A 133880-nucleotide genomic window follows, 5' to 3' on the forward strand; every position below is an offset into this window, starting at 1 on the left:
AAATTACAATTTTTAAAATATTAAGTGTTTCAAAAACGAAAATGAAATTGACTTGCCGGAATATAACTAATAAAAGAAAGAAAAAAAATCAGTATTTAAAAACTCATGGTTCAATATAAAGTAATCTCGCTTCAATTTTCTCCTTTCCATGTGTCTTTCAGAACATCAACTAAAACAAGTTTTAGAACTTAAAAAATAAGACTAAAAACTACTTCTAATAATGTTTTAAAAAATATACGACTTCAGATTCTTTATTAAATCTATCAAAATATTCTACAAAAAAAATTGCATAAAATGCTAAAAAGCTATGCCAATGGCATTTTATGTATGTAATTGACTGTTACACATATTACAAATTAATTGGATTTAGCTGCTACTATTACAGACAATACAATTAGGTAACAATTTGGAAAATTTTATTTAACACAAAAATAGACATAGGCTTATGATCTGTTTTTCGATCTTAATATGTTTCGTTCATTTATTGAGTAATGCCCAAGAGATTTATCGTTGTTGTTCATTTACGTCACACTGGAGCTGCACAATGGGCTATTGGCGACAGTCTGGGAAACATCCCCGAGGATGATCCGAAGACATCACAATTTTGATCCTCTGCAGAGGGGATGGCACCCCCGCGTTGGTTGCCCGACAACCTGCACACGAAGTCGAGCACTTTAGGGCAGAACAGTTTAACGAGGACCAATACCGCACACCCTCGGTCCCAACGCAGGCTGATCCAAGTGGTCACCCACCCGCACACTGACTGTAGCCAGTGATGCTTGACTTCGGTGATCTGCTGGGAACCGTGTCTTAACGATCAGTCCACTGCCGGACAAAGAGATTTATCGTAATGATAACGTTCATAACGTGTTTTTAAATTTTTCTCATGAGCAAACATTTCTAAAATACTCCACAAGGATATCAGTCGTCTCCGAGTTCAGGAACTTGTGCCCTGACGTAACACTCTATGTCACATTGACATCACAAGCAGAGCTGGAAATTCTCTGCAAAAAATGCTGGTGCAGAACTTTATTTTGGAAAGATATTTTTTTTATTATTAAAAAAATAACAATTATTTTTTATTCTCCTTGTTCTGAAAAAATGGTCCTTTTTTTTGGCTTATAGCATATTTTGCTAGGAAGAGCCTATTTTTTTCCCCTGAAGAGTGTCTTCAAGAGCATTTTTTTTTGTTTGAAGAATGAATGCAATAAAAAGAATAAATGCTAAGAAAACACAATTATGCACAAAATGTATATTTATAATAAGTACTTTTTTCATACATAGTTAGTGGGCACTGCATATTAATTTTAATCTGACATTTTATGTATTTCTAAAAAAAAAGAATAAAAACTTGCTGTGAGAAAAAACAGGAACATTTTCAAATGTTATTTCAGTTCCTTCGTAAAATTTGTCACAAGGTACAAAAAAACGTTTTATGCAAAAATGTAATTTCCAAGAAGGAAAACATAAACTGCGATCTATTTTAAAATAAGCATTTACTTTGCAAACAACTTGAAAGAGTTTAATGGAATACCAATTGGGAATTATCAGTAAGATGATCAGGTAAGCAAATAACAAAAAGGAAAATAATTTTTTAATTAATAAAAGTAATTAATGATGTAATTATAGATATAAAATACTCCAGTTTTATTCACTTAGGTAAAATACCAAAAATTAATTAATACAAATGTTATTAGAAAATTTAATTATGATTTTCCTTAGTTTTATAATATTTATATTTAAGACACTAGTCTTGTTTCAATGGGAAAAAAAAGTTTATATTTTATACTAAGAGAAAAAAATCCATTAAAATGAATTCATTGCATGTTATTGTTTAAAATTGTTTCTTAATTAGTTTTATTTTTTTGAGAATGGTTTAAATCTTTCATAATGTTTATAATTACAAATACATTGTCATTTTAAAATTAGTAAACTAAAAAAATATTTTATAAAATGATGCAAGGTATTAATCAGAATTTAAGAAATTCAGTTAAAAGGGTTTATTCTGCAAAACATATCTCTGTGATTTGTGTGTGTAAATAATATACAATTCTAAAACTGATCCATATTTAGCTCTGATGTCACTATGAATAAGTTTTGATGTTTGGATAAAATGTTTTTTCTTTTTTTTTGTAATTCTTCTAAGAAAATTAAAAAGAAATGAAGAGAATTTGAATGTTCATTAGCTATTTTATAACATGCTAATAATGGTACTTAAATTCAATTCACATAATAAATAAATGAAAATTTTAGTAAAAATATGAGACAAAATATAATATAATTTTATTTACAATTTTTCTGATCAATACAAAAAAATAACTGATTGAAAACTGGAAATGCACATGAAACACATTCACTTGTCATACATGCTTTATTTTATAGTGTGCACTGGTACAAAAATGTTCTCAAAACAATATAAATAGCACATATTATAATGTCTTTGGTCAGAAATAAAAGTGTTTTTTTTTCACTGGCACTGCAAGAAAATCTCACTTTTCACATTTGTATTTTATCTTTAAATCAAAGGCACCCGTTCCAGCTTTGAAGAGTTGTCCTAAAGAAATGGTAGCTGATGGTGATTGAAGCCTGTCTTGCACCCCTTAAAAAATAAAATAAGAAACAAGTTTGTTAAGCAAAATAATAAAAACCATTGCTGATAGCAAACTGAATAGATGAATAAAATTTAGAGGCAATAAAAATGACCTTTACTGATATATTATGTTCAAAAACAAATTTACCAATTATGAATGAAAGAACTATTATAAATAAACAATTGTGTTTTCCATTAAGTTTGCATTCAGTTTTATGTTCAAAAAATTTGTTAGCTTTAAAAAATGAGAAGAGGGTTCTCTGTTTCAGATGCTTAGTTTTTCTAAATAAATATATATTTAAAATTTAATTTCAACTCTAAAAATAAATCGTCGATAGCATCGTCTTTAGTGCACTCTTGACTGCAACATGAGGTTGCTGATTTCTTTTAGAGATCGTCAAAAAGTACTCTCTAAATAAGAGCCTTCACAAACATTTTGAATCTACTTGCCCCGCAGTGGACTGATCTTTAAGACATGGTTCCCAGCAGATCACCGTAGTCAAGCATCACTGGCTGTGGTCAATGTGCGGGTGGGTGACCACTTGGATTAGTCTACATAGGGACCGAAGGTGTGCAGTATCGGTTCTCGTTATACTGTTCTATCGTAAAGCGCTCGACTTCGAGTGCCGGTCGTTGAGCTACCGAAGCAGGGGTGCCATCCCCTCTGCAAAGGATCAAAATTGTGATGGCATGTTTTCGGATCATCCTTAGGGATGTTTCCCAGACTCTTGCCAATAGTCCAGTGTGCAGCTCTAGTGTGACGTAAATGAACTAGAACTTAATTGTTTTGTTAATATTTTTTTGTGTTTCCTTATTTGACCTTTCTCACAGAAGCTTGCACAGTTGCTGGGAAGGTTTTGATGGTCTCTTCTAAAGGTTTTTTGTAACACACAGTCTACGAAAAAAATTCTGGGCCTCCCAAAATTGGTTACAAATAGAGGTTTCAATGCACAAGAGAAAAGTCACATAAATACCAACACATTTAACTATGTAATAAATTGAATAAAAATATTAAAATTATACTAAAGTTATCTTAAAAGAACCTAAAATACGGTTAAAAAAAATTTCAAAGCATATAAAAGTTTATAGAATATTTATTATATTCTTACACTTATCACAACACTATCAATTCAACATTTTTGTAAGATATTATTTTAGAAATTACTGAATTTCAACTTTATAGATAAGACATAAATTTGAATATAACTTACCATTCAGCATGGCGTCAACCATGAAATTGGTTGTAGTTTCAAAACTCATTTGTAGGAGTGGAGAGGCATTACCCTCCATGCCAACTCGATTACAGGGGCGATATTTACCACTACTAGTCATATAGTCTGCAACTAGAGATAGATGTCTTGGATCTACCGTAATTCCATATGTAGCAAACACATTGACAATTTCCTTTAAATAAATAAGATTTAAATAATCATACAAAACCAAAAAATAATGTTTTAACTTAATTGCTGCTTATTGAACATAAATGTCTCACAAATATTTCTTGCAATCCAAAAGAAAGAAATTATACCAATAAACTCAGGCATGTAAATGAATTTGAACAAAAAATATTGAAATAGCACAATGATGCAAATTTGACGGCATCATTTCTAAAGAAAGGGGAAGAACACTACTTTTAGGCAAACAATATGCTTTTCACATAAAACGTAAGAAAAAGAAAAATAATATCTTTAAAGCCAAACAATTTTTTTATTACTTTAAATCTCCAACAATTACCATTGAAAAAAAAAAAAAGAAAAACAAATTTTGTCTGATTTTTATCAATATTATTTTTAATGCATTTTAAAATTAACTTTGCTTTATAAAATGACTAAGCTGAGCAAGCAAAACATAGCTTGTTCTTAATATAAATATGATTTTTCTAACTAAATTTATTTATATAATATTTTAAAAAAAAATTCTTTTAAAAATTTATGTTGAAAATCACAACAATTGTCTTTTAGTCTTTTAATAAACATAAATTTCCTTTACAAAGAAAGATATCGGAGGCATTAGATAAGCAAGATAATAAAATGCATAATAAACTAGTTGTTGTAAATATGAATTATAACCAATTGTAATAATAAAATAAAAATGTTTATATAAGATCCTTTATTTATATTAAAAATAGCTTTTACTTTTTGCAACATCAAAATAATATGTATTTTATATAGATTACCTTATGTATCACTTTAGATGCAGCTTCAATGCCATAAATATCAGCAATAGCGTGGATATTATTGCTATAAATTTTATTAATATCCAAAACATCAACATGCTTAAAAATTTCCTAGAAGAAAAAAAAATATATTCATAAAATTTTTTAAAAACAAATATTTAAATTTGATAAATTTAGGTTATTTTAAAAACAAAATGCATTAAAAACTGAATTATAATGAAGCTAATCTTGTTAAAATACATAAACAGGAGTCATCAGCAAGAAAACCGAGATCATTTTAGGCAAGAGGAATCTTTCCAAAAAACTAAAGAAACCTACAACTGCAGTAATAACAATACCTCTCCTTCTCCTCGAGGACAGAAATAGACTACCTAAGCTACAAGGAGGTGCTAGAGATAACTAAATACAGTCAATAAATGAAATAAAAACTGTTCTTTTTAAATGAAATGATCAAAAATCATTTACTTGTGTATTAAAAAAAAAGCTATTTAATTTTTGACAACTTATTGAATAACTTATTAAACCGAGATACTAACTACAAATTAAAAAAAATTAGTTCCCATAGGTTGGAAGTAATCTTTCGTGATTAAACTGCAAAAAAAAAAAAAAAATTCAAGGCCTTTGTTTCTTGAATTTCTGGATCACAAAGATCACAAATCAAATAAAAAGCATTGTTTTAATCAATCAGTAGACAATAACTGCTTACAGTTTTGACACAGGGTATAAAGAATGCTTTTTGTAACAAATAATAAATAAAAAAATATATAAATAAGTAAAATGTCCAGTGTGTTGAAATTTGATTCGTGCCACAGCTATATTTTGCATACAAATCTAAGATGCTTTGACATCATTGTTTGCTCATATAATTGATTTTCAAAGTCAAGTTTTCTGTGTGCTTACTTGTTTATTTCTATCATAATATATATAGCAATCCTTAATAAATAGTAATTCAGTTAAAATAAAATGTGTTCTTCTTGTTTTTCCTTGCAACATTGTGCCTTTAAGACTTTACATATTGGTAAACAAATATTAGGGAATGTAATTTTTTAACTAAAGCTTTAAAATTTCTTTAGACTAAGCAACATACAATTTCTTCCTATTTTTATGTTACTTCCTAAAATCAATTACTAATTGTATATTCTTAGTATAAATACAAGGGTGATTGTGAGTTCAACTCAAAAATCCCGAAAATTTCTTCAGTAAAATCATAAATGACGCATTTCAGAGAATTAATGTCTTTATAAATTTAAATCATTGACATTTTCAAAACATTAAATTCTAAATAAATTATATACAGCATAATTTAAATGAATAATTATGCGTAAGTTTACTTTAATCACATTTATTATTCTACCTGAAAAAATATTTACAAATGAAAGATGCCAAGTATAAATTCTAGTTCTAATATTTTTAAATAAAATATACAAGAATTTTTATACATAAATGTGATCGAAGATTTCTTGAAACTTCTGGACCCAGGATTTCCGGAAACTTCTAGGGCGATTAGGAAAAAATCCGGATATCCGGATTTTTTATGGAGCACAATCACCTCTGTAAATAGTTTTTTTTTTGCAACAAGTGTAGACACACTTATAAAAAGGATAAGACTTACCAAAAAGTTTACACCACTAGTTTTAAGCATTAGTTTAGGGCCACCATCTTTAGCATCAGGATTTTTAACTAAGATGGCTTCTTTGATGTTTGGAATTGCATAAACGTACGCTTTGCTCACTTCTTCTTCAAAAACAGATTTCATATCAATTTTACTGCCTTCTAATTGAAGCTAGAAAAAATATTTCAAGTAATTAAAATCAGACAACAGAACAATAGTTTTATTTGTCTTTTAATTAATAGAAGCATTAATCTAAGTTCAAAAGGCTTGTTACTCAATAGTTACTATGTTAAATTACAAGATGCACTTTGAACAAGCATGTTCTATGTTTGAATTTCTTAAAAACTCAGTAAGGTTCCTAAGTTAGTGAATAGTATCACAAATTATACATTTTATAATATATCTTTACAAGGTATGAAATAAAATCAAACTAAAGTGCAATGGCTTTACTTTAAAAAAAAATGAAGGTACTTATACATGTGGAAAACACATTTGAGTACTTCAAAGTTACTCCATTAAACTTGAAGTTTTTTTTTGTGTATTTTTTAAAGTTTCTTTCATATCTGGTTAGTTGTTTGTAACAGTATCACAATTAATGCAAAAATATACAAGCTAATTTTTTTTATAAATCAGTCAGAAAATAAATGTTTCTTTTATTATTATTATTTCCGATTAATTCCGCGTTATATACTATTTTATGTATGACTATGTTATAGCTACCATATTTAATTTAAAGAATTACTTTCTACATATTTGCTTTGTATGTTCTCTATGATTTTTGATATCTGGAAACGTATATGTGCACCTAAATAGTAAGTATCTCAAATAGCAGACAGAATATAGTTGGCTTTAAAAGGTATAAAAGTCAAACTATTTTTCGTACTTTTTAGCCTACAAATTTTTTTTAAAAATAAGCATTATATAAAGCATTCAATGTGAAATTTCTCCAATAACTCAATAGATAGCACAGATATAAAGGAGTCTTAAAACAAAAAGATCTGGTACTTATGATTATACAGACAGAAAAAAATTCGATAATTTCTCTCATAATTTACAATTTTAAATAAAATAGTTTTCAATAATATTTAATACAACATTTAATTAAATATTTTGACTACTTACTTGGAGTGTGATTTTACACCATCTCTCAAATTCAGTATCAAACTCATAGTCAAAAACATAGCTATGGAGACATTTAACAAACTGAAATAAATAAATAAACATAAATTAAATAAATAAAAACAACCTATCCTCATAAAACTTATGATTTATTTAAATTATGCTCTTTGAAAACTGAATATTTAAACTAGAGAAATAAATCTTACAAATTAAGTTTCAAAAGTTGTTCACTCAATTATGAAGTTGTTCTGCTTTAAATTTTTGGGATTAATATTTGTTAATATTAATAATAAATTGATGTATGCAACAAAAAGCAACCATTGTGAACAAGCAAAAAATATGACAGTAATCAAAATAATAAGGATTTTTTACACATTTAAGTTTACAAATAGAGATATGGAACCAGTGTAGTAACTTCAAGCTTCCAAATTGAACTAATTTTTATGATAGATTTTTTTAAATAAGAAATTATTTCTCTGAACTTTATTGTAATAAAATAAAGGAGGCAGATTCATTGTAATTGGAACAAAACAAATATCCCTATAATTTTTTTAAAACATTTCAATACATTATGGAAACAGAATTACACTAATTTACCATAAAGGAATGTTAAACTAAACACATATTATTAAAAAAAAATTTAAACTTAAATATTGGAGGTCTACCTGGACTTTTTAATTACAGCAATGAGAGTTAACAAATTAAATCCATGCAAAGAAAGCCATGTTTATTCAGTTAAAGTATGTTTTTGTGCTTGATTTCTTCCACTGAAATTTTAAAAATATTTCTAAATTTTATTTAGACTGAAACTTAAAAAATATAACTGATACATGTGTAGATCATATGTACACAAAGTTTTATTACAACTGGGGGGAAAAGGAAAGTTCTTAAAATTGGCTAAGCTGATTAAATATTGTGACTACATAGCATTTTATTTCTTTTAACACAGAATGCCCTTAATAACATTGCATACTCACATTTATGCGTTGAGCATGATCTTCATTAAAAGTTGAAGTATTCAGATTTTCAGATCTACCCGGAACACTTTCTTCTTCAAGTTTTTCTCCTTCTTCTTCTTCGTCTGACAGTATTTCTTGTTTAATTTTAACTGCTCCAGTTTCATTCTCCTCTTCATCTGAAAGAAAAACAAAAATAATTTAACATATTTTATTACTGGAAGCATTTGAACCCTTTTTATAAACAAATAAAAATCCAAGTATTTCATTAAAATTGCAGCTAAAAATTGAAAAAAAAAAAATTCTATATAGTTGAATCAGTAGGGATTAGTAGAGCCCTAGATGATCTAGTTTAGTAGCATCCCTCTTTTCCTTGCGACCTTTGTGTCGATTTCAATTTTGGCTATCGCGAAACACGGGGCAAATGGTGGCCATTTTGATTATTAGTTTTAACAATGAAGTATCATTGCACTCGATTTCTAATTTATATTTTTGCTTTTCTTCTTACTTTATTTGTATCATAATTTTTAATCAATGATGACAGCAGGTTGTTGCACATTCAGGTGTTTTAATAAGTCAAAATTTTGGCTTTAAATTATATTGCTTATTTGTCGGAGATCACAATAAAGAACGAAGGAAAGTATGGCTGCATAGAATTACCATTGCTTATTGGACTCCAAATGATACTAAGTATGATAAAATTTTAAATTAAGGAAATGCTAAAAAGATAATTGTTCTGTGATATTTTTTGTTTGCTTATGTAGAATTTTGCTTTTTCAATTTTAAAGAAATGTCTCTAGGAATGTTTATATGGGAAATTTGAATTATTTTTGTTTTGTAAAAGAATTATGCGTGTATTTCAATAAAGTAACAATTATTGGAAGTATTTTCCTCTTTAAAGATTAACACAATTACTTATTAATAAAATATAAAACTAATAAAGAATCAAATTTATATAAAGTACGAAAAATGAATGAATAATGCAAACTGTAATGTAACTTTTCAAAATGTTAAAATTTTTTATCGAAAATGCTTTTAATTTTTGCAAAATTCAGATTTTGACATTTCCACCATTTTTATAATTATAATAACAAACTGCCTAAAGAGTCACAAACAGTTATAAAAACAGACAACAGTTATAAAAATAGCACAATAATGTGGCAACAAAAAATAGCCTTAATGAGGTAGGTGAAGAAACAATTACTACAGTCCTTTTCCATACTATTTTGGAAGAAGATCAAGTATTGAAAATTTATTTCAAAACCATAAGAAGTAGCATTAATTAATTTATTAATTTTTTTTAATACATTGAAATTAAGTAAAATTTGTCACTGGTAATTAAAATATATTACCTGCCAATACACATTTTCACCAATCCATATGCATGTTCATTATTTTAAAAAAGTTAATTAGGTGAATTTACAATTTAAATAAAAAAATTACATTGTCGAAAATTTTTACTGTAATATGCTGTTAATGAATATGAATGATAATGTTGTAATGAAATAATGCTTAACATTGTAATGATTTTGGTATGTTTCGAAAGGCAAAACTATGGATTAAATAATTCTATAAACAAATTTATGTACAGTTCTATTCTTGAGTTCATAGAAAAAAATTCGCCGAAACACAGCAAAAATAGTCACCAGTAAAATATTTTCTGAATCAAGAAGGTACAAGGTCCGCTCATTCCCACAACCTCTTCTCTGCCAAAAACACAACAATAAATTTAAAAAAGCATTATAATAACATTAATCGCAATGATAGGTTTAACTTAAACTGTTATATTCAGTATCTTCACATTTATAGATTTTAAATTTAAAAATCAGAGTAAAGAAAGAGAATATTTTTCTGTAGAACTATATCCTAAAGATACTTTTCTTGTTCAATGGAAAGGAAAGATACTCCTGATTTTTCGATTCTCATTTCAGAATTAAAAAAATTCGCCAATGACTAACTTGCTTCAGCTAGAATTTTATATTTATAAAATAAAATAAATACTAAAAATTCTGTAATCACAGAAGTTTAAAAGATAATCCGCTTCAGAAATGATGTTTTTTCTTTCCTTTATTTAAAGTACACCAAAATTTTTAAAGAACATGATAAAAATATTTTATATTTTAATAAAATATGACTGTCAGTGGAGATTTTATTAGAAATTCAGATATTTTGATCACCATGAAATTGGGGGAGGGGGTTTCCATTTAAAAAATTAGATTTTTCGACGACCTAAATCCATGACTTTGCAGGTGTGCGGATACCCTGCATGTATGTTTAAATGAATAGGATGAAATATGGTATTTCACAATAAGACAAGAGTAACAGCATACTATCTCTTACATTGTCTGCTAGTCTATTGANTTGCAGGTGTGCGCATGGGTGCAAGTTGGAAAAAAGGCCAAGACTGAAAATTTTTGGACTGAAATACCTAACATACACAATACCCCCTTGACATATGCAAACTATCTAAGAAAGCTTTACCATAATACATCAAGTTTAAGTACTGTACAAAAAATAATTATTCATCTGTGTTTTGATAAAATAACAACAGGACATAAGAAAGTAGACCAATAACGTAGACCTAAAAAATAATTTTAAGGACAGAAGAAAAAAAAATTCCGATTTCCGTCTTCGAGTCAGTCTTGTTTCCATCTTACTTCCGTCCGCGAACATTGTCGAAAGACGGAAATCCGTCCTGGGGACGGAAGACTTGCACCCATGGGTGTGCGGATACCCTGCATGTATGTTTAAATGAATAGGATGAAATATGGTATTTCACAATAAGACACAGAGTAACAGCATACTATCTCTTACATTGTCTGCTAGTCTATTGAACCAATGATAATTATTTTAAAGTGGTCTTAGTGTAATTTTAGTAGTCCCAGACCAACTGACCACTGTTATTTAACAGATTATTTTAACAAAATATAAATTCTCGTATACTCTTTATAACAATACAAATATGCATGACTTTAAACCATACCAGATTCAGGGAGCATTTCTTCATCTTCAGGATCTTCATACTCTTGTTCCTGATTGTGTCTCATTTTTGTTTTGGATGAGGTTGTATCTCCTTCATCTTCACTTTCTGCTGAACTTTCTCCTTCATCAGGAGCGGAAGATTCCATTTGAGATGGGGGAGGATTGTCATCATCACCTTCACCCTGAGGTTCAGATTTAATAAAACTTCGACCTTCTTTCATAGCATCTACAACTCTGGAATTTTAAGAAATTTTTTAAAAATCGAATTCAGGGTTCATACAGAGATCAGAAGAAGAAATCCAAGGAGTATCCAAGGAGTTCAAAATTTTAAGGACTTATCAAAAATTCTAAAACTTTGTGTAAAAGATAGTTTTTTTTTAAATTAAAAAGCAGTTATTATAAGGAACTTGCAAAAATGTATATTTTGAATTTTTTTTCTATCCCTTTTGAAATAAATTTTGACTTTGTCAAACTTCGTGGAGAAAACTAAATTATCACCTTTACACATAAATATATTTTCCATATTCAAATATTTTAAAAAATCTTGTTAAAGTACAGATGTTAAGGATTGATAGAAAAACCTACCAATCATATATTTTTAAATTAGAATACATAAGAAAATTTAAGGCATTTTATATGCAAAAAAAAAAAAAAAAAAAAAAAAAAAANAAAAAAAAAAAAAAAAAACACAGCAAATTATTAATTATGTTTGCTTATAACATGTAAAATTATTTGCTGTTATTTTTCTTCTTCTAAATCTTGCAATTCAATTTTTATTCTTTTTAAAGTTTTTCTTAAACTACTAGATTTTGACAGCTAAGTCATATCCAGTGGTCTAAGTGGCTAAACATGGCTTTGGAGCAACGAAAAAGCAATTTTGGAGCATATTTAATAAAAAGAATTAAAACAAGAATTTTTAATTTTGTTCATGTCTTATTTTTTTCATTTTTATGAAGGTCCCTGCATTAACAATTTAAGCTTCTATTTGGTATCTTCCAATGCTGTTAAATATTCTGCTATCCTCAGATAAGAGGATCTGTCCGCTTTCTATAATCAACATGTCTTTATTGTTCAACCCATCTTTAATATTTCTTTCAGCTGTGGCTATGAGATCCTGAGAAGCCTTCAATTTTTTTTGCAAATCAATTTCAGCAGCTTTCAATCTGCTTTCCTCAGTTTCAGTGTTTTCAAATTTTTTTTTCTCAACCTCTAACCGAGCAGAATAATTTTTAAATGCTGTATGAGCCACTTTAATCACATCTTTGTCAATTTTAAAGTTATTTAAACCCCCGATTTTGTTGATATAAGGCACAACTTGTCCCAAACCATTAATACTATGCAAATTTAAAGTTGCCCTAATGTCAAGCAGCTTTTTGTTCACACTAAACTTCTTTCAACGTCGACATTCCCATGTGGTATGCACAAAAGAGATTTAAAAAGCTTTGTTAAAAGAGGATATTTGATATTTCCCAATCTATATTATCTTTCTTCACAAAATAGTTTTTCCAAAACACATNGTCAATTTTAAAGTTATTTAAACCCCCGATTTTGTTGATATAAGGCACAACTTGTCTCAAACCATTAATACTATGCAAATTTAAAGTTGCCCTATTGTCAAGCAGCTTTTTGTTCACACTAAACTTCTTTCAACGTCGGCATTCCCATGTGGTATGCACAAGAGATTTAAAAAGCTTTGTTAAAAGAGGATATTTGATATTTCTCAAATTATCTTTCTTCACAAAATAGTTTTTCCAAAACACATCAATTGGTGCATATTCATTTGAGTCAGAAGAATAACCTTCTGGTTTTCTACGTAACCTCGTCCATTTATCTAGTAACAAAGATGCCTTAATATAAGTGCCTTCCATTCTCATTACAGGATGCAACATTTCAAGATGGTACAGTAACCTATTTTGAAGAGGCAATGCTTTCAATAATTTTTTTGTGCATGCCAAGTAAAAAGATCTGGCACCTAAATACATAGATTTTTTTTCTGAAGAAGATAAAGATGTCATCGCCTTTGTGGTATCTAGTCCAACATCTATTAAATTTGATTTTTGCCAACTTTCTGAGCTCTCTACATCCAATGATTTTAAGTCCTTTCTGGACAAACTAAGAAAAGCAGAAATCTTTAAAAAATGCCCTAACAATGCTTTACCTAGAGACACCATTTCATCATATAGCAAGTGAATCAATGGTGTCTCAGTTTTGAAAAGACCCAAAAATTTTTTTAATATAGCCAAAATATTTCTTAAAAAAAAAGAGCTTTTGTCAAAAGCTATTTAAATAAATTCAAGATTGAGTGGCTCATACTATTTTCGAAATTAATAATTACTTTATTTAATTCTGTAAAAGGCAATTCAAAACTGTAATTAATTTAACTATTATTTTAGATTATCGAGTGTATTTTTCTTAAAAATTTAATAAATGTTATTTGTAATAGCATATTCAACAAAACATTAACAAAATTAATATTGATCATACTGAATTCATAAAAATATGTAAAGAATTAAGCAAAGTTTTATTACAAATGTAAATTAGTGAATGGCCCCTAATAGATTTTTATTACAAATGTAAATTAGTGAATGGCCCCTAATAGATTTTTATTACNTCTTAAATATTTAATAAATGTTATTTGTAATAGCATATTCAACAAAACATTAACAAGATTAATATTGATCATACTAAATTCATAAAAATATGTAAAGAATTAAGCAAAGTTTTATTACAAATGTAAATTAGTGAATGGCCCCTAATAGATTTTTATTACAAATGTAAATTAGTGAATGGCCCCTAATAGATTTTTATTAAAATTGGTTACCTAGTACAGAATTTCATTAATAAAATAATTAAAAAAAATTAAATAATTTTTAAATGCAAATACAATGAGTAATGTAGCTAAAAAAAATTCTTAGAAGTAAATTATTATATTGTCCCTACAATCATAATATTTCACAAATCTGTGATAATTAAAATTTTTTATATTGATTGTTTTAAATCAAAGATCATATTTTAAAAGAGATGAATTAAAGTATTTTTGAATGACAAATCTGAAAAACATAAGATTTTTTGATGCATTTAAAATATTGAAAGCCCCTCTCTTCATGCTTGCCTCTAAATATTAAGTTTTTTCCAAAAACAAATTAAGAGCACCGAAAATTTTGAAAGTAATAATACAATAATAAAATGCAATAAGTAAAAAAAAAATATTTTAAAAAAAATCAATAAAGTAAAATCAATGTTTAAAAACAATGTGCAATTAGTGGATGGTCCCTCAGATAAAAAAAATTAAGTTTAAGAAACTCAATTTTTATCCTTATTGAATTAAATGAATAAAGAGGAGATGGAAATTTTGAGGTTATGAAGCTTTGTGATTCTTGACTGCTCTGAGGATCAACATGAAAATATGTGTTTAGTGAATGGTCCTCAAGTTAATTCAAAGATCATGGTACTAATTTATAAATAGAATAGTGCAAGAAGGCCATTAGCTTGCTATCGACGAAGTCGATAGCACTTCAATAACTTTGAAATTAACAAGAGAAATAAAATTTTCTTTTGCTATTAAAATTTGGCAATGTTTAGTTGGTCCCCGAAAATTCGAGAGAAGTTTTGGTTCTATTTCAGAAAGTGGAAAATGAAGCCTGAAATTGAGAATATCTTGAAAAACAAATCAGAGTTGCACATGAGAGTGCAAGAATCCTTCCCATTGAATCCAGAGCAACCCACATGGCACTACCTAGGTTGCCGCAAAATTGTGACTTTGCGATACTCAGGAGAAAATATCCTTTTTGGCGCAATTTAAGCCAACTACTTCAATTTGGAGCTTGTAGGAGCAGGTTTCCACAATTGGTGTGGATCGGCGCAGCACTTGCACCACTGCATATCATTTAGTTTCCCAGCTTGGACAGCAAATTCATCAGCGGANAGGGCGGCAAACTGGAGATCGCCCCGGGCGGCAAAAGTTCTAGGTACGCCACTGAGTAGTTCCAAGTACTCCTTGGAGACTTTTTTATTTCCAAGGAGTATAAGGACCCTGTCATGATAAAATAACTAGTTTCTGACAAAGAAATTTTTTCTAGATTATCTTAGACATTACAAAAAGATCAAGAGATTTTTCGATTCGATATCAGATCAAATGAAGCCTGAAATTGAGAATATCTTGCAAAATGCAACAGATTTGCACACGAGAGAGTAATAATCTTACCAAATCCAGCACAATAGATACAAATGCGGATTTGCAAGTATTTTATCAAACATGTAAAATGATTGGCGCTTTCATAAGCTATGGACATGGTAAGAAAAAAAAAATCTCACTTTCGAAAAGGGAAAATTAAGCACTTTTCAAAAACACCCAATGAAAAAAAGCACCTTTAAGGATTTTTAAAAATCCAAAATAAGCACCTTTAAGCACTTTAAATAATGCCATGCACCATGCTAGTGTGTATAGATACCTTTTTTGTTGAAGAATTGAATGTTATCACCTAATATCAACAAATAAAACATTTCATTTTTTTAAAGTGAAAATTAAATTCGCAACAACTCTAGCTGCCCCTTGACATGTGTGACTTAACTGTTAGTACATAGTTTGTTTCATAATTTTACTAGATACATTTTTAACACGCGTAAGAATTAAATTATAAAATAGGAAACACTTACTTAGATGTCGCTGACTGCTTCATTTTCTTTTTTATAGCTTCCAACAATTTTTTGATGAAGGTCTTCTCAATGTACTTCAAATTTTTATTTGGATTCGTGTTAATTAGTCCTTTATAGTCAGAATACTTCAAAAATTTTATTTTAATATAATAGTTTCTGAAACTCATCCTGCAAGAAAAATGAAGATAAATATAGTTAATAAGTAAATACAAGATTTCACCCAAACATTTAGCACTTATTATTTTTAAAATATAAATAAATAAAATGAAAAGAAACCAGGGCTCGAAAGAACTCAGAAATTTTACCCGTCCCCGAGGACGGCTTGTCTAACAATGTACCCGTCCTCCTTTGAAACTAACCCGTAGCTTTTTAAATAAATAAAAATTTTATTTTCTCTTATTTATCACAAACATTTATATAAATTGCACAATGAATAAGTAGTTACTAGGATTACATTATACAGTAATAAAAGAAATACTAGGCTACTAATAATAACCTAGTATTTCTTTTATGAAATAATTTATTTCTTTTATGAAATAATTTAAATGAATCAAATATGACGTTTGCCAGTTCCACAATCAAGCCAATAATTTACAGAGGTTTCAGCACGGAAATCTGAAAGGGATTTTCCATTTAGGTAGATGTTCATAATTGTGTGTAACGTTTCTTGTTCAAGACCAGTACATAATGTTTTTTTTTTTTTTTTGCAAGTTCATTGCTGAAAAGCCCCTTTCAACCGCTGCAGTACTCCCAGACCGAGAAAACATAAATTCCACCATGCGCAGTATGTTGCTGTAGTGTGTATGAGGCACTAGACTCTTGAAAGATAGCAAAAATTGAAAACGTATCACGAACATTAAAGGGAAAAAGGCTGTCCGTGCGGACGTCAGATTCGAGAAATTCGTTGTCCACGGAGAATTTGTGACCACCGAGGACGGGCGGTTTTTCGAGCCCTGAGAGAAACAAAAATTAAATAGAATTTAAGAGTATTATTCAAGATCCACCAACTAAAAAAAGTAAATAAACTAAAAAAAATAATAATAAATTTTATGGTTTTAAGGATGTTTTAACATACAGTTAAAAATGGATAAAGAATTGTATTAAAAAATGTAATAATTAAATTTTTAAACAATGATAATTACCACATATTCCGTAGTAAAACTACTATTTTTGATTGCAAAATTCACCTTTAGATTGCAAAATTCTGGTAAATTGGAGGTATAAGTCGAACACTGATATAAACCAAATATGAGTTTTATTAATAAATCTTCTACAAATGTGGAATTTCAACACAAAGAAAATTTTTTATGGGACTCAGCAGATAAAAATGAAGCTGAGTAGGATCTCTAACAGAGCAAGAGCTATTCAATCCTACACAGATGATGTTCTGAAAATTTTACATTTGTAACTTTATGGTATGTTTTCAAAGTTTTCACTGTGTTTTATTTTTTAAAATACTCTAGAATAAAATAGCTTAGCTTTTCTTACTCTTCATATTTTTTTTTCCAAATGTACTTTAAAGTATTGTTTCTAAAAAAATCTTTATAGGTAATAAAACATGCTAGAAAATTTAAAATTAATTGTATATAACATATTAAATATAATTTTTGTTTTTCACAAATTTATTGCTCACTTTCTTTGAGAATGTCCCCAAATATCAATAACTTGATTACTTTTTAATAAAAAATAAATAAATAAAAAAAATTTCATTTATTGTTTTAGATTTATAAATTTAATTTTTTTAAAAAAAGTAATCGTAATTTAACTTGACCAGCACTTCAAAACGTTGGGGCTTTCTAATGCACCTTTAGATTCAACAACACAAATTTAATTTATAGAAGCAGATGTCGAAATTCAACCACCCCCATTTTTTTCATTGTAGAGTGACAACATTATTTAATCATTTTGCTGATTATAAAAAACGACAATTTCATAAAAAGGATTTATTTCTTTATTAACGAAAAATATTTAAAAAAAAATTTTTAAGGCAAAAAAAGAAGAAAAAAAGCTTTATTTTTTTTCCATTTTTTGAAAACTTAATAAGCAAACTGAAAAATCAATATTAACTGGAAAATAGAATTCTGTCCATTGACACTAAACAGTCAAACTGTACACTAAAAAGTAAATTTTACTAAGATATTTTGCTATAACACTTACATGGTTTTTGATATAGATATCTGTTCTTTTATTTTCACAGACTCTAGAACCTGTAATAAAAAGACAATTTGTTGAATACTAATATCATATAAATAGAAGAAAAAATTAAAACAATGGAGTAAATTATTATTATTTTGTTTAGGCTATAAACTACAAAATTGGATTATGCACTAATATTTTTTAAACAGGAAAGATGAGATCCCAAAAAGTTGATATCCAATTTCAAAACTATAGCACAATCCAAAATAAAATTACAGCCCTATTTAGATAGTACTCTAATTTCTTAAATTAAAAATAGTTTGCATCAACAAAGAGAGATTAGATATCCTTACAAACAAACTTTATTTCTCATTACACTTTAGCTTACCTATTGTCAAAAATATATTTCCAAACTCATTTAATTTTGGGAAATCCTTTTAAAAGCTTTACCTTTTTAAAAGTGTTTAGAAATTGTTTTTTGTCAACCTGTTTTAAAGATTGTTTCAAAGGCCAGGAAAGAAAAGTTATAGTAAAATAATTATTTTCATACAAATGTCAGTTAAAAAAACAACAGCTTTTTATATGTGGTTAAATTTCTTTTTTCTCAACACCTGCATTAAAGATTTTTTCCAAAGCAGGGAAGTTTTTTGTTGTTGTTGTTGTTGCTTTTTCGCAGTTAACAGAAAATATTTAATAAAATAAAACTTATTCAATAAAATAAAACATATTTAATAAAATAAAACATATTAAAACTCAAGGCTAAATTAATTTAATTTGGGCGGCATAAACATATGTTGTTGTCAATATGATAAATAGTAAAATAATTATTTTCACATAAAATATCAGTCTTTATTTTTAAGTTTTCAAATTGATTTCAAGATTTTTTTCCATCATCAATCCCAAGATTGAATCCTTTGCACAAGTTTTAAACTAAATAGCTTATAACTTGTAGTATTATCTTAATATTTTTAAAAACTGACTACCTACAGTAATTTAAATTTTTTTTTTCCTTCTTGTTAAGGTGAGAGAACTTACATCTTTCAGTGGTACAGGAGATAATTTGACTTTGAGTTTCTCTGCAGCCTTTTCAATTCCTGGTTTATCCAGTAGAGGTAAATCCATAGTTGGTGTGGCAATATTGGGACTTGCAGTCATGAGGATTTCTCGCATCCTTGGAATACCCAGAGTCACATTCATTTCACCTTTTCCAGCAAAGTGAAAAGTATTGAGGGTCATTTGAGTAGAGGGTTCTCCAATAGACTGTAAAAAAGTAATAACCTTTAAACACTATTTATTAATTCTTTTGCCATCATATCTACCATGATTAGTGTTCACACCTGCAGTGGAAATTTAGCGATCCAATACGACCACCTGGGTATTCATTTCGATTTAAAGCTCAAAACAATTAATATGGTAGACTAACTTGAGAAAAAAATATTGAACTTGCATTATTCATGTTATGGTATACATCAGTGTTTCCCAAAGAGTGGCATGCGTACCCCATGGGTGCAAGTTGGAAAAAAGGCCAAGACTGAAATTTTTTTGACTGAAATACCTAACATACACAATACTCCCTCGACATATGCAAACTATCTAAGAAATCCTTACCATAATACATCAAGTTTAAATACAGTGCCCGCCGTTTATTAAAATCACTTTCGTTTTATGCTCTTTTGATTTTATTAAGCGGCTGATTTTATTAAGAGGCGATTAAACATTTGAAAAAAAAAATTTTTTTACGATACATTCTAAATGCACACACTTTAAAAGCTGAAATAATGACCACATTAATGCTTTATTTTAACTAATTTAATTATTTTAATAGAGTAAAACCCTATATAAGATTAAATTTACAAAAGCTTTGCAAAAAACCGATCAATGGTTGCTTGAGTTGCAGTATTTAAAATTAACTTTTCAACATCATTTGAGAGTTTATAGAAGTTTTTATAGTTTTCGATATTCTTCCTCTTTGTTCTAAAGCTTTCCGCAATACATTAAGTGCTTTTCTGACTTCCATTGAAGATGACACTGATGAGTTTATTTCATCTTCTGAATCTTATTCCTCCATTTCTTGATGGGAAATAAGATGTCTGTAACAATTTCAGAATCAGATTTTCCTCCTGATGTTTGCAGGTTATCGTCAATAGCTACGTAACATGAAAAATTCTCGTCTATTTCATTTTCTTCGTTGCTGATCATTTCTTCGAAACAGTTATGAGTCCCATCTCCATCTCCATTGAAGCTTCACGTTGACTACATTTAGGAAACTTATCATAGTTTTGCAACACTTCGAATTTATCTTTAAGACTCAAATCCATCCTTTTCGGCATGCTGATAAAATTTAACACCAAACGAACTTAAAAATGATATGTGCTCTAACTATAATTTACTCAAACGGCTTAAATAATATGGAACATGCGCACAGACAGTTTTTGGAAATCTATTCATGTTCTCTGTTAAGATAGATAACAAAAGAAACTTCTCTCCCTTCTATGGTTCATTCAATAAAAAGTAAGATAAGAATTCGACCCCCTGTTGAGTGAGATAGGTTTCTCCAAACTTCATTCAAGTCAAGGAATTAACATTGATAAATTGATTTCTATGAACTCGCCGCTTACCACCCACATTTTTCCTTAACTCTTACACTATGTATATCGCAGGAAAGTGCTAACCACACCTGTTTCACAGGTTTGTGAGTAACTGTTGCTTCTTCTAAAAAAATCTTTAAACTTCGAAAAAATAAAATTTTATAAATAAGAACAAAAAAAGCTGAAATATTGCACTTTTGATTTTTTTATCGCACCTATGTAGTCAAAATTTTGATTTTAAAAAGCGGCGGCATTGATTTTATTAAAGGATGTTTTTAACATGTATTAATATTGTAACGATTTGGTTCTTGCCGATTTGATTTTATAAAGCGGCTGATTTAATTATCTGGTGATTTTATTAGCGGCGGGCACTGTACTGAAAAAAAATATTTATTCATCTGTCTTTTGATAAAATAACAACAGGACATAAGAAAGTAGACCAATAACGTAGACCTAAAAAATATTTTTAAGGACAGAAAAAAAAATTCTGATTTCCGTCTTCGAGTCAGTCTTGTTTCCGTCTTACTTCCGCCTGCGGACATTTTTGAAAGACGGAAATCCGTCCTTGGGACGGAAGACTTTCACCCATGGCGTACGGGAACAGTTTAGCAGAGGTACGCATTCTTATGCGAAATATCTTTCAACAAACGAAAATTTCAAATATTTTTATTTAAAAACAAAGCTAGCCATAAAAATTTATGATTACATATTTTTATATTTGCTATTTTTTGAAGAGTTAACAGTTAATAATTAGTGGTGTTAACAGTGGTGTTTAGCTTTTGTGATTTTTTAATAGTAAAAAATACATTCATTTTTCATTAGTGGTACACAGTGTTACAAAAAATTTAGAAAGGGTACAGAAAAGTCAAAAGTTTGGGAAACACTGGTATACATCAAAAGTTATTAATTGCCATCTATTACACCCTTTAAACTAATTAGGCATAACCCCAAAATGATTGAAGATAATATTTATTAAAATTAGGTGAAAAAAAAAGATAAAATAAATAATATTAGTAAATAGATTCAACATACAGATTAAAATGCTGAGACTAAATAAATAAGTAAGGAAAACAGAGAAGCTAACAAAACATATTTTATTCAGTATTTCTTTTCTGCCAATATATGAAAAATACCAGAGTTCATGGTGCCACAGAAGAGAAATATGTATACATATTGTAATTGTTATCTTAACATATATCAATAAGCAAAATAATAAAAGTTTAGAACTAACAGTTATTCCATTTGAAAAAAACTAACCCGTAGATTAAAATTAGCACAAATTTTCTTTTTAAATTAATGGATTTCCGGAAGAAAAAAAACTACTTTTTATTACTATTTTGTAATTTCCAAACATATTTAAAGGCGACAATATTGTCAGCGATGCACAGGACAACAATATTGTCACTCAGAGACATTCATAGAACATTTGGCAACAATTGTCGCAATGACACCATACTGGCGTGAACCCTAACTATGATACACTAGCATACATTTTTGATTAAAAAAAAAAGGAGAAATTATAGTTTGTTTAAGATAAGAACTCCTCCCGCCACAAAGTCAGAGGCAGCCAGGTGCTACGGAAACAAGAAAGGCGCATTTTAGGGAAGGTAACTTTAGTCTAGGACAATACAATAGACCCAGATTTCCTTTCTCTCGCTAACTCGAACTGAAAACCACTCCAAAACAAAAAAACATCAACCCCTACTTGAAATAGTCATACCTCATTACCATAGTCACTGCCAAAGGTCCAGACGAATGAAAATGGGAGATTTTTATTTTAGACAAATTATACATTAGTGTGTTTCATTTACACTTTTACCAAAATAAAAAAGTAAAACAAAACAAGGTTTAAAGTAAACTTTTAAAGTGAAAATAAACAGCAAACACCAAGACTTGATAAGGCCAATAAAATGTAATAAAAGCCAATTTAAGACCCAACTTCAAGTCAAATAAGATGTTTAATGAGTTAAGCTAATAAAAACAAAACTATGTAAAAATTTCAACATCGTCTATTTTTTAATTCAGCAAAAATTAGAATCTATTCTTTAAGTTCTTTATAATACATATCAAAAGCAACATTGACAGTAAACTTATTCTCAGTTTAAATGTTACTCATACATAGAATTAATTGCAGATCTGGCACTATAAGGAAATCAAACAATCTGAAAAAAAAATTTCCATTAAAAGAAAAAAGGCATTTTATAAGAACTACTGATGAAAAATAAGTACAGTATACTCTCGATATCTCGACAACCTCGTTATATCAGAAAAAAATATTCCCCCCTTTGGCATTAAGTATGTTAATTTGAATTCCCATGCCAAAGAGTGTCTTCTCAAAACCTTGTTATGTCAAATATTTTACGAAATAGAAATTATCATTACTGTATTTATAGTCAACTATCATTCCATACATATTTATTAGTAGTTATTTTTATGTTTTACGACTCTACTTTTTAGAGTTAAATCTGAAAAGTAGAATCTTAGAATATAGTTTTCTACTTTTTAGAACATATTTAGTTCTGAACTTGTTATCTCGAAAACTCACAATCTCAATATTTTTTAAGCGTCCCATTAATTTTGAGAGCATACTGTATTTTTAATAGCTTATAGAAATAGGTTAAAAAAAGCAATTTCAAAGAAAATTTTCTGCAACAAATTACAAGGAAAAGAATATTTTTAGACAAGTGGAAACTCAAGAGAAAAATTTTTTCTGTTCAAAATTGGTTGCAAAATTACTAGCTTTATAACTCTTTCTGTCGAAAATCAGCGTGATGAGTGAGAAAAGTAATCAAGGATCATCCCAACAGTAAACTAATAAGCTAATTAAACTAATAATTATGCTAATTAAATTAATAAGTTAATTATAGATAAACTAGTTAGTTAATTATATTTTGATTTTGTATTTTTATTTTGAAATTAGAAAAGCAATCAAGGATCATCCCAACAGTAAACTAATAAGCTAATTATAAGTAAACTAGTTAGTTAATTATATTTTGATTTTGTATTTTTATTTTGAAATTCTTACCTGAGCAGCCAAAAGACCAACTGCTTCCCCAGGATCTGCAAGTGCTCTTAAAGAACGGTAATAACACAGATCTTTAAATTTTTCTTTTGTCGTTCCTCTGCCATCATTTCTCAATAATCCATGAGAATTCTTTTTTATATATTCATCTATTAATGAGTCCATTCTTTCAGTAACAGAACCAATGGTCACATCTGGTCTATATCTGTCATTTATAGGATCTGGACATTTCTTCCTTCTTCTTTCATATCTAAAAAAAATATCAGAAAACTGAGTAAGATATGCTTTAAGAAGTTGATTTAAATCCTGTCCTCAGTAAAAAAAGCTTTTGGCATTTCTTAAAAAAAATATATATATATAAATATAAATAAATAAAAAAAAACATAATTCATTATTAAAAGTAACAAAACAGAAAGAAAAACTATACTAGTGGTGTAAAACCTTTTTTGGAAGAATGCTGAAAGGATCCCCCCCCCCCCTAGANCCCCCCCCCCATAGATTTCAAGGTCTATTTTATGGACAATAATTTTAATTATTCTTTAAACAATTATACAGAAAATTATGTATCAAGTTTAAAAGACTAAATATACAATATTTTGAAGATAAAAATCATTTTAAATTTAATATACTTTGCCTCCTTTAAAAAAATCGAATCCACACAGGGCATCCAAATTTTTTTCCTTGTAAATCTAAATTACTTCAATAAAATAATTTCATAAATCTTTGAATGGCATTTGTTTCATATGTGATTCAGCAATAGAATTAAATCTCTTTGCGCCTTCATTTTGGAAATTTAATGTTACATAATTTCAGTATTTATCTCCAGTATTGTCTTCTTAAAATTAGTTTTAAAAACTTATAAAATTTCTGACATGTGAATCTTTCAATTACTTTTCAGCAGCAAGATGGAGTACCATATCGTTTCTATTCGAGGGTTGCAAAATGTACATCCCTAACTATATATATATTTTGTAAAATGAGTAAGTCATTTTGTTTTCATGTAATTTATCAATTAAAGTCCTAAAACTAAAAGAAAAGCAATAATTTTTTTCTTAAAAAAAATAAATAAATAAATTTAAAAATAAAGCTTGAAAAATAGTCTTTTCATTTTTGAATAATAAATAAACAAAATAATGAAAGTAACAAATTTCAATGGTAGAAAGCTGAGAGGAAAAAAAAGTGGCACTGTGCTGATTTTAACACTTCATAATCGCTTGGTAACTAAACATAAACCTTCTTTAGCTTTTAAATGTCCATGGAAAGATATTTCCCCATCTATGATTTGTGCTGCCATCTACTGATAACTTCAGAAAATACAAAAAAAAATGTAAAAATTCTAATGGAGGGTTTTACTTACATAAAGGTGGATAACAGTAAAGTGTGGTATTGCTTTTATGATGTTTTGTTACTTTTATCTTTGCTGCACTGCTCTGCACTGCTATAATTACTTTNTTACGATCTTTCATAATCATAACTATATATATATATATATATATATATAAATCACACTTTTTTTGTCAAATTTTTGTTTAAACTTGTAATCCACGTGATTATAATCCATGTGAGGCTTTTAAATCACGTGAATATGAAACTCTACATCGAATTTAAAAAATGCGAAAATACAAATCATGATGCGTAATTTTTAGATCAAGATGCATAATTTTAAAATCGCGCGATATTACAACCGCAAAAACGAATCACGACATTGGATTTTAAGCTGGCGTAGCTACATAGGGTTTTAAAAGCTCGTAAATACAAATCGCGATATTGGTTTTTTAAATCTCGTAAATAAGAATTGCAATGAACGATATTGAAATCGCGTGAATAAGAATCGCAACTTTTAAATCAGGTAAATACGAAAATCGATGTTTGATATTAAAATTCAGAGACGTCTGGATTACGAAAATACGAGCTATCTAGCGGACGGGTAAAAATGAGGAAAATCTTATTTTCTGCTCGTAAAAGCTAATAGCTATAATAAGTAGATATGTGGAAGGGTTGGCAGCTACGTAGTTTGAATTTTCTATATATCTTTCGATATATTATGTCTATATATCAAATCGGAAATAAATATAATTATTTTATTTCAACGACTGAATTTTCAGAAAAGGCGAAATATTTATGTAAGAAANATCCCAAGGAAATGATTTTTAGAGAAACTTCAGAGGGAGGAATGAGGACTTCAATAATTTCGCTCAGCGGAAAATTAAATTCCTCATAAAATATTTTAACTTGTGCAAAAAAAAATTTCAGCTGAAATTAGCGGAAAAAATGGAAAAATCTGAGAAAAAGCGGAAATCCGCGGAAGAATCTCATCCCTGTTACATAAAGGTGGATAACAGTAAAGAATGACGCTAGTAGAAGAAAAGAAGCCAAGATGGGAAGCTATCTTCTCTTGTGCGTTATGTAATTGTTTGTTAGAGAATTTCTCATCCAGTTTATTTGTAATTATAAACACAGCATTTATAAATTCCTCTATTTATAAGCACAGAGTCAGTAGGTAAAGATTTGAAAATTGTTTCCATCTTCCCACAGAAAAGGTCTCATAAATTAATTTTAGGTAATAAACTAAATTATTTTGGTTTTATAAATAATTCTCAATTCTAAAACTATTTTAACATTACTAGAAAAAATGACTCTATAAAAGGTTAAGGAGAAAAATTAAAAAATATTGTAATAATTACTTATTTTTTACGCCTTCTTCTATATTTTCAATACTGCTTATAATGTCTCGAATCCTATCTTTTGGAGCTTTAAAATCATTACTTATATTGTGTAGTATAGATAAACGGGAATTAGTAGTTCCAGGGTGCTTCTTCTTCCATTTGGTAATCTTGAAGAGGGAAAATAAACATTACAGTATGAACATTATTTTTAACTTAATAGAGATTCACAAGGAATTCTGAACACTGTTATAAAAACTTTTCTACCGTAAAATTTTTTTAATTGAAATGTACCTTTTTCTTTTCTTTCTCGAGATCAACTTTCACAAGATTTTTCAAGGCCTGTACTTCCCTTTCATTCATAGCAGTATCATAATTTTTCAAAAGCAAATTAAAACTTTTTTCTTTCAGAAGTTGCATCTTTAAAGGATCCAATCCATCTTCTCCATACAGAAACTAGCAATATATCATTTGTTTATTATTATTCAGATATAAATGAAACAAAAAGGTTAAAAAAAACAGATTTACTAAACTAGGAGTATTACTAACATGAACTACTTGTTATTTTCAAAACTAAATTTTATCTTTTCATAATTTTTCCATAAACATAGAAACTGTCAATCAAATAAACTTTTTCACAAACAATTATTTTGTATCAGTGTAAATAAAGCGTTAATCCCATAGCAATCGTGAGTTACACGAGGCATTCCATAGCTGAGTCTCAACATATTCATATCTTTCACAATAGAAATACAAGCTTCAGTTATTTTTTGAGGAATCTAACCTCTAAATTTTCTATTTTTTTTAAAACTAATAAAGCATAAATTTTATTTCAGCAGTTCTTCTAAATATTTTGATTCAATAAATTTTAACACAGTTCCACAAATAAATTTAATAGTAATAATCATTTAATAAAATTATTTGTAAGCTTTAAAACAATTTTTTTTTTTTTAAATGAATGCTTTTCTTACTCATTTAGCTACATTATTTCAAAAATATTTGATAATTCCATAGTTTTTTTTACACAAAACTGCAGTTTTCATTGAGCATAATAAATAAAATAGCACAGAATAACTCAAAACATAAATTATTAAAAAAATCTATAAAAATGGAGGTAAGGTTTGCTACTGATATCCACTCACCTGAACTACTGTACCATCACTGTCTCTCACAGTTAAGTCATAATTAACTGTAATACCTTCTAAATGCTTTATAAGGCAACGCTGAAGATAACCGCTTCTACTTGTTTTGACAGCCGTATCAATTAGACCCTTAAAAAAAGAAAACGGAAATATAATATTAATTCTGTTTTAAATATAATATTAATGTGTATCACCATAATATTTTGATTTAAAGTTGTACTAAAATTTAAACTAAAAAATTAACCCTAAAAATTTCAACTAAATTAAAATTTAACAAAGGCTAGAAGTTTATTAAAAATCAACAGTTTTAGGAAAGATAATTATACATTTATTACTTCTAAAACTCAAGTCGAGTAATTACTAAGCTTGAGAAGAAGCAAATAGTCTTTGGTGGTTTGTTTAAAAATTAAAAAAACTAACATCTTTCAATATAAGCAAAAAATTTTTTAAATAAAATTTAAAAATAAGATGATTAAACTGAAAATCAACTACATAGAATTTTAAATAATTTCTTATATTAGATTAAAGAATAAAATATAGTTTGTATGGATAAAACTTCACACCAGCTGCGTTTAGAAGGCAAACCTTCTTACTTAAAACCGATTTTAATCACTCATAAGAAACTGCACAGCAAAGCAGAAAATCAAATAAATAAAGAGCATTAAAGGTATTTTTGTCAGTTAATATGTTTCAACAGATGGCAGAAAGAAAGCTAAGAATTAGTTTGTGCCATATTTTATTTGATGAGTAAATATTTTAAAATTATAGTCAGCTGAGATAAGTGCAAGATAAAGATTATATTACTATTTTAAATATATATTGTTTTCATTCAATTTTACAAATTATTATCAATAAGAATAAGCAATGATCATTTAATATATAGTAACTGAATGAGAAGAAATTTTTTTATATTTTTTTTTAAAGTAAGATTTGAATTTTCCAAATGATGTTCAAAGCATCAGAGTTTAAGACCTTATATAGAATTATAATACAAATTTTAATTTCAATAAAGCAGTAAAATATTTTTAATATAAATTAAAAGTATTGCTGCAGAAATATTAGTTCTGCCCCCCCCCCCAAAAAAAAATTAAACCTCTAGGGTCATTAGATGAAATTAAATACAGTACAGAACTTGCAATATGGTAGAGTAAAATATAAATTTTTTTTTTTTACAATTTTCTTTTATCTATGCTTTTTTTCTTTTCAAAAACGAAATCAGATGAAATGATTAATTTCGCAATTTGCTCTGATTTACAAAAGGGAATTAACAGCAAACAAAAGGTGTTAGAAAATTTCGCCTTATGCTTTATTATATAAATATAATAAAGAAAAATAGTGAAGTGAAAATACAAATTTTAACAGGGTGCGTAGCCAAAACTTTGATTAAAAAATAAGCACTTTTTAAAAAAATTTCAAGCACTCAAAAAATTCATATTCAATCAATGATATTATTGAAAAACAAAAACTTTTTATATACAGTTTTAGCGTTTAAAAAAAACCCAGAAAGAAACGGGCGTAAATTGAAACAATCAGTACTTTCCCACATCACCGAGTTAATTCAACTTGACCCTGAACTCAGAACAAAAGTATCCTTACCCCCTACGTCAAAAAAAGTGTTAGAAGTAAAATTAAATAAACAAGAATAAAATTAAAATAAATTAAAACGAAAAACATTTAATAAGGATCTGATATTCTCTATCCGAAATGGAGCACTTGGGTTTTGGTTTTAAGTGTGCGCGCATGTGCAAGTCATAACGTGGGTACGACATGAAGTCTGCGTGAATGATTACGTAGCAAACTCCCCATTTTTCGTGAAATTCATGGGATCCACCAGATATCACTAAAGGGGGGAAAAAATTATTCGGGAAAAAAGCACTTTTTAAAAACGCCAGCTGAAAGAAGAACCTTTAAAAGCTTTTAAAAACGAAATACCCAAAAAAGCACCTTTAAGTACTTTTTACAAATGCTACGCACCCTGTTTAAATTAGAAAATTAAAACAACTAAAATACAGCAATTATTTAAAATTCAATATTAAAGTAGGAATATAGTTAAGGATATATTGAATCATTTTATAGCGATCCTGAAAACCGGGAAATTCAGACATCCGGTTACTAGCATTTCGAATAACAGCTGTTCACTGCTGCAGTTCAATTAGCATAAATTTTCATTTTTTACAGAAAAAAAATAATTCTGTTGAGTTATAAGTAGAAAATAAGTGTTTGTTTATAATAAGGTGGTTTGAAAAAAAACAAAAAAAAAACACAGACACACCACTGGCCATAATCAGAAATCTAAGGTACATCTACAAAATGATATTATATTAATAAAATTGAATTTACCTCTCTTCCAGCCATGCAATGGAAAAAATATTCCTGTATATTGATTCCAGTCAAGAAACGGCCAGCAACAAATCCACCTGCACTGGGAGATGTACTGTAAGGTAAGAATGAAGGCAAAGTACTGCCATTCAACATAAGTGGCATTCGCCTTCCTTCTAACTCAATTTGACCCAGTAGACATGATATCTGCATGGCATTTACCTAAAACATCAATCAGCTGATGTAAAATAAAATGGCTAATTGAAGTGAAAATACCTAACTACTTAAAGATAACATTGAATAACATAATTAACTTTGGTGCACTTTTAATTTACCCATGGGTTAAAAATGATGTCATGAAATATGTATTGGTATGGAGAGTATATTAATTTAGTATTATTAACTTTTTAAAAACATATAATTTATAAATAAGTTAATATTTATATAAAGATATTTCATAAACTTGGAAACTTTTACACTTTCAGCTGTAGTTCAATTTGCTTTTATTTTGAGACTATTCATGTCGAATCCTTGTTCAGAAGCAAACGAAGAAACAGTAAGGAAGTATACCAAGCGGCGCATGAAGATATTCCTGGGCATGTGCCCTAACTCCCTTAGAAATTTAAACCAATATTTATGAGACCCGCTGTTATAGATAACAATTTTAAGCATAAGTTTTGACAAAAATAAGACAAAAAATGTCATTTAAAAAATAACTGCAGCTTGGAGGGAGAAACAGCAATACGAAGGTATCTAAGATTTGCTAAAAAAATATTTCACGTAACAGAAAACAATAGATATATATGTATATAAGTTATAATAAAAGAAAACTTATTAGTTTTCTTCGTTCGCTGTATCCTTTTTATCTTTATTGCGCCCCACCCACACACAGACAGATACATATGCAATAAGCAAGACAACAGCCTCTATGTTAGTACGCCAGATGTCGCTCGTCTGTACGAAATGCATAGAACTTTCTCAATGTAAATGAGGAGTCAGTTGGAATTGTCTGTCGGAGTAGTTTCTAAGTGAAACGGGTAACCTTAGTGGTTAAGAGTCTCTATGACTATGTTATTAGTTATTTGAAGTTTGTTTCTGTGTGACTCATGTTATTATTAAAGAATAAGCATAATCATTAAATGTCTTGATTGACTTTATTAATGGTAACCAAGGCATTTATAAATATATATATGTGTGTGTGTAATACAAAAATTATAAATACTTTAGTATTAATAACAACATTAAAACTCTTTCGTTTTCATAAAATATCTTTGGTAAAGAATAAGTATAGGTGTAGAAATTCTATTTTGGGACTTCAAGGCTGAAAACATACCATTGAATTATAATTAGATTTATATTTCAAAGGAGGATATGTTAGTATATAATGCGGGAGCAATTGTTTTCGCATGTCTTTTGCCGTATGATGTAACTAACTAATCTTCGTCAGATTTGTCTGTATTTCTGTCCTCCCCCCTCCATCTGGGAGAATGGGTGTGACTTCTGATTCCACCATTGAAAAATTCAATAAAAGTTATGGCCTTCTGAATTCTCCTAATTTGAATAATAACAATACAAAAATAACGTGGTGGTAACCCTGTTATTGTATATATATGAGAGTCACGATTCCTCAGAATTTAAGGCATAAAACTATCATTGTGAAGAAATAGAGTTCGATCCCAATTAACAGATTGAAGCCCAACCAGCTTCAGATCAATGGGTTCCAGCTTGTCTGGGAAGTAAAAGCGACCTGTGAGTAGTGCTGAAAACAATGCCACAATCAGTGCCGTTGGTCTTAAACTTGTAGAGCCATAACCTCTATGTTCCCACTGGCTCACAGTGGGCTGTTGCTTATAAATCAGGGGTCTGTCTAGGTTTTTCTTAAAAGTATCTATTTTGTGAAAATTTTGACATAATTTGTGAAAAATTAAAAATTATATTAAAAAGTCAACACTAAAACATGGTAAAAATATAGATTTATCGTTTCTTAAGGGAGACAAAAATAAAATTTTAAGAAAAAGTATTTTGTGAAAATACCGTTTTACCTAAAGTTGAATTTGTGAAACTACCGTTTTACCTAAAATTGAATTTGTGAAGGTACCGCTAAACGGTAGTAAATTCGGCCTGGACAGACCCCTGTAAATATATATATATTTCTTTGTTCCACAGAGTAATTTATTGTGTAACTTTACATAAGCATCATTAGCTGACACTGTATAACTAATTTCTCACTAGTTAACTAATATTGATAAAAAAAATAATAATTTTACCGATGATCCTTTTGCACCAGACTCAATCATCAACTGCAAATTATTTTCTGGAAATTTTTTCTTTAAACCACTGGGTAGGCATACTCTAAAATCAAAAGAAAAAAATTAACAAAAGTTGGTGGAAAATGCAAGGAAAAATTTAGAAAGAGTACACAAAAGTCATAAGTTTGGTTTGGGAAACATTGAGTTACATCATCACAAAAAACAGATGCATAGTTTAAATCGATTATGATGTTTTGTTTTAAGAACACTCCAAATTGAAAATTTAGTTAAAAAAAATAAGTTGATGAAAAAGGCAATGATATCTTAATTGTTTTATGCATAACGATGGGGATAGTGCTTACTAGTCTAAATGTTTAGACTAGTAAGCACTATCTAACTAGTCTAACGAGCAGTTTCGACGATCTACTGCTATTATACGTTCTTTGAAATGTGATTTTAATTCCAAATTCAAAGATAAGTTCTTCTGTGGTAGTATTGGAAGTCCAAAATGTAAAAATTAAGGACAAAATTGCAGCTAAAATTAAGAACAATTTAAGGATGCTGCTTCTCTAATAGGAGCTATTTTGTAATGCCAACATGAATTCACAGATATACAATTGGTAATAGTTTCAGTAGTTCCTGCACTTAAGTGAGAGAAAAAAAAAGAGAGCCCAAATATGGAAAATTGTTAAGTAGTAGCAAAATACAAACATTCTCTCATGAAAAACAGTAGAGTATGATATAGTGCTGAGAAGGGAGATAAGAGCTTTTTATATATTTCTTCGACATCAAATGCTTTTATGCCATCAAATCAAAGGTAACTGTCTCTAATTCTAGAAGTATATTAATATCATATTTGATGAGCTATGAATACTTTGTCATTCATTTCAGGTTTTTTTAAATATTATTTCATGGCATAGAACATAATTTTTGAAATTGAAATTTCTTGAATTTCTTTTTAGATAAATAATATTTTTTCTTTCTGTTAATTTCAACAAAGGTTTTAAAAAATCACAAAAATTTCAGGACATTTAGTGAAATGTTTAATAATTAAAGGCATTTTATTTTTAAAAAAAATGAAATTAAGGTCAATTTTGAGCCCTGTAAGAGTGTTATTTTGGTTTTCAATAAATGGATTTATTGTCCACAAAATCTCTGCATGGAGATCCTTCTCTGTGAGGATAATATTGATATATTGTGATTAATATACATGAAATTGAAAAACTGTAAATCTATAGAGCTGATAAATGAACTGGCAATTTTATCAATGATTCTAATTGTACCATTTGTTTTGTTTAATCTTTAAGCTAAATGTTGTATTTTTAGCTGTAATATTAAACACAGTTGATGTAAATATTTTAATTGAGGGAAGAAAAAAAAACTCTGCATTCCCTTCAAGGAAGGGCAGTGAATAAAATCTTGCAACTGATTTATTCTGACACTTTCTTAATTTCATGTAACTTTTTCAAAATACATCAAAACTGCGTAATCTACAGGGAAATACAGTAGTTCATTGGAAAAATTAACAGATATGCACTCTGGGTTACCACTCAAATCTGGAGAGAAAAAAAATTCCTTGTGTTTTCCCTATACATATTATACATAATATATTAAAAGAAAAAACACAATCACTTTGCTCTTGTATGAGCTGTATTGGGATAACTATACTAGTTATAATTGCTGTGAAAAACAGGAACAGCTGGACATACTTAAAACAAATAATACTATAGTCAATAATATAAATTCTCTGTATTTTCCAGGTTTTCCCTGAAGTGGCAACCCTGTCACTTATCTACAGAAAAACCCTTTCAAAACAAAGAGGACTGAAAGGGGAACATAATTAAAAATCTTACTCATTTATCTGATTGTTTAGATCATGAGTCACTTTCTTCATTTCCATGTCTAGCATTTTAAGACCAAAATCATCCCTACTGAAATGAGTCTCTTTGAATTTACGAAGAAGTTCATTATCGTCAATGTTTTCCTTGTCTTCCAAGTCTAAGGCTTGAGCACAAGCAATTCTCCCGTTGGCATTAGCTTTACGAAAAATTCTCCTCCTTTTCTTATTTGCCTGTAAATAAAGTTTATTTATTTAAAATGATTTAAAAAAAACACTAACAAAATATAATTTATTGACTCTACAGTAGAACACTATTATCCAACGCAAAATCTTAAATTATCTGTGTTGGAAATGCAATCTAGTTTAATTATTTTCGGACAGATTTCAGGCTGTAAGGAAAGCCTTATAGACTTAACCCCATTTTTCCACATGATATATAAAAAAATGAACAACAAAAGTGAATTTCTAGAAATGAGATTTGTCATTTTAGACAGAGAAGCTATCAAGGAAAAACAAAAACTTTACACGCAAAAAGAAACAACTGAAATACTATTTCAGCACAAATTAAGATCACCCTTAACCTTTTCGGTGCGGTGGAGCTAGATGTGCTTCGATATTCGTGGTATGAGAATTTGTTTAGAAGAGTGGTTGTACTTGTATGGTAAAGCAGGCCTTGAAAACATGTTTTGCAACATTCATAGAAATAACGAGAGTAAGTTACACTAAAATTTCATATGGACCAAAAGTGATTAACCTAGAATTTAACACGATAAAAAACATTTCTAAAAAAGTTTATACTGCTGTGTCATAACCAGGACTGAAAGCTTATATTTAATAAGGTGAAAGAGAGAAAGAAAAAAAAAATCATTGCATTATAGTTTGTTTGTGGAAAAAGTAAACTATCAATGACAAACAAGATTTTTCAATAGTTAATACATATAGTACTGTTTTTAATCCGAAAAAAAAATAAATAGATTAACAGGTAGTGATTAACAACAGTTTAGCATAGTTTACATCTCTGAAAACTTGCTGCAAATCCCCGTGGCAGAATCGCAGAGTAAAAAAAAAAAATTCTTTTAAAAAGTTAAAAAATTTTGCTTTTCTTTTCTTCAAAAAATTTTTAACGATTTTTCTTTTCTGCAGAATTATCAAAAGATAAAAGATCATAAATAAAAATTTGATAATGACTTGCTTCAGCAAGATTTTAAATGGATAATATATATCAGGGGTCTGACTAGATTTTTCTGAGAGGTACATACATATTTTGGGAAAATTTAGATATTATATGTGAAAATTAAATATTATATTAAAAATCAACACAAAAATTGGGTAAAAATATGGATTTATCATGTCTTAGGGGATACAAAATTTTAAGAAAAAGTATTTTGTGAAACAGTTTTTCTTGAAGTTGAATTTGTGAAGCTACCGCTAAACGGTAGTAAATTTGGCCTGGACAGGCCTCTTTATATATATAAAACAATATAAATATATATATAAAACATATATTTCAAAACCACGAAAGTTTAAAAGATAGTTCATTTTAGAAATCCTTTTTTTTCAACAATTATTGCAACAAATTTTAATTTTATTTTGTTTTTAAATGCTGATATTATTACGGCATGTAAGGTTCGTATTGCGGATTAAAAAAATCACTCTTTAAAACGCCCGGTTAACACAAATATCATCCTTGATCCCTAAGATGTTTCAATTGCTCCTACGACAGTTACTGACATGGATTTCCTTTTTTTTAAAAAAACAATTTTGTCACACGCGAAGCTCATATCCATAATATGATAATTTACTTTCTTAGTTCGACTATTATCATTTCTACTTGTAAAATTTTGATGGTTATTGAGATTGATTTTCCCACCAACACATGTGTCATTGTTATTACAGCTGATAATACTGAATTAATGATGTTTTTTTTCCTGACATGCAAAATTTTGTGAAAAAGTGGTAATTATAAAAATAATACTTTAAAAAAAAAAAAAAAAAAAAAACAGTTTATGAAATAAAAGAACATACAAACCTTATCTTCTACAACTATGTCTTCAATCCCAAGAGAAAATCCATTAAAATATTGCAGATAGTGTGTGAAAAGGCGGGCTAAGGCAGTAAGAAGAACACTAGATGTTTCTCCACCATAAAGCTATACAAAAAAGAAACATAACTTCAATTTTAATGCAGACAAATTATATAGCCTGAATATTTATAACTAAAAGCTTTAACAACTTGAGTCATTTTGATATGGATACTAAAAACCCTTTAACACCAAATATTTACTTCAGATTCATTTAGTTGAATTCAAAAGAAAAGGAAAAAGCGTGAGATAATTTAAGAAAACATTTACACATTCTAAAATTTTAGTTAATCAGGTTCAAGGTCATTTCAAAAGATTTAAATTCTAGGTTACCAAATTTTTACTGTTACTAGTGATTTTACTTGTTTTTAATGTTAATGAAGTGTACATTACTTTCAATAATTTGAACATAGCATTTCTTTTAATAAAATATGTACATATTAGCTACTAACATTTTGCAGTTTTTCTTTTTTAAACGATCTTTATAGTTAGAACCTTTTCATAACTTGATTTATTTTAGTCCCTAATATCTCTTTAAATAATAAAAGTTTCCAATTTTAAGTATGCAATATAAAAAATTCCGTTGATAATTTTTTTCTCCGAGAACAGGAAACGAAATAAAATTATTTCTAATAAAAATTCTACATATCTAATTTGTTTTGATTAAATACTTTCTTACAAAAATCATGTAACTTAAATGAATGAAATTAAAAAAAATTTTTTTTTTAATACAATTTAAATTATGACAACTAAGTAGATGATGAAAAATGAAAAATACAACTTCTCCTTTAAGTTAATATCATAACACAAATACATACTATCGATCATTCATTTGATTTTCACCATTTAATAAGTAATAAACATACAGATACCCCACGCATTATATGAAAAGCTTTCAAGTAATCAACTAAAGGAAAATGGAAAATCCCATATCAAATTGGGATGCAGAGATGAGGAGTGCTGGCTTAATAGCCATCTTCTAGCTATCACTCCTGACAGCTAATCAACTGGTCTATTTTACTGGCCAATAAAACAGAAGTTTACCTATCTATGTACTGGCTGGTTTATCAGTCCATATCAAATAAGAATTGGTCAATCTTCAGTTCTTTTACATATTTTAAATATTTAATATTGAGTGTCAAACAGTATTATAAATTGACTATTCAACTAAAACCAGAAGGAAAATCCGAAAAAAAGTAAAAAGAGAATATATAACTAGGATGTCTTGGCGTTATGGGATTAGTGGAAGAATGAAAAATACTACAGCCTCCAAGACCGAAATAGAAAATTTTCTAACAAGTATTTCAACTCACCTCGTAACATATGTGTATTAAACTGTATGGAGTTGGTCCAACTTGTGCCTTATCAATGACGCCACACAATAACTCCCCCTTACGAATAATGACTTCAGATTCAGACATTGCATCACCCGTTAAAGGTGTCCCACCAGCAAGCCACTCACGAGAAGCAGTAGTTTTCCAATTCTAAACAAACACGTTTTATTTTTAAGCAATATATTCAGAAACTGATCATATATATTAATAATGATATTTCAAAAATAGAAGAAAAACAAGAGGTAAAGCATGAAAAATAATGATAAATTTGATTTAAAAATAAACTAAGACTATTTTGCATTAACTTACAAAACTTTTATTTAAGTGATGTGAGGTCGTTATATCGTAAGTGTCCAAAAATAACGCAAATATTAAATCACAGCTAAAAATACATGTGGCCAATTTTAAAGCAATTCAGTAATAGCTCAACAGAAAAATTAGTAAAAACAAAAATCTATTTTTTTTCTCTTATGTAAAATTATCCTTCAAAATACTATTTCACTGACCACCTAGAGATTTAGGATAAGAATTCAGGATGTGATGTCACCCTTCTTCTGATAAAAGAGGATTCAATGTGTTCAACATTTATCATGGATTAACATGAAATCAAATGACCATATTTCATTTGCTATACTGAAATGAATGGTTCAGTGAGGGCATTTTAATGGACATAAAAATAACATAGCCGCTATGAAATAGCAAAAGTAACATTACGCATCAGTAATTATAATGGTGAGAGGGTAGAATTAAACAACATAGACAAAATTCACAGCAAGTTATTTAAGTTTTTAGCAAAAGTATTAATAAATCAGTAGTAAATAAAGTAGTCAGAAAATATACCACTTCAGAAATGTTCTAGAAAAACGGACTGCTAGCCATAAGATTTTAATTGGAAAAAGAATAAATTACTGCACACAAATCAGAACATTAATAAAAATTGAAATATTTAGGTAGAAAAACTGACTATAGAAATAACATTGAATAAGAAAATTTAATTAGTAAACAAACTTAATAAGCTAACTGAAAAGTCTATACAGCCAACATCTGACTCGATCGGTTTTAAAGTTTTATTTTATAAGTTTTTATATACATTTTCGGTAGTGTACTTTTGGTTGAATAATGAATAGAACAATGCGAAAAGCACGCTTTTGCATAATACATGGCGAAAATTGACATGGTAAAGAAGAGAAATATCATTTTTGAAAAGGAAAAATTAAGCAGTTTTTACACACACACTCAATGAAAAGAGCAGTTTTAAGGGCTTTTAAAATACGAAAATCAAAAATAAAGCACCTTTAAAAAACGCTATGCACCATGTATAACAATAATTATCGGAAGGAACAAGGGTTTGGTTGGTATCAATAAACACTTTTTTCAATCTCATTTAAACAATGTTTTCTAAATCAAAGAATTATTTTTTTTACTCTGAAAAAGACAACTTATTACTTAATGTCTCAACTCTGTCATACGTTTGTACCATAACTTTTTGCATCAACTCAATATACCTAAAAGAAACAATGAAGTGAAGTATTTAAATTATGCATTAAATTTTAGAAACATTTTCGGACTTGTACCAATTAGAACTGAATTTAGTTTTAAGTCAGAAGAGCTGGCTGCTGCTCCTGTGAAAGTAATTAATACGCTTATTGAAGAAAAGGTTAGTTGGCATGTTAGCTTATAAATCTATGATAGAATATTGAAAGTAGATATTGGTGGTGCAATAATTTTAATAGATGCTAAATCAATATTTCACTCAAAAAATATCATTTTTGAAAATAATTCAAAATATTAATAAATATAAATACAAAGAAATAGTTTAGATTTCTATTTTAATTATAATTTCATGTATGTGCGAGTGCAACAGGGTTTCTACTCAATTTCAGAATAGAAAAAAAAAATTCCCCGACTTTTCCAGGTGTATCAGGTAAAATTTTTGAGTTTCATGTCAGGTTTGAATGAAAATCCATAGCATATTTCATCTATACCATGCGATTTTTCTCATTTGTAACATTAAATATTAGATTTTTGGAGCAAAAACATTTAATAGAATAAGAAAGGAAACATGGAAAAGTTTCACGAAAAAAGGAATTTTACAAAATAATTGTAATAGATGTTAGAATTTCTTAAATTGAATCTCCATAACCAATAACTGTTATTGAAGACTGGTTATTTTTTAGGTATGATATAGGAATTTTCTAGATTTTTAGAAAAAAATTGCCGCTTTCCCTGACTATTCCTCGTTTCTTAAAGTTAAATTACCTGCCAATTCTAGGTTTTCCCTGACTCTGCGCAATACATTCCAAAATAAAACTTTTAAGCGTGTTAACTTAGAATCTAAGTTAAATGTGAAACAGAAATTGGTGACAATTAAATTCTTAAATAAATGTAGAACAAAATACAATAAAAAACTTTGTTAAACTTATGATTATTGTTAAACTTATCTAACTAATTGAAAAAAATATTTGATTAACAAGTTTTTATACAAACAATTAAGCAGTGTAAACTAATAAATAGTAATAATAATAGTTACTTTGGAAGAAACCTTTGCCTTGCCTTCAACTGAAAGAGGCGTTTTTCCCTCAGGGATCAGATTAATAATTATGCTTGATACAATCTAAAAAAAGAATAACAAACACATAGGAAACATGATAATGTAATCAAATAAAATACTTAGTACAGCAAATAAAAATGACTCAGACATAGAAAAAAAAAAACCTTCATAGTTCAAAAACAAACACTTTTTTTTGTAAATGTTACAAACAATGCCATATTTTTTTTTATTAGATATTTTACATCCAAGTTAAACAATTTTGAAATAAGTTTCTAACAATTTCAGAGCAAAAGCCAGACATTTTTTTTTAAAAAAAATATAAAACGGTTTAATTTTTTTAAGCTATTAACAAGACCTGAATTAATTAATTATACAGCTACAGTTTACTCTCAATATCTCGAAAACCTTGCTATGTCAAAAAAAATAATATTTTTCCCCTTGGCATTACACATAGTGTTAATTTGAATTCATATGTCAAAGGGTTTCTTCTCAAAACCTTCCTATGTCAAATTTTTTTCTAAATAGAAAATAATTTTCTTTTAAAAAAAATTCAAAATTTAAATTTGTTGTAAACCAATCCTTTTCAACTATCATTACTATCAACTATCATCATTACATACATATTTAAAAGTAGTTATTCTTATGTTTCACGACTCTACTTTTTAGAGCAATATTTAAGAATATATTTTTCGACTTTTTAGAACATATTTAGTTCTGAACTTGCTACCTTGAATTTTTTTTAGCATCCCTTCAACTTTGAGATATATTGAGTACACTGTAATTCAATTGACTGCATATAATCACTTTCATATTAGCTAAATAGTAAAACTTATACGTAATTTATGTGCAATTTTATTAAATTTATACTTTAAGGCAAAGTTAGGTTCTGCCAATTTTATTGAAATATTTTTGATTTTGATGGACCTAAAACCATATTTAGATCTATATAAAAATTTTATACAAACGAAATTTACCACTCAAAACAAAATTTACAACGATACATTAATACGAAGAATTTTATTTCAGAAAACAGTAATATTTTTTACCTGTTTTCCTGACCAAAGAACTTGTGGCTTTAATATGGTGGGAGGAAGCAGTTTTAGACGTTTCTTGTTAAATGACATTGCACTATACAATAACTCATGATAGTCTTCTCTAAAATAATAATTAAATATTATTATATCAATAACATTTATGAAAAGAGAATTTTAAAATTAAGAAGAAAAAAAATTATACAAATGTTCTTATATTATCAATATAACAGTGATATTGAACATATGNCTATACAATAACTCATGATAGTCTTCTCTAAAATAATAATGAAATATTATATCAATAACATTTGTGAAAAGAGAATTTTAAAATTAAGAAGAAAAAAAATTATACAAATGTTCTTATATTGTCAATATAACAGTGATATTGAACAAATGGAAACATTGGCTTCAAAACAAAAGAAAATAAAGAAGCATAGAGCATAATTTAATTTACAACAAAGAGTGACACGGAATATAATTAAAAATGAATTTTGATCTGAATGACAGTAGGAAGCAAGTGAACTTCCTCCATTTTTACACGGGTCTTATGCAGTTAAAACACTTTTATTCGTAAATTTCCTTTCATGTAAATAATATTTTGCGGAAATAAAGGAAAAAATATATTTACATATTAAGCTTTGAAAGCATTAACATTGTAGATTTCGATATAGTCGGTGGTTGTTAAAAATATATACAGATTAGGGGATGGGCAATTTTCTTCATCACAAAAAAAAATATCACTCAGATTTAAGAGCACAAACTTTATCTTTTATTCAAACTTTAAAAAGAAAAAATAAAAATTTGCAACTAGAAAAAAAAATGGTAAATAAAAATATATAAATACTAATGCAAGAAATAGAACAAGTAATTTCAGCTCAAACTGCTGACAAAGACTCATAAATTAGGATGCCCTGGGTTATAAGGACCCAGAGAGAGAACACACAATAAAAAGAGATTGATTAAGCAGAACATACTTGCAAAAGAAACGGCCCCGCATAGTGATAAGAACACCAGCAATAATGTGATCTTGAATGAGACCACCCAAGGGGGTGCCATCTTTGGGTACAAGGTATTGGTGGTTAACTCCCACCATATGACGAGCTTCTGATTGTCCGAGAAGAGATTGTGGTAGATGAGCATTCATTTCATCACCATCAAAATCTGCATTATATGATTTGCAATTAGAATAATGCAGTCTCAGGGTCTTCTCTCCAGGAAGCACACGGGCCTGATTAAAAAAGAAAAAGTCAGTTTTTTGCTATCTATAAATATTTAGAATCCATATTGAAATGCATAAACAATATAAAGACAAAGATATCAAGCAGTGGAGATCTGCTTTCATAACGACAAACAATTTTCTGCATTTAATATTGAATGCTACAGGAATTTAATATGATAACATGGTGCGCAGCCAGATTTTTCAACAAAAATAAGCACTTTTCAAGCACCCAAAAATATTTTAAATCACTCCCAAAAAAACATCATAATTAGGATCTATGCAGTAGTAAAAATTATTTTTTTCCTACCGTTTAAAGTTCTTCACTTATAAACATAAAATCAGTAAAATTCAAAAACATTTTCAAAAACAATCACGATAAAATTAGTAGTTTCTGATAAATGTTGCAGAGAAAATTGTAAAAATCATGCATTTTTTGTAATTTAGAAAGACAATAGACACGGCAAAGAAAAAATATCTATTTCTAAAAGATAGAATATCACACACTTTTCACAAGCTCAAATAAAAAAAGCTCCTTTAAGTGCTCTTAAAAAACATGCATCAAAAACAAGCACCTTTAAGTTCTTTTTAAAAATGCTACGCACCCTGGATAGTTGAACATAAAATATTTTCCGGAAAATAATGATTTTTTTAAAAAAAAATAGAGGAACTATTTAAAAATTTGTAAGGAAAATCCTGTATAAACTTTAAAATGAAGGGATGTTATGATTGCAAACAAGAAAATGAAATTTTCACTGAACCTCAAAGAAGGGAATTAAAAACCCTTGTTTATTGCTTCCTTTTCAGTCTTCAAATAGTTGGAATGCACATGCATTGATCACTCTCACCACCATTAATTTCTATTGATTTTCATTCTCCAAGGTTCCAGAGGGGTGGCGTGGCTTTAACAAAACTGATAATGAAGACATGGATAGAAATGAGGTGGGTATCACTAAATTGACTGACAGCCTGTGTGGCTTTAAAGGAGAGTGCAGAATTTCTTATCCTAATTCTTGCAATAAGAGGTGAAAGATACAGAACATGAAGGCATATTTCAGCCACTTACCATTCAAGATATCTTGCACCACTTCTGAATTATCTTAAGATCATTTTAAGATTTAGATTAAGAAAGACTGGTTTCCTAAAAGACCATGAAAGTGCTCCATTAATTAACAAAAGTGATGCTGCTGACAACAGAGTAGAAAATGACTGGAATTACCAAACAGAACTCAAACATCTTGGTTATATGGAATTTAATGACTTTGTTGCCATTGATTATTGTGCAAAATGAAGCTCCTGATGATTAATTAAAGAAGCATCATCTGCTATGGGTTACTTTAAGAAAATATGTAGAAACTCAGCCAAATACCTCCGAGAACACTAGATGAACCTTCAGAGAGTGTAGTTGAGATATCGAAATTTAACTTTATTGTGATTTGGGGATAGGGCCACATTTTTACCAGCGTAGGAGGATGAAATTATATCAGTGAAAAGGGAAATAGGCTGGAAAATCACTAAAAATACACTGATGGAGAACACTGTATATGTATAAATATGTTTCTATGAAGATTTTCATTTGGAAACATTTGTGAAGAAAAGGACTATTTCATAGACTGCAGAAGAAACTCTAAGAAGTTTACATTAAAAAAATTATAATACAAAATAAATAAAGTTTAAAAAGATTTACCTTATGCGCCATAATACTAGGCTTATGTAAAGTGGGTTGACGATTCAACAGTAACATATCTCCATTTCTCAGATGCCTGTGAACAATTTTGACTCCACCAAGAACAGGATTAGCAGGCGGTGTTAGAAGCGTGTTAGCGATGGCATGTCGCTTTATAGGTTCATTATCGGTTAATCGGACTACCCTCCCATTTTCATATTGTACCAGTGTAGCCCTGTAAAAACAAATACACATTAGTTACCCATAAATACTGTTTTCACAAGGTAAAACTAAATATTAATTTTAAAAAAATCTCAATTAAAACTTTAATTACTTTTATTCATAACTTGGAGTTCAGTAATTTATTAAAATTTTTACAACGATAATAACTGATACAAATATAATTACAAATCATTATTAGTAAACATGTGATCTTATTTTAAAAACTTTAAGATATTAACATATAAATAATTTAGAAAGCAGATTAAATGCAAATGTAAAAATAAAGTTACAATTAGGGTTGTAACAAATAGTGATTTAGTCTAATACCGAATATTTGGTCAAATAGTAACATTTTTTAAAATCATCAATAACTATTTTTATATAGAAATAAGTTTAGTCATTATTGAAATATAATCAAAACTTATCTGTATTATTGGTATAGGGGAAGGAAAGTAAACTTTAATAGAAATGCTTAGAATAAAAAAGATAATTAGATATTAAGATACTTAGAAATATTTAAGATTAAAAAAAAAATGATTAGCAGCTATTTAAAAAAAAAAAGAAGAAAAAAAATATATATTCTTAATTCTGATAACAAAACGTTACTGCTAGAAATAACATTTTTCGGAAAGAAATATATCCATAAAACGTTGAAAGAGATAATATCTAAGAAACTGCTTTAGAAATGCAACACAATCATAAAAATGAAGATTAAACAAAATAGCAAAAATAAAAATCAATCTTAATTTTGGGAAGAAAATTTTAAAGATAAACATTTCAGTTCTCCAATTAATGCATTAAAAAAAAAAAAAAATTACCATCAGCGTCAAATATATANATATATATATATAAAATTCATTTTGAAAAAGAAAAAGCTAGATATGAACAAAAATAAAAATCTTTCTTAAATTTTTAAACAGAAGAGTTATGCTAAAAATCTTGATCTAACTTTTATACATTGTTGTATTTTTAATAAAAGGGAGCTTAAACAGATGACATCTTCAAACATTTTGCTGCGATCTGCGAAACTCCCTCATTCAAGTTGTTGTATGAACCAATTTGGCAGATACAGGAGTTAGCAGCAGTAAATGATTAAAGTATTAGAAGTAAATAAAAATATTACCCAGGATGAACATTGGGGCCATTTTTTACAGCTCGCTGCAATCTTTCAAAATTTAGAATGCTTACAGGTTCTGGGAAGGTTAGTTTTTTAGCAAATACTAAAGGTACTCCAATTTCATTCACCATGATGTAAGGATCTGGAGAGATGACAGATCTGCAAGCATAGTTCACTCTCTTTCCCATCATGTTCATACGAAACAAACCTTCTTTCTTTTCTAATATCTATACATAAAAAGAACACAGTTTAATTTTTTTTACTCTACAGGAATCTAAGAGCATTAAATTTTATATCTCAATAAATGTTTAAAATAATTTCCCCTAAATTAATTAAACAATAAAAATAGAAATAAAAGTCTAAATAGAAAAAAAAAAATATGCCAGAAGGAAGAGGGGATGTAATTTTTGGCAAAATAAGAAATTATTTGGGTGCAACAACAAAATTTGCAACAATTATATAACTTCTAATAAATAATTCTTTTCACATTTTTAACATAAATAAAAAAAAAAGTCTAAAAAGAAAAGAAAAAAATATGCCAGAAGAAAGAAGAGATGCAATTTTTGGAAAAATAAGAAATTGTTTGGGTTTTACTTAGGCAACAAAACTTGCAACAATTATATAACTCCGAATAATTTTCCGATTTTTAACATAAATAAAACGTCTTAAAAATATTTAAGTAAGATTAGTTAGGTCCAGCATTAAAATAATTTATTTTTTCGTTGTTTGTTTCAGTTGGAAAAATAGATCAGTATTTCGTAGATGTGCTGGTTTATTCAATTATTATTGAAGCATTTTTTTTTTTTGTCATCAAAAATAGGTGAACTGCTGTTTTCTTTTATACACTTTATTATCAAGTGATCCATAAATCAAAGTAATTTTTATTACTTAATTACTTTGGATTAATTATTTAAAAGAGAATAAGAAATCAGGTGAATTTGAAAGTTAATTTTTCCTTTTATGTGTTTCTCAAAAGTGTACTTAATAAGTTTTATTTATTTATAAAGAGTAATAATTTGGAATATTGAGAAGTATCCTATATTTTAAGATACGCTACAAGAAAAATAACAGAATAAATAACATTTCAAATTAGATTTGGCTAAAATTTTTCAATCATATTTTTGAAATTGTGTAGCATTTTCTCTACTGTTTTTAACTGAATCATTTTCAAGTATCTACAAAGACAACTTAAAGTACAAAGAATTTGCATTTTTTTTAAAGGCAACTACAATTTTGGATAGCATTTGCTTGTTTTCATATTCATACAAGAATATAAATAAAAACTTAAATTATAATAGTTGTATTTGAACAAAAATTTACAAATTTCTTGGGAGAACATTAAAGACAAATAACAATATTTAAGGGAACTTAGAAAGCATAAAATTAAAATACTAAACTTGAAAATTCAATATTTTAAACTCTCATAAAAAAATTTTTTATGGGTCATTACACAGGAAACAGCATATAAATAAACCTCAAGTATTAAGCAATTTTTATTGCGAATATCTTTCTCAACAACTATGCTAGTGGCTGAATGGACATAATGTCTTTTGTCTACACTGACATAAAGTAGTAGCAAACCATCATCGAATTTGATTTGCTAATTAGTTGATCTACTAGTATAGTATTATAGTTAACATATTTTTAAAGCAAAAACACAATTTTAAATACTTAACTGTGATTCACTAACAGATTTATTAACTGACTTAATTAAAAAATGTCTATGAAACAAGTCAATTAAAAAATGTTTATGTAAACAAGAAATAAAACTTTCTCCCATATATATCGTTTTGTTATTTTTAAAACAAGCTAATATGGACCAAAAACAGTTATTAAAATAACAATGCTTTATAGTACCTGTTTAACACCTTTTGTTGTTGCTCCTTTCTTCTTATTCACTTCACTATCATAGATCTCATTGATATGACTTTGTAACTGAAAATACGCATTGCTAAATTTCTCTGGATTACTTTTACCTGGAATTTTACTAACCATTTCCTAAAAGGAAATATTTAAAATAATTCATTATTATTTTTTTAAACATAAAATTCCAATGTTTAAGCAACTGCATCTTTACTTTTTCATTTTCATCCAGGACCTCTCCCTTTATAAGTTGCAACAACTTGTTGATGAGTATACAGTCTTTCAATACTTCACAAAATGCAAGCGTCTGGACATCAGCGTATTTTCTCCCATGCATTACATTTAGCTGCAACAAAAAATAACTCCCAATTATTGGAAAAGAATTTTTTTTTTAAAAATTGAATTTGGTTAACATGAAACAAAAAAGAAATATTTTGATTCATTTTTAAATTGTATAATTTTGTGGCCTTTAATCATTGTTAATTGGATTTCTTTGACCCATTTTTCTATTTTTACATGATTTAATGCCAGTAAAACACAAATATTAGAAATATGCTATTGAAGATATTATTTGCCACAAAGAATTTTTGAGAAATAATAATGCATTTAAAGTTTCAACAATCATCAAAAACATAATACTGTGAAACCGCTCAGTAGCTACCAGTCTCCGTTGCACAGTAAAATGGTTGTTGGTGAATGTTCGTAGAGGTTAACTTAATTGACTTCAAAAATTTCATCGAAGGTACATAATATTTTGCACAAGATTTTAATTTTAGTCAGTGTCATTTTCTTGGTGTGGAAATACCACTTCCGTTGGTGTTACGAAAAGATCTATCAATGAATAAAATTTAGCTTCTATAAAATTGATCCCAACTGCCATAATTATGTGTAAAAACAAATTTACCAATTATGAATAATAAAGATATTTTAGATAAATAAACAATTATGTTTATTATTTAAGGAGAAGAGGTTTATTTGAGACGCTTTTCGAAAAATAACTTTCTTTTCTAATCTAACTTTCAACACTGAAAGTAAATCATTGAGAGCATTGTCTTTAGATCACTCTGACTGCAACATGAGGTTGTATCATCAAAAAGAGCTCCCTAAATAAGAGCCTCAGACAAATATTTTGAATACATTTTGATCTACTTATTTGTTTTGGTATTTTTTCAAGTTCCTTCATTTGACCTCTTCCTCATTAGGTGCAGAGGTTTTGCACGGTGACTGGGAAAGATTTTAATGGTCTCTCCCAAAGGTCTTCTATCTGCAGTCTATGGAAAATATTATGTGCCTTCCAAAAGTGGTCAATACATAGGTTTTTACTGTATGTTTTACTGTATAATGCAACTTTTGCTTACTTTGGCCTAACTATTTTATTTCTCTGAGATTAAAAGCATTCAATAGATAAAGCTAATGTACCACCTCCTTCAGGTTATTTTACTGAAAATATTTAAAATAAAGCTGAACTATTGGTACAAACTGGCCACAAAATTTTAGCTTGCTGAAAAAGATTTTGAATTAAATGTCATATAAAAAATCATTTTAACAATGAAAGTAAAGCTAATTTGGATATTAAATCTCCCTTATAGATAGACAAAGATTATAAACAAAGTTTGCAGCTTGGGAAAAGCTACTTTGTCACATTGCAGCCTTGGGCAAAAATTACCCCAAGATATCAGTTAGAAGCAAAATACTAGAACAATTAATTTCATAAATAAAACAAACATAAAATCAGTACAATGCATTAAGTGTTTATGAAACTGTAAAATATAATTTTTCTACAAAATAACAATGCAACATTTATTTTTCAATACCTGGATCTTTATTTTAGAAACAAAAAACAGACAAAGAATTGATTTAAAAGATTTATTTTTTTCACATACCCGTCGAAATTTTGAAGGAGGAACAATTATCACAGTCATGAAAAACATGTCAATAGGAACACCAGAATAACTTTCAGGCACATCTAAAAGTTTGTAGATGTGTTTGAGAAAAATTTTGTCATTCTTCCATAATAGCAGTAAATGTTTCCTGGCTTCTTCAGCAGTAAATTCTTTAGTAAGATATTCATTAGCTCCACTATAAGAAAAACAAAGAATTAATAAATATGCTGTTTATATTTTCATTATTTAAATTCAGAGGTGCCAATTTTCCAATTACGATGAAATTATGATGGAATCATCACAAATCGAACACACCATAAAGTGTTAACTCAAATTCAAACACAGCAATAACATCAAATTAAAAATTTCGAACCACCATCAAATGATGCAAAATTACGAGTGAATTGTTACAAACCAAAATCATCAAAGAGTGATAACTCAAAAACAAAATTTGATGGTTATAATAATGTCCTATTGAAAATATCAAGATTAGAAAAACCACATTAAGTGAGTCAAAAATATTATACATAACTGCTGATATACTATCAACGTTAAATTATGATGGAATTGTCACAAATCCAACACTGCGTAAGAAATGATGGATCAAATTTTAAATTTGCTTATCGTAAAAACGTATTAAGTATATAGGAAATAATTATTTTTAAAAAAAAACTAACGAAAGCAGCATAATTTCCAAACGTAACAGCAATCCCCATGCGTCTTGCGGGTTTTTAAGAACAAATTTAATTGAGTTAATTGAATGTATCAAACCTTGGTAATAGAGGAAAAATTAATAATTTATAAGAGTTCATATAACACTATTTATTCCAATAATTTTTAATAAAGAATAAAAATAAACAGTCTGAAGTTCATCCATCTTTCTATCTGTTATGGATTCTGCAACCAAAAACCTTTTTCCAGTTAAAAGTTTTTTAAGTCACAAAACCATGCCAGGCTACAGTTTTGCAAAATTTGACTAAATGGTCAAATAGAGGAAAACAAAACTATTGCATGAGGAATGTGTTGGATGAGGAAATGTTAGAGCAAAGATAGCATGATTGGCACTTGGCAAATCTCCCTGATATTTCCAGACTTTGGCTCAAAAAATCTCAACTTTTCTCTGATTTTTTTTAATTATTTCCTAATTCTCTAAATTTTTCTTGTTTTTTGACTTTCCAGGCAGCGTAGCAACCCTGATAATTAAATGTACAATAGTACATATAACATTAACGAAATTCATATTGTGTAATTTCAAAGTATAAGTCTAAATAATATATCACATTATATAAACAATTTATTATTAAAGAGAAAATCATGCACTACTCAAAAATGTTACTGAGTTACTCTCTTAACATCACTTTACAACTAGAAATTAGGCATATTAAAAAAAAAAAACAAAAAAACATTTTGCTATCAAAAATGTTTTTTTTTTTCCCCTTCATTAAGTGAGCAAAAGTATGAAATATGCATGTAAAAAGACGCATTTTAACCAGCAGTCTTCTCTGCACAATGAAACCGGCTTTGCCATGTCTTTAGATAGGGAAATAGTAAATTAGGAAGAAAATACTCCAATTTTTCCCATTTACTAAAACACCAGTGGGTTAATTAAAGCAAAAATGTTTAGGGGTGTTTTGAAAACACATAATAATCAGGAACATTAGGACAAATAATGAAAAAAATATTTTGAATCAGGACAACTACAAACCCAACAATCATATCAAAGAATTACAAGAAGTATTTTTACTCATGTTTAATTTAATACATGAACTATATGTTGTGTACTATTAAACAGTGATCTTGAATAACAATTTAGCGCCGTCAAGTTTTGCAAATCTATTTTTTAGGAAACAAAAACAAAAATTTAACAGAATGAAAGAAATATTTTAAGATTTAAAATTTACCGAGTCCCTCCAATTCCAGGTCTTTTGCCACTATCAGTGAAAACAAATCTGTTATTGTTTCGTGTGATTTTTCTCTGTGGCTGTTTGCAGTAAGGACAATTTCCTTTGGCCCCCATCATGTGCTGTTTCACAAAAGATTTTACAATATTTCTCCTGCATTCTACAACACTCTTGACATACAGGTTTGCATCAACAGAGTCAGCATCTAATAAGGAAAACAATTTTTATAATAAATAGAAACATTTTTAACGAAAACATCTCTCATACTAATATACATATTAGAGAAGGAAATAAAAGAATGCACATTTCAGAGCTCGAAATTAGCAGTGGTCTGGGAGCACTAAAATTTGACTAAAATAATTATCACTGGTCCAAAATAGCCACGCTATATTGGTTTTTCAGAGCTATGCAATTGCATTTGGTAAAGACACTGGAGAGTTAGGGGTTGTGAGTTTGATCCTTGCAGCTGACTAAATTGGCTGGTATATGCAGCAAGGTTTATGCTAAATCTGTCGTGGCTGACAGTCCTTGAATTGATTCAGACTTTGTCCATGTTGTCTGACTGTGAGCAAACTTATGTGAAATTCCTGCCTCTAGGCTTTTAATAGATAGAGCTCTGAAAAACAAAACTATGTGCTTGGCTACAATTGGGTGGAGTACTTTATCTGTGTTCTTGTCACATAGTGTGTTTCATCACATGTGTGAACATTACACATCCAATGTATTGTAATTTTTCATGTAAATTTTCCTAGTCCTAATCAATTTTATTATTTTTTTAATACATGTAAACCGACAAGTAAACCATGTTGATACATGTAAACCGACCAATGAAAACATGTACAGAATCAAATCTCTTTGTTACTGATCTTTTGGACAAGTGACGAAAGTGTTTTAATTCCTACCATGATATATGCATAATTTCATCACTAATGCTTACTCTAAGGAAGGGAAAGTGAATACTAGTCTCAAATATCTTCAGGGTTCAATTTAAAATATCTTGCAAGAGTCCCATTTTATGCAATTTTAAAAGTAATTTTTTAAAAACCTGAGATCCTATTTCAACCAAAAACTCATTCTTTAAAGCAAAAATATTTTTATAAGACTATAAGCATTTAAATATTGAAAAAAATTTAAACAAACTGATTTATCTATAGTTGGTTCGTCAATAAAATTGAATCTCATTATTTTTGGTTCATTTAAATAAGGCTTTGCCAATAATTCACACCAAAGTACAAATTTTCATGAGTATAGAATTTCAATTTGGTCCTTAAACGGGCTTAATTTTTACTAGATTTACTCTTGATAAGAAGATTTGAACCCTCCTTTATAAATATTCCTGGCAAATTTCTTAATGTGTAATGTTATTAAGTATGTAATTGCAAAACACAAAGTCAATTAAAAAAAAAACTTCTGTGTTATAAAAAAATAAGTATATTCACTTAGTTCATTAGAATAACAGTTTCAATTAATAAATTTTTGACTTTTTAAGCACTCAGTCTGGTGAGGGAAAAATTGAGCCCCGTTTATAGATCTTTACTACTTTGATAATTTTTTTTTAAAAAATACATACTAACTCTAAAAACATTTCAATTACAAATTACACTTCATGATACTTTATGTTTATGTATACATTTTGTTTGCATTCTTACAACTCAACTTGTTACATCAACCCATTACATTTTCCATAATTTGACAACCAATGAGTACACAATAAACACAAATATCAATAATAGTATTAATAAAGTAAACACAGATATGAACAAATAGAACATAATTTCAGATTTGATTCTAAGCTTATTAAACTAGAGTAAGATTTAACTTTGTAAAAGAATGCTTTATTATGATTTATGCCTTATTTTTATAGAGNTAAAACCCAGACGGGTTGGATTTTTTCAAAAATCGCCGGGTTTTTTCAAACCCTGATTTTATGCAATTTTAAAAGTAATTTTTTAAAAACCTGAGATCCTATTTCAACCAAAAACTTATTCTTTAAAGCAAAAACCAGAAAACAGTCTGGTGAGGTAAAAAATTGAGGCCCGATTCTGGATCTTTACTACTTTGATAAACTTTTTTTTAAAAATACATACTAACTCTAAAAACATTTCAATTACAAATTATACTTCATGATACTTTATGTTTATGTATACATTTTGTTTGCATTCTTACAACTCAACTTGTTATATCATCCCGTTACATTTTCCATAATATGACAACCAATGAGTACACAATAAACACAAATATCAATGATAGTATTAATAAAGTAAACACAGATATGAACAAATAGAGCATAATTTCAGATTTGATTCTAAGCTGAAACTAGAATAAGATTTAACTTTGTAAAAGTATGTTTTATTATGATTTATGCTTTATTTTTATAGAGCTTGTTCATTCAATTAATATTCCAATATAACGTAGTTTTCTTAATAAAAGTATAAATTTTAAGGAATTAGAACAAGCATGATTTTTTACAGAGGAGCTGCCAACTTTCCAAACTAGCTATCAGTAATCAGAAGTAAAATAACACAGAAATATATAGTTAATGCCTATGAAATTCAAATTAACACAACTTTAAGGTGTATTGTATTATTTAATTTTAAAAATAATGCATGAGTGAACTATTAAATGTAAAAAGCAATACTTAAATAAAAATGCTACATTAAAAATTATACAACACTGAAATTTCATTCTTCATTATAAAATTAAATCAATTACTTGAAATAAATGTTCCAGTTTTTGATAAAAATTAAAACTGGCAATTACTGCCCTTTTCGCATTTTAACCACACATTTGTCGTCCAGCATTCGAATTCACGTGATCATTTTGTGCTTAGCATTTAAGATATGAGTTTCTGTTCTATTAGTTTATGATAAGGAAAGAAGATAAAATTTTACTATAATTTGTTGAAAGGGAGAAAGATGAGATTTGTTTGCTTTTTTCAAAATTTATTTTTTGAACAAATCATTTTTGTTTTTTCATTTATTGTTTAAAGACATTATTGCAAACAACAAAATCTCATAACTCTTGGTAATTATGGAAGAAAAAAAAGATATTTAAAACAGAATATAAAGGAAATTCTTAAAAACCCTCATTTTTATTATTGAACCATAAGGCTGTAATCATGACAACAAAATTGTAGTTATGGATAAATCCTAATGATACATATCTTTGATTGCATGAAATTCCAAAGACCCTAGCAAGAAATTCTTAAATGACCTTAGACCTAATTATTCCATCCATGCCTATTTAATGAATTGAGCCTGCTTTTGATAAACGTACAATTAGAATGCAGCATAAGAATATTTTTAATTTCATTCTAATAACAAATATTAAATAAAATTACCTTTAATTGCATCATCGTATTTAACATGTAGCTTTGCTTGTATACTCATTAAATTGTCATCAATAGCAGCATTTTCTGTATCATCTACCACTTCAGCCAAGTCATAAACAGTCTTCACCAGCCCCTTATCAAGAGCTTGTAGCTGATATAACAACAAGTGTAGAGCAACAGATGACGCTATCAACCGGTGACAATTAAAACAACTTCCACGAAGCAACTAAACAAATATGAGAAGTTCCAAATAAACTTAATACTAAAAAAAATATCACACTAACTCAACAATGCATCATTATCACTAATAATTTATATATAGTAACTAAAATATGAGATTTTACAAAACAGTTGGTGAAATTCATGTATACATGATTTTATTACTAAACTCAAAATTATAACAATTCTACTTACTGGATAAGGCAGATTATGACTTTAATTACTTAAAAAATGACAACCCTGTGTTGTGAACCCATAAAAATAATTCAAATAACTGAGAAACTATAAAATGCAGAATCGGGGAGGGGCAACAATAACATAAAGATATAATTATAGAAATGCAAGATAAACTTAGATTCTGTTTGAAAGTTATACAAGAATATAAAGTTCAACGTTATGAAGATGATTACCAATTTTTCTTTTATCCCATACAAGGAACTGTTATTCAGTTCCTTGTATGAGATAAAAGAAAAATAAAATACAATACAATACAAAAGAAAAATAAAATACAATACAATACAAAAGAAAAATAAAATACAATACATGTACAATAAAATACAAAAAATATTTAAATTTTTACTGATATTTAACTATAAATATAAGTTCAATTAATATTTCACTATTCATTATATAGTTTTAAGACTATCCGGATAAATTATAAAATTAAACGATTAGATATCATGCATAAAGTTAGAGAACAGAACTTTTTATTTATAAACTATAATACATAGATAACATAAGATTTAGATAACATAACATTAGCAATTAAAACTAAAAATATAGGCTTAAAACGCGAGCTGAATTTCAACTTATAACCGAAACAGATGCTTCTAGACTAGACTGTACCAGCTGATACTAATCCTTTTTTTGTTGGGGGATGAAAGAACTCGTCCCTGCTTCCTAAGCTTCAAGGTTAAGAAAGAACCAGTTTTCTTTCATCACAAGGGGGGAAAACAAGGAGATGGAAGAATTCCTTGTTCTGAGGTGATTCCCCTTCAGGTGGAGGGGGATTCCCCTTTATATTCTTTGTTATCCATACAGAGCTGAAAAGAATGACTGAACTTTCCTTATCAGCTATGAACTTTAATTCATTCCCCACCTTTACCTCTTCATTTACTGCTTCATTGTTGCAAAAGAGTTGTGGGATTCCCCTTCAGGAGAAGGGGATTCCCCTTTATATTCTTTGTTATCCATACAGAGCTGATAAGAATGACTGGAATTTCCTTATCAGCTATGAGCTGTCATTCACACCCCACCTCTTCATCTACTGCTTCATTGTTGGAGAAAAGTTGTGGTTTTGCATTAAAATTTTTATTTTAAGCGATTTTTTAAAAATTTTTTCTTTTGAAATTTTTTTTGAGGAACTGGACGTATGAGTCCGGATTTTAGAGATTTCCGGATTTCAGAAGTCTGGATTTTCGAGGTCGTACTGTACCAGAATTTTTGCAATCAAAAAAATCTTACTCTCAGGAAATTTTCATTATTAATCTTGCAAAACAGCTTGATGTAGGTGGTTTTAATCATATTTATTTCAACAGCAGTGAAAAATCAAAACTTGCAACACACTCATATATTTTGTTTGATATTTTTAGATCCTGAAGATGGTTTAGTTATTAACTCATATTCCCCTATTGTGTAACATTTAGTTTTATTGTATTTTATAAAGTTTAAAGAAAAAAATTATACTCTGTTAGAGTGCTTAAATCCTTATACAAACAATATAACAGGGCTGAAATAATTATAAGACAGAATAAGGGGATGATAGTTTTAAATAATACAATCTAATTAATTTCTTCATTTCTTACACAAATGAGGAACTGTCAGGAGTTGGACTGATCATTTTAGGGTGCAAACCAGGGCTGGCAAAAATCAATTTGAAAAAAATTAGATTTATTTTATTTAAATTGGATATATATATATATATATATATTTGACATTTACCAACCAAAGCATATGATAAAATGTAGCAATAATACTTATTATTTAAAAACAGTACAATAGCTAAAATACTTAATATTTCTAAGTAAAATATAACAAACTAATTATTGAGTAAAACCATAAACCTTTTGAAGGTCAACATTCTAATGAATTTAAAATAAAGTCAAACAATTTGTTAATTATATATCAAATGAAGAGTAAACTAGTCAGGTAGAATATTCACTGAAAAAAAAATATTTAAGTCACTTTGAATAGGTAAAGTCTTTCTTCACTGATATACATTCATTACATAGATAATCAACATAAAACTTATTGGGCATAATTCATATATGTTTATTGCTAGCACAATTTATTTGTCATGCAGATGATAGAAAATTATAGAACTTATATGCTACTTTTATCTACATTTTTTTTAATACAATGGTTTAAATCCCAGTTATTATTACCTGTTTCCTTATTATTAATTGCCAATTCTTAACTATTCATTTTTTACAGTTTCCTTACATTTACATTCAACTTTCATTATTAATAAAATCAGACTTAAAAAAAAATCGTACTTTAAATAATATATTAATTATATTGTATAAAAATACTTTAAACCAAAATTATTAAAAAATGAAAATAATTATTTAAAAAAAAAAAAATTAAGTGACATGATTTTAACCAGGATTTATCAAATGAATCATGATTTAAATTAAAATTTGTAAAATCCGAGAATTGAATTTTAACTAACTAGTAGTACAAATCAAGTACTACTAGTATCTGTAACTAATATTACAAGTAATAAAATATATGTTACAAATAACCTGATATAGATGAGTTACAAAAACAGGATTAAATACTGCCACTGGAAGTACTATGTGTCCCGGGTGTCCTGGGCACTGGAAGTAGTTGAGGCGACAAGTGCTACAGAAGTCATCTCGCTCATTTGGACCTTAAATACAAATTAGAAATGCAAATAAGAACATAAATAGAAACAAATATAATATATGAAAAAAAGAAATTCTGTAATTTTTAGAACTAACTAGCCAAACTATGAACCAAATATAAAAAGCTCAGAAATGGTTTTGTATTTTAAGGAAAAATGAAAAGAATAAGGCAAAAATTCTAAAAATTTATAACACATTGTTAAAATTTGTGCTCAATAGAAGCATTAACATTTTAAACACACTTCTAGAGAGATTGTAAAAAAGAGCATATTTTAAAACATGAGCACTAAGAGCTTGCTCTAAAAATATGAGTAAATCTATATTAAAAAATCCCTTTTTTATTTTTTTAAGTTCTCAAATTGTTTCGATACAAAGTATTTAAAATGAAGATGCACTAACTATGGTTTACAGGCCCTGACCTATAAATTGTCTTAAATTTCAATAAAACCGGTTTAACTGGTTCAACAACCAAAGTTATCTAGTTCAACCTTTCACAGAGTAATGGATTACAAGTTCAGTTTATAACACTGAGTTCAACATCTGTGAATTTCAGTTAATGAATAATAGGATCAAAGAAAAGAAAATTTCTTAAGGCAAAAAAATAGGCAATTATTTTCAGGATCAGGAGACAATTAATTATAAATTAACAATAATTTTTTAAACTCATGTAAAAATGTAACAAATTAACAAGATTTCATGTTAAGAATTCCCTAATTTGATACCTATAAAGTGGCATAATAATTTGTTTTATAAATTTAATTTAGAATCAATATTAACAACAAAAAGATTTTTTTTATATTTAAAGCAGTTTTTTTCTTATTTTTCTAATGAAATACATTAATTATAATTAATAACATTAAAAAACATTTAATTATATAACATTTAATTTCAAAATTTTTAAAAAAGTATTTTTCTTTAAACAAACGCAAAACTAAATTAGTATAACTGAAATATATTTATTAAATTACAAATTATTTCACATAAAACTAATAGATGTTAATATTTTAAAAGCTTTATCTCTCTTTTAATCAATTTTTAGTCTCCTTCTTTAAAAAATTTTTAAGTCTATTTCAAACATCAAATACAAATTTACACATTTTTACCCTCTTAACATTACTCTAGATAAAACCTTTCATATAAATGAGATCAGACTTTAAAAAATCACAGTCTATAAATTTGTAATAAGTGAATAAATTTGTAATTATCCTAAATTTAAAATAATATAGATCAGAGTCAATGATTTAAAAAAAAAAAAGATCAATTGATTTAAGTAAAGGATTTTAAAAACAAATAAATTAAGTGCTTTGAATTTTAATTTAAATAATGTCAACACTACTTGTAACCATGCTTCTTTCGATTAGCTATTTTTATTTCTTTTAAACTTATAATTGTAAAAATATCAATTATATAAACAAAATTTAACTACATTACCACTTTTAAATAGAATATGAATACACTCTGCTATTTCATAATTACATTTTTGTTAAGGCTAGTACCTAATATAGTAATTTATAGTCATTGAGGCAATGAACAACTATTCAAAAAAGCTTGTAAATGTGATTAACTGAATTTACAAATATCAAGAATTTCAAAGCAATAAAATGTTGTTTTTTTTTTTTACAGATATAAATAACGATTAATAATCTACTGTCTACCTTTAATTAAAATGTGGGAAAAGACATCAAATATTTATTTAAACAAATATTGCTGAATATCGAGTACAACTTTTCTTTTCCTAATTAATAGTTTAAAGAAAAAAATTTTCTCTGCATTCACCAAAAGTACATAATTCCTACTTTTTACAGTAAGTAACGAAAAGGAATAGAATCTATTAAGATTTATAAACTTAACATTACATAAAATTAATGTTATAATTTTGTCTTATAAAGTATATCATTATAGTAGAGAATATTATATTGTTTAGAATATTATGCTATTAGTTTCTCTTATACTATACTATTACTTCATATATTATACCATACTGTTAATATACTACACAATTACTTTATATTATTACCATACTCTTACTTTTTATTGTGTTAAAATATACAAGTCATTTTTTCAACCACACAATGATCAGTCTTAAAAAAAAAAGTTCTATATAAACCATACCTAAGCGAAGATCATATAAACCTCCATTAGCAGGATGACCAAGACTATCTAATATTTCAGTATTAGTGACCTGCAAAACACTGAGTTTATATATCTCCTCAGTAGACCATGTATCAAAAGTTATTCCTCTTATGGTCTTAAAAGTGAATTTTTCCATTGGTGTCTAAAATAGAACATTGTATGAATTACAATAAACCTTCAAAATAATAAAAATTGTGATAATTAACTTAGTTAATGGTCACAAGATTAAAAATAAATAATTAAGTTGTAAAATGAAACTTTTTCATAAGACTGTATAATCTTTCTCAGAGACTAAATGGGCACAACAAAATACACATAAACCCTCTGACTACTCAATTTGTAGACTGAAACTGCTTCAAAACTAGTGCATTTTCCCCTGTTCTTTTTTTTTTTGCACATTTTAAATATATATATGTTGGAGAATCGAAATATACATTATTTCTTTCCAGAAAAGATTTTATATGTAGATTTTCATCATGAGAAGCTAAGGTGTCAGAAAAACCAATTTCAGATGTTATAATAAGAAAAAAATTCTTTTTAATAAATTTCAATTGAATTACAGTTAATTTCTATTTACTACATAATATAAAAAAGTAAAATGTATGAAAGTTAAGAAAATATAATGCACTAAGAAAAAAATAGAAATGTAGTTTGATAGTATAGAGTTCCTAACAGGGTTCAAGGCAGTCCAGCTTAATTTCAATATTAGTACGAATTTATAAAAAAAATAATGGATTTTTCTAATTATCACTTCACGTGGCTTTTTCCTCATTTGGTTGACCCGACTGTGTAATTGCCCATACGTAAATTATTATTGTATGTGATACATATGTAATTTTAAATAGGTATGTAATTTGTTGTTTACTGTCTTTCACTAATTTTTTTCTATTTTTTCAACTAAGGTTTTGAAATATACAGAGCCTAGCATACTGTTCAGTTCTTATTTTATGCATCACTCATCTTCTTCACCTTTGGAATTACTTTTCATGGAAATGCACTATTGTGAGCAAAAATCAAGATGCTGTGATCATTTTCAATGAGGTCTCGATATCATCAGAACATTACAAAACTAGCTTAGAAAACTATGAATTAAAAGTGTGTAATGCACAACAAGTTTACCTGCGAAGCCTTTTAAATGTTTTGCTATAAATGCAAATCTTTGCTTCAACTTTTGTTGATCCTCGAAATGAAGAAATAGGTACAATTGGTCAATAGATAATACGCAATTATATTACAAGCTCTGCTTGCTTAATTAAGTGTAGGAAAGAAATCTCAACAACAACAAGCAAGTATGGGCCTAATCCTAGAATAGATTACACCGTGTATTGGCGATGTTAAGAAAGATGATAAAAATTGCAATCTGTAGTTGTAGATCTAGCGAGATTCGGTGGGTTATTTCTATTTTATATAACCAAATTTTCAGTTTACGGCTACCAATGTTCAACTCCATAGCCTTGTAATTTTGAGCCAAATCCAAAAAATTTATTAAGATAGGTAAATTTTGAAAGTACTTAAATTATAAAAAAGTTGACTTTCATTCATAAACACATCGAGGAATTATGAATAATATTTAAAAAGAAAAAAGCGGAATAAAAAAAACCAAATACATAAATCGTATCGGAATAGCTATTTAAGTAATAAAGTACATTAAATTTAAATAATATTACCCTTTGTTATTTCACTTTGAATAAAAGTTTCATGCTATAACATGTCCAAATTCAAAACATACACACATGTTAAAATTCTAGTTTCACTATGAATGAAAGTTGTAGTTTATAATATTTCTATAACTGATTTGTTTCTTATTTCTGCGTGATTTGTTTTCGAAATAATGCGCAAGGTTCATCCGTGAAAACGACAAAGAGTCCAACTGAACAATTTAAGAAAAAACACGAAAAGCAGAGCACAGTGAATACTTTTTGACATAAAAATAAAAAAACGAAGTATTTTCAGGATCAAGGATGCCTTCATCGATTTCAATTATAAACAAAACTGATTTTCAGTTCCCTTAATAATCATAATACAGAATAAATTATAGCTAATAAGCCTTATAATGCATCGTTTCTCTTGCCCTATTTCTTAGCCAAGCAAAATGTACTAATAACTATTTTCAAACGTATGAAACAAATATAATGACATAAATAAATGCCAATTCCTTATTGTTTGTGGGAATTCTCATTATAAAGATGCAAGTTATCCAGAAAACAAACTGAAGATAGAAATTCTTTTCATTGCTTTGTCTTCGACTACACGTTTAACCGAAAAAATAATAAATGGTTTAAAAATTTAAGCATTTTAGTAGTTCAACTTTGGTTTTAAACAACCAGATACAAAGAAAATTTCACTTCTCCTTACAGTCTGATAGATAAGCTGTTTATTTAAATATATATTTTATTTGCTGTTTATACAGAAACATCATAAAAAACACTAAATGAACATTCGTTATAATATTGAATGGGCAAAAACAAAAGGAACTTGTTAAAAAATGTGTTTGAAGTTTCTTCCGCCGATTGCAATGCAACTCATAGAATTTCGAATATTCTAGAATAATTCAGACTGACCTGGAATTTCACCAACAACAACTTTGATTCTTGCATGCATGTTATATAGCTTCAAGCGAACATTTCATTCCTTTGCAATGCGATTTCGAGTCGTTAAAATACCCTCTAACCGATTAGAAGTTTTGAAACATTTAACTGAGATAATTTGTGTACATGGGGGAAGATAAAAAACATATGTTAACAATGGCAATACATTTTAAGAATAATGCGCTTTTTTATTTATTTAGTAGCAAAATGTTAAATAATTATATTCACTGAGTGCATGACACGATACCCTTTAAAATTCGTAACCAAATACAAAATCAAATAAAAATATTTTTATTCCCTTTTTATTTACAAAAAATAGTGAATAGAAAATTATTTTCTTATGCACTTTTATTTTAAAAATTAAAATGTGTATTCAATGTTTAATATTAATATAACAAAGAAAAGTTGTTGTACTCGTAACGAAGTCCGGCTTCATCATAAAACATCACTTGCTCTTGTGACTTCAACGGTATATGTTGACTGTATGTACATTAAAACTTAAGTGGTTTTAATTATGTAAATAGTCTTCGTATAAAGAAATGAGATAGCGAAAATTCATAGACTGAATGTTTAATTTCAGTTTACCTTTAGTTATTTTTTATTTATGTGTAAAGAGATGTTAAAAAATATATCATTTAGAATAATTATCGAAACTAACGACAATAAAATTTAAGAACAGACCCATCTAGAAATACGAAGAGTTTATCTTTTGTGATGTATTTGATTTAATATCTAGTATCTCAATTTACATAATTCGAATTCATTAAGTATTAGCTGTAAAACAAATATTTTAAAAATATTTTTAAGTAGTAATTTATCAGAATGATAACGCTACATTTTGTTCTTACATACAATTTATATTTTTCAAATATTGTCAGCTTTTTAAAATTTATGAAATGATTTGAGATTTTTAATATGTATGGTTTTCCTTTACTTTTATTTTTTACATGCGAAAATGTCCTTGTATTTTATGACAGAAACAAAAAGCCTTTATTTTGAGTTTATAAATAGTTGATAACAAAAGAAATATTGTCGTTTTAAATTGTCCCCTTTTAAACTATTTCAACAAATTATACTCTTCTAAAAGAAATACTTGATTTTATGTAAGATGTGTGGGGCAGATTACTCGAATTTGTAAAAATAAACATGAACCAGTATTTCGTTCCTTCTTTTTTTCTCTCTTTTTTCTCTATAGTAGTTCCTGCGATCCGGAGTTCGATCCCCGACTTCGCTAAGACCCATGGAGTACATGGGATATACGTGATCGTAAAATCTGTAGAATCAAAAGACCTATGGTTGGTCTCTGATCAGTACCATGGGCACTGGGATCTGGAAAAAAATTCCTTAACTTTCGATGTCTAAAATGAGGAAGAAAATTGGGTCTAATCTAAATTGAGGAATTGAAACTAGGTCTAAATTGAGGATGTGGACTCTCAAAATTGTGATGGTATGTCTTCGGATCATGCTCAGGGATATTTCCCAGACCGACGCCAATAGCCCATTGTGCAGCTCTAGTGCAACGTAAATAAAGTAAAAAAATGAGGCAGGTAGATACCTGTCTCATTTTTTTAATATTTTATTAAAGTTTTTTTTTAAAAGTTTAAACTTCATTATGGTGTGGTAACCTCCTCTTCATTATTATTGCTTTGTGTCTGTAAAGTTTATATTTTGATATAGACTGACTAAATTAAATTTCTCGATCAGTTTAAAAATCTTAGATTTATTTAGTAAAAATAAGAAAGCAGTGGGTGATTAGTAACGGAAGTGATTGGTACCTCAAAGTACCCTACACATTTTATATGGGAATAAGGTCCCACTAGATTTGTTTGAAATTTTTATATCTTGTAGTTGAAATCCTCATGGTCTAAAATCTTTATGAACCCGATTTCAAATGATGAACGGATATTGAGAAATGGGTGGTTAAACTTCCATGTCAACGTAACTTTTAAGAGTAATTTCTAATTAGTCAGTCATTCGAAGCAATTCAAAGCTCCGTAACTCGAAAACTGTATTTTTTTAACATCGAGTCCTTTAGAATTTTTGTTCAGGAGGATTTAAACTACAACGCATGAAAATTTCAGTCAATCCGACTGAGATCCTATTGCTATCTAAAATGTCTGGGGTTCTTTTTCGACTAAAGATAAAGGGAAATTACTTGGTAAATGACGTAGCATTTTGATGGGTTTTCTTATTTTTAAACACTCTTTATCATTGATAAATATTTAATAATCTTTTTAAAAAGTTAAAATTTATTTTTTAAACAGCCTAATTTTATTATGCATCTGAGAAAAAGGAAAGAAAATAATAAAGGTTTCATTTAGAATAAAAATATAACACGGTGACTAACGTCACAAAGAAAGGACGTGGTGCAAAGTAACACATTTTTATTTTGAAATTCCTCTTCTTCTATAAGCAATAATAGGATTATTTTTTGAAATATTTAAAAAAAAAATTCAAATGAGCAGGAAACATTGAAAGTACACATAAAATGTCGCATAGTGATAAATAGAGAAAAAGCTCTAATTGACTTATGATACAATTTTCATGTGACTGATGTTACAAACAAATGTGAAATGCAAACAAACTAATCGTGATTGTAACTCTCAAATGGATGGTGTTTCCTACACTAGGGAACGCTGCAAGTTCCATACAGCCTATACTTCCAGGTTACTGTTTCCGTTGTATTTTAAAGCCATTTGGCTCACAACGTGATCATTGTATGTTTTGAGATGTTTGCAAATGTGGTATTTGATTACTTATTATTTGTGTTTACAATGCTAACAATACTTGTGCTTACAATGCTAAAGGTGCTAACACTAACGTAAGATGATGCACAGCTTGCAACAAAAATAAACAGCAATAAACAAATGGAAAGAGGCCAAATCAGGACTGCCAAAAAAGCGAGTAATTCAAAATCTAGCAACCATGTCACGTTTTTTAACAATTTATATATATATTTCTCTTACTCGGCACCAAAAAAAAAAGCCTCATTACAACTCCCCGAATGGCAGCGTTACAAAATCGACCAATTATTGCTGCTAAAAATGTCACATGGCAAATGTCACATGATGTGGCTCAACATATAGCGCTTTTAAAAACGGAAACAATAACCAGAGTGAGCATTATCAGGTTGTTCAATTCAGATTTATGCCCTAAAAACATGATAATATTTAATTTAAACTCAATTAGGAATTAATTAGGCTGGCCTTCTCCATGACTATAAATAAGTCACAAGGTCAGACTTTTGAGAAAATCAGTTTAGTATTGACTAAACAAGTTTTTAGTCATGGACAACTTTATGTTGGCCTGTCAAGAGTTAAGTCATTTGACAGCCTTTCAGTAATTGCTCCAAGATGCCAAATCTATAATTGTGTTTTCAAAGAAATTCTAAATGCTTAGTGTTAATTTCTTAGAGCTTTGCAGAAAAAAATGTTTTTTGGAAAAAATTTAATTGAAACTTCTATTGGCAGTAGGCAAGGGGAACTGCCAAAATCAAAACTCCCCGATTAGAAATGCAGCATGGCGACCTCCACGTGGTATTTCTCGGGTAATGCTAACAGCCATGCATTTTAATTTATTGTATGTAAAACATCCTTATTTTGTTCTAAAATGTTATGTACTTTATCACAAATGTTAATTAATATAGAAATTGATTTCAATAATGCTGATCACCAAAAAATATTTCATTTGGCGATAAAACAAATTTTTGTGTTCTTGAAAATGAAAGACTTTTTGAGGGTTATTATCTCACAAGGAAAAGTTAGGGTTTAAAGTTTATATTTTTAAATAATAAAATTTTTTTCTAAAACTTTCAGAATTTCTAGCATTAACTAATTTATTATACACATTTAGTTGAATTTAGGTGAGTAACTGCAATATTTGATAATTTATTTTGCTAATATGTTTCTCATTTAGCTAATGTTTTGATTTTTTCACCATGTACAATCTAAATAGCTAATATACTTTTTTAAAAGCCAATAAGAACATTGATAGAATTCTTCTACATAAGTACAATACTATGTCTTTGATGATAAAATACTATGTCTTTGATGATAATATACTATGTCTTTGTGCTAGAACATTGTGTTCATTGGCGAGCGTGCGCAGCGAGCTATGGTTCACGGGGTGAACCACATAGGATTGCGTAGCAATTCTCGGGGGTTGGCGAGCGTTAGCGAGTAAACAAATTTTCACTTCAAATTCACCAGAATTACTTAATAACATTAATATCTTTTGACGGCAGATTTGTGCTAAGAAATTATCTAATTTACTTCTTTTATTGAAAACAAAATTATCCGTTGCAAAATATCGCCTGGCAGAATAAGCTGTAATAAACCGTTGCAACTTTTCTAACCGGAACTAGAGTAGGTATAGAGATCGAGATTGTTATTGTTTACATTTATATTGAAAACACCATCCATCTGGGCAGAGGGCTGGTTTTATGTCTTGACCCTTTTCCCTTCTCTCACCTCCTCTGCTCAGTTGTATAAGAATGCACTACGATATTTTTCCCATTCTTAATATCTTTCGTATTTAACTCGAAATTTTTTTTTTTAATTTCCATGACGCTTTCTTTTAGAATTAGGTTCCATATACACTGCTCAAAACAATTGAAGGATATTAAGAATGTAGATTGTTCTTGCAGCTGGAGAATTGTTTGAATGATCGATACATTACCGACAAACGTAGATGAGATAAAAATGATATTTGTTTGGCAGAAGAAAAAAAATGCGTTTTATTGAGCATTTGAGCACAAAGGAAAAAGGTACAATTTGTGCATATGAGGAAAACAAATAAAAAAAGGCATTTCCTTAAAAGAAAATCGTTTTTAGTAACGGGTATGGTTTCCCCTGACGACCAGCAGCGTTGAACACTTGTAAGGAATCGAGTCAATGAGGTTATTAGTGAGGAGCTGGGGTATTCTGCTCCACTCTTCCAGAAGAGCTCGTTCCATTTCCTGGAGAGTTTGTGGGGGTGCAGGCATCCAGCAAATTCGTCTGCCTAGAATTTCCCAAACATGCTCAATTGGGTTAATATCCGGAGAACACGCTGGTTAATCCATTCGTATGATTCTTTCTTCCAAAAGGAAATTATTCATCAAGTTAGCAGTTTGTAAACTGCAATTGTTATCCATTAAAGTGAAGTCATCTCCAATTGCTGAAATGTAAGGGACTAATATAGGTCTCAGGATCTCATCCCTACATCGGCGAAAGGTCAGAGCTCCATTTCGAATGATATGGAGATCTGTGCGCATATCAATGGAGATGCCAGCATAGGCCATCACTCCCCCACCTCCAAAATCTTACAATTTCGTGCACGAAAGTAAGATTGTTTCTAGTACTACGCTCACTCCGGATGAAAATACGCCTTTCATCAGGATGAACGGGAAAACGGGATTCGTCAGAGAAAAGGATATTGCACCATTCATTTCTCCTCCAGTTCACGTGCTCTGTTGCTGAACGCAAAACCACCAATGTTTAGTTCCCAAGCATGCGTGGTACTCATTTATCGACCCACTGAAGCAAGGGTGCCGGCAGCGGGGTGCACTTGCACCCCCTGGCTTTATTTAAACAATTAAAGAGTATAAAAAATTTTTATTAAAAATATTTTTATTCAAAAGCGAATAGTTAAGCAATTATTGATTCATAACAATTAAAAATTGTTTAATCAAACAAGAATTGTAATCGTCTTGTTAGCTGTCCAAATCTTTTTATAACATTTTCAATGAATTCTGAGTCATCTTTGATTCTTTTCTTATGCACACTGAGCAAGCGCAAACTACTTAATCTGTCGTGAGACATTGTAGTANTGTCCTCAGTCCCCTGATCTCAATATCATTGAGCCTTTGTGGGGTTTTTTGGAGAAAAAAGTCCGTGCTCGGTTTCCTCCTCCACGCACACTCTCTGAACTCGAGACAGACCTGCAAGAGGAATGGCTGCAAATTCCAATGAACTTTGTTCAAAACCTTTATTGTCAATCTCACGTCGAATGCAAGCTGTCATTCAGGCCAAAGTGGCCCAACTACTTATTAATAAAAATTTTCATTTTTTCACAGGTGTTCCTATTATTTTGTCCTATACCTGAATCTTGAAAAAAATGTAATAAACGTAATAACAGAATATTTTTTTAAAAAAAATGGGGGGGGGGTTAGTTTGTTAGACGGTTGCACCCCCTTTTATATTATTCTGCCGGCGCCTTGCACTGAAGGGATGAAAGGCTGAGTCAACCGTGCCCGGCCCGACTATCGAACCCAGGACCTGTGGTACGGGAGCGTGAAGAGCTACCACTCAGCCTCTGGGCGTCACATTTATTGATAACATTTATTTATTTTTTGTTACACTGTTCTTTATATCATGGAATCGCTCTAAACATCGATTTATAAAATTTTCTCAGTAAGTACATTGATAACATTTTTCAAATTAATACATAATTAATTCATAAAAGAGATTAAAAAATTTAGAGAGGCGGTCAGTTTTCCTGTAATTTATTCCAATTTATTCCTGTAAAAGTTTAATTAAATATTTATCCTTAACAGCTTGCATTCTTTTATAGAGCTATTAGAATAATCTTAGCGTGTTAATAAACTTATATTTGAGTATACAGTATATAAAAAAAAATTTTTTTTTTTGGCATCCCCTTCAAAATTACTTTATTTGAATGGTGCTTTATATCAATGTTACAGCAATCACAAACATTCATATTTAAAAGTTTTTGCAATGATATTAAATCTATTTGTATCGATTTGTTACATATTAGGTAACTTCAGGACATCAGCTTTAAAAAATATTAAATAAACAGCAATTAGTTTATAAAGAAATTTTGAAAAACGGCCTTATTCAAAGATTTGGAGGGAGAAAATATAAATTCATAATTTACAGCTAGCTGACCGTAGCATGATTTTAAACTTACAACGTGAGTGTGTTTTCAGAACATGGTCAGGCATGTTCTTTTACAGTTTTTACTTAATTTCTATTGATATTTTTCCAAGAACGAAACACTCGACCTTTTCAAATTAGTTGAAAATGAATCACCTAAAATGAATCGAGCTATGAATCATATCCATCATCTCTGTATATCTTTATATATATATTTCGTCTGTTCGTGTGTATGTCACTGAACTCCTCCTAAACGGCTGGACTGATTTAAATGAAATTTTCTGTGTACCTTCAGAAGGATTCGAGAATGGTTTAGATTCACAATAGAACATTCTGCCACAAACCGTTCCAGCGGTATCAGCGAAAATCGAAATGGAATTTTCTGATTGGNTATATATATATACTATCTCCGTCGAAAGAAAAGTCTTCCCTTATTGTTTTGAAAAGTTTTATGTCACATGCATCTTGAAATTTGATGGTCAAGGCTTTCTCAATTGTCTAATCAATACAAATACTAGATCAGACCTCATTAGAACATTTGACCCCTCCACCCCAAAAAAAATCTTTACCCTGTGGACGTGTGACTGCACCTATCCTGTTTGCAATGTCAACCTATGTTTCAGGCACAAATGTGAAAAGTTTGCATAAAAGAATGTTCAGCTTCCTGAAAAACAATGGTTGAGTTTTTACACAGTTGCAAGATAAAGGAATCAGTTTCTCGTTCTCTCTTCTAAGAATTGTATAATCATTGTATAATAAAAGCATTGTACTGACCACTTTCTGATAAGCCCATGTTCTGTAAAGTTGCACAATTTTCACTGCATTTTACTGAAATTGCTATAGTTCACTTTTTACAACTTCATTCGAAATTACGTCTTGAATATTTATAAATGTTTTTTTTTTTTTTATCATCACAGTTTCTTTTTCTTCTTCTTCTTATCTATGCACTGACTCTAAATTGAATTTAGTCAAGTCAAAGTGAAATAAATTATTTTGCAGTCCTAGAGTGCACATGGACGCTCATAACTTTGTATGCATATTATAGAGGATAGAGACGGTGAATTATTATTACTTTTGAAAGAAAGATTTTGTATAGCATGTGGAAATTTAATTGATATTCTCTGCTCACTCATTGCGTTTATAAAGGTGTAATTGGCAATTATATAAGCGTATAAAAATATATTTTTCTCGATTTATATTGAGCTTATTTCATACCATTCATTTATTATTAATAGGAAATATTTGTCTTACTTAATAGGTGACTAAAGCATGCGTTCTTCAAAATAGCATTACAGTAACATCATCCCAAAGAAACTAAGAAGGTACGAAACTTCATAAATACTATTATACTGCTTTGTACTGGTCTCAAATTTTAATTGTAGATATTTTTATTTAGTAAAAAGACAGCAATTTGCATATTTTTGGAAACACCAATAATTTCGGAGAAATTTACAGCAAACGGAAAAAAGGGCAGAAATTTAGTGCTTTTTCTTCTTCTTTTTTTCTTCTTTTAAATATTTTTTTTTTAAAGATAGCGACTCACGCGGTGTTAACGAAGTATTGGAAAACGTAAATTTTTAATCACTGAACATACCAATACAACATATCCAAAAATTAGAACTGCACTAATTTATGTAACCATTCTAGATTTTTAGGGACAATTTGACTAGAGCATGTAGTAATCGGGCTATTCAAATCCTTACAAAATCTCTATGAACTGGGTATTACGCAAATAAGCAATTTGAGAAGTTTTTGTTTTCTAAATAACACCTATTTTTTAAAGTATCTCGGTTTCCATCAAAATTAACAATTTAATTAAAGCAAATTTTTAATTATATATTTGAGTTGGCTAAGTTCAGATTATTAGAAATGCGCTTATTGGTGTCGAAATGACTCAAAATCACTGTTATTCAGACAAAAATTTGTATTGATACAAATAGCACTATTCCAAAAGTCTGTTAATTGTTTTTGAAATAGTAGCAAAATTTATATCATAAAATAAATTTTTCGTTTGAAAAAAAATCCTAAAATCTTTTTTATTCACACAATAATTTGGAAACTTATTTTGTAAAGATAAATCTGATATGTACGCGAAGACAATTATTTAAATCAAAATGGTTGCAAAATTAGGAAATTTTCCAGTTTTGATGATTAGTTTACTTATAGTTGAATATTTTTGGTAGCACGTTGGATACTTCGGGAAGATAAGATCATATTATTTCGAAATATCCAGACCAATGTGTATTCAATTCATTAATTTGACGAACATTTTGTTCTCTATTTTTTCATATAGCGGAAGTACTATTACCGCTTGAAGCACTATGGCTGTTTATCAAACATATTATGTTTTATACCGTTTTATTTCGAATACCATAAAGCGGCAGAAGTGCAACAACTGGCAATGATTAAAAAGACTTAGCAGCAGTACCGTCTTAATACATGGGCACATCCGGGTAGTGCCCGGAGGCTTCAAGCACTCTGAGGACCCTTGTGAATCTTACATTCATAAATTGCATTAAAGAAAATGAGAATAAGCAACATTGCATTGTATATTTTTAAAATAAATATGTTCTCGTATAAAAAGCGTAAATTTTTTTCCAACAAATAGTGATTGGTTATCATGTAAACACCAATAATTTGAATAGTTTATCACCAAGAAAACTTAAAATGTCAACCAGAATCTATTTTTTCTACCTTTAAATGAAGTTTTTAGGTACTCAAACTCTTTAAGTCATAATGTCTCTATGATTGACCACCACCAACTCTAGTTGTTTAGTATACGTAATTAATTAAATAAAATAATAATTGAAAGAGTTTAGAAAATTACACAGCACTAAGGGACAGCAACTTTTAAACTGGTTACGTCTGACGTGCATTGAAAGAAGTTTTAATAACTGACTTTAATAGTTTGCCGAAATAATTCATACCCTTTGAATTTTTTTATTTGTTAAACCCTTATGTTTTTTCTTAAATTTAATTATTTTATTTAGCTTCTTGGTTTAAAAAATTTATTGGATTATTGGAGGATTGAAATTGGTTAGCATCTCAATTTTTTTAAAAATTAAGCATAGTTTTAAAATGTTTTATTTCATGCGCATTGAGTTTTTGAGGAAATAAAAATGTGTTTAAGTTTGTTAAAATTATTGCATAAATTAAAAATGCTTTATTTCATGTATGTAAAGTTTTTTAGTTCGATCTTAGACAAGTATGACATGTTATAGGGGCCAAAACAGAAGTCCGGGAGGTCCTGCTTACTATTAAGCTATGAAGAACATCTCATTACAAAATTTATTTTCAGACATACAATAATTATTCCGAAGGCAGATGGTTGCGTAATTGCTACTGCAATAATAACAACTGCATCCACACAAAATTCCTATCTCACGTAAAATAATTTTTTTAATTATCTCTGAATGAAAACGTTTAGTTAATTCATCTCACAGCAATTTATAATGTTAGAATTTAGTTCGAAATTTTTTTTCACTGGATTTTCAAATTTCAATATCGCTTATATTATAATTCTTTCTTAATGGCTGTTTACACTTTGGATACCGCCTCAGAAAATTTAAAATTAGTTATTATTTGTTATAGTTAGTTGAGATTTATTTATTTTATTCTTATTTATCGTCCACCTTTTCATTATTTACTTAAGATATATTTGGACTATGGAGTTTTCTAGGCTTTTCTAAATTAAGTGTTGAGTTAAAAACGAATGATACATTGTTTGGTCTTTCTTTTTTCTTTTTTTTTAATCCATCCTTGAACAGCAGATCTAATTTTGGGTTAACGACAACTAATGTTCAACTCAGTAACCTTGTAATTTTAAACTAATCCAGAAGACAAGGAAACTTCTGGATCAGTACTCCCAGTGGTATTGATTTGTTATGGGAACATGGAGGACTTTTCGACTCGCCATATTTAACGTGCATCAGTCACTATTTTACAACTAGGGAAGTCTTCTGTGGCCGGGAATCGCACCCATGAACTGTTGGACATGGGCCCAGTGCCATACCAATCAGGCTATCCCGGCCTTACAATTTGTCAGAATTTGATTCTTAATTCGATAAAAAAGGTTTTCCCGTAATGCGCCGGGTTTTCGATTTGTTCCTACGCCCCGGAAGAGGGCTGTTGAGAATGACAAAATCTGGAATGAAAAGGAATCACAGATCCTTCGTATTCACTACTTAGACTTTTTAAAAATAAATGGTAGTATGTGGTAAAAATAATGAATTATTAAACAGATTTGACTTCATAAAATATTTGCTCTTGTTTTATTTATATATTTAAAAAGAATATTTAACTTAAAACGTTAAATTTTTACCGTTTTTATGAACTTTTCCATCATATCTATCATTATTTGAAATGTTCACGAAAAACACATAAGTACAGCTGTAAATAAATCGTGATAATTAAAATAACGGAGACATAAATTAATAATAAAAATAATGATCTAAAAAAAGGGATCTAAAAATACAATGTTCATATTGCTATTATTTTGTGTTTTCCAAAAATGAGCAACATTGCAATGACGTTTATTTCAACAAAATGAGAAGAATAAAACAGTTTTATTGTTTTTAAATTATTGAATTTCTGTATTATATTCACAAATTCCCATTGTATCTGATGAATTATTAACCAGTAGTTTATGTAATCTCTTTTTATTTCTTAAATTCAGAGATGAATTTATAATTAGAATGCAGAAGGAGTATAAAAAAAAAAAAAAAACTGAAGATAAAGTTTACTTCATGAACCGGCTTTGTTCTAAATTCATCCTTATTTCTCGTTATTTCATTTACTTACGCACGTCCTACATATTTTCACGTCCTACATATGGAAACGTCACAAAATAACAGAACACTATAATACGACTTAGTTTTTTCTTTATTATATTACAAACGCTCTTAATGAAATCGATTGCAACTTGTGATGAAAGATTATCTTTTTTGGTCATTAAACAGAAGATCCTAGTTTTTATAGGAGGGGTCATGATGAAAATTGCACCTGTGCTGTATCTGGAATTTCCTCTTATAAAAAAACTAAGAAACTAACTAAATAAATAAAATAAGAAAGCTGTGAAAAAAAAGTCCGACTGGTTTCAGTGTGAGGCCCGCGAACGAAAGAAAATAATTTAAGTTTCGCGACTCGGTTTGCGCGCGTTTGTTCCTTAAATTATTTTATGACTTTAAGAACGCAAAACGTAACTTTATTGCAGACGATAATTTAAAGATTTTTTTTTCATTAAAACAAAAAAATATTTTATTCTAGGGATATAAATTTTTAGTTGTTTATTTAGTTTTTAATTAAATCGTTCTTCGAAAAATTTAAAGAAAGTTCGAGATGAATTTGTATACAATGTTTTGATAAGTTTTTCTTTAAAAAAAACAGACAAATAAAAAACAATGATGTGCTTAGAATGAATTGGATAATTATTAGTATTTGTTCGAAAAGATTTCAAAAAATTTGCAAGTGGGTTTGAAGAAAGAGAGTGTGCTATATTTCTAAAGGTAAGTTGCATTTGTTCAAATTCATTTCAAATCCTTAATAAATTGTAGTTTAAAAAAATTAAGTTAATTTTTTAATTATAAAAATCGTTTTGATTTAAGATATTTAATACATATACTATATATATTTTGCCTTTTTCAAGCAATAGCATATAGGGTCAGGTGGGCTAGAGTGATTGTTATATAAACATCTATCTTAAAAAAACATCTTATTTCTCCTTTTAAGTTGAGATAACTTATTTAATAATTTTAGAGAGATTTACTGGGATTAGAGAAAGCATTTTTATTTCAGTTTTATAAACAGATAAAAAAATTTATGATTACTTTCTGTTTATGATCAACTTTTGAAGAATGTTAGTTTAAGCTGTTGAAGAACTTTCTTTTAATATTATTAAAAAATGTCAAAAACAATAAATTTTAGTTAAAACTGGTAGAGGAATATCAAAACAACAGATCTACATAAAAATTTAAGAATAAAATGCAAAATTTTATATGATCTGAATTTTTTTTTTTCTGAGCTGGGTTTATGGTTAGGCTTAGCTACGTGTTGTATGATAGGGATATATTTTTTTTTATGTATTAGTTTTTGTAATACTTCTGTATTAGGTTTAGTAAATATCTAATGCTCTATATTTCACAATGAAATATCTAAAAAAATAATTTACCTGTTTAATTATAGCCCTACATAGTAATTTTAATGTTGAAAACCAAATTTCTTTCAAATTTTATTTTTTGAGGAGAAGAATGAGAGGGGGTATAAAACAATACAGCAGACATAGTTTACAATTAAGAAAATAATCAAAACAGCATGATGGTACAATTTAATGAGCGTAAGAGCAACTTAATGAGCATAACTTATTGAGTCTATTCATTCGGCTGGATAACCATTAAAGTTTATACGTTGTATAAGATAATTTTGAATGGTGACCAAGCTAGTATTATTTAATTTTTGAATGGAATATAAAACATTTTGTTTTCATCCTTTTTCTAGATTAGAAATGTTTAAATTTAAAGAATTTTTTCACCAATAAAATTTATGAACTTCGAAAAAAAATTTTTATGAATTTTTAAAACAAAGAACCTTAAAAATTTCCCATTTTTATAATTAATAAGCTGTTTTCGGAAACAAAAGTTAAAGTTTTAAAATTGCTAATTTTGTAATGTTGAAATTAGGAAAAATCTGTTATGCAATTTTTTAATGCCTTTATAGTATGGGCGTCAATGAGCGTCCTCGCACTAATTAGTTAGCATTTACAAAACGTCCCACGAACCATTAAAATCAGATCATTTTTTATCATCATCATTAGATCCTTCCGATCATCAGAAAAGTAAGTCAAGGAGTTATTGATATTGTTTTGTTAACTTGTTCTGTAGATATTATGATCCGAGTGGTAATTGTTTTTTATTTATTGTTAGCGTGTTGATTCGTTTTACTTTAAGTATATATTTTTGCCTTCGAAGTTTGCATCATAACTGTTAAAAGAAATTAGAATTGCTCTGTATACGAGGCGCATCCAGAAAGAAAGTTTCCCTAATTTATGTATATAAAAAAAAGAACTCACATTTTCAGGAACATATTTATTGGCAACAAGTACAGCAATGTTTCCAGCTATTTTTAAACATAGCCACCACCAGAATTGAGACACTTGTCGCATCGTGGGATCAACTTTTGTATCCCTCTGTCGTAGAACTCTGCCGCCTGTGAATGGAACCAGCGTGTGACAGACGTCTACCGTTACTGTGAAACACTGCGGAAAATGTAACGTGCCATACAAAACGAGAGTCGTGGAATGCTTACTGTAGGTGTTGCGCTCCTCCATGCAATGCTNAAAATAATTTACTTTTTTAATTATAGCCCTACATAGTAATTTTAATGTTGAAAACCAAATTTCTTTCAAATTTTATTTTTTGAGGAGAAGAATGAGAGGGGGTATAAAACAATACAGCAGACATAGTTTACAGTTAAGAAAATAATCAAAACAGCATGATGGTACAATTTAATGAGCGTAAGAGCAACTTAATGAGCATAACTTATTGAGTCTATTCATTCGGCTGGATAACCATTAAAGTTTATACGTTGTATAAGATAATTTTGAATGGTGACCAAGCTAGTATTATTTAATTTTTGAATGGAATATAAAACATTTTGTTTTCATCCTTTTTCTAGATTAGAAATGTTTAAATTTAAAGAATTTTTTCACCAATAAAATTTATAAACTTCGAAAAAAAAATTATGAATTTTTAAAACAAAGAACCTTAAAAATGTTCCATTTTTTAATTAATTATTCTGTTTTCGGAAACAAAAGTTAAAGTTTTAAAATTGATAATTTTGTAATGTTGAAATTAGGAAAAATCTGTTATGCAATTACACTTTTTTACGCCTTTATAGTATAGGCGTCAATGAGCGGCGTCCTCGCACTAATTAGTTAGCATTTACAAAACGTCCCACGAACCATTATAATCAGATCATTTTATATCATCATCATTAGATCCTTCCGATCATCAGAAAAGTAAGTCAAGAAGTTGATATTGTTTTGTTAACTTGTTCTGTAGATGTTATGATGCCAGTGGTAATTGTTTTTTATTTATTGGTTAGAGTGTTGATTCGTTTTACTTTAAGTATATATTTTTGCCTTCGAAGCTTGCATCATAACTGCTAAAGGAAATTAGAATTGCTCTGTATACGAGGCGCATCCAGAAAGTAAGTTTCCCTAATTTATATATATAAAAAAAGAACTCACATTTTCAGGAGCATATCTATTGGCAACAAGTACAGCAATGTTCCAGCTATTTTTTAACATAGCCACCACCAGAAATGAGCCACTTGTCGCATCGTGGGATCAACTTTTGTATCCCTCTGTCGTAGAACTCTGCCGCCTGTGAATGGAACCAGCGTGTGACAGACGTCTACCGTTACTGTAAAACACTGCGGAAAATGTGACTGCCATGCAAAACAAGAGTCGTGGAATGCTTACTGCATGTGTCGCGCTCATCCATGACAATTTTCGTCCACATACGGCACGACGCATAACAGCTGTTTCGACGGAATTTGGCTGGGAGTTGTTTGATCATCCATCCTACAGCCCTGATATTGCTCTCAGCGATTTTCACGTTTTCTTGCACCTCTAGAAATTCCTGTCTTCCGGTGAACGTTTTGGCAACGACGAAGAGCTGAAGACGTCTGTCACACGCGGGTTCCATTCACAGTCGGCAGAGTTCTATAACAGAGGCATAGAAAAGTTTATGCCACGATACGACAAGTGTCTCAATTCTGGTGGTGGCTATGTTGAAAAATAGCTGAAACATTGCTGTACTTGTTGACGATAAATATATTCCTGAAAGTGTGAGTTCTTTTTTTTTATATATAAATTAGGGAAACTTACTTTCTGGATGCGCCTCGTACACCCCATATTTTACAGTTAGGGATTTATTCTTTAAATTAAACATGTCTTACGTACGCTATTTATATAAATTTTGAGTTGCAGAGAATTTCGTTTATATGTAGAAATACATTAACTATATATAACAACACATTAAAATGTGTTGAAATATGTTATATAAAACAAAACAGACCTTACAATTGCAATCTTAACTATTAACTTTATCAGCCGACATAAAATGTACGTTTTTACATATTTTTCTTCATTTAGTAAAAAATTTTAATTCCATTCAGAAAGAGAAAATTCGTTGAGATTATATCCAAGTCTAATAAAATTTTTTTTATAAAACTATAAATAGTGGTAGTAACATGATATCATTATAGTTGCAAGAACAGCATTTGCGCTTACTATAACATAGCTAACTGACTAAATTTAAATATGTCTAACCCTGGGAAGCTTATTGAATCTAATTCGACTAGGATATGATATAATACAACTAAAGAGCCGTGGTGCTCTAAGGGATTGAGTGTTCGCCTTCCAATTAGGCTACCCGGGTTCGAATCCTAGCGGTGGTTGGTTGATACGAATTCCGCACCCGGCTCACACCGACCTTAGTGCTGACGTAAAATATCCTCAATGGTAGACGGATCATGGGTTAGAGTTCCCTTGCCATTACGCTATCCATGGGAGGTTTTAGTGGTTTTCCTTTCCATGTAACGCAAATGCGGGTTAGTTCCATCAAAAAGTCCTCCACGAAGACAAAATAGTAGTAGAAGTAAAAATAGTAGTCGTAAGCCCAAAATCGGGTCAGCTGTTCAACTACAGTTGAAATAAAATAGTACAATTAAAGTTGTAAATAACAAAAGTAAATACTCGCTTAACTTAAATGTAAACGTATAACTTTTTTTCTAACGAGAGCATTTTTCATATGAGAAATCTGGGAGTTAATGAGTTAAACAGACAACAGGAAAAATAAAAATTAAAACTCCTTCAACATTGAACTTTTGAAACGGAGGATGTTTTAGAACAACTGGTGAAATTTCTGAAATTATTTCACAATATTTTTGTTGTTTTTTTCAAGAAATGTAGATAAAAGTATTTGTATAAAAAATGTCACACAAATACTTGACCTTGAATCAAATCTCGTCACATCAATTTTTTTTTTACAATGCTGTCTGTCTTTCCTGCCAGCCCCATTTCTACTCATTCTTTTCCGTAATAAGGGGAAACTACGCTCTTTTATGATGATGTGTTTGTAACGATGTACCTGAAGAAAAAAAAATTTGTTTTTCGTTTGGCGGCAAAACATATTAACTTTCCTCTATGTCTTAACTCTTATATTAATTTCGCAAACTTACTTAACTGCTTGTGGTAAGAATTTTGACATAGTTTATTTTTGTTTAAGATCTTTTTTCGAAGTATATTTTAATTAATGTAATTAATTTTTGCAATGTTATTTCGCAAAAAAAAAAACTTAATGATATATTTTAGTTTAGAGAAACTATATCTATGCAGAGAGGCGCACTTTGCTCCGCTTTGTAAAAAAATACTTTTGTTTGTGATTAGAATGACAATATTTTAAATATTTTTAAGTCACAACAGCTTATCTAAAAATTAGCATACTTAAAACTTACAATGAGTATGAATATGTTTGAAATGAGTGAAAATAAAAAAAAGGACTGTTAATATAGTCATAACTTTTTTTGCTACTACATATTTTTTTTTCTGTATTACTCGTCGTCATTTGTTAGTATATGAGCAGTTTCGAATAAATAATTAAATTTAAAATTTAATAATTACGGATTGCTGTTGTAAAGGCTTAACATTTTATAAAGATGTAAGAAGTACCTTTATGAAAAGATAGGGCATTTATGCATATAAACAAATTTACTATTTGTTTCCCTCTTGAGTTTATCAAGCACATTTAGATCAAAATGCAGATATTTATAATCAATTATATTTTATGCACGAATGATTCCTAGAAATTAAATAATTGGTTGACAAATTGGTTGACTTAAAAAAAAAAAAGACTAAGGAAGCCGCTTTTTGAAAAAATATTATCTAGTGGTTACAAAATTTAAGTTATTATTCATATTTGTCATTTAAAGTAATTTTTTCATCACTATCTATCAAAAATTTGAAGTACTATATCTATACCTGCTAACAATTAGTCCTTACGAGTATGATTTCAACCAGTGGTAGTAAAGTAGAATTTAAATTACAATTTTAGGCCGAAGCATATGATCTATTTCTAAGATGTTAAAATAGTTGTGATAAAAAAGATTATAAATTAAGTTTATAAATGTAAGGAATATATAGAAAGCATGCGTTTTATTACTACTTGAAATATAGAAGTAAAATTTTAAGCCAAATGCGTAAAAGTTGGCAGGTATGCATTTGAAATGCATTTTTATTACAATTATCTCGTAGTGACTCTTTTAAAAAGTAGGCTTAATTATTCTTCTACAAATTTTTCTGTTGAATTCTCTACCAATTTATCGAAACTTTTGCAGAAAGTGGAGCAGTTGGCAACCCTGTCTATGTTTTAACATTTTATTATACTTAATAATAACAAACAGGGTAACTTTTGTCTTTTGGATAACTTTAGTCCATCAAATGTTTGTAACGAATTGATATTGCCCTTTTTTAGACAGTTTTTCTTCTATTACTCTGAACTATTGCAGGATTTTTACTGGTGAATGTATTAATTATTTCATGTAAATAGTTGCGGGATTTCTTTCTTTCGTTTTTTTTTCTCTTCAAGGTTCCACTAGAACATTTAAAAATCTGTGACATTTCTTAAAACAAATTTTCGTTACAAAATAATCCATAATAGTAGTCACAGCTAGGTGTATAAAATAATTGAGGTTTCTCTCATTTTTCTTACCACGATTGCATTTTTCTAATATTTTTGAGAATCCCCGTACTGTTAGTTAACAAGCTACTTTTTCATTCTATATAATTTCTAGTAACTTTCTATTTATGAATATAACGCAGATTATAGTGACATTAGCTATTTATTAAACATAAATATAGGCACTAAAATTTGTACATTTAAATTTATTAAATTAAATTTAAAAATATGTAAAAGATAACGATTTACTAGATATTAGATTTAAACGGATCTGCATTACGCTTAATACTTTCGCGTAATGGAATCTTTTAAGTTAACTTTATCAGCTCGAGAAATGATAATATTGGCTGTTACAGGAGACGATTTCAAATAAGAGCTTGCCCGATGCCAAAATTCATAAACATAAAAAACCAAAACTTGCGAAGTGTAAAACACTGTATACTTAGATAAAGTAGCCGTATGACGCCATCTTGGTGACTGCAATTTTTTGTGACAGCAATTTTCAATGCACAAATACTGAGTTTCTATTCTTAAACGCCACTTTTTAATGAGTAATATTTTCACATTCTTAAATATTTACTAAGTTTTCTTTTAATTATTTTTCTTTTTTCTGAAATTATACAATTTGTTTTTTATTCCATTCAGGGAAAAGGATACCTAATCTATATGTTAAAACTTTTTCATTTCGTCTTTCATAATATGCTAAAACATTTTTTCTAAACTCTGATATCTTTTGCAGTCGTTTTTTTAAAAATATAGTTAGGTATAATTAAAATAATATCAGCTTATTTAGATACTTTAAAATTAAGGTATGTGATTAAATAGTTAGTAATTACTAAATGGCAGCTTTGTCGCATTTGAAAATAAAATAGATGAGTTTTGATTTGCTCAAAAATCAATAAACTTCTTATTCAAATTCTGAATATAAAATATAACAAATTTATTTTGCTTGCACTGTCATAAAATTTTANTATATGAAATCAAAGCATTCTTGGTTTTGCGAAGCAAACCAAGCAAGAATTGCGAAGCAATTCTCCGGGGGTTGGCGAGCGTCAGGGAGCAGGGGGCGGAGCCCTCTAGTATTTAAAATAATTAAAAGTAAAGAAACTTCTATTTCAAATAGGAATTAGATAATTTTTTTGAAGCGCAGAAATTTTAAATTTATTCATTGGAGAATTATTTAATATGTAATGCTAGCTTACTTTCAATTCTGGCAACAAAATAGTCAAATATTTAAATGCTATTAAAATCTATTTATAAAGCTTTCTAACGAAAGATTATTAACAATATTTAAAAACAATATTTGCAATCCATTTTAATTTTTTTTAAGGTGGATAAATTTAATGCTATTGAATTTGTCACACTTCTAATTAAAAAAAAGCGCGACATATTTACTTTACATAGTTAATGAATAATATCACGTGAAATTTGCAACAAACGAATAAATAAATTTATTTAAAACTTTCTGTGACACAATCTGATGTTTTCGTTCAAATTCCATTTATCTCTACCAATTCTATGCAGTCATATCTTATGTCGTTTTTTATGGCGATCTCCAACACGTAAACGATATAATTTAAAGCCTAAATTTGACATATTTGAACACCCAAATGCGCAACAACCCGTAATTATAAATTTAAAAATATGAAACAAAAAAATTAAAAAGAAAAGCGAAAGAAAACTAGCAGTTCGGGCGCAAAGATACTTCCTCGTTTATACAAGTCAACAAAATGGCGACAGTCAATCGCAATCTAAAGTAGCACAGAGGTAACGAGAAAAATGCTACTTTATCTAAGTAATCCAGGGCTTTGGCGAAGAGAAGAATCAAATAAAATATATTAATGAAATTTACAGATATACTTCTTAATTTTTTCACGTAATAATTTTTGACATTTTTGTATACTTAATATCTGAACCAGACATATTATTGAATATTTGTATAGTTTAAAAGTAGTAAGAAAGCAGACGAAAACTTAATCGGGAGCCCGAGGACTTCTATCAGATAATGAACACATATCAGGCTCAGGTTGAGCCCCTCTTATTTTTACAGTCTACTAATATAAGTCTTCTTTCGAATATACAATAATTTATGAAGATTTAGTACTTATTTTAATGCTTATTTATTTATACACTACTTTACATTTTCAGTTTTATTAATTTCTTTCACTATTTCATATAAATATTTCGAGAGATCAATTTATAAGTTTTCTAGCTTTCCCCGCTTCATAGGGAAATTTTTCGAAAATATTTAAAGTGAAAGTAAATTTCATAGTTTAAAAATTTTATTTTTTTAGTCAAGAAATTTAATTTTATATAATTTTGAGTACCACGTGAAACGAAAGTCCCTAAAAGAACTGACGATTTGTAAAATTAATTCTAGAAAAATTAAAATAGAAATTTACGATTTGCTACAGTCGGTTACAGAAACTACGCAGTTTGTAAATTTATTACTACTGTGACTAATTAACTAATTTATTACTAATGTGGCTAATTATTACAATTGTGACTAATAACAATGTACTGTAAGTAATTTTAATCATTATTTAAAATCAGTTACAAAGTTGATAAACTGATAGTGTTGCTGACGAGGGAAAAAATAATAAAACAATGATTTCCTGTGCATATCAGACCATTCTAACTGAAGGTACGCTAATTTTATCATCAAATCGTACCATGTTGTTATTACAAATGGTGACTATTTCAAAATCTTTGTTAGTTTTCACAAAGAGTAATTAATTATTGCTTCCACTTTTGAAAAAACTTATGGTTTTCTCAATTAGCGGTGTCATCTGGTGACGAACTTTTTTCTGATTTCATTAACTCAAGAAGATTTTTTTAAAATTTTTTTTGGGGGGTTTTTTAAGCAAGTTACCATACATTCCTATTACCTACCGTTTTTCTCCAATTGAATCCGCAATTCGTTGGTCATTTTTGGAACACCTTGAAAGTAATCTAATAATTATGCAGTTATTATTTTTAAGTGTTGAAAAAATTATGCTTGTCCCGAGCCCACGCTAAGGATTTCAAATTATTAGCCAGTAAATCAGCCAAATATCAAAAGTATTCGCCGATTTTCGAAAACCTTCGCCAAATGCAAATCTTAAAAAATTTTTATGATTATTGTTTTTTCCCATAAAAAACAATTTAACGTAGTTTGTTTCAGGCTTATATTATTTGGACCCAATTCTAATTGGTTATGAGGCGCATCTACCGAAAATTAATGTAATCGAATAAAAAATACTGATTTGTTTAGAAAAATTCATTTTGACTTAATTTTGAGGATCGAGTTAAATATATATTTTTCTTGCCAGAGGAAAAAATCAGTTGCCTTCGCCAAAACACAATTTTATTCGCCAAATTTACGATTTTATCTCATCTGGTGAGGTGGCGAATGCTTAGAGCGGGCCTTGCTTGCCTTAACTTTTATTTCACTGCCATTTCCGAGAGAATATGTGCTTGCGAGATGGCAACTGTGCATAAATGATATGAGATTATCTTACTTGTATTTCAGANGTAATAATTTTTGACATTTTTGTATACTTAATATCTGAACCAGACATATTATTGAATATTTGTATAGTTTAAAAGTAGTAAGTACATGAAAACTTCATCCTGAGCCCGAGGACTTCTATCAGATAATGAACCCATATCGGACCCAGGCTGCTCCTCTTAATTTTACAGTCTACTAATATAAGTTTTCCTTCGAATAAAATTTTTTATGAAAATTTACTACTAATTTTAATGTTTCTTTATTTAGACACTACTTTACAGTTTCATTTTTATTTTTTTTTAAATTTCTTTCATTATTTCTTATGAATATTTTGGGAGATCAGTTTATAAGTTTCTAAAGTTTCCCGTTTCATAGGGAAATTTTTCGAAAATATTTAAAGTAAATTTCATAGTTTAAAAAATTTATTATTTTAGTCAAGAAATATAATTTTATATAATTTTTGAGTACCACGTGAAACGAAAGTCCCTAAAAGAACTGACGATTCGTAAAATCAATTCTAGAAAAATGAAAACAGAAATTTAGGATTTGCTGTATTGCAGCGACTAATTAACTAATTTATTACTACTGTGGCTAATTATTACAACTGTGACTAATAATAATGCACTGTAACTAATTTTAATCATTATTTAAAATTAGTTACAAAGTTGACAAACTCATAGTGTTGCTGACGAGGAAAAAAATAATAAAACAACGATTTCCAGTGCATATCTGAAAGTACGCTAGTTTTATCATCAAATCGTACCATGTTGTTGTTACAAATGGTGGCTGTTTCAAAATCTTTGTTAGTTTTCACAAAGAGTAATTAATTATTGCTTCCACTTTTGAAAAAACTTATGGCTTTCTCTGCTAACGGTGTCATCTGGTGACGAACTTTTTTCTGATTTCATTAACTGAAGAAGATTTTTTTTTTTTTTTAGGTTTTTTAAGCAAGTTACCATACATTCCTATTACCTACCGTTTTTCTGCAATTGAATCCGCAATTCGTTGGTCATTTTTGGAACACTTTGCGAGTAATCTAATAATTATGCAGTTATTATTTTTAAGTGATGAAAAAATTATGCTTGTCAAGAGCCCGCGCTAAGGATTTCAAATTATTAGCCAGTAAATTAACCAAATATCAAAAGTATTCGCCGATTTTCGAAAACATTCGCCAAATGAAAATCTTAAAAATTTTTTATGATTAATGTTTTTTCCCATAGAAAACAATTTAACGTCGTTTGTTTCAAGCTTATATTATTTGGACCCAATTCTAATTGGTTATGCGGCTCATCTACCGAAAATTAATGTAATCGAATAAAAAATACTGATTTGTATAGAAAAATTCATTTTGACGTAATTTTGAGGATCGAGTTAAATATATGTTTTTCTTTCCAGAGGAAAAAATCAGTTGCCTTCGCCCAAACACAATTTTATTCGCAAAATTTACGATTTTATCGCATTTAGTGAGGTGGCGAATGCTTAGAGCGGGCCTTGCTTGTCTTAATTTTTATTTCACTGCCATTTCCGGTAGAATATGAGCTTGCGAGATGGTAACTGTGCATAAATGATATGAGATTATCTTACTTACATTTCAGATCTTTCCCATCATCATGCTACTGGATAGAAGATTCATAATTCTTCTGTTGCTCATACTGCTGGATGTGGCATATACTAAAAATATTCATCACAAGTCAAAACATCATCATGATAATGAAGTACTGGATACTGATGAACGCTTGGCTTTGGAACACAGTCAGAGAGTAGCCGAAGCTGGAGCTTGTGATGAACCTAAACTCCATGTTATACACGTCAGTGATCATTATCCCGGAAGATACTTTTTGCCTCATTGTACAGTACTGCATAGGTGAGTTCTGAATAACGGTTTTCTTCTCCTCTAGAAATGAGTAAGAGCTTATTTTTTTAGGGACTTATTTTCGAATCCACACTGTCTAAAATTACGGTGTCTAAAATTACCGAGAGTAGTCAATCCATCCGGTTCACCATAAAGTTTATGATTAAGAACATTTACGGTTTTGAAACCGTTTGCAAATGGTAAGGTTAGAAAACCGTGAATACAGTAACCATTTACAACTAGCATAGTTTCTGAACCGTAAAAGTGAGTTTTAAACGGACATAAGAGTCATGTGGTTGCGGCGCCATTTATGCGTGAATGACAATTTCGCATTCTAATAATCCACGGCCACCGATTGAAGAGTGCAACACACTGGAAACTCTTAATGTATTGAAGGAATGAAAGAAATATTGTTGCATCAACACTGGGTTTCGAACACCTATTCAGCAGGTCACGAGATTGACTGGTTAACCCTCTCAGCTGCAGTATGTATCCAGTTGCACGGAACAAAATGGCTTTATAAGGTGGGTCTAGTTGGCGTGGATGGAATTCTGGTTGTTTAACCGTATTTTTAAAAAAAACTACCTATAAACAGTTTTTTTCACAGTTAACCATTTACAACTAGCATAGTTCCTAAACCATAAAATGATATTTAAACAATAATAATATATAATAATATAAATGATTCTAAAACATAAAATGATATTTATCATCTTTTTTTTATGGTTATTTGATAGTTTTGTTTGAATAAGGTAAAATAACAATTAAATAAATTGCGATTTAACCTTTTTCGCCGAGAAATTTCTCACACTGCTGAGATTTAATCATCATTTTTTACACAAAATGAGTTTTCAATTTTTATTCTTAATAACTGAACCAAACGGATATTTTCCTATTTGAAAAGTAGTAAGAGATTATATAAATCCCGAAGACTTCTCTTAGAATACTTGTTTTTTACTCGGCACCCTTTTTTATACATAGTAGAATAGAATAAGTAATCTTTTTTCGTTTTTTTCATTTTTTTTTTCAAACATGAATCTATTTGTTGTTTAGTCTTTATGATAAGCATTCTAAAATATAATGATTTATAGTGGAAACTAACAAATTGTGCTGGTTTATAGTTGACTACCTTGTTACATCTTGAAAAAAAATTCCTTATTCCTTAATTAAAATAGGTCATCTTTTTATATCGGATTTACATAAAAGTGTGTTTCAACAAAGCTCTTTTAAAATCCATCAAAACACGCTGGTTTTGATCATGTTGAATTGCCATGAAGTTGTTTCAATTCTGATGTCCACATTTTGAGGACACCATAAGGAGATTTCTAATTTAACTTCTCAGATCACATGGCCCATTGACATACAATTTGAAAACCCTCCGGCGCTCAACATGATCAACCAGATGAGAGAAACAAGTATGATACTGATTCTGGCATACTGATTCATTGGTATAAGCTGCCGAGTTCCGCACCATTTAAAGTAGTACCACAAATTGAGCTGAGACGCAATCTGCAGAAGCATTGATCAAACCTGCGAGCAGACAGAACTACCGAGCACATAGTGGCAATCCTGATCGACTGCAATCGGTGTGGCCAAAACCAAACATCATAAATCATTCGATGCCTTATGTTGGCCCATCAAGGAAAAAAACAGCTGAAATTTTGTTTAGGGTTTATTTATGACGTTTTAGTTAAGGAAGAAACGACGACATTTCGGCAAACTAGGGCCCAAAAGTGATACATTTTTAAATTTTGTAATAATTTTAAATTTTACATACATTTTTAAATTTTGTTTCTTATAGGCACAATTTTTTTTGAAAATCCTTGCAAATATTTTTTTTTAGCGGCATAGAAAAGAGTTTTTGAAAAAAATAATTTCCATAAACAGACAAAATTTTTTTAAAAAATTTTACCAATTTTTTATTTTATTATTATTATTATTTTACGTTATTAAAAAGTTAGTGATGCATCTTTCCCCGACTTAACCATAAATCTGAAAAAGAAAGAAAGTTTCTTTATTCTTCAAAAAGAAAGGAAACAAAAATATGAATTTAATCTTTTTTGTAGAACAAACTATTTAATACTCCTTCAAAACTTTAATACAATTTTCAGCTTTTAGATACCATGGCTTGCTAAAAAATATGTGAATAAGAACAATTATTTTTAATAAAAGACTTGAATTCAGTATAATCTATGTTTGGCAAATGGATTAAAATGTATTCATAAGGAAATCCATCGAAAATGGAAACGTAAGAACGAAATTTGACATATATTCCATAAGAAGGAGTGAAACGTCAATAAGAAAGCGATTTTTCTTATCAGTTAATGCTCGGATTATACATAAAAATATAAACAAAATAAAACGAGTACAGACACGTTTTTCATTTGCTTTGGAATTTTATAGCAATAAAAGTGACCGGATAACACCTGTTTTTCCTACAGCGAAACAAGCTGGACTTTTTTTTTTCCTTTACAGGAAAGGAAGAAAAAAACTGAGTGTGATTTAATAAAAACGTGTGGAGTTTAATGGAGATCATTTAACAGCTATCATTTATTTTTTTGTATTATCCTTGAGGTTCCCCATTTTTCATTTAGGCTGATTGATCATTTAGGCTACGGAACCCTAAATGATCAATCTTTTTTTCGGGGGAACCCACAGTCATAGTAATCTGGTCAATGTTGTCTTAATGTGCTTTATCAATCGAGTACATAACGACAATTTCGAGCGTATTTACCAACCAAAAGCTACGTTATTCAGGAAATATATACATAATAAAAGGAATATCATTTTCTTACATTTTATCATTAATAATATTAGATTAGGTTTTATGTTCGACAGTGTAATTCGCAAGCAATTATCTGCAGCTGAATCTAGTCTAAATTTATTTTAAATAATTTCGAAAAGGCAACTGTAATATTAAGTAAATTATGGATTATTGATTAGATCTAAATATGATTAGCTCAAAAATGGTAATAAAAAAAAAAGAAAACGTTCTATAAAAAAAGGCCTAACTCTCGGAACCTTTTTTACTCTATCGCGGAACCACAAGGGTTTCGCGTAACACCATTTAGGAACCACGGCATTTACCTAGAGCAGCCAATTTTTAAGTTCGAAAGCTATTTTCCTAATGGTAGTAAAATTCCGATTTAATGAACGTTTTTAAGAAGATTTATACATGTACATCTAACAGTGTTTTCATTTAGTCTCATAATAGTATGACTAGAAAGTCTTCAATATATAAATTTAAATTATTTAAGGGAAATAGTAGTTGAAAACATTTTAATTTATTAAAGCAAAATTTATTACAAATCAAGTACAAATTAGGACTGTTAATTTTTATTTAAATTTCAACGGCCTGGAGTGGCATCTAAACTGATTCTGAGTTTGTCTTTGGAAAAGAACTGTAATAAATCACACTCCCCTTGCCGTCGGGCTAACCATGGGATGTTTTCCTGATTTTCTTCTTCATGAAAATAACCATCAGCAAACTGCTTAAAAGTTAGTAGTTATGCCTAAATATCTAAAATAATGAAATGTCCATTACGAACAATTTTTGATAATTATTATTTACTGCATTCACTAATTATTTACTGCTGTATACAAATCACGAAATTTTTGTCATTTGGCTACTGGTATGTGACAGTGAAAAGACGAATTTCCGTCGAGCAGGTAGGTGCTAAATTTTGTATGTATTATCCTCACAAGTTGATTTTTCTAAGATGCTTTATCACGTGGACTTATTTTTGTTAAACTACAATTGTATTTATGATCCACACTTGTCGGTTTTTCTGTAATATTTTTTCATGCGGCCGTATATATGTTGAATTAATTTTGTATTTATGATCCACACTTGTCGGTTTCTCTATAAAGACCCAATAATTTTTGTAATTTAGAACTTTTTTATTTTCAGATGTGGCAAGCATGCTGGATGTTGTGGTACAGATCGTTTACGATGCGTTGCCAAAACAAAAGAAAAGGTGACGCTCCATTTCTACAGTGTTCGTATCGGTGAACATGGTGCTCCAACAGAACGTCAAATCGAAAAATTAACATTCTACAATCACACTAAGTGTGCATGTGCTCCTGCGCACCATGCCATGAAACATGATCTATGATAAGCAACCTGATTATAAGTTAACATTTATTTAATAGCAGGAGGTAATATTTACTATGAACATGCTAAGCTGGACTTAAATGCAATAATGTGAAAATGCAGCGGCGCGATTTTTATTGACTACAAAAACTGGACATTGTATTTTTGCATCCATTTTGCAATTTTATCATGTTTACAAGATATTTTTATTCGATAGTTTTATATTTGGAGAATAAAATTGTAAAAAGAGACAATACTTTTGATTTGATTACGGTTTTTTCCATGTTTATATTATTCAGTTTATATATTTCCATGTTTATATTATTCATATTATGCATCTAAGCATAATTATTGTTAAAAGGCAACATCATTGTGATGGCTTAAAATAAAAACAATTATGTTAGTAAGCTTACTGATAGCACAATAAGCATACAAATTTATTTTTTCATTATTCTAAACGTTAAATTGTTGTTATTGATTTTATTTAGTAGAATGAGTTTCGTGAAAAAGCAATAAATGCTTCGAGTCTTTGGTTACGTTAAAAACATTTGCTTGCATCAAGCTTACAGCACGCTTTATAAGTTTTATAAATTTTATCCGATTCACTTAAGAATTTAATAGAATAACGTTCTCAAAAAAATCATTTAATTGTTGAACCATAATATCCACAACTTGAATCATATTAATTTTTCAATTTGGTGAAACATTAATAAGGTGTTGAGTTGACCAACATTTTGTTCAAGTTGAATAATATTATTGCGTAATCGTGATTACCAAGTTTTAATAATCACAAAATTTGTTTTTACTTGGCGTCTTATAAAAATTACAGCATATTCATACTTATTAATGTTTAACGAGCCCTAATATTTTTAGCAATTTAATATAATTTTAGGAGCTTGTAATTGTTTTTTTTTTATTTCCAATAAAAAAGTGACGAAATGGAAAAAAATAAAGAAAAATAACTTGAAAACCTTGTTTTATCATTTAATCTATCCAAATTTATATATGCAAGAAGAAATCTTGTTTACAACAGAAGCTATTACTACATTACTGAAAAATGTTGTCATAATTTTAATGACTAGCACTCGCAAAAATATTGAATGAACCTGGAACCATAATATCTTATAAATTTTCTACAACTTTAATTACTTGTTGAATTGAATCAAGGCTCGGTAAAAGGCGGGATAATATGGTTTGATCTTGCTCTATATTACCGAAATGAGAAAAATATAAAACAATGTTTTCAAAATAACCATCGTTTTCTGTAACATTGTGGGGCAGACCAAACTAACAAAATCTGTGCAAATATATATGTTCAATTGAATGGTCTAGGCTATTATGACAAAAAAACATTGCTTTATTATTTTTTCTGCTAAAAACGGCGACTGTTGACAAAATTTGTAACTAGTTTTGATTATAGCTAGTAAACGTGTAACAAGTTAGCTGCACTAATTAGATTGCAGTAAATTCCTGCTTTCCTATGTCCTTTGATAGTTTTTTTTTCTTCCAAATCGTCAATTATTTTTTGGGATACACAAGAGTTAGAGTATTTTATTTTTTTCATATAGAGAGACATAAGTGCAAATAAGAAGACATAATTTTATTAAACTTTATGAAAGCATGCACAACAATCACTCCAACAGGAAAAAAACTTACAGAAATACAATGAGTAGTAATTAAAATAAATCATTTCTTTTAAAGATAAGATAATGCCATGTAACCCAATTATTCAAATTCTTTAAAGACACAAAAAATATCAAGTTTTCATTTTCGATATGTTTTTTGCAATTAAAAAATAGAAGCGAAAAAATGGGAAAAACCAAAACGGTTGAAAACGACAATCGGGTTAAGCTTTTTAATAACCAAACTTATGTATATTTTTTTCTTAAATCTTCATTATAGTCTTGGCAAACAACGTAGTTTAAGATATTGTAGAGTCCAGCAAATTAGAAATCTTCTTAATTTCTTAAGAAATTAAGGATTCTTTTCCTACGACGCCTCGCAGGAATCTGTAAGGAAAATAAATAAGTTGATTAAAAATAAAGGAGAAAAACAATTTATTAAATTAACAACTTAAAGGAGGATCGATCTCTACGTTTTTAAATGTTAATTATTATTCCAGGGGACAGGCGAGTTCCTGGACAAAATATTTCAGGACTTAATTGTAGTTAACTAATTTTTGCCCCAATTTAAATTATATTATTTTAAATGATAAAATTTGAACCGAATCTGTCGATTCGGTTCAAATGACATGAAAATTTAAAAATACGACTTTTTAAGGAGTTTTTGCTCAGAAATTATTTGACAGGTTCATATCAAGTTTTAAAGTTTGTCGTAATAAATTTAACAGTTAAAATTAATGCAAACTTTTTACACTTTATAATTTAAATTTTGTGCGATCATTATTGAACTAAATTATAAATAATTATGCAAAGTTCTTTTATGAGTGAAATTATATTCAGATAAAAAGGTCCAAAAATTGTAAAGATACCAACTTGCTCCGCATAGGAAATAAATAGTTTCCTGTGGTATTCTTTTAATGTATGATTCTTGGTTTAGTATATTCAATTTATAGGGTTTCTACTCAGCACTATTTCTAAATAATTCAAAGGCCTGCGTCATATGCCACTTTCTTACAGTTCAATCGTATTGAGCCCTTTAAAAAGTTCAAATTAACCGTTCATCAAAATTAACCGAAATTCTACAAATTTTAATCTGCAGTTCTATACCGTTTTTAAAAATATTTCGTCGAATCCGGAGTAGGTGGCATTCCTGATAAATAAAAATTGAAAGGTAAGACTTTTTTGAGAGTTTTTTTGCTCAGAAATTATGAGATGGGTATCTACCAAGTTTTGGATTTTCATAATTGATTGATTTTTGCATTAAACAGTTGAAAACAATGTAAAGTTTTAATTTTTCTTGCAAATGTAAATTTAACAGTAATGACTCTAGTTTGCGGCTGCTCTGCTGAGAGAATCATTAGGACCATATTTTCGAGATGGCGGCTACCTCAAGAATCCGAATTTGCCAAATTAAAGGTTTGTTCGTTCGAAGAAAGAACGTTTTTGTTCTCGATTTTGTAACTGAAATAATCGTTTGCATTAATTGATTTGTGCACAGGTTCCCAACATGGGCACTAACGTCCACCAGAGGGTGTTAGAACTGTGTAGATAATTTGTACTGTGTAGATAATCAGTACAGTTTAAAGAAGAAAATATGTTTAAAAATTGAGTGCACATCAAAATTTATTATTTCATTTTTTATAGGAAAACCAATTCATATTAAATACTGCATAAATTAAACGCCATTAAGATACTTATTTATTTATCAATTTATTGAGAAAAAATAATCAATTTTATAGTGAAGACCACATCTTGCTTGCTCTTCCCCCAAAATTCTCTTTGAATTAAAAAAAATTTTTTTTTACGTTTTTCTATTTATTTTATTATTTTTTATGGCTTCGTGCTTTAAAAAAATGTCATCTCATGCTTTTAACTCCCTTATAACGAGAAATTCAGTATAATAACACTGGGGAACAAATTATTTTTTTAGTATTCCCGCGTCGGTGATTTCAAATTTGAAATTGATTTCTTTGTACAAGCTACAGTATTTATGCAATTAAACAATATATTCCTAAAAAGAATATTTTTTTTTTACACGAGTGAATACTAAGTGTCCCCACTTTTTAGCTACGCAAGGAGTGGTAGGAAAAAGGCGATAGTACATTCCAGTTTATCATGCGATACGTCACGGTCAGGGGCTTTTTGATACAATGATACAATGCTTCCATTTCAAATTCTAATATTTATTATTAATTATTTGTCATCATAAATTGAACTTTTTCAAAATAAATATTAATAGTGAAACGCTTGTATAAATACCTGAGAAGTTTTGAAATTTTTTTGTTTAGACAAAAAGTTTTAAAAAAAAACACGACTAGCAAAACTATTTGCTTTGACTTTTTTTGAAAAAAAAAAATAATTGGCATTACTATAGATATAAAGAATTCAATAAATATATTTTCAGCACTTCATTTGAGCGTCGCAAATTTTTTTAATAGTAGCCAAACAAGGCTGCCAGCGTCTAGACTTTTTGAAAATGTTTTATTGAGTGGTTGACAGTTGAAAACTAAAGCTTTCAGAACTTTTTAAAAATCGAAATTTTTTAAAGCCTCACCTCCAGAGAGCTGAAACTAGATGACGCTATATATGAACTTTTTTTTTATATAGTGGTGGGAAAAATAGCTTAAAATCAAATTTATAAAACTAAGACTTATACACAGAATGCATGCCACAGTTGACTATAAATGTAAGAAATGATAGAAACGCAATTTTTGGTTATTCTTATCTTTTTAATTATTCAATTATAACTGCCTCAATTATAATAACCACATTTCAAATTATTGAGATTTATAAGAAAATCACACTTCTTATTTACGTTCAATAGTAATCTGAAATAAATATGCTTGAAAAAGTTGCGGATTTTAATAACTTTAGTCATCACCTTTTTCATATTTCACCATTGCTATGGCAATCCAGTATACATCAAAACATAAACTTAACTAACATTGGAAGAAATGTTCCCAAAAAGCGTAGTAAATTGGCAATCCTGCAAAAACTTCACCTCGACAGCTAGAACAAAGGGCGTTTCACATGAGCTTTTGAATCATTTACATAGTGTGGTGCACGAAGAATAATTTTAAATCAAATTTACAAGACATTATTCATTAAGAATCATTAAGACGTAAATTTAGCTACCAATAAAATAAAAATTTCCCAAAAAATGTAGAAAGTTGGTAGCCTGGAGCTATAGTACCGAGTTTGTACAGACTTTCATAAGTTTTCCTACCACTTCCAAAGATTTTACTACATAACTATGACAACCTCGAAAAATTGTCCACACGCAATATGAAAAAATGGCGCTAATCATAAACGTAACCAAACTGTTCTTTATTTTATCATTTTAAATACAACTTACCATCGTGGACTGTTTTATATTTTTACTTCCACCACTGCTGGTAGCTGACTGGATGATAATAAGGTGATGGGTAGTAATGAGCCACTGGAAGGGCTGGGATGGAAGGATGGTAATAAAAACCGGGCCAAGCCACGTTCTGCTGTTCTGGCTTCTTTTCTACTTCCTCTTTCTTTTCTTCGGCGAAGACAGAGGCAAAGAGCATCACGCCCAAAATCAAAGCAATCTGAAATATTTCAAAATAGATAATAATTAAAAAATCGATTTCTAGTTCTAATTAAATAATTTTGAAACTTAAAATGATACATTTGTTTAGAGAAAATGATGTATTACTTCTCTAGAATGTCACAATTCACATGTTGTTCAATTGCTATTCTGTGCTAAGTACAATGCATTTTCATCAGAAATCAAATGATTTTTGCTTTGCAAAAATTTATAAGTTCTATTATTCTTGTACATAAATAAAATATATTTTTAAAAGGCATAAAATTGGTGCCACCATCATCTCTCACACCCTTCCCCCCCCCANCCCCCCCCAAAAAAAAAAATTGGTAGAATTTCAAGAATTTTTTTTCTTTAGCTTATTATGGGCTATCGTTCCAAAGAACCCTTTTTTTTTTCAGAAAGATTAAAACTGGTGAATCAATTATTTCATTTTTGAAAAGGCATTCGTGCATAAAATATAATTAATAATAAATATATGAGCATTGATCCAAATTTATGTGACTGCGATGTTTTAAAACTTTAGAGGGAGACAAATAGTAAATGTTTTAGGCATAAATGCCCTATCACACTTTTCATAAAGGTATTTTTTACATCTCTATAAAATGTAATGGCTTTACAATAGTAATCCATAACGGGTTATTATCCAATTTCTCAATTTAACTATTTATTCGAAATTGCTTATATATTAATAAGAGGTGACGATAATTAGGAAAAAATAATATGTAGGAGCAAAATACGAATATGACTATTTTTAAAAACCTTTTTTTTATTTTCACTTTATTTCGAACATACGTAATTGTTGAAAGTTCTAACGATGCTCATTTTTAAATAAACTGTGGTGAAATAGACAAAATATTGTTATCGCAGTCACGAATAAATGGGTTGGCTAAAGCTAATTTCTTTTCACCTGGTTGTCACTACCTTATAAGATTATCACATAGCTGTCAAGTCTTCTGGAAGATTTTATTTTTGCATTTTAAGTAGTGGTAAAAGTGTGATTTCTACTTCATTTTTGGATTTTCAAATTTAAGTAAAACTGATTTTAACTAACACCACAAATGAATAAATTTAATATATATGCAAATACATGATTATAATACCTTGGTGTAAATAAAGTATTAGCAAAATATAAAACTATTTTTTGTTTATAATTTATTTCATTTCTCTGCCATTTCGGAAAAATCGATTTTAAAAAGCGCAAAAAAGGTGGCAACTATGCTATCAAGGATACAAAGATCGAAAATATTGTATGTATTCCTTTTAAATAATAAACAGAAAGGAAGAAAATTTATTTTTAATTTTAATCCTTTTGTCCCATTATTGCATTTTGTTGATCACCAATTTTTACAATTTCAAATGCACAACTGTTTTTATTTTTTTCGTCCTTTAGTTGCTGAAGAGGAGAAACAGTTAAATTTGAATTTGAAGTAGGTTAGCTGGAATATCTTAGCTACATTTTTTGTAAATATTTACTTACTATGAGTCGTTCTTCAGGATAGCACGGGTCTTACAAAAGTTTTATACATTGTACCAAAAAGAGCTTTGATTATTTACTATATTTATATGTAAGTTATTTACTATATTTATATAAAGTGGTCACCACTTAAGGATATTTTGTTAGGAAAACACATCTGTCTGAGAACTACAAACTTTTAAAAATCCGGAAGCGACTCCAGGTGCAGAATTAGAATTAGAAACTCTTAAAAAGAAAAATTCTAGTAACGATTTATCACCTTTTTAAAAGGTCAGCGGAAACCCTGACTAATAATTCTGTCATTAACTATTACTGAACAGCACATAGTGGATGTAAGTCATAATTGAAATTTTTTGAAAAGATTTAGAGTTCCCTATTCTCCCTTCAACATATGAGGTTTTTGCAAAATATTTTTTTTCATTGGTGGTCAGATGCAGTAGGTATTTCTAAAAAAGTAAAACTTTTATGTAATTTTTATTGGTACTGAAGAACATAATCATTCGCTAATTTGGCCTTCATATATCTTTTTAAATTATTTATCAGTAGCGTTCAACTAATTTATTATAAATTCTACTTTATTAAAATATTGATACAAATAATCAAGTATGCCAACTACTACACTTTTGCACAATCGAAAACTAAAGCATCCATAATTTTGAAATCATTATTAAAGCTTCACAACGAAAGGACTGGAAGAAAGTGGGTAATTATATGAACTTTTGAATCATTTAAATGTAGTGGCTTGGAAAATAACTTTTAACCAAATTAACTATACAAAGAATCACTCAGTAAACCATAAACTTAATTTATCTCTAATTTCCCCAAAAAGCGTAGAAAGTTGGCAGTCTTGCATAAAATTTGCAGTCAGAAAAATATTTTCTGAAACTGCGGAAATTCCGTAGTATTTGGAGGATATGCTATCGTTTCCAAAGGCCTTAAAAATCTAATAGCGGTAGTGTTAAATCTGATAGGAATTTCTTTTTTTTTAACGATACTAATTTAATATTTTGAGTCTTGTAGAGAAGAAATTTAACAGAAATTGTTTTATTTTATTACCGTCGTTGAACAGCTGGCCCAATTTTGAGTTTACGACTATACCAATGTTCAACAACATAGTCTCGTAATTTTGAACCCAACCCAGAAGACGAAGGAGCTCCCGGAACAAGTAATGGGAGAAATCTTGGAGGATTTTTTTGATGGAACTAACCTGCATTTGAGTTACATGGTGAGAAAAACCTCCTACGATCAACCTGACAGCAAGAAGACTCTAATCCATGAGCCGTCTACTACTGAGGATATTTTACGCCAGCACTGTGGTCGATGCGAGCTGGGTGCGGAATTTATCGCAAATGTATTAAACTATGGAGATTTCAATTTTAATTTTCATCACTTTTTAAAATTTACCGCGAAAGTCTTTTTCTCGACGAAAACACAACATTATCTTTAAATTTCACTATTTACTGTGGAAAAAGGACTAAATCAACCAACAAATCAGAAAAAAACAGTAAATGAGTAGTCTTTTTTTAAAAAAATTTCTGTTGACAACAAGTTTAAACGGGCAAGAGTCTCAAATTCACTAAAATGTCGTTAAGCGCTTTCATCTCTTCAAAATTTAAAGTTAGATTGCTTATAAAAATTAAAATAAATAACACTTACGATAGATTTCATCTTGAGAAACTTGAGTTTCTTTGACCACAAACTATAGAAATACTTAATTTAAATTAAAATCGAAAATTTCATCCGACATTTATATAAGTCCTTGGAACAATAGGAGGAGCAAATACTCTTCCAAGGGCAGTAAAAAAATATTCCAAAGAGCACTCCATTTTTGGGTGGGGTTATTACATAAAAATAAACGTCGTCAATAATTTGAAGACGATTCCGTTACACTTATGAAGGTTATTACAATTATTTTTTATTTAATATTTTCTCCAGACTGTGAATTTAAATGTTAAGGACAAGGTTAGGTAGAAAAATTATCTTTTAATAATAGAGAAATAATAATTGAAATTCAAATAAGGAAAACTTCATCCCTTAAGTGTATGGCTCTCCTAATGTTAATGTTAACCCACAACTAGTATTACTATTCACTGCTATACTTAGGATAGATCCTACATTCAAACTACAGTAATTGGGGAATGCGTTTTACAGTAATATCGTTCAAAATTTACTTTAGTATAGTAGTACAGTACCAAGTCAGGGTACTTATCGATGCTTTTTAAGAACATTTCTTCTAGTGGTAGCATAGTTTATGTTTAATAACAGTCAATTTAGAGTTTACGGCTACCAATGTTCAACACCGCAGCCTTGTAATTTTGAAGCCCTACCAAAAGGCAAGGGAACTGTTGTAGTAAAGTATTGGAAGAAATTTGCCTGCATGGTGGACTTTTTTAATGGAACTAACCCGCATTTGAATTAAATAGACAGATAAACCACGAAAACCTCCAACAGTTAGCCTGACGGCAAAGGGACTCTAACCTATTATCCGTCTACCACTGAATATGTTTAAGGTTAACACAGTGGTCTGTGCGAGCTGGGTAGGAAATTCGTATCGACCCGCCGTCACTGGGATTCGAACCCGGTTCATATGATTGGGAGATGAACGTTCTATCCCCTGAGCCACCACGGCTCAAGTTTATGTTTTAATGTATGATTATTTGTTTTGTAATGTTGGTTTAAAGTTACTCTCCACACTACTACATAAAAATGATTCCGAACTTCACATGACTGGCCACTGTGTTCCAGCTTTCTATGGGGAAAATTTTTAAAATGAAGGCAAAATTTAAAAAAATTTTTAAACCGTCAGTTTTTAATTATTTACCAAATTATAATTTATTTTCCAACAAAAACTTAGTTGTTGGCAGTCCTGTACATAAAAATTTGAAAGTGAAAACTATAATGATAATAAATTTTTTAAACAAAATTTATATCAGTTTTAAATTTTTACCAAGTACGTATGAACTCTTGCAAGTTGTACCTTCTTGGAAGTTGATGAGGATATATTTTAGTTTCAATTGAAAAATTTTGTGATTTAATTTAATAAGAGTAATAATAAAAATAAATAATGTAATGTAAAAAATAAAGAATGTAAGTATGAATCGATAAAAAAACTACAAAGATTTAGTCATTGAAAATTTCCTTCTTATTCGTAATGTATAATTCCTAAAGTACATTACGAATCAAAGCTGCCGATACCCTTGTTTTTCGCCGGAGAATTTCTTTCTGTTTTTAAAATGTATACTTTTACCGTTTACCTGCTGAATTCATATTTCACACTAATGGAAAAAGTGTCTCCATGAAAAACGTAGTAGCAGAGATGAGTATAAATGAAATAGAAATTTTCGTCAGCTAGCTACTAATTTTGTTATAAATGCAACAACTGTTTGATTTCTGAAAAGATATATATCACAAGATATATAATATTTGATATTAATACTATAGAAATAGATTGATAAGAATACTTAATTTTTGCAATAGCAAGTGCTTAGAAAATACTTGAGTTACCAGTTTTTAACATTTTGAAAAAGAAGCATGATCCAAACATAGAACATTGGCATTTAAACCTATCACCCTACTGCATATAATTACACAGTCAGAACCACATGAATACTTCATTTGCATTCCACAACCTCATCGAAGCACCACAAAGATCAACCAAGCTAAAGATAAATGGGAAAAGGGCCGCAAGCAGCCTCAGGTGCCCAGCTGTTTTATACAGTTACAGTAGCATTTAAACGGTTGATATTAAATTTAACAAAATTTTGTATTGATGATTTTAATGACTAAAGAATATTGATACAACTTATGATGACATAAGTTGTATCAACATTCTTTAGAAACATAACGTGTTTGCATAGTCAATATAATTCCTGCTTTCAAATCTGAATTCAATCTTAACCAAAAGTGTAAAAAGCTACAGTTATGGGTTAGGACAACTCATGAAATAACTGAAGATCCTTCCGGAAAATATTTTGGTCCTATAAGATGTATATGCATGCATATATAACAAGATGTATATAATGAATTCTAACAGAACATGTACCGAGGGACCAATATTGGAATGTCTAGATTCTTTGATACTGGTTCTATATCAGCCTATATACAACCAATATAGGTTGAATAATGACTACAAAATATAGGGTAAATCTGACAATTCTATATAGGGCCGATATTGGTTATAAAATGGCTGCAAAATATCGGGTGAATATGACTGATATCGGAAAGCAACGGCACTTTAAACCTTTTTTCAGCCAAGATTCGTGAATATTGGTCCGATGAAGGCCCGAGTTATTTTGTTGCTAGGGAAGTGAGGGTAAAACTTTTGCTTTCCCATTTCATTCTTGGATTCGTAAATTTAGTTTAGAACGGTTTTAACAACCACTGAGCATGGATAATCAAATGACATTGGATATAAGTTCTGGTAAAATATTAAAGTGCTTTTACCTTTAATTGATTTTTTTTATGCTCAATGTATCATTTGGAAAAATGATTTTTAAGAGGAAAAGTTGACAGTTGTATCATGATAACTTTAGCTGAAACCAAAAAGTTAATTACTTTCCGTCAGCAGGTGAGCAGATCTTACCATTGAAAAAATGGTGTAAAAAACTATATTTGAATTCTTCGTAAAATTGTTAGCAAAAAAAGATTTTTTTAAAGGCTAGTACTAGGTTTACATGGCTAGTACTAGAGTATTTGCCTAGTAAAATATATTGTGACTCAACAATGAAAAACTCATATTTCAACCAGTAATCAATTTTATCTATTGGCCTATCAAGACGAAAAAAACTCCCATAACCAGCCATACCCGGAATTGAGAAGAAAGCAAAAACTACCTGTAAAATCACCTATTTTCTAGGTTATCTTTGAAAGGAGTAAAATATTTTTCCAGCCAAAAAAACAGTCCCGTATACATGTTTTAGCTATTAATAAGTCATGGTAGCCGGAACTCAACCCAGAAGGCAAGGGATCAAACTTTGAGACAAATTGCTTTCATGAAACAATTTTTGATGGAATCAACCTGCATCTGCAATGCACGTTGAAGAAAACTGCTCTGTGGCGGTATCATTTGAATCGAATCTACCTGCTTTCGATAGGATTCGAACGAGGGTCACCTCGGCCTCTATTCAAAACCGGATCAGCTGTCAAAAGATATACAATATCATAGTTACATAAACGGTTATGCACATTAAAAAGTTATCAATACTTTACATTATTAATTCACATAAATATTTTTTACGATTTTAAGCCGATTTTTTATTTTGGACCATATTATTGTATAATGAGTTAAGTAGCATTGTTTGAAGTCTCAGTTTCTACTGATGAAAATAAAATGAAATTTATTGATCAGTGTGTAAACTTTATCATATTTGTGGGGAACACTTGTCAAAGCTAAGTTTTTATTCATTTCATTGTAGTTTCGAAAAGGGTTGTGGGAAACTTATTTACAGTCAGGTCATGGAAGATGCAATTAAAAAAAGCTGAGCTATAAGGGAAATTAAGTTTTGATCTTTATTGGAATATAGAGCAGCGTGGGTCACTGTTAAGCATTGACCTAGCTCCACCCTTTGATCGCGGAAGGGGCGGAGTGGGTCAAAAGATTTTTTTCAACTTCATTTTTTATTATTTGATATTACTTAAAACTGAATATAGTCACGCACAAATGATGAAATTTGAAAGTTTAAACTTTCTTCATACATTTAATGCAAAAAATGCTTTCAGATATTCGAATGTTATCAGCTATATTCGAATAAAAAGGAAAATACGAAAAAACTATTCCTATAATTCATTTCGGAAACAGTTTTTTTTTTTTAAGTGAAACATTTTGACTTAATGGTGAAAATAAATATACTATTAAAACATGTCTTGTTCTCATCCAATTAGTTATTAAAAGATTGGAAAACGATTCTCTTTTGTACACTTGAATGATAAAAAAAGTTCTTTAAAATGTTTGAACTAACACTAGTTTATGACTTTCAAATTAAGTTTAATTTTTAGAAAATATTGTTTTCCACTGTCTTTTGAATGGTTGTAGTCTATTAATTTATGACGACTGTATTCTATTTATTTACTTCTGACACTATTCATTTATTTATTCTGATACAATACGTCTAAGAGGTCGAATGTTTGAATTATTTTTTTAATGTAAACTAGACGTAGGCTTATTATAATTACAAAATTATATAATTCTAATTATAATGACAATTATAATTTACGATGTATAAAAATGCCATCCAAAAAAATTAGTTTACGAATAATAAGAAATGATTAAATAATTTGCTCCATGCATTTGCTTTGATCTTATTGTTAGTTAAAATAATGCAAAAAAAAATTAAGTTCTAAATTAAAAATAAAGGCTTAAACTTTTGCACTCCGAGTACTTTAATATGGTGCTTGAACTAATATAGAGACCACATCATATAAACTACGCAGTGCAATGTTTTTATATAATTACTAAATTTCGTAAACTACCAATGTCAATGTAAATTTGTGTACGAAGTACTTAGCCCCAGGGGCTACCTTCATTGAAGATGAAATAAATGAAAAAGCGGTGGAGGAGCATGCGAAAGCAATTTTACGCATGGAAAATTTAAACTCTATAAAAGGTTATATACAAAATAAATCAAGGGTAGAAAAAAGAAAATGTGCAATACTTACAAAAAATTGGATAATAAAACAAAGACCCTTTGAATTCCTGCAACACACCCCGGATGTAGTTCATCTCGATGAGAAGTTAACTAAACGATACCGATTTAAATTTAGGATACGGTGTAACTAGCCAGGGGGGCTATCTGCTTGAATCTTGGCTTAAAAATCGAAAATTTAAGGAAAATCTTGGCTTAAAAATTAAAGGAAAGTCGAATCTTGGCTTAATAAAGGTTCAAAGTGCCGTTATAGAGTTGCCAGAATCACCCGATATTTTATATTCATTATTTAGCCTATATTGGCCTTATAATATACAAAATTGTTCGATTTCATCGATTTTTTACAGCCCAAAAGTATCGAAAGTACCAGTATCGAATTGTCAGATTCACCCGATATTTTATATTCATTATTCAGCCGATATTGATCCTATATAAATTTGGTTAAACGACCCGAATATAATCAGATGTTAAATTTATATGATTCCTAAATAGGTGTTATTGATGCTCTTTTTTCCCACCTACCTAATATAATGTATCTCTTAGTGGTAACAAGACTATTTTTCCAATAATTTTATATTGCTGTTTCTAATGTCACTTGACAATATCAGCAAGCCTTCTTAGTGAAACCAAGCGAATTTTAAAAGACAGAGCTGGCGTTTCTTGATTTTAGTGATGCCATCTATCGGGACGAATACAACTTCAGCCACACACACCTCACAGCCCGTTTATAGCGGACTCATTCATACATCCTTTCATTCATCCACAGATTGTAATTTTGACCTGAACCAGAGAACGATCAATCTCCAACGCAGTGTCCCCAGAGGTATAATTTGTAATTGAAACATGGAAGACTTTGTGCTCCCGACACATTTAATGTGCCGCAGTCACCATTTACTACGCGGGGAGTCTTCGGCCGGCGAGGATCGAACCCTCGACCTCTTGGACATGGGCCCAACGCCCTACCAACTAGGCTATCCTGGCTTTATGAATATTTATTACTCAGTTTAATAAATTATAATTTGATGATTTTCTTAATTATCACACTTTATTTATAATTGAAAAAGTATAAACACTAAAGATTTGACTCTTTATAGTTAAATTGTTTTCAAAAATCTGCTTATTTTAATTGTTTTCTCTTTCTGACACTTAAAAGGTTTTGGAAAAGTACTGTAAGCAGGAACTAGACAAAATTGTATAACAGAATAGATATAATTCTTGTAGGTTTCAAAAATCCTAATTAAATCCAAATATTATTTATTGCAAATCATTTTATTTACGTTTAGTCAAAAAAGTAAAGAAAAAAACAATTTTCTGGAATATCTTAATCATTATCATTCTTAAAAGGAAGAAATAGTCCGTAAAGCCTTTAGAATCGTTATTAAATGCTCCATTACGTTGTGTAATAATAAATTTAAAAAATAAATTGATAAACTAACTTGTTTTAATTCAATAGTATTTTAATAAGAGGTTTTCGCTTGAACGACTGTGTTTTTTAGTTTTTAGTCGAAAACTCCATAAGCATGAGATGTTTCCCTGTTAAAATGTTCAATCGCAACATTCTTTTCGATTTTTGTTTTTATCTTCAGTTTTTAAATTACATATTTTCTTCATTTTTAATCCTCTTATTGTAATAAAGTGCACTTGATTTAACAGCCCATTTAAAAAGAAGAAAAAAAAACGTGTGAATCAGACAAGGTTAGATAGATACACTTGACATTTTTGATTTTGTTGAAATTTTCAGGATATGTTTTTGATGGATAAATATGTGCTTTTTTTATTTTGAAGAACGAATTTGAAGAACCTCTGGAATTTTGAAAACACAACTGTTAACATGAGGTACTTTTTTTGTGAAATTGGTGAACCATGGTACGTTAACAGTTAATAAGTTATAACAGATTTGTGTATCTGTCATAACTTTCAAATTTTGGCATAACTTTTAAAATTTGGTATTACTTTTTAAAATACAGTTATGTACTTTTTAGCACTTACCTATTTAAAACTGTTATAATTTTCAAACTGTTATTTAACTGAAATGTTCTATCGATTATTTCAAAAATACAAACAAATATCTCACTTGTCTGAATAGCTACGTCAAACGCATAAACGTGAAGAGGAAATCTCTTTTGAAAAACTTTGAATTAAAAGGATATTTATCACCACAGTATATAAGTAATTTAAGCATATTCAGGGGTTGAATAAAAACATGGAAACACTTAATTTAAACACTAATAAACTATACTTAATTTAAACAATCTATATACTCTATGTAAACAATGTTCCTATTAGTTGAAATTTTTTGGAAGATTTTGCATGGCAAAACTGTTCGCACAGTTTGAAAAATCATACTTGAACCTTTTAGAAATAGTGTAATTTTTAACCATGCGAGATACGGATCGATCACAATGAGGTGAGGAAATTAAAAGCTTCTTTCTAGCTTTAATATCAACAATTAGGGTGGGGAAATCTGGTTCGTACTGCGTTTGACACAAGTTCAAGACGTCGTCAGTTCGGTCCCCACCGGCCAAAGACTCCTCTTGCAATAAATGGTGATTGGTGCACATTAAATCTGTCGGGTCACTAAGTCTTCCATGAACTGGTACTGAATTGGAGATTGATCGTATTGTGTTCCAGGTCAAAATTACGATTTATGGATGAATAAATGGATGTATGAATGGATCCGCCCTGTATGCAGGCTGTGACGTGGATGGGCTGAAGTCGTATTCTTGGCCATAGATGGCGCCACTGAAAAAACAAGAAACGCACCCTCAGCCTTAAATTCGCTTGGTTTCACCAAGCAGGCTTGATGTAATCGGCAAGTAACATTAGAAACAAAAACATATGAACTATTTTGAAATTATTCCATAAGATTGCAATATTTATATTAGATTGCTATTCAATGATAGTGGTTTAGAAAAAGAAAAAAAAAAGCTTCTATCTTCATACGCTTATTTTTGGTTGATACAAATTTTGCATGTTTAAAAGATTCTCATTTCTAAACGGTTCCAACATGATTTTTCAAAATATGCCCACAGTTTTGCCATATCAAAAAAACCTTCCGAAAAATTTTCTTCTAATAGAAAAATTGTTGAAATATAGTTAGCATAGAAGTGTTTCCATTTTTTTGTCTAACCCCCGTACGTAAAAGGTTTGATTAATATAGAGTTAAGTTGAACTGGACATGTGCCTTGTTGAAAAAACATGATCATAATTAGTGGGGAAGATACACTAAATGCACAGAAAACATTATTTCCGTTATTTGGCGTGCTACCTGGTGACTTTGCATTTAAGTAATTAGCGAAATTGATTTTAGAAGTTCAATTCTTCATCCGTATGCTAGCAAATATCACTGATATTTCCTATAAAGTCATTAAAAAAAGACGTCTGTCATTTGATAGCGCAACAATGCATGAGGCAAATCCTATGAAACAAATATATTTTTTAAACATCTTTCTTGAACAGAATAATTAAAATTTTTGAAAGATTTTTTAGAATCGATGGCTAAAATTGCTCCTCGCATCCACTGTTTAAATTTCAGGATCCTAAAAAGGTGCTGGAGTTAAGATAAAGAGACGCAGACAAACGCACACTAGTCCTCTTATTATAGATTACAACAGGGAATAAATTTTTTGCTGCATTTATACAAATACTTGATTTTACTTAACTCGGGAGTAAGGATTTTAAGTCTGAAAATAGTTTTGTTCAGAAATGGCATTCTTGACAATTTAGTTTATTTTTTGTTTGAATGTTCAAATTTATAAAGAAAGTACAGGTTTATATACATTTATCTACTTCATTGACAATAACACTAAAAACAAAAAATATATGAAATTAACATATCGCGTCATAAACTGAAATACCTTGTCGCCTTCTTTCTACCACACAGTATTCACTCGAGTGAATATCGAAAAATTCTGGTAAGGACTATTTATAAAATTGCAAAACAAATTGTAGCTAGTAGAGGGAAACGGGTTGCAGATTTGAAATCAGCGATACAATAGTATGTAAGATTTGTTATACATTGAATGCAATGGTAAAATAACTTCAAACAATATTTGCAAATTTAACAGAGTTTGCTAGTTTTTTAAGAGGTTTAGCATGGCACATCTAAGAAAAGTGGTGAATTATATAAGACTACGAATTGTTTAGAGATAGTGACGGATAAAAATCCACTAAATTGAATTTATTAAACCAAGAATCACAATTAATAAACTATCACTTGAAAATATCTCTTTGTATATAAATAAAACTATTTTTGCGTGTTCTATATTGCATTAATTTCTTCAAACCATTTTAGTAACAATAATAATATAAAAATTTACTCGAATTATGTGTTTCTAGTAATCTTGGCTTCCCCGGTCACCCCCATGGCTCAACGAACAAACTCAGTGCCGGTCAACAGTGACCCCCCATGGTATTCAACGTGGTAAAAGAATCTCTTGCAACAGAAGAAATTTTTTTTTCCTATGTTGAAATACAGCTAAAAGTTCTCCAATGTGTTATATTTGAAATACAGCTAAAAAACGTAAGCTTCAACGTTGTATGAAGATTGAAAGATTGCAAAAATTATTCACAAACATCGACCACCTTTTTCATTTCTACTGACGAATAGGTTTGATTGACTGATATGTTAATTTCTTCTTGTAACTAGATGATGATAATAGCTTCAACTTTGAAGTAATTAAAAACTTGCAAAAACTCACTCATGGTTTTCCCACCAGACGAGATTAAAAGCAAGGGAAGATTTATTAATATACAATTTAGTTTATGGCGTAATTTAGATTTGATACTCAGCTAACTTGATCACGTACTTTGCAGACGATACTTGAGATGTTCCACTGATGCAGGTGCTCTTGCCCACCACGCCTATTTCTCAAGGTCAAGGAAACATCCTTCATAGCTTGACCACACAAATGTAGACGATGACAAGCATCTTCAAAATTTCATTATCAAAGGCGAAAATAACCTTGACATAATTCTTAATTTTAAATATATTTAGAGATGCATAGAACAAATACAAGAATTTTTTCACTATGTCCAGAAAAATAGTATTGACCATTAACTGTGTCTAAATTTTGTTAACACAATTTTTCTTAAATTTCACACTAAATTTCATTTTTATAACGAGGTAGTGAGATTTATATTAAAATTTATTTAGTTTTTAGTTTGAAAAAAGCAGCTTATTTAGTCGACCATAACTTACAGATAGCTTAAATGAATAAAAAAAAAGTTCGAATAATGATTAAAGCAGTGATTTAAGTGTTAACCCTTTCTAAAGCAGTGGCAAGAATACTTACCATCCACCAATTACCACCAATTTATAAGGTCCATGCTAACTTTTCTACCACTTTTAATTTAGGTTTCCATTTGTTAATAATTTCAGCTTTTTTAAAGTGTGTTTGAATAAAATTGGCAACCATTTCTTAGTACAGGAAAATGTATAAAAGTTATAAAATGCATAATTCCTTCTGAAGTTTGTAGCATGTATAAAATTAATTTTATAAGTAAAGAAAAATAAAAGTCAATAAGTTCCTAATAGGTAGTGGTAAATATACCACCAAAAAAAAAGAACAGCAATAAAATTTAAATTAGTTTTTTATAAGCTAAATTAGTTTTTCTTTTCTTATATCAATTACTATTCTTACATAAATTTCAATTCCAAAAACTCTTTAATTTACCTTTACTAGAAATAAATGGCCCGCTAAAGGGTTAAATGAAGTAAAATAATTTTTTTTTCGCGCGTAGAGCTCCATCGCAATATAAATATCATAAAAAGTTCGCTATTTAGAAAGCTCGAAAGTTTATTGCTGTAAATAAATGGAAAAGAAAATCTGGTAGCTAAACCAATTCATTATTGCTGGCTTTTAGGAAGATTAAAAAAAGCTGGCACTAGTCTTAAATTATAATCTATTTACCACCATTTGCATTTTCTGAATGGAAAACAGTCTTATATATATGCTGAAATTGCCCAAAATATCTTAGTAATTATACAGATTTAAATTTTCCCCCAAAAGAAGCTATAATGAAATGATTTTCTTACTAATTTTTGCACTTTACCATCTTATTTTCGTTTATGCACTATTCAGTCTTATGTTAGCCCTGATCAGGTGTTGATTCTAGAAGCGAGCAACCAAACACGAGCGGTAATTACCAGGACGACTGGGGTCGCTGTACTAACAGAAACTACACAAGGGATACCAACAGCTCCGGGTTCTACAAATTATTTTTTAAAAACAGTAGAGACCTGTGAGCTAACATTTGCAGAGTTTCAGATAATTTTGACAACTTTTTAAAAGGCTCAATACGGCTTGACTGTCACAAAATTCTTTCTCTTTCTCTTTATTTAACTAAAATTGGGTGCCTGGGCCGCGCAGCGGCCCCTAACCCATTCATCATGAAGTATTTACAAGTTGAATTAAAAAACATTTTGAATTATGCAGCATTTAGGTAACATTACAGAAGAACAAGCATATTTGCTTGATAAATTAAACATGATTTGATATTTAATATAAGTCATGATTTATGCAATAATCAGAAATTTTCGTGAATATAAAAAGCACAATTGATATTTAAGCATTGATTGGTATTAAATTTGATGCAATCATAGGTTGTGATTAAAATATGAATTAAATTAATGTGTAAACAATTACAATTGATATTTTAGCATTGAATGGAATTTAAATTTGATGCATTCATAAGTTGTGATAAATTATGAGTAAAATTAGAATATATGCAAATGCGATTGACAATTTAGCATTGAATAAAGTTAGAATTGTGTAATTTTAAGTTGTAAAACAAATATAACATGATATATGATAAATTTACAGAAGTTTTGTTTAATATTGGTNAGCAAAAAAAATAGCAGTCCTGCTTAAACTAATGTCTTACAACCTAATATAAGTTATTTGTCATCTAATCTGCAACAACAGAAGTCACACTGGTGTTACTTTAAGTTGAATTACGCGTATAACTGAGACATTGCAAAAGATTTTTTTTTTCAATGTAAATAAAGAGTTTTGAGTTGATAGTATTTAGTATTATTATTTTCCCAATAATCACGAAGTCAAAATTATTTGACGGCACGTCTATGATCTCATCAAACAATTCTCTAGAAAAAATGGCACTTTGGTGTATAAAGGTTCGCCACCCCTACATTAAAAGATACAGCTCAAAATATTTAATCGCTGTCGCGGAGTAAGTTGGCATTTCTGCTACAGTTATCTTTTAAATACATATACATTATTTTTTGAATTTAACTTCGATTATTACCTTATTATCATTCAAATGTTAATCTCATTATTTATAATAATTTTCCTACGTCACCTTGTATATATATTTCGTAGATACTTCTTTACTTATTGTTAGTAAAACTATCACATTTCTGACTTCTTCTGGCCCCCCTTTTTCTTGCCTTTATTTTCCGCATTTATTCTTATTAATTTATGACAGTTAGCATAGGACTAAAGGACTAGATGAATAGATCAGTGTCGCTTCGAGCCAATACACTAATGCAGCGAGTTTCACACTATTTCCAACTATCGTGTGTTGACCAGTATCAATAACCATTAGCATCTTTTTCAGTACCAAATTATACTGAACATAGTTCATCTTCATTTTAATGAGTTGAACTCTTCTATAACGCAAAACCACCAGGATAATTTTCCTAGATTTACTTGCAAGGGAATTCAGAAATATCTAATACAATCGTAAGTAAGATATAAATATTTTAAAAAAGTAAGATATTTATATTTTAATCTTATAACGTAGAATTTTCCTTAAGCATATTTTTCATATTTTATCATTATTTAGGTAAAAAAAATTAAAAATATTATTTTTATATTAATAATTTATGTTTATGACATACAGCATAAAAAATAATTGTCTATTTCTGTGTTAAAGGTAAAATATTCTAAACAAGGCGAACTAAAATATTCTAAACAAGGTCTTACAAACAATAATTTTTCAAATTTACACTTATTTGGAGTTACTTAGATCTAACAGAAGCAGTTAGTCATCATTGAAATTTCTTTAATTTACAAAATCAATTATTGGCGAGGCATGACGAGGATCAATTATTGACGAATTAGTGATTAATCAGCCGACGAGATTAAATTTTAACGAGGATGTATTTGTAGCGTTCGTAAGTTCTGATTTGATACCTATTTAGTATAAAAGTTCTGCTCCAATGCACTTATTCCACTGAAAAAAATCGCACTAACCTCAAATTTTGAAGGGTATGTATAATACTTGCATAAGTTGCAAACGTCTGCTTTTTTCATAATAATTATTTTAAATTTATCTTATTTTCCACCTGAAATAATAGCAGAATAATGAATCACTTCCCAATTTTATATAATTTTACTCAGAGTAAATGAACGAAAATTGGCACAATTTCCGGACTCTAAACTGGAAAAAACTCTACTGTTTCCAGTCAAATAATCCATCTTGAACTTAAATCGTGCCTTACATAACGTATACTTTGTAGACAATTGTTTCGAAGTGTTTGTTTGCGTTTTATAGGCTTAAAAACTTTCTAAATAATTCCATAAAGTAACACGAAAACAAATCGTGCTTATTAACAGAAGTCATGAAATCAGTGAAGCGTAGCATTGTTACTTCCTCTCCATCTAAAATTCCAAACGCTTTCGCTGCTCGCAGCAACGCTTCGTTATTCAGTTTCTCCAAATATAAAATTAATTTTAGATTCATAATATCTCAATGAATCACGCGTGATACAGATAAAAGTTGATTGGAAACAAAAACTTGGTCTGTTGACTTCATTGGATACGCTCTGCTTGCTGCAAATTGGGAAGACGTCTTATCTGTGTACGTGGATTAAAGAATAGAACTAACGAGACATTCGTATCGGATTTATTCCTCGCAAAAGAACATTCTCTTTTTTCTGATCTTATTTTAACACCGAAAAAAAAAACTGTAATAGCCTCTTATGTTACGCAGTTTTTTAACAAACATGTTTCGGATGTGTAAGTCAGCGGTTCCCAATTTGTTACGGCTACGGACTCCTAAAGGATAGAGCCTCTTTTGGCGGAACCCCCAAATTAATAAATAAATTTAGTAGCTGTGTATATCTTACCGTGAATAATCGAAATCAAGAAAATGTCGACTTACACTGATGAATGTCACCAATCACACAGTCGCTTTGGTGAATGTCCGAAATATTTGTTACATCCGATTTTATATCAATTTATTCGTTGATATTATTATATTTATTGGATATTTTAATATCTCCTGAGAAAAGATGAGGAGAAACATCAGTGTTCGGAGTACCGGGAAAATGCATACTGGGCAGTGACACTTCGCTGGTTCAAAGTTAAAACGACACTTCTAGAAACATAATTAGTGTTGTTTGAATGAGAAGTGGGTGCAGAAGTGTCGTTTTAACTTTGAATCAGCGACCTGACATTAAAAGACATTGGTGTAGGGCATAACGGGCAAATGTATACCAGGCAGTGGCGCTGAACATTAAAAAAAAACATTGATGTAGGGCATACCGGGCAAATGTATACCGTGCAGTAGCACTTAACTTTACCTAATATATACTTCGGACATTTACCAAAGCAAATTTCAAAATGACAAGCCTACGGAGCTGGACATTAGTAGTCGTAAACCCAAAATGTTTTGACTGTTCAACGATGGTTATAAATAAAATAAAAAATATTTCACATAGGTATAAATAAGCCGACTGCTCCGCTCTCTGCTAATTTAAATAAATTGGGAACGAAAACTTGTTGGTAAAGGATATTTACTCCCACTCTTTAAAAATGTCACTCCGTGATAACTGTAATAGACTTGCATTTAATAAGATACTTTGAATTTTTCATATGTAGAGGTGGAAAAATTTGCAAAAATATGTCAAGTAATAAACTAAAAAGAAACTTGAATTTCGTTACCAATAGAAAATACTTTTTTACGATGCGGAGAAAGTTGGCATCTCTGCACCTTATAATTTCACAGTACTGAGTCCTTAAAAAAAGTTGGTAAAATTAACAGAAAATCTACAGATATTAGATTATAGATTATCACTAACTTTTTTTTAAATATTTTGTGAAATTCGGAGTAGTTGGTATCGCTGCACAGTCTGTCAAAATTTGAAGTGTGGTAAAGAAGTTAAAGGAACTAAAGTGGTTTAACTTATATCAAAAAATATTTGTAAATTAAAGATAACTATGAAATTTGACCATCAGATTTCTATTAGTAAAGTGAAATTAAATTCTTTAACTTATGAAATTTCTAAAAACCAATTAATCATTAACAATTACATTTTTCCTAATTGTGGCCACCCTGTAATGCTCAAATCATAATAATCCTTTATAATTAATGCATATGCTTAAATCATAAAATCACCGAGGCATATTTTTCGGTACAAACTGATAAGTTGATATAACTCAGTAAAAAAATATATTTCAAAACTACCCACTCTCAATCATACATAATAACCTTGTTTCAAACAGTGGGAAAAACATCCATTTATTTGCATAAAATAATTCCAACAAAAGCAATGGTCAAAACTTAAACGATCAAAGTAAATAAAACAACATCAACACTGCTTTCTTAAATAATGAATAAAATAATGATTTTAAGTTCTGATGGACTCGGCCTTCAAAATTATCGTCTCATTTCCCATTTCAACTTTATACTGAATCTGAAAATTACAGGTTTAGTTAATCATCCGTTGTTCATTTGAATAAGGATGGTCTCGGGTGGGGCAAGGACAAAGCATCTCTATATAAAGATGTATCGTTTCGGCATTACGATAATCATCTGATTTATTGCAGATTTTTAGAACCGTTTTTACATTTCATCCGATTTAATCATGAATAAAGTGGTAAGTTTTTCATGAATTTCTTCCTTCTCTGAAAAAAGCTGTTAAATGCTCGATCGTAATATTGGTACACACAGGACAAAATTATTAGCCACTATTTATTAAAATCTATATATTAAAAAATTGCTAAAATGACCCAGAGATTCCAACTTGATCCGCTTTGTAAAAAAAAAAATATTTTCTAGTGCAGAGATTTTCATTTTAAATAATTTTTTCACCACTACGTATCAAAAATTAGAAGCATCATATAAAATGCAACTTAATTGCATAAAATTCAAATTCCTAAAAGCACACTCTCAAAATTCCATTGTAAATAGTGCGAATCGTTTTCAGTTTTTCGTTCCCGATTTAATTCTCAGTAGATGAGTGGTCTTTCTGTGCACCTGCGATGATGGTACTGATAGGGGGGCAAGGGAGGCAGAGGAATGATGTAGTCTACTCCCGTATTAGTCATTGATTTTGATATCTCAATCGGTTCCGCTACTTGTAAATATTTTTTTTTCGCTCTTGTAAATATTATATTATATTATTTGGAAATTTCTTTTTTTCTTTGAAAATAATTCACATTATTGTACTTTAAACTCGAACTTATTTGAAGAGGCAGGCGCCGTAACGCAGATACCTTGAAATTTACCTTTATAATAACGCATGCATTAACACGTTGAATGCCACGCTAGTTTTACATGGCTTGCTCGTCTTGCCATAGGATAAACAACTACAAACTAAATTTGCAAATATTAGACAGATTTAGATAGTTTTTAAAAAGTTTAGCATGACATAACTGATAAAAGTGGTGAGTTAGTGGCCTACGAATTGTTTAGAAATAGTGGTGTACAAAAATCTACTAAATTGAATTTATTAAACCAAGAATCATAATTAATAAACTACCAGTTGAAAATCTTTATTCGCTGCCCGGAGCAAGTTGGCATCTGCCTATATAAATAAAACTATTTTTGTGTGTTCGATATTGCATTTATTTCTTCAAATCATTTTAGTAACGATAATAATATAAGTTAAAAATTTACTCGAATTATCCAACGCCTTCTATAACTGAAAGCCTCCACACGGTTTCTTATAGATTGTTCGATCAGACAACTAAAAATGTATATGCTAGTTTACGAAAGAGCCATTGAAAGGAAAATCTAGTAAAAATAAGAAAGTGGTAGCAAATATATGTCTAAAAAATTTTTTAATTTATGAATATCATTGGTTTGTCTTATTCATTTGTCAACCACTGCACATTCAATTCTCAAATATATATGATAAATTTCTCTCAATTACTTTTAAAATAAAATTTGGGTTCATGCTCACAACTGTTCAGTTTTTAAATAGGGTGCGCAGACTACTAATAAAATACCGGGTGGAGAGGTGATGATTAACCTCATGTTTACTCTTATAAGCAGTAAGCATAATTATCCTTAATTGACAGGTTTTACAATAAAATTCGCTATCCATTTATTAAAACTTTTACAGAAAGCGAAGCAGTTGGCATATTTGAGGACTAAATGATCGACAGTCGAAAATTCAGCAGTAAAAAAGTATATCATCGACTATTATAAGTTGTGATCCAAAACATTAATTCGCATGCTTTCAAAACCTGTAATTCCAAAACATTAGTCAGGAAAACTGCGATCATACCCGGTTCTGGCTACGCTGACTCAAAATTTCAGGGGAAGTAAATTTGGTTTTCAAAGATTGCATTAAAATTAAAATTAATTTTACATTAAAAATTAATCCCAAGAAACTAGAATTACCAGTACAGTAAGATATTATCTGATAGGAAACTTCATACACTTCAAAAATAAGCAAATTTGATATCAATTATGTAAATATCACAAGTTCAATTTTGTATATTTTTGAAGCGTATGAAGTTTTCTATCAGGTAATAATTTCACATTTCTTATTCCTTTTTTTAACTTATGGTCGATAATATTTAAAAGTAATCTAATAAATATAAATTCATCATGCATGATTACAATTATTTCAGTATCATTTTGTAACGAACAAATTCTACGTCTGTCAATAAAAATAAGTTTCATTATTCGATAAAAATTCAAATTCTGAATTTTATTTGCTGACTAATATTATGTACAAGATACTATGTGTAATACTATGTAACATATTATGTACTATACCATGTACACAATATTATCTGAAATACAATGTACACAAACTTAATTGGAAAGGTCAGAAAATTTTTCTTCATTTTAGAAAAAAAAAAAACTTAAAGTGTTTGTCATATCCCGAAAAATACTTTACATTCATAATATCAATAATTTAGAATTTTTATTTTTTAAAAAAGGGGGATCACATCTTATAAAGATTCAATAATATTACTTCATAATAATTTTAAGCACCATGACATATAAATAATTTAAATATTTATAAAAAATAAAATACACAATATACAGGGCTGCCAACAACAACGCCTTTTAAAAAATTATTTATAGAGTAGTAAACAAGTAAAATCAAGGTTTTCAAATTTTTTGGTAATTTTGCCAAAACTTTAAAAGTCTCATCACGATAAAGCTATTCTGAGTGGTATTTTATATGAACTCTGGTATCACTTGAACGTAATGGTGTGGAAAGAATATTTAAATTAAATTTACAAAACCAAGATTCATACATTAAAATTTGAACTTAGCTACAACTAGAAGAAATTTTCCTAAAAAGCGTAGAAAGTTGGCAGCCCCCTGAATCTATAAAAAGTGAGGCATATACATATACCTCGGAGATTCTCACTATAAAACTGGTGAAATATCAAATAAGGAGTAAATTTAATTTGTTTAAATTTGCTCGCATTTAAAAATTGTGTAGTGGACAAAACGATTTTTAATCTAATTTATTCAATCAATGATAAAGTGCTAATGAATAAAATTTAACACTACTACAGACGTTTGAGAAAAATATTCTGACAAATCGAGAGACGATTGCAGATATGTTATTTATACATTTATTTTCCCATACTCAATTTATAATTTTTTATTTATTAAAAAGAAGTCCCATCTAGCAATATTTATTTTAATATAAATTTTCTTTAAATTGTCCTAATCTAATCAGAAACAAGCTGAACTTTATTTTCACTTTTAGTTTTATGAAAGCATTACCCTAAGTGAGGAGACATGCGACTAATAATGATAGAATACGATTCAAAAGTTTTTTTTTAACTATACATTAATAATGGAACTACGAAATTTAAACTTTGTCCTAAATTATCCTTACGTAATATTTTAAAATGTATGGCTATTTTTGCAGTATTGAAGATTGTAAAAAACATTTTAAACAATTCTAATATAGGTAAACAAAAACAAAGCATTTTAATACCACCTTTTATTTTAATTTATATTTCAACATATCAATTTTGCGATAAACTTAAAACTTCTACCTGAATGGGATAGGGGTCGCTTCGCGACCCAGGTGCCCAATAAAATCAAAACACTAGGACTAGGAAAACTTCTCCCCTCGGGAGTATTCCACCAATTACTAACTCCTAACATAGCTAGAAGTAGGACAGCAGTATAAACTCAAGTCTACTGTTGCTGCTGTATTTCTCTGACCATTCTGTATCACGATGACCGCTTATACTGTTATTGTATTAGTTGCCCACGGGCTCTATTACACATGAAAGAGTGAAGAGACTCTGTACACAACTTCAGTCTAAGTCTTTAAAATTTTGATACTTAATAAAATGAGTTTTATTTATTTAAGTGTTTAATTCTTCGCTTTTGCTTGTACTCCTTGATTTTTGTATAGGCTAAGGATTATTTTCGATAATTTTTAATATTCCTGTTTTCTTTATTTATAGGTGTGCCTCGTTGTCTTGTTTGCCATGCTGTCCATAGCATTTGCCCAACTGCCAGTTTCAGGCGGTTTTAAAGATCATGTAGGTAATTATTACGACTACACCACAGGCCAAGTCTCCAGCGCTGTCACAGGCAAAGTGTATCAGGGTGTACCAGGAGTACCAGCTGTCCCGTTACCCTATGCACATTATCCATACGCAGGAGTCTACCATTGGTAGATTTATTTGAATTGGTAATGCTTATATTTTTTAGAAAAGATATACTATAAATCATTCCTTTTTAAATTTACATGCACTATTAAATACCTAACAAAATAAAAATTTAAAAGAAGTACATTTTAAAACGTGACTTAAAGCCTCTATTCTCATTTTGTCCTACGTTAATTTTCTGTTTGAGTTTATATGGACTTCCATATAATTATAAAGTAGTTTACAATCGGTTGGACAACATTAGTTTTGGGTAGCCATATAAATAAAATTGGGTAGCCCAACAAAATTAAGTAAAAGAGCCAAATCCCAGTCGACTTACTCGTCTTCTCTTCTTTGTAGACTTTTTTTTTAACTGAACGCTCTCTTGCATTCATTTTATATGAAGAGAAAAAATTACGAAAGCCTCTACTGGTTAGTTCGATAGCGATGGAGCCCATGATCTGTCTGTCACTTGAGGTATTCTTGTCAAATTTGTGGATGATGCAAGTCATAGAATATATGGAAAAGAGACGTCCATCTTTGAGATTCGAATCTGTATTACCTGTGTCTGGACTAGGTTCTATCTACAGAACCTTACCTGCTTTAACATGGTTTTTCGAACCTCTTTCGTCAAGAAAAATAAAAAAGCCACAGTTCAAGTACCAATTAAGTCAATGAATTTGAAGCCAAATATTTTAAACTGTAAATGCCATCCTTCTTTAAAGAATTATCTGGACTTTAGAACGGACAAATTACAAAATTATTTTAAAAGTTATTGAACTTATTAAAAAATTGCCAATTTGGCGACATTTTTCCTCCTAGAAGAAACTAATCAAAATCAATGTTTTATTCCCATTTTATTACAAATTTTTATTACCCATCCGATAATGCAGCATTGGGGTTAGTTTTTTAATATTAAAAAAATAGACCACTAAAGTTTTTTTACTTTCACGAAACTGTAGCTTTTCTCCATTCTGACGTTTTGCACCACTTTCAGAATAAACATAGAAGGCTGGCTAAAGATTGGTTAAACTTAATCTAACTGCCCTGAGTAATTGTTGCAAACGCATATCAGTTATGAAAATAGCATATTATTCGCAAAAACTCATTATTACATGCAACTACAGAGATTTCGAAAAACAGTCTTAAGATAACCTACTATCTGACAATCACTAAATGAAAAGAGAGACTGCTTGTCAGTGAGGACGGCGGGCCAGATCTCGTGATTGTATTACTATAAAAGTTATAATTATATCTCGTTATAACCTTTGAAATACTATTTTTAAAATATTTATTTAGAAGAGATTTTTCATCATTAATAATCTTAATTTAGGTGTCATGTCCGTCAGTTAAATTTGCATTCCTTGTACTGTATCTAGTTTAGTAATGGATTTAGTTTTTGTGTGTATAAATAAGCTGAAAATGAATAAAATAGGCCGAATAACGATATTTTTTTAAAATAAAAACTTAAAAGAACTATAAACGTTGAGAAGGGCTATTAGGGAAACATATTTTTCCATTGAAGAATTTAGTTATCTTATTTTAATTTGAAAAGTGCAATAAGAAATACTAATGCAATATTTTATAAATGTTTGTTCTTTTCATAATTTATTCAATGTAATGTTATTAGAAATATTTTCTTTTCTTTCAAAAATACTTCATTTCTATTTCATCGAAATTTTTCTTGAAATAATTTCAAAAGAATGAATTATAGGTTGGATCGAAACGGAGTCCCAGTGTTGTACAGAACACAATTTGGCTACCGCTGGCGCGAGCTGTTCCAAAGCTTTTCAAGCCATTGTGTGGGGTTATTTCATTTTAATAAATTTTATTTTTTAGAAATGTTTTTATTAAAAGAAAATAGATTTATGCCTTTTTCCCTCATTATTATTACAATATTTTTGCATGAACCCTTTCCGAAAGCTTTCTAAATAGACGTTCAGACGTAAGTTTTTTTCCACGTCTTTTACAGGAGGAGAAAAAGTTTCCTTTTGTTTAGAAACTCAGTGTATATTATATGAATATAATGATGATAATTTATCACACAATTCAAATATTTAAAACGGCACATTAAACATCTTAGGTAGTAACAGTTTCGCTCGCAGATTGTGAAATAAATTTAACTAACTTCCTTTCGCTAAATGGATAAGGAAAAAACAAATTGCTTTTAATTGAGCTTAACTAATTTAGGACTCACCTCGTTTGCAAGTATAATTGACCATTGTTTCAAATATGAGGAAATTGCCCTTGCAAAGATAGATTTAGTAAATTTAATTAGAGTAAAAAGAAAAATATTCCTATTTTCAGTTCAGTGTTACCTTTATTTTTTTTAGAATTATAAACATCGTTAATGATTCTAAAGTAATAATAATAAAAATATGACCTTTTGAAATTCCTATTTTATATTAAAGTATCCACATTTGACAGGGAAGATAATGGTGCAATATCTGAGAGTTGATTTCAAATCTATATTCATGTCAGTATAATGTAACTGATTAAAACACAAAGTACTGGCAATAAAATCTAAACAAAGTCAAGACAAAGCAAAGATTTTTTTTCGCCGGAACGATAACACGAATTAAATTATGGTAAATAATGGTTCATATGGTAACAAAGTAAATAATAGTTCGGTTAATTATCGAAAGGTAAAATAGCAATGTTTTACCCTTGATACTCGCATGACTTAGCTTTCACATTGAAGTTATACATTGCAGTACTGCCACTGTATAATACCTGGAATCGCAGAGAGAGTACTGTACTTTTTATCCCGATCGTCGTTGACCGCAATCTCTCCTAGATTTTCCAAATATATATAAATACCTTCTGGACCAAGTTTAATTAAAAAACGGTAAAAATTTCGAGAAACAGCAGTAAAGAAACACTCTTTAATTGCATGTAATTGAAAATGGCTAGATAAAAAAAGCCAATTTTAAATTTTAACAATTAATATAGAATTTTAGAACCTTTGTTTTTTCCTAATAATTTGTGATTGTTCTAGAATACACCTCTCAGTTATTTGATCTTTATTCTCATATACATATATTAAATATTTCTTACAAATATTTTATTTTAGTTATTTTTCTTTTTCTCTTTCAGGTGAATTGTGAAAGAAGAGATTAAAGTATGATGGCTTCTTCTTAAAATAAACTAAAACAAATTTCTCAGAAACAAATTCTCATCAGGCTATGTGCAAATGCATTTGAAATAGAAAAAAAGTTGAGTTTTGTCATTTTCATTTGTTATTTGGATGTAAAGTAATTCCAAATAAAATATACAATTATTTTTCAACCTGTAGCATTTTGTATGCGGAGGCATGATATATTCGTTTTTAAGCAAAGGGCTTAAATTATATTCCCCTTCCTTATTTGCAACATTTTACGATTTTTTTCAGTGGGAGCTAATTTATTTTCTTCTTATTCGATTGTTCTTTCAGTAAACGTAATTTTAAATTAATTCGACAACTACATTGGATAAATAACTCAAGCAACTTTATAAAAGATTTGACGTTAATTGAGCTCTATTTTTTGATGCTAGCTGAATTAAGTAAATACAAATTATGCAAGTTTTCTTAGTATTCTAGTTCCTCTGGGGAAAAAAAACTCCTACAAAATGCTTAAAAGTAGGCAGCTATGCAAGTTGCTACAAGAGTAGTGTTATCAAGTTTAAGATTTCTACATAAGATACGGTTGAAGCAAATATAGAAAAATGTGATATTTTCATAAGTTAGTTAAATTAATTAACTGATACAACATTGTGTATGGACCTGCTGGTCTGGAAAGAAGAATATCTGATGCCTAAGAATTTAGAAGTGGAAACACTTCTATTAGGTAGAAAGACCATTAGGTAATAAAATAGAACCAGGTGTAATAAAATAGAAAATATATGCAACTATTTACATATTTACACGAGATAAATGTATTTGCAAGGCTGCCAACTGCTACATTTTCAGAAAATATAATTTATAGAGTCAAAATTATAATTATAAAAGTCAAAAACTAAAGCTTTCAGAATATTAGTAAATTTTGTCAGCATTTTGAAAGTCCTACCACGTTCACTAGAATTCATTACGCGAAAAAAAGATAATTCTGTTAACCATAATATATATATAATATAAATATTTATAAATTTGGATGTGAAGTCAATCTATAGATTATTTTTTAAACAAATGGTCGGTAACAGAAAGAATTATCCACTGAATGAAAATATAAGCACACTTTAATCTCTTTTTTTTTCTTCTTTTTTTTTTGAAACAGAAAAATTTAAAGTAATACAAAGACTCTGAATAAATTCAAAAATGCAATTTCATTAAACAACCAAAATTCATTCCAATACTAAACAAAATTGAAAATTATGACCTTAAATTAGCTAATTAATTAGTGCAGACGATATTTTAAGAAGTTACACAGAAAATCAGACTCAAAAACGTACGTTCTCTAAATAAATATACTTTTTTCTCTCGATGCATTCGATTTCTAGAACTTCAAAATAAGAGGGGGGTTCAATTTAGAAATTTGGTCCTTATTGTTTGATTGAGAGAGCTGTTTACAGTTTCGAACAATTACTATTACTTTTTGCAGAACTTTAAAATTTTTTTAATTAGTCGAAAAATTCTTTCACGTAATTACAAAATGCGTTCATCCAAAGGTAATTCCATGTTAAAAAAAAAACAATTTTGAACATTTATTTATTATTTTATTTAATAATAGACTAAAGAGTTATAGATGAATTTTACACCATTTCAAAAAATGTAATTTCATATGACAAAATTGAAACTTTGAGCGAAATTGGTTGAATAGCTCTTGAGAAATCAAACTTTAAACTTACCGACCTTTCGTACGAATCATAGATATAAATGAGTTTTTACTCCGTTCTCGTTTTACCTTCCTCTAATAATAATTATAAGAAGTTATTTTTACTTCTCATGTTTTAGAAATCCGTATTGTAGACGTAATTTTTAGTAATCTCTTGATACAACTGAAGTTTTCTGTTGTTAGTATTGTAAACAGACACTACTACAGAATTTCCGTAATTTTAGAAAATATTTTACCTAGTGGTAGTCAGATTATAACTTAATGTATTCATAATTTAATAAACTAGGATTAAAAGAGTTTTGCCTTCTTTAAAACCGATACATTTAAGGTCAAATAAACGAAGGCGTTTCTTATTCTTATCAAAAATTTTAGAAATGCTGTTTGTTTCAAAAGACTATGATTTTTTTTCTCCATTCCACTCAAAAGAAAATAATTTGCAACAGCATCAAGCATTGGAGTATCTGATTTAAGCTCATAAGATACAGACGACGAAAAATGAAAAAAGTATTGTCCAATAAAATTAAAACTTTTATTAAAAGAAATTAAAATCTGCAATTTAAGCATACTTTTGTTAGCTTACTATTGAAAGAACAATTAAGGATAGAGTTTGTTAACATGAATAATTTGAAATGCAATTTATTGTAATAATTAAGATTAAATAATTGGGTATTTGTACTTTAAGAAGAAGAAGATCACAATACCTAAACATGTGACCAATGACGTCAGTGCCAGTTGATCGTTCATAAGCAAAATGGAGAGTCAAAGTTGAGCTAAGTTTCTATACATAAGTTACAATGTTAATTAACTTGAAGTTAATTAAAAACAGCACCACATCATGCATTGAATTTGTTGAAATATAATTGTTTCTCGTCTACGTTTTTCATTTAACTTAGATTTACTATTTGCTTATGAATTTTATCGTTATTGTGATTTATTTTTGTTTGTGTACCTAGCAACTTCGATGCATTATTAGTTAGTTTATGTTCTACAAGGTGTCGTGGCTGTCTTTGCGTTAAGTAAGAAATATATAGTGAAATTTTTGTGAAAGAATATAAAGTGCGTCACCTAAGAGAATTAATATTTAAAGGGCTTAGCCTACTCGAAACAGAATGGAAAGAACAGTTGTTAACGTAAGCAAAAGCCACGTTTCAACAACCAATCTGAAGCGAGATACCCACACTACGTCACTTGCAGGTATACCTTTAAAAAGAGATAGTAAATAAATAAAAAGTGAATTGAGTTTCTACCACTTTTTATATTTTTAATCACCTGCGACATCCCTGTTTGAGGCCTACCCTCCACATTTGAGATTCTTACAAATTACTTTTTTCAGTGGTAGTTAATTAAAGAATAGAAAATTTTTATTAAACTTGTATTAGGACGCTATAGCGTATGAGAAACCCTTCATGATGAATTCTCTTTCGCACACATTTAATTACATTAAAAGAGAGTTCAGGAAAAGCTAGAGTTAACCATGAAGTTTCAAATGTTGAAACTACGGAAATTTCACCTTGTATGATTTAAATTCTTACCTCAGAATTCTTATTCATTTCTCTTCAGATTCAAAAGTGTTTCGACTAGTACTAGTAAATAGACTTTATTTTTCATGTTTTAGAAATACTTGTAATCTCCTGTTCAGTATTTACATGCATACTCAAACAAAACAAACTTCGTATAAAATGTCTTAGAAAAGGACTTTTTACAACAATGGTAAAATCTCTTAAAATTTGTAACAATAATTAATGAAATATTTTTATAAATTAAAGGGAACAAAATTGTTATAATTTACGAAAAAAATAGTTAAGGGAGTATTTTTCTGAATTAAAAGAAGCATAATTCATATAATTTATAAAAATAATAGTTAATGAAGTATTTTTCTGAATTAAAGGGAACAGAATTCATATAATTTACGAAATAAAATAGTTAATGGAGTATTTTTCTAAATTAAAGTGAACAGAACTCATGTAATTTACAGGAGAAAAAAAGATTCGTGTCTAACTCTTTAAACTACTGCAAGAATTTATGTATGCTTCACATCGAGCCGAACTCATTCATCGTGTCGATAATAGGCAGTGAGATAGATAAATTACATAGAAATGAAAAAAATTTCATTTAGGAGAGAATATCGTTGCTTCGGTACCTTAGAAATAAAAGTTTTGAATGCATATCTTTTTCTAATCAATAAGAATTAGTTGGTAAGCTGGATAATTCGGATTTTTTTTTTATTTCAAGTTTTATTCTTCAAATTAGCCAGGGGAGAAAGCGAGACGGAAAAGAGGAAAGGCTGGTAGTAAAACCATTTCAGTTATAGCTAGTTTTGGGGAGGAGTTTACTTTTTTCTTTTTTAAATTTTTCAACAATATCTACTTTATCTTGGAAAAGAAGCAGTTTTATATATATGCCAGAATTATAAAAGAAATCTTGATAGTTACAGATATTTCATTTTTTTCGAAAAAAATGCNTTAATATTGAAATATATGAAATCAAAGCATTCTTGGTTTTGCGAAGCAAACCAAGCAAGAATTGCGAAGCAATTCTCCGGGGGTTGGCGAGCGTTAGCGAGCAGGGGGCGGAGCCCTCTAGTTTTTATAAATTAAAGGGAACAAAATTGATATAATTTACGGAACAAATAGTTAAGGGAGTATTTTTCTGAATTAAAAGAAACATAATTCATAATTTATAAAAATAATAGTTAATCGAGTAGTTTTCTAAATTAAAGGGAGCAGAATTCATATAATTTACAGAAAAAAATTGTTAATGAAATATTTTTCTGAATAAAAGGGAACAGAATTAATATAATTTACAAAATAAAATAGTTAATGGAGTATTTTTCTAAATTAAAGGTTGCAGAATTCATATAATTTACAGAAAAAAAATTGTTAATGAACTATTTTTTTAATTAAAGGGAACAGAATTAATTTAATTTACGAAATAAAATAGTTAATGGAGTATTTTTCTAAATTAAAGTGAACAGAACTCATGTAATTTACAGGAGAAAAAAATAACTGAAGATTCGTGTCTAACTCTTTAAACTACTGCAAGAATTTATGTATGTTTCACATCGACCTTAGATATTCACCTATAAAATGGAGTTGGGTGCCTGTGAAAAACATTTCATTTAGGAGAGAATATCGTTGTTTCGGTACCTTAGAAATAAAAGTTTTGAATGTATATTTTTTTCTAATCAATAAGAATTAGTTAATAAGCTAGATAATTCGGATTTTTTTTATTTCGAGTTTTATTCTTCAAATTAGCTGTTCTAACAAATTTGTTTCTTAAATCGAGAAATTTTATTTGAAGACTACGGGGCTAAGTTCCCTGTTCGCTACCGCTCACCAACTTCTACAATCGTAATAATTGTTGTTTCTTCAAGGTAAGAAATTACGGTAAAAAGCATAGGCATCCCTGAGTGCATCATCCGTAAAATCCATTTACCATTTTTAAAGCAAAATTTTATTTATTTAATTACGGTGCTTCAGTAATTTAACAGTAAATCTTACTGTAAAAATTATGCTACATCAGATTTTTTGGTCCGTAAAATTTGACGGTAAAAAATACCGGTATTCAGGATGCCAGTATCTTTTATCATAATTTTACATGCAATTTTTTACAGTGTGGGTATAAATAGTTATATATACGAAAATTAAAATTATTCGCTTACGTATGCACTAAAAAGAATTGTGTTTGCTTACGCAGGGTTGCCACAGGCGACTAAAATGCAACTATCTTTTGCAAAAGGCGACTATGGCAACTTTTTTTGCCAGAAAAGGCTAAAAAAGCAACTATTTTCAGGAAGAGGAGACTATTGGAAAACTTTTCTAAACCCCCTAACGACGTTTTTTTTTTTTTTTTNTTTTTTTTTTTTTTTTTTTTTTTTTTTTTTTTTTTTTTTTTTTCATAAATTGAGTGGAAAATCTGCATCCCACAAGATAGTTTTTGAACACACTGAACTTTTTTTCTCATAAAAAATAAAAAATATAGAAAATTTTGTATTGCAAATTTGAGTCTTCACTTTTTAATTCGTTCAATCTGCACAGACTCCATTGTAAGTCTATTTCATTTCTCGATCGCCTTTTCAATGATTATTGCTACGAAATTCCGCATGATTATTTCAAAAAAATAATAAAAAAAATTAATACGAAAGTACGATGCGGGAAATTCGAATATGAGTAATCACTTTTCATGTATATAAACATTTACGCTTATATAAAAATTATCATATTTGCCACCTATTTGACTGAATGGATCATGGTATATGACAATTAAGTCATTAACAAAATTTTAGTCATATTTTTGATGAGTTTTTGTTCTTATTTAGGCAACTATTTTCCTAGTTTTTGGCTACTATTTTCATGTTTTAGGTTACTAAAAGCAACTATATTGTTCATTTTTTTCTGTGTTAACCCTGAATATGTAACTTATACCTTATTTACGTCTATACTTACGTCTATTTCATTTCTCGATCGCCTTTTCAATGATTATTGCTACAAAATTCCGCATAACTTTTAAAAAAAAATAATTTAATACGATATTACGATGCGTGAATTTCGAATTTGAGTAATCACTTTTCATATATATAAACATTTACGCTTATATAAAAATTATCATATTTGCCACCAACTTGACTGAATGGATCATGGTATATGACAATTAAGTCATTAACAAAATTTTAGTCATATTTTTGATGAATTTTTGTTCTTATTTAGGCTACTATTTTCCTAGTTTTTGGCTACTATTTTCATGTTTTAGGCCACTAAAAGCAACTATATTGTTCATTTTTTTTTCTGTGTTAACCCTGAATATGTAACTTATACCTTATTTACGTCTATTTCATTTCTCGATCGCCTTTTCAATGATTATTGCTACGAAATTCCGCATGACTTTAAAAAAAAATAATTTAATACGATATTACGATGCGTGAATTTCGAATTTGAGTAATCCCTTTTCATATATATAAACATTTACGCTTGCATAAAAATTAAATATTTGCCACCAACTTGACTGAATAGATCATGGTATATGACAATTAAGTCATTAACAAAATTTTAGTCATATTTTTGATGAATTTTCTTCTTATTTAGGCAACTATTTTCCTAGTTTTTGGCTACTATTTTCATGTTTTAGGCAACTAAAAGCAACTATATTGTTCATTTTTTTCTTTGGCAACCCTGCTTACGCTTCCCACGTCTAAATATTTCTCTTAGGATTCCTTTAAGATTTATAAGTGAACATAAATAATTTTTCTGAGTAATCATTTTTAAAAAGAAAAGCATAAAATTAAAAAAAAAATTAAAGGGTTAATAGTATAACAAACACACCGAAATCACAATTTCTATTATCCGTAACAATAGTGGGCGTTATTGTATTTTCTGTTGCTTCCTAACATTAACCAGAGATCCCAAACAGGGGACTATTTATTTGTAAACACCTTATGAAAGTGGATTTATTTATAAACAAGGAATGGATCTAAGACATTAAATTATCTTAAATGGAAAAAAAAAATTCTTGTAATTTATAGAAATGAGCTTGGAAAAAAATTTTATATTTTGAAAATAAAATAGTCGAGAAAAATTGGCGACTGTTTGTTTATTTTTCGCTGAAAAGAAATCTCAAAAAATCCAAAATCATGAAAGATAAGCAAACGTAATATTGTAACGGCCCCTTTGCTTAAATCATAATGTTCTAGGAAACTTCGAAAAAAAAAAGTGTTGATTTCGTTGCTCTTCTTTATCAGCATCACGAATTTTTCAGGTTTATTTGCATGATAAACGCTTATTATAATAATCAATATTTGAATAACTACAACCTTTTCATTAGAAATTAACAACTTAGCGTGAAAAGAAACAGGAAAAAAAATCTTTTTGAAAGTTTATATAGAAATTTTTTTTTTCTAAATCGTTTTATTACCATAATTCCTTCTCACCGCCTACGGAAGAAAATGTAGAAATAAGGGCACTTTCGCTGAAAAAGTAAGAAAATAAAAAAAATTCAAGCGTCTGGCACGCCCTCGTAATTTAAGAAAGGTTGATTAATTAGTGATATAAAATAAAAAAGTCGATCTATTGACGAAAAGTTGAATTATTACCACGTGGTAAGGAAACAGAGATGCCAACAGCTCCGGATTCTGCATAACATTTTATGAATACTTGGTAGAGTAGATATGAAATTTTCGGTTAGTTTTGCCAACTCAAAATAATTGATTTAGACCCGAATTATATGTAAAATATACGAATTATGAATATAATATAACAAATATATTAAAAGAATACTTAGTAAATATGGATTTAGGACTAACATATATTTGTACTACATGTAAATACATAAAAATGATTTGATTTATATTAATTAATAAAACTATGTAAAATTGTAATTTCCTTTTGTTCCTCTGCCGTTAAAAAGCCACAGTTTATGAATTTACCTAAAATACCCCAGTATATGTTACGTATACACTTAAATAAACTTAAAAACTGGTATATTAATTTTAAAAAAAACTATGTAAAATAATAATTTTTGATTGTTCTTCTGCCGTTAGAAAAAGATGTCTTTTATATGGTCATTCCAAGTGAGCTTATTATTTAATGTTAGGTCAATACAGCAAATAAATATTTTCGAGTGTTAGTTTATTAATGTGTGAATCTTGGTTTAATAAATTCAATTTATTAGGGTTTTTATCCACCACTATATCTAAATAATTCAAAAGATTATATAATTCGCCACTATAGTTTCAGTCATGTAACGAGTCTTAAAATGTAAACAAAATTAGTTAAATGGTTGCAAATTTTAGTATGGCGAGTCGAGAGAAGTTGGCATCCATGGAGAATGAGTTCCCTTTGAATATGATTAATTTGAAATGAAATTTGCCGATAACGTGCTGTTGTGTTGTCTACGTATTTATAAGGACTCATTCTCATATGTGTTGGTTATCTTAGCATCAGCCCCGCTAGGGGCTCCAACTAATTCATCTGAGTGGAAATAAATAATAAACCGCCGAAGCGCAACTGAAAGGTGAAAGTTGGGGTTCAGTATCTTTTACTGAGAGTAAATTAAAATGAAGTAGTGAGATTGAACAAACAAGTTTGAGAGCGAGAAGAGGTTTTGTGGCAGACTGCCTCGCCTCCCTTCGAGGTATTACCCCCGAGCTTCTCAGGTGCACAGTAGCCACATAGCCCAAGGGAAGAGGAGAAATACATAATAAATGCGCAAAATTATTTACAAGTATTTACAGCTATTTACAAAATTTACGGGACAAAACTCCGTCGGATAGGAAAAAGGCGGTTGCCGGGCTATATTTCATGTTGTCATTGAGCTTAAAATCAAAATTTTTAAAGTAATTGCACGTGTATTTATAAGGAGAAAAAGCAATCCTATACTTGCTTCGAATTTTGATAAATATAAGCTGGTTCAGACCAATTAATTAATTTTCAAAATTAATCGTATGGAAACAATACATTTGTGTAATACACAAAATTGTATTAACAAGATTTTTTTTTCTAATGCCCGCCTGTGTTAACATCCGTCAATTCAGATTTTGTTGACCTCTCTTACAGGGGCACCACATTAGGTGGGCCAACGTCGCTCCCACAGTAAGGACAGATAGAACAGAGAAGGAAAGAACATCCATACCTTGCCCGGGATTCGAACCCAGAACCTTTCTGGTGCGAGGACAGTTCCCTGCCCCCTACACAGGCCGGTCGGCTGTATTAACAAGATTCAGTGGTTGAAAAAAATATGGAAACGCCTCTATACTAATTCTATGAATTTTTTTTAACAACAGATGTTTTAGAAGATTTTACATTGCAAATTTTGAAAGATCACGCTTAAAGCTTTTGGAGAAGCAGTCATTTTTAACCGTGCAAAATTCGAATGGACCAACATGAGGAAAAGAAGTTAATAACTTTTTTTCTTGTTTAATATCAGCAGTTTTGAAATCATATTCCATATGATTACGATATTTATATAAAATGCTTTCAAAATTATTGTAGTATTAGAAAATTTAAAAAAAAAAAGCAACAAACTTCTAACGCTTATTGTTGGATGCATATTTTACATGGGTAAAAATGGCACCATTTTTAAAAGCTTCAAGCATGATCTTTCAATTGTGTTGACACCATTGAAATATAAAATCTTCTAAAACACTTGCTACTGAAAATAAGTTTACAAAGAATAAATATAGAAATGTTTCCATATTTTGTCGAATTCCTATAAATATTTGAAGGTAGGTATTTTATTTACGCTGCACAATGGGCTATTGACGACGGTCTGGGAAACATCTCTGAGGATGATCCGAAGACATGCCTTCGCAATTATGATCCTCTCTCTGCAGAGGGGAAGGCTCCTCTGCTTTGGTAGCCCGACGACCTGCGCCCCAAGTCGAGCACTTTACGGTAGAACAGTTAAACGAGGATCGATACCGCTCACCCTCGGTCCCTACGCAAGCTGATCAAAGTGGTCACCCACCCGCTCTCTGACCGCAGTCAATGATGCTTGACTTCGGTGTTCTACTGGGAACCGTGTATTTTCGATCAGTTCACTGCGGGACTGTAATTATTTGTATTACTAGTATCTGAAAATATGTTACTACTTCTTTAAATGAAAGTGTAAGTAATTGAAATTATGAACTTAGTTTAAGTGCAATTTCCTTCCCACTTTTTTTTAATTTCTATTAAAGGTACTCTTTGCACCTGAAGGTTATTTTTGAAAAATATTACGTAGACGCAGTGCCATTAAAAAATGGGTTAAACGACTATTTTATTTAAACCAAAATAAATTTATGAAATTATTTATTTCTTCTCTCGACGCTTGCAATGAGTTTTTGATTTAAAAAAATCAGGTTCATAATTTGACTGTTACTTTGCTAACAACATTGCCCTACTTGTTCAGCGTGATCGGAATTATTAAAAAAGTATAAAAGATTTTTTTTAATTGTTTAGTGAGATATTATGACGTATGCATCTAGCTATTTTTCGATCTATAAAAAGCAAACATTTTTGGTTTTGTCAGCCAAAAAAAAGCAATTTATTTTTTAGAGAACTTTGTCTATTTTAATATCAACAAAATCCACTAACCCTAATTAAGTTTCATTGCCTTCTATGCTTATAATGAACTATTTAAATGTAAAGTTTGAAAAAAGAAAGAAAAACAAAACATTTTAGATACGCACTAATTGATTTAAATAATTTGATCAGCTAAACTAAAACCTGAAAATTAAGGAGTGCAGATAAAAACGAAATCATACTCAAAATATTTTCTATTAAAAATAATTCCTTATTTTCAGACAGATATAGCTTTTCGGCATTCAAAATATGAGAGGAAGAGGCATTTTACGTAATATGGAGCCAATAGTTTGGTTAGGAGAAAGTTCGAAAATTTTAATGACTTAATGTAAATTTCATTTTTAGCGCATTTAACCCTCTCAAAGAAATCTTATTTTTAAGTTTATATTTCTTCTGAACTAGTTCTTCAAACTTTAACCCATTGGGAACGGTTGATTCAGAAAAGCATTCGTACAAAATCAGAATCAAGTTGTAATTAAATAAAAAACGGTAACTTAAATGTAGTCGTTGCTAATTTGACAGACTTACTTTGCTTTTACTTTAATTGTTAGTTTAATCATATATATAATCAACGTTAATTCAAAGTATAACTAAATAGTTTTATTTTGAGCAAAGTAATAGTGAATTAAATAAATCAAACAATTATAACTTCGCCCACAAAGAATTACTGAAAAATTACTTTGATTACCAGTTTTATCTTTTTACCCTGATTGATACAGTTTTATGCTGGCACTTATTTGTGACAGACGGCTCGAAAGGGTTAAAATTTGCCATTTTGCATTAAAATTGCGTAAAAATTTGTGTACCATACGATTAAAATTGTTTTTGATCACAAGTAAATTGTAATGAAAAATAATTACAAACTATTTTTACATGGATATCTTTTGATAAACGAGCTTTATAAAGTAACAGAGATACCAACTGCTTCGGATTTGACAAAAAATTTTAAAAAACGGTAAAGAACTACAAACTAAAACTTGTAGATTTTCGGTTAATTTTACCAACTTTTTAAAAGACACAAGGCGGCTTACCGATTTAACACGTTCACGCCGGGGTGACCCAACGGTGGGTCAAGCTAGATTGTCTCATCTTGGCAGCGCACCGGAGTAAAAACTGGTAACAATAAATTTCTTTTTTTAGTTTTTTTTCCGGGAATAATAAAAATCCGTAACTAACAATTGTTTTTAACGGATGCAATTTTTATATTGAATTGCTTCTTCGCCGTTGTTATTGTTGAGAATAGATTAACTCCTCCCGAATGTTATCTAATATTGAAATAGCTCTTCTACCAGTATTTTCACTTTCCCCGGCGTGAACGTGCTAAACACAATGTACGGAGTACGTATCCCGAAGGGCAATCTACTCCTTCATCTAAATTGAATTTTACAAAATGAGGGAACAGGGTGAGAGCAGGCTTCCCAACTACTACACTTTTTGAAAACATTCTCTAGAGTGGTAGACAATTAAAAACCAAAGATTTCAGAATTTTTGGTAATTTTGCCAACATTTCAAAAGCCTCGCCACAAAAGAGCTAGTACAAAGTGGCTTTGCATATGAACTTTTAAATCATTTACGTGTGGAAAATAAGTTTAAATGAATAAAAATTTATACATTTAAACAAAACATAGCTGACAGCAGAATGAATGTTTGCAAAAAGCATTGAAAGCTGGCAACCCTATGAGAGGCTTACGTAGCATAAATTTGCGACACACGACGACTCAACTGTAGTAAGTTTAACTTAAGCTTTTGAATTATTTCGAAGTAGTTGTCA

General features: G+C 29.1%; 2 protein-coding genes and 2 long non-coding RNA genes across 5 annotated transcripts; 2 read left to right on the forward strand and 2 right to left on the reverse strand.

Moving 5' to 3' along the window:
- Positions 1 to 2259: 2259 nt before the first annotated feature.
- Positions 2260 to 61259, reverse strand: LOC107448084 (RNA polymerase I subunit RpI1). Its single transcript, XM_043046507.2, has 32 exons — positions 61135 to 61259; positions 59447 to 59609; positions 57212 to 57339; positions 54258 to 54474; positions 50918 to 51122; positions 49017 to 49212; positions 47348 to 47479; positions 47128 to 47268; positions 45277 to 45497; positions 43953 to 44166; positions 42024 to 42277; positions 41062 to 41170; positions 39995 to 40078; positions 37444 to 37614; positions 36080 to 36199; positions 34064 to 34281; positions 32229 to 32313; positions 29983 to 30183; positions 27643 to 27771; positions 26795 to 26956; positions 26522 to 26670; positions 23841 to 24087; positions 19263 to 19487; positions 18249 to 18298; positions 16092 to 16259; positions 11437 to 11669; positions 8475 to 8632; positions 7501 to 7581; positions 6379 to 6549; positions 4767 to 4877; positions 3802 to 3994; positions 2260 to 2599 (listed from the first exon to the last, which is right to left on the reverse strand). Exons 2-32 carry the CDS (start codon positions 59601 to 59603, stop codon positions 2490 to 2492), a joined length of 5040 nt encoding a protein of 1679 aa, XP_042902441.1. The 5' UTR covers positions 59604 to 59609; positions 61135 to 61259; the 3' UTR covers positions 2260 to 2489.
- A 12440-nt stretch (positions 61260 to 73699) lies between these two features.
- On the forward strand, positions 73700 to 90512 carry LOC107448099 (vascular endothelial growth factor A-A). Of its 2 annotated transcripts, none has more exons than XM_043046510.2 (3): positions 73700 to 74434; positions 85751 to 86019; positions 89918 to 90512. In XM_043046510.2, the coding sequence occupies exons 2-3, from the start codon at positions 85766 to 85768 to the stop codon at positions 90120 to 90122; spliced, it is 459 nt and encodes a 152-aa protein (XP_042902444.1). In that variant the 5' UTR covers positions 73700 to 74434; positions 85751 to 85765; the 3' UTR covers positions 90123 to 90512. The 2 variants fall into 2 exon arrangements, with proteins under 2 accessions (XP_042902444.1, XP_015918685.2); XM_016063199.3 differs by lacking the exon at positions 73700 to 74434 and adding an exon at positions 79011 to 79182.
- Positions 90513 to 91679: 1167 nt separating this feature from the next.
- Positions 91680 to 98597, reverse strand: LOC107448101 (uncharacterized). Its single transcript, XR_001584623.3, has 3 exons — positions 98430 to 98597; positions 95078 to 95300; positions 91680 to 92109 (listed from the first exon to the last, which is right to left on the reverse strand). It is a non-coding gene; the product is annotated as an uncharacterized lncRNA (long non-coding RNA).
- A 15499-nt stretch (positions 98598 to 114096) lies between these two features.
- Positions 114097 to 121533, forward strand: LOC107448081 (uncharacterized). Its single transcript, XR_001584620.3, has 3 exons — positions 114097 to 114257; positions 118060 to 118289; positions 121342 to 121533. It is a non-coding gene; the product is annotated as an uncharacterized lncRNA (long non-coding RNA).
- The last annotated feature ends 12347 nt before the right edge of the window (positions 121534 to 133880 follow it).

The sequence above is a fragment of the Parasteatoda tepidariorum genome, chromosome 8 (genome assembly GCF_043381705.1).
Source record: "Parasteatoda tepidariorum isolate YZ-2023 chromosome 8, CAS_Ptep_4.0, whole genome shotgun sequence".
In the NCBI taxonomy this organism is placed as follows: domain Eukaryota; kingdom Metazoa; phylum Arthropoda; class Arachnida; order Araneae; family Theridiidae; genus Parasteatoda; species Parasteatoda tepidariorum.

What these genes read in the sequence shown, in the direction of transcription:
- LOC107448084 (XM_043046507.2), bottom strand. Translation starts at nt 59,603, where the DNA reads ATGGAAAAATTCACTTTTAAGACCATAAGAGGAATAACTTTTGATACA. An exon ending in CAACAAAAGGTGTTAAACAG is followed by an intron (nt 45,498 to 47,127) that starts GTACTATAAAGC and finishes TTTTATGTATAG; the next exon opens with ATATTAGAAAAGAAAGAAGG. An exon ending in ATTGCATGGCTGGAAGAGAG is followed by an intron (nt 27,772 to 29,982) that starts GTAAATTCAATT and finishes TCTTTTTTTAAG; the next exon opens with GGTCTAATTGATACGGCTGT.
- LOC107448099 (XM_043046510.2), top strand. Translation starts at nt 85,766, where the DNA reads ATGCTACTGGATAGAAGATTCATAATTCTTCTGTTGCTCATACTGCTG. An exon ending in CATTGTACAGTACTGCATAG is followed by an intron (nt 86,020 to 89,917) that starts GTGAGTTCTGAA and finishes TTTTATTTTCAG; the next exon opens with ATGTGGCAAGCATGCTGGAT.